We start from the raw sequence: 144,179 nt of genomic DNA, 5'->3' as shown, positions 1-144,179 counted from the left end.
AAAACAGGGAACTGGAAAACATGAAACATGAACGAAACTCAAAACATGAACACAGGAATCAAAAAAACAGAACCATGACAGTACCGGGAGGCCGGGACGACAGGGGCGGGATTTCTGGGGCCGGGACAGGAAGGGCAGAGAGTCCTGGGGGACGGCCAGGAGGCTGGGCAGACAGGGAACAGGCACGGAAGCAGGAGACGGAGTCTGACCCACCTTGAGAACGGGAGCAGGAGCCGGAGTCCGATCCACCTTGGGAACGGGAGCAGGAGCCAGAGTCCAACCCACCTCGGGAATGGGAGCAGGAGCCAGAGAGGAGGTGGCCCTCGGAGCTGGGACAGGAGCACAAGGAACAGGAGCGGAGGCCTTCCTGGGAGCCGGGACAGGAGCACAAGGAACAAGAGCGGAGGCCTTCCAGGGAGCCGGGACAGGAACACGAGGAGCAGGAGCAGAGGCCTTCCTGGGAGCCAGGACAGAAGCACAAGGAGCAGGTCGCTGGAGGTTGGCTGGCTGATGATCAGCAGGTGGGGGAACCACCACTGTGTGGCTGGTGGACCGTTGCGTCAGAGGCTGCCGGCCTGCAGGCCTGCCTCCATGGTGTCCATGAGGGCCTAACCTCCCTGTCAGGGCCCCCATGGCCAAACGAGTGCCCTCAAAAGACAAAAACTCGCCTTTTATCCCCCTCGTCAAAAGGGATATAGTCCGCTGGGTCCATTCTTGATCGCGTCATTCTGTCACAGTTTTTCAAGGAGAGGTAGGACCCAAATGTTGGACAATAGGTGAGGAGGCAGGAGTAGGCAAAAACTGAATTTAATTAAACAAAAATGAAACAAGACCAAACAGAAAGCGCTGCTGGGACAGCAGGGATTACAAAAAAATAAAAAATCTAAACTTTCAAAAAGACAAAAAAATTTAACATCACAAGACTTGAAATCAAGAACACTGGAAACACAGAGAAACGGTAAAAAACAAAACAAAACAAAAAAACAGTATAACGCGACAAAGGGAAAAGCAGGACTATATATACACATAAGGGCAGAGGAGACACAGGTGAAAACAAGGGAACTCACAGGACAGAAAGGTGACGTGAAACAGGTGAAACTAATCAAGACGGGGAAGACAATTACAAAGGCGGGAAGGGACACAAGACAGGAAACCAATAACTTAACAAAATAAAAAAGGAAACTGGAAAACATGAAACATGAACGAAACTCAAAACATGAACACAGGAATCAAAAAACCAGAACCATGACAAAGGGCTAATTTTACTCATCACTTTTATTGCTTACTTCTTTTGCTTATGCCCTTTATATTGAAATTATTATTATTAATAATAATAATATAATAAAATATCCTGGTATTTGTGTCCACTTCATGTTGCAGCCTACGAGCCAGGTTGTAACATATATCGTCATTATGTATATTTTGTAAATCCTTCCATCCTGTGCAGGACAGAATAATTTTGTTATTTAACGTATATGCACATACTCATACCTCTGGCAGTGTGGTCTTCTGCTGGTAAAGGTTAAGGACAGGAGTGACATTAGGAAGACCTGCACTCATCTGGGTTGTCTGACTGGATCGCCAAAGAGACACGGTGACAAAAGTGTAGTAGAGTGCTGTGAAGTACATATACAAGATAATAAGTAGCAATGAGTGAAGTGTCACTGTTTGCAGTTGATATACTATTAAACTAGGGATGCACTGATTCGATAGCCTACTCACTGTCGGTCCAATTCTGGCCAAAAAAAAAAGTGCAGGATTCAATGTTGGAAAAAAGGCATAAACCAATATGATCTAAAGTATAGACTATATCAGTGCTTCACAAAATAGATGTGACGTGTCACAAGTAACAGTAACAGTAGTTAACACTGTTAATCGTGTTATTTTAAGCTCAAGGAAGAAAAAAACAAACCATCTGAGTGCAATTAGCATGTTTTAAAGGCTGACAGAAGTGTTGGAAACTTCAGCAACACAAACCTGATAAAAAAAAAAAATTAAAAATTGTGGAAGCTTCAAGAAAAGCTGTGCAACCAATGAATTAGTAACAGCTTACCTGAGGGAAAAGGAAGGTGTTGGACTGGTGTTGGCCGATTCTCAAACACATGAAAATGAGGTATTAAGCCATCCCTAGTTTATTTACTGCCACGCTGTCGCTACTTCACAAACTTTTGACAAAATGAATAGGCTGCAAATAACTGTGTTTCATTGTAGTTTTCACTCCTTAAATATAAAACAGGTATTTTTAGACTACAGTCTCTGCACAGTGGTAGTGTTAATAGAAATGATTATTATTAGACATATCACTTCTACTTCTATTGCTACTATTTCATTGCCTCACTAATATGGTTGAAAATATGCACGGTTACACAGAAGGACAGATCATGGCATAGGAGTGTGGTGCCTTTTACTAAGGAAGCAAGTGAAAAGAAATGGTCATCCACACAGAAGGTTATAGGGTCACCAGAACAATCTAATTCATAGAATAATGACAACTATGTCTACAGCCACACGTGCAGAAATGACTTTGAACCAAAATAGGAGACATTTTTAACCTGATGCTTGTGATAAAATGCCATGAAAAAACACACAAAGAAATATAATCTGGCAGCCATAAATATCATTCTAGAAAGTCCATATACAGGGATTTTATATTATTTATGCTGACCATATGAAGGTTGTCCTATTGAGGTGACAAAGAAAGCAAATCCACCATTGACACATCGTAGCCAAAGGAGGAGGCCATACCTGGACCAGAGAGGATCAGTTCCACCTCCATATTTCTCTGTGCCGCAGGGTCAGAACACCACCTGGCCGCTGTAACCACCCCAGGGTGCTCCTGATACGATCGTCAGCTCACCCTTTCTGACGAGGGCCATGTCAGAGTCAACAGAGAATCTTGGACAGTTTAAGATGAAGCCATTAGACGGGAAAATTGCACCTCATTTTGTAAGAATAAATGCCCACATTGTTACAGTATTGCTGAAAAGCACATTTTCGTTTTGAAGATTCACAAATGCTGATACTGACCCAGGTAGCTGCAGGGGAATGATGTTTCCGTCAAATTTGTCTTCATGCCCAGTCTCACAAGGATCTTCTTTAATGATGTCTCTGTTGTCAAAGAACTGCATTTGTAAAATTCCTTCAAACAGCATCACATGAGAAATTACAGCAAAAACAACAAAAAAAACAATACATTAATGTTGCAATATATGAACAGAATTGAAATTGAACTGTGCATTAAAACGCTCAAGAAATATCTGAAATAACTGACAACAAATCCCATGAAAAGACTAAAAGCAAGAAGAAAAAAACAATAGTGCAAACAAGTAAAGCTTTGTATCCAAATGCAAATATTGCTTATTATTCTGAGTTTGCATCAGTCTCACTATATTGCCAAAAGTATTCACTCATCTGCCTTTACTCGCATATGAACTTAAGTGACATCAGATTTGTAAATCCATAGGGTTTAATATGACGTTGGCCCTTCTTTGCAGCTATAACAGCTTCAACTCTTCTGGGAAAGCTTTCCACAAGGTTTAGGAGTGTGTTTATGGGAATTTTTGACCATTCTTCCAGAAGCGCGTTTGTAAGGTCAGACACTGATGTTGGACTAGAAGGCCTGGCTCACAGTCTTTCTATCCAATTTACCCCAAAGGTGTTGTGTTGAGGTCAGGACTCTGTGCAGTCCAGTCAAGTTCTTCCACACCAAACTCTCTCATCCATGTCTTTATGAACATTGCTTTGTGCACTGGTGCGTAGTCATGTTGGGACAGGAAGGGGCCATCCCCAAACTGTTCCCACAAAGTTGGGAGCATGGAATTGTCCAAAATCTCTTGGTATGCTGAAGCATTCACTGCAACTGGGCCAAGCCCAGCTCCTGAAAAACAACCCCACACCATAATCCCCCCTCCACCAAACCTGGCACAATGTAGTCAGACAAGTACTGTTCTCCTCTCAACCGCCAAACCCAGATTTGTCCATCAGATTGCCAGATGGAGAAGCGTATTCCGTCAATCCAGAGGACGGGTTTCTACTGCTCTAGAGTCCAGTGGCGTCGTGCTTTACACCACTGCATCTGTGATGTATGGGTTGGATGCAGCTGCTCGGCCATGGAAACCCATTCCATGAAGCTTTTTACGCACTGCTCTTGAACTAAAGTGAAAGCCACATGAAGTTTGGAGGTCTGTAGTGATTGACTTTGCAGAAAGTTGGCGACCTCTGCGCACTGTGCGCCTCAGCATCTGCTGACCCCACTGTCATTTTACGTGTCCTGCAGAGGTGGGAAGGAACGAAGTACAAATACTTTGTTACTGTACTTAAGTAGATTTTTCAGGTATCTGTACTTTACTTGAGTATTTCTTACATTGGAAAAACAGGCTCGTTACTTTTTTAATCTCCACGGATGACATGACATAAAAGACATTTGTGCATAAACCAACAGTCCAGGCACATTGGAATTCTTGTGCAGGGCTCTCACAGAGTCAACAGTTTAGTTAAAAAGAGAAGTATAAATATAGAAATCACTATACAGCTATCTAATAGTAGATAGATAAACTGGTTAGACTGGTTCTAGGAATGTGAGGTGGGGGTGAGCTGGAGAGCAGGAGAGAGAGAGAGAGAGAGAGAGAGAGAGTATTGGGAATATTGAACTGATGGACTATTGCACCTTTATCAGGGAACTACAGAACAGATTGCAAATTGTACAGAGATATTATTAAGTCAGCTATTGCACATGTAATTAAAGTGAGGTAGTGTTTGGTTATTTTTTGCACAAGTTCAGTAGTTTGTTGGTTTGTTTGTTTTGCCAGCAGTCTGACTGTGGCAGGGAAGAAGCTGTTGAAGAAGCGAGTTCTATGTGTGATGATACTGTCCGCTCTGCTGTGTCTCAGGTTGTACGTGCAGTGTTTGTGTCTGAGCAGAGAGTGAGCTGGGTGGAGTGAGTCTCTGATGATTCCCTCTGCTCGTTTCCTGCAGCGCTGCACGTACATAGAGTCCATGGAAGGCAGTTTTGTCCCTAAAATCCTTTCCGCTGTCTTTATGACTCTTTGCAGAGCCTTCCTCTCTGCCTGTGTGGTGTTGCCGTACCAGACAGTGATGCCTGCGGTGAGGATGCTCTCTATCAGCCCTCTGTAGGCCTGGGTGAGGGGGCGATGGTTCAGACCAGCTTTCCTGAGCAGCCTGATGAAATAGAGCCTTTGCTGGGCTTTTTTTTTACTGTGGCTGTGGTGTTGAGAGTCCAGCTCAGGTCAGATGTGACCTGCAGTCCCAGGAATCTGTAGCTGTCTGCCCTCTCCACCTCAGTCCCTCTGATGAAAAGAGGTTGTAGAGGGGGAGGATTCTTCCTGAAGTCCAGAATTATTTCCTTGGTCTTGTCTGTGTTGAGGATGAGGTCATTCTCCTCTCCGTAGACCAGTATGTTGTTGACCAGGGCCCTGTATCCTGACTCGTCTCCCCCCTTGATGAGCCCCAGGATGGTGGTGTCATCAGCATATTTGATTATGATGGTGCTGTCCTGGGTGGAGACGCAGTCGTGTGTGTACAGGGTGAAGAGTTTGGGGCTGAGGCAGCAGCCTTGTGGTGATCCTGTGCTGACCCTGAGCTCAGCAGCCCCCCGTCCTCCCATCTTCACCACCTGTGGTCTTTCAGTCAGGAAATCCAACATCCAGTTGCAGGTGGGAGTGGGGACTCCGAGGTCTGTCAGCTTCTCGATCAGTCTGCCCGGGCGGATGGTGTTGAATGCAGAACTGTAGTCCAGGAAGAGCATCCTGGCATACGTTCTGCTGCTCTCCAGGTGTTGCAGGGTGTGGTGAAGGATTATTGCTACCGCATCGTCCACTGATCGGTTGGGGCGGTATGCAAACTGGAGGGGGTCAACCGTGTCTGGGACCGTGTCATTGATGTGGGTGAGGACCATTTTTTCGAGGCACTTCATGGCGACTGGTGTGAGTGCCACTGGCCTGAAGTCGTTTAGGGTGGGTGTGTCTGGTCTTTTGGGGACTGGTATGATGGTGGAGGTTTTAAAGATATGGGGGACTACAGCCTGGGATAATGACATGTTGAAGATGTCAGCATACACGCCGGCTAGCTGTTCCCCACAGGCCTTCAGTACTCTGGGAGGCACTCCATCGGGTCCCACCGCCTTGTGGGGGTTCACCTTCTTCAGAGCCTTCAGGACCTGTGCGTGTGTAACCTGGAAGGCAGTGTCCGTGGGGTCACAGGGGGCTTTTGAGGGTGAGTTCTGTCAGTTCATGACTGAGTTGCTGTTGTTCACTTCCATTTTGTTATAATACCACAGACAGTTGACTGTGGAATATTAAGTAAATAAAAATTTCACAAGTCCAGACTTCAACAAGTCCAGACGTGAAACTTCTATCACAGTACCATGCTGGAATTCACTGAGCTCCTGAGAGCGACCCATTCTTTCACAAATGTTTGTAGAAGCAGTCTGCATGCCTGGGTGCTTGATTTTATACACCTGTGTTTTGGATTTGTAAGATTTGTGCCTTAATCCAGCCAGTCCATCAATATTGGCTAATGCAGCCAAACGCTCATTTCATTTTTCCTCTCTAATTTAGGATTACGGCTCTCTGAACTACCTCGGCATTGTTGTGGATGTCACTCTGAGTCTGACCAACTCTCCAGAGAATATTGGACTCAAACTAGAGAAACCTGGGACAAAGGTAAAGAGACATTTCTTTTTTTTTTATTCTTTTATTTTTTTTTATTACTCAGACAAGCTTTTGATAAACCGCTGTCCTTTTTACGTTAAGACAATGATTTCTATTTAGGGTAAAATTATTATATAACTTGAACAGATAGTTCCAAAATGTTGCAGTCTATACATCTAAAATATATATATTGGTAATTTTGCATCTGTATATATATATAAAAAAGTGAATACTTTTTGGCAATAAGCGTCTAAACTTCCCACAGACTTGAGAACTCAGGAGACTTGGCCTGGTGCCTACAAAACTTAACTAGGTTTAAGATGGACTGACTTGTAAGATGTACTAATTAACACTACCACACACTCACAGAAAACATGAAGGCTGCAGTAAGAGTCAACACGTCACACAATGTTTACACAAGGAAATGAAGAAGTCACCACTGGATGGCGCCAGAGTATTGTCATCCCTGCTGTAACATGTTGGTACCGCTGCACTCAGTGATACTAAATGATTAGGACTGAAACCATTACAGAAATCACAATTATTATTATTATTCTATTTTAGAAGTAATATTTACGATAGAAATATATATTTTTTATAATAGCTGTAGTATTAGTAGTGGTTGTGGTAATATAGTTGTGTTTTAAATGCTTTACTAGCTTTCAGCTCTGGAATGTAAACACCTAAAGTTTTTTTAAATATCAGGAAATAACTAAATCCCTGACACAGCTCACACTAATAACCACAGCCATGTTACTGATATGAATGAAATTAAATAATAAACTATTTTAGACTGAAAAGCAATAAGTTCAGGGGAAATGGCGGGCAACAACTTATGACGCATACTAAAAATGGGTTGGTCTGAGTTTGCTGCATGGCGTCTACTCTCTGTTCAACTTCCTGTCTCTTCGTAAAGAAACACAATGAACCGATATAATATAATCCCATAAGGCGTTTATTTTAAATCAATCAGCTGAGTCTATATGATGGTTTGCGTTGAGTTTATTTATATGCGAGTAAATTCTGTGGTCAGTGTTTCACATGCACATGGTGGAGACACAGTGAGAAACACACGATGACGAATGGAAAATTGAGCAGCAGTGTGGTTGTGTGGTCAGAGGTGTAAATCCACAGAGGGAGTTTTTCACTGTCTCACTTTTTAGTGTTACTTTCCGGGCAAAGGGGCGGACGCCTTTTAAAACCTCTTCCACTACACTACACTGCCCTTTGTTTTAAAATAGCTGTTAGCAGAAGGGGACACATGCACACACAAATGCCTGACAATATGACTGCTTTAAGCATTTCCACTGCAGTAATCAGTGATGGTCTTCTCTGCGAACGTCCTCTCTGCCAGTGCTGCATAGGCTCTGGTCCCACCTACATATTTGAAAAAAGTGTGAGGTGCTGAAACTGCTGATCTGCCCCTTGTACACCTGCTTTTCTGACCTTTAGATTGACACAACTTGCAAATCTTGAAATAAATCCAACAAAATAAAATATAATGAGAAATATCTTTTTATGAACTAATCATTATAATAATGAATAGCTGCTGTGCATGGAATTAGAATATAATTATGAGAAGAAGTTACATTTGGGAAGTTGAGCTTTTTCCCTTTCTTGCCGAGAATCAGATGAAGAGGTTTCATGTCAGTTGTTATGACTATGACTGAATGTAAAATTCCATGAGGCCCTCTCTAGAGCCATCGTTTGTCCAAGGTTTGCCGACTCTGGGCTACAGCAGAAAATTGGCATGCTCTGGGGAAGACAACATGCTCCCTGCAGATATGAAGAGCTAGTTTTAAGCTAACAAAAAATCAAAAAGGTACAGGACACAATATGCTAATTAAAACACAATTATAAATACTACATTTATATTATACAATATAAAATACTAATTTCTGTAACTTACTGCTCCTTTTAACAGCTGTATATGCATTTTGAGCTTTTGTAGTCATGTATTTTTCCAATACTAATTTGGGCGCCTGTTTGAATCTCTCAGCTTTTTCACTGAACCTGGTCTTCGCATTGTGGTTACTTTCGTATGTGTTCATGTTGAGCTTAAAGGGTCTTTAGTGGAGCTTCTTGTTTGTCAGAATTGAGGTTAGAGGATGTGGTACAGACTGTGCAGACTCTTGAGGCAAAATTGTGATACTGGACTGTACAAATACGACTGACTTAACTTTAAGACTGTGTCTATAATAGTCAAATATTCTTAGGTTTAACCAAATGTGTGGTTGATTGGTTTGAAGATTGGGTTTTAATACCCCACACCCACCTCAGGGGACCCAACCAACATTCACCCTAGCAGGCAGTAGTGTTGGTCTTGTCCCCTCCCTCAAGTAACCTGGTGCAGAAATTTGACGAGCAGTTCACAACTCTGATCACACAAACATTAAATGCAACACATCATATAATTGCGGTGGTGTGGTTAAAATCATAAAATAGTATTTTTGTATATTCATTTGTTTTAAGCAAGTCAAAATTCAGTAAGCCACAGCAGTTTAACAGTCACTGCTAAATTTAGCTCGCGGAGGCTTCTTGTGAACTAGCAACATATCCTGTTGATGCCAAAGTCATGCACATTCTGAGTAAACATGCTCGGTGGTCTGTCAGAAGCGTCAGAAATGGCCAGCCACAGCGAACATCTCGCAGCTCAGTTGACACTTGTGGTTTTGCAATTTGTTTTCACAGGCACGTACAAACACCACAGTGCTTTGAAAGTAAAATACCTTGTTGGTTCAAACAAAAGTACATGTGAACTACTTAATTTTCAGGCTTGTCTAATGCACCAATAAAGCCAGCTGCCACACTGATTTTCGTCAACGTCATTTCATCTCTGTCTTCCAACTGGAAATATAATTGTTATTTAAAAGATCTTTTCTGATTACAGCCTAGTGAACTATGGGTTAATGGAAATAGTTTAGAAAATAGCTTCTGGCACCTTTCACCCCCACACAAACAAGCCCAGACAGCCTCCCTTAGCTGTGGCTGACTTATCGTATAACCAGACTCCACCACTGCTGATAATTCACTTCTCAGTAGTGCTGAGATGAGAAGTTGACATATCTGCTCTGAAGTGGTAATGCCCACCAACGGATTTGCTTACAAGGAGCTTTTACCATCAAAGAACACGGTTGCTACCTGATGTGCTTTTAGGTAGAAATGGCATCACACGGCTATGAATCAATTTCTATTCTTTCAAAAGGAATCCTGTACAGAAACTTTTCTCTTCTCTGGCCAAGACAGTATGTGATGCAGCTTTTGAGCTGAGCCGGCAAGTGATAGTGATGACTTTCACAAAAGTCCCACTGACACCCAAGATCAAACTTTCTCTCATGTTGGCTTGTGTTGAAATAATAAAGATAAAAGGGCCAGAAATTAAAAAAACAAAAAATAAAAAAACGTACCCACTGCGACAGAGACTCCTATTCAGTGTAGGTCCTTATTCCATGAGCAGTAATTACAATAGTTGGTGACTATGCAACATTCTCCTCATTGATGTAGTAGGGTATTATTTTAGCCACCCACATTCTATTCGCTGTAAATCCGACCCAGCCTGACCAGCTTGTCTGACATGTGGATTAATCGGATACAACTGGGGTCCAGACGATCACTGCTTACACTCATTTTCAAGAATCACAGAGCTGCTACTCTGCTAATCTGGAGGAGTCCATATTGCAATCTCCGTTTTGGCAAATTGGCATCATTGCTGTTCTGAGTTACTTCAGTTGGGAAGCAGTATGAGCAGCAATGAATGAACATGTTACTCGTGTGTAGTAACCCCCCCCGAATTCCCTTCCACCCAACCTGAAATGGTTTTCCAACAGTCTTGGAGGAGTTCCCAGAGATGTTGAGCCTTTTGCCTTCACTCTGCAGTCCATCTCATCCCAAACCATCTCAACTGGGTTTAGGTCAGGTGACTGTGGAGGCCATCATCTGGCGCAGCACTCCATCACTCTCCTTCTTGGTCAAATAGCCCTGACACAGCCTGGTGGTGTGTTTGGGGTCATTGTCCTGTTGAAAAATAAATGATGGTCCAACTAAACACAAACCGGATGTCAGAGGATGTCGCTGCACGATGCTGTGGGAGACATGCTGTGTCTTCAATTTTGAATACATCCCCAACAGTGTCACCAGCAAAGCACCCCCACACCATCACACCTTTGGAACCATGAATGTAGACACCATCTGTTCACCTTTCCTACTTCGCACAAAGACATGGTGGTTGGAACCAAAGACCCCAAATTTGGACTCATCAGACCAAAGCACAGATTTCCACTGGTCTAATGTCCACTTCTTGTGTTTCGTGGACCAAACAAATCTCTTCTGCTTGTTGTTTTTCCTTAGTAGTAGTTTTCTAGTAGCTGTTTGACCTTTAAGGCCTGATTGGTGCAGTCTCCTCTGAACAGTTGATGTAGAGATGTGTCTACAACTAGAACTCTGTGTGGCATTGATCTGAGCTCTAATCTGAGGTGCTGTTAACTTGTGATTTCTGAGGGTGGTGACTTGGATGAACTTATCCTCAGCAGCAGAGGTGACTCTTGGTCTTCCATTCCTCGGGAGGTCCTATGTGAGCCAGTTTCGTCGTAGTGTTTGATGGTTTTTACAACTGCACTTGGGGACACTTTCAAAGTTTTTGCAATTTTTACATTTTCAATGTAAATAGTCATGAAAATAAAGAAAAACCATTAAATGAGAGGGTGTGTCCAAACTTTTGACTGGTGGTGTAGCTTAAAGCACATGTCAGTCTGCTACATTGACAGTGCTAACTTATTTAGCAAGTATTGTTCAAGTATCAAGTATTGTGTGGAGTTTGCATGTTCTCCCTGTGTCTGCGTGGGTTCTCTCCGGGTACTCCGGCTTCCTCCCACCATCCAAAGACATGCTCATTAGGTTAACTGGTGATTCTAAATTGGCCGTAGGTGTGAGTGTGAGTGTGAACGGTTGTCTGTCTCTTTGTTAGCCCTGCGATGGACTGGCGACCTGTCCAGGGTGTACCCCTGCCTCTGGCCCGATGACAGCTGGGATAGGCTCCAGCAGACCCCCGCGACCCTTAACAGGAATAACTGGGTATAGAAAATGAATGAAATGAATGAATGTTCAAGATGCGTACTGCTAAAGGTTCATTTTGTGGGACTATAGTCATAGTCCATAGTACTGATTAAATGTCAGTACTATGGATTAATCCTCTGAAGACAAAATTTTAAAGCTATTTGTTGAAAATATTTATTCTGGACCAAAATAGTGGACCAGCTGACCTACAGGTTTACATTGGCTAGGTTTAAATTGGACTCTAATACTCCACTAATTATTATAATAGGCCAATCAGAAGAAGAATGCCTCATGAATCCATTCTTTCTGTGCATGTTTGCACAAGTAAACATGAGCTGATGCCACATGTTTCTAGATGTGCCAGAAACAAGATGGTAGAAAAACAAGTTATTAAAACAAGTATTGTGTAAAAAAAGTGCAAAAAAAAAAAAAAAAAATGAACACAATGATTTTAATTTTTCATTAATTAATTAATTCATCTTCTGTAACCTCTTGTCCTATGAAGGGTCGCAGGGGGGTGCTGGAGCCTATCCCAGCTGTCATCGGACGAGAGTCGGGGTACAAGCTGGACAGGTCTCCAGTTTATTACAGGGCTTGATTTTAATTAAATCAATGAAATATTGTCCAAGTGAACATAGCCATCCCTCTCCATAAAATGATGCAACTAGCATTATAAAAAAATAATGTGATGAGGTCAGAGTCTATTTGGCTACACTTTCACTGATGTGATATGATTATTGTTTATTATTTGTTTATTTGCTTTTCTAATGACTTTCAAAATAACTTTTGACACTTTATTTTTAACTTTTAAATATGATGTAATTCTATGTACTATATTTGGTTTCTCGTGTTTGATTTGTATCGCGTTGCATTGCACATAGCATGTGGTTACAGCAGCCAGTCTCCGCCATGAGAATCAATGTACTTCTCTGTTTTTTTTTTTCTCACCTTTTAGAGAATTGTATATTGTGGCTTCTTCATGACTGTAACTGCTTGCCAATTGTGTCGCATAAGACAAAAAGATGTTAAACCTTGGTCAATGATGACGTGGGCGTTTAATCTCTCTGCACAGTTCAAAAAAAGGTGACGGAAATTTAACTGCCTGCCCTGCTTAAGTTTCCGCAAGCAAAAAGATCATCATCATTATACTATCAGTAGTAAAATCACACCAGACGACTTCTAACTTCTAACAGGGGTGAACAATGTATTAAGATTTTAGATCACATTTAATAATGTACTGCGACGAGAAGGGCCTTATTGTAACGTCTTATATTTAAGCTTCTAAACTCATTGAATGTTTCATACATAAACCCAAATATGACAAATAGTATGAAACTGTATCAGTGTTAGAAATGCAGTCGGGCAAAAAGTACTAGTCACTGAAATCTACTACTTAAATCAGAGGCTTTTTCTGAAGGAACTGAGTACTCTAAATGTCTGAATGTATTTCTATCAGGTACAACAAACTCCATTATCAGTTTGACTGAACCTGTCCTTGCTGTACAATATTTCTTTTGCTGTATTTGTTTTTTTGGACAGCTTTCTATGAACTGCATTGGAGCTACAACATTTTGCTTGACCGTTCAAACTGAACATCATCAAGAATCTAAAACATACATTTTAAAAATCATTTTTAATGCAAAGAAAAACTAAATGTAGCTCAGATTCTCTAAAAATGGGTCACTGGCTTGCGAATGCTCACAGGAAGTTCTATGTTCCAACCAATCACTTTGATTGTCACTTTGTAAACTTCCATCAGCTTGTGACTAGAGCTACCATTTCAGTGGGACGACATCAGTTGTGCAAGAGAAGGGTGATAGACGACAATGATTGGAGGACTGACAACCTTGATTCTTCTCAGTACATTGAGTGAGTTCACTTCTTCTTTGATTAGAACTACTGCAAAACATTTTGTTTTAACCGAATGTGAATTTTTTATTCAGTAAATATTTTTGTGAAGTGTTAGGGCCTGTCATGTTGTAACACTGTTAATGTTTGTCTGTTTTCTTTAGCTCTGATGAAAACCATCGAGGTTTCTAATCAGATCTCTTTGACTGTGGCTGAACTTGGAGATAATTTGACACTGACATGCACAATGGGGAGCGAACCTGGGTTGCTTCTCTGGCATAAGCTGAGTTTTGGATATGTGGCTGAAACCATTGCTTTAGGAAGTTTTGACACAATGACAATGAAGGAACCTTTTAGCAACTCGAGATTCAAAGTCACAAAATTGAGTGATGCGTATTCCCTTACCATAACAAATGTCAGCAGAGAAGATGAAGGAACATACCTCTGTCAAGCAGGATCACCATACACCATTAGATTTATCAATGGCACTCTGTTGACTGTGAACGGTAAAGTATATTCATTTTTTTTCTTTGTTTCTTCAACAAGTGTGTTTATTAATTTTCAGAGAAAATAATCACATTACAACAAATAATACAGGTGCAAAACAGAACTGTCACAGTAAGGCTCTTCTTCAATAAAATAAACATAAACATGACGGCTGTAGCATTCGATATTTGGCACCAGTCCAAAACACAAGTCATCCTTAAGAGTCACCGGTGGTCCAAAAGTTAACTTATCCTGAAGTTATCCCGAAGAGAAAAGCACTTCAAATAAAACTAAGCAAAGACAAACAAACATATACTAAATACCAGAGGTGGAAAAAGTACTAAAATATCGTACTCAAGTAAAAGTACCAATACTTGGATGAAATATTACTCAAGTACAAATTAAATTACCCATCTGAAAAATTACTCAAGTAAAAGTAATTTAAAATGTATTTTAAGTAAAAGTTACTTAGTTACATTAAAAAAAAAACCTGTAGAACGGGGCTGGGGATCTCTCCCATGTAGTGAAAATAGGACAAGGGGTCATACATCCAAAACTGTTTAGTTTTTAATTAAAGAACAATCTATACAAATGTATAAAAATCTATACAAATGTATACACATGTAATGACAACATAACACATGTCACACATGACATGTAAGACCCTTAGAAAGGTATAATGTGCAATTTTAGTTCTGACCATCCCATAAAACTTTTTCAAACAATCAACTGTCAATCAAACTGTCTCTGAACCTTCGTCGCTCTTCTGATCCACCTCCATCTCGTTCTCAATCTCCTACAGAAAGACTTGGCGCTTGGTAGTGGTAGCCTATGCTGACCACACGTCACTCACTACGTGGTTCCGGGCGCGATTTTTTTTTTCGGTTTTCGTTAGTCAACGTTTTTTTTTTACTCAGTAACGGATGGGATTTGTAATGTAGCGAAATACAATACTTCACTCAAAACGTAATCAAGTAAAATTTAAATTACCGATTTTAAAAACTACTTGAAAAATACAAAATACACAAAAAAACTACTCAATACAGTAACGTGAGTAAATGTATTTCGTTACTTTCCACCTCTGCTAAATACATAGCAATACTCATTTGTTAATGGTTGACATACACGGGGAGCATGCGTCCAATGTTTTCCTCCCCTCTAAAAACACCATAAAAGATCTCCACACATTGTCAAAGACGAGATATTTACCCTTTAACGTAAAAGTGAGGTTTTCCAGTACAAGAGTGTCTGACAGTCCTGCAAGCCAGACACCAACACTTGGTTTGATAGTGGATTTCCAAGATTTGGCTATGGTATATTTAGCTTGTAAGATGCAGAAAGTAATCATGCCAAAGATACACAGTTTGGCGTCTGGTTTTGTGGGCAGTCCCATAGGCAGTGATAAAATGTGTCCTTTCTACCACATTTGTAGCACGTGTCGGGATTATTGGGGTTGAAAAAGTATATTCATTTGTGTTTGCTATATGTGTGCCATTATATTTATAAAGGTTATGGATCTTTTGTTTTGGCAAATCATGCAGATCCAAAAAATCAGCAGAAGTCTCTTTACGTGAAACAAAGTCCAGATGTAGAGTCGGTCCAGCCCGGAGACTTGGTGACTCTGCAGTGTTCCCTTGTCGGCAAAAGCAAAGAAAAGATACTTCCCTGTCCTGACGACTGCAGTGTGTACTGGTTCAGAACTGGATCAGAATCACATCCAGGCTTCATTTACACTCACGGTAACAGCAGTCATGACCATGGGCAAAGAAAATGTGTCTACCAACTGTCCAAAACTATCAGCGACTCCTCGGATGCAGGGACGTACTACTGTGCCGTGGTCACCTGTGGAGAGATCCTGCTTGGTGAGGGAACTAAAGTGGAGACAAGTATGTATTTTAAAGTCTTTTTAAATTATGTATACTGATATGTTATTTATTTATCATTATTTAAATTCATAAAATTGATTTAAGTTATTCTTTAGTTTCAGTTTTTAGAAACCAGTTAGGTTTACAGGATACATGATGGCCGACTTGATCTTTCACCGGTGAAGCCTGGCCTCCTCTGCCACCCTTCCTCTCTTTGTTCTGTCACTGTTCTGTTTCTTAAATTGAAGGCCCTATCTCTCTGCTGCTTCGATGTCCTCTGGCACAGTTTATATGATCATTTCTGCTGTAATGCTGTCGCAGCAGCAGAGCAATGATCGCTGACAACACAGTACAGTCCAAACAGAAAGTGCTTCAAGCATTTAAAAAAAATAAAAGTACCACTAAATCTACAAGTTTACACACCTTCAACACACTCTTGTAGAATACAGACTTTTTCACTAGATTTTAACGGCTTTAAAAAATATGTAATGGGCAGAAAGTATTTTAAAAGAATTTGATCAAGTAAGACTCATCTATGATCACGTTTTTGTATTTCTGTATATTTTTTTCATTCGTCTGTGCTTACAATCGAGTTAATTATTTTCAAGATTCAAATTCAAGTTATTGCCATGAATATATTAATGAAACATATAGGTGTGAAATACTGCTTTTCCTAGTCCCACTGAGCTACATATATGCCGACAAGATGCAGATAACAACTAATTCTACTACTACTACCACAAAACTTTTACTCCTCTAACTACTTTAGTGCCAGTATCTAAACTCTGTCTTCTCTGTAGCCAGTATCTGCCGTACTCAGCATGACGATGTGTCACACTAACTTACTGATCAGGGTGCCATTAAAGTCTGTTCTCAAGCTTATGATAATCCATTCATTGTTGAGATACGTGCCACTAATCCAGCCAAATGAAATCCAATGTGTCAATTGGAGTCCATGTGTTGTATCTGTGACCGGATCTCACAGTCAGCTCTGTAGATGTAAATCACTGATGTTAATTAGTTAAAAACTAAAGAAATGTCCACCGTCTCTGTGGGATGTTTTCTCTTTCCAGAACAACGATGCCTGCTGATCATTGTGGGAGGGGCACTGCTGGGCTGCAGTGTGCTTGTGAATATTGCTCTGATTCTCAAAAGGAAGAAAAAGCCAGTTTGCAAAGGTGGGTTTATTACATGTACAACACATATGCACTCATATCAAATATCAGAATTGGGACAAAATCTGAGTGACTTCAACTGCGGAAAAGATTGTCGGTGCCAGATGGACTGGTTTGAACATTTCTGAAACTGCTGATGTCCTCAAATATTTAAGTTTATTGTTTTCTTTTTTCTTTCTTTTTAGCAGGAGACGTAACAGCTTCCAATCATGCTGAACAGGATGAGGGTCAGCCAAGTAACGTGGTAAATATAAGTTAAATATCATCAAATGCGTAACTACATTTAAATTCTAAAAGATTCTTCGGTGAATAAATTAACGTTGATTTTTTGATCGACAAAGTGGGCGGTTTGAATGAGAAAAGGAAAATCCCCTAAATAAAACGATGAGGTTCTAGTGAGATATGGGCAGAGAGAGACTAAATACACTATATTACCAAAAGTATTCGCTCACCTGCCTTTACTCATTCTATGAACTGAAGTGCCATCCCATTCCTAACTCATAGAATTCAATATGATGTCGGTCCACCTTTTGCAGCTATTACAGCTTCAACTCTTCTGGGAAGACTGTCCACAAGGTTGAGGAGAGTGTTTATAGGAATTTTTGACCATTCTTCCAAAAGCGCATTGGTGAGGTCACACACTGATGTTGGTCGAGAAGGCCTGGCTCTCAGTCTCCGCTCTAATTCATCCCAAAGGTGTTCTATCGGGTTCAGGTCAGGACTCTGTGCAGGCCAGTCAAGTTCATCCACACCAGACTCTGTCATCCACGTCTTTATGGACCTTGCTTTGTGCACTGGTGCACAGTCATGTTGGAAGAGGAAGGGGCCCGCTCCAAACTGTTCCCACAAGGTTGGGAGCATGGAATTGTCCAAAATGTTTTGGTATCCTGAAGCATTCAATGTTCCTTTCACTGGAACTAAGGGGCCAAGCCCAGCTCCTGAAAAACAACCCCATACCATAATTCCTCCTCCACCAAATTTCACAGTTGGCACAATGCAATCTGAAATGTACCGTTCTCCTGGCAACCTCCAAACCCAGACTCGTCCATCAGATTGCCAGATGGAAAAGCGTGATTCATCACTCCAGAGAACGCGTCTCCACTGCTCTAGAGGCCAGTGGCGGCGTGCTTTACACCATTGCATCCGACGCCTTGCATTGCACTTGGTGATGTGTGGCTTGGCTGCAGCTGCTCGGCCATGGAAACCCATTCCATGAAGCTCTCTGCGTACTGTACTTGGGCTAATCTGAAGGTCACATGAAGTTTGTAGCTCTGTAGCAATTGACTGTGCAGAAAGTCGGCGACCTCTTTGCACTATGCGCTTCAGCATCCGCTGACCCCTCTCCGTCACTTTACGTGGCCTACCACTTCGTGGCTGAGTTGCTGTTTTTCCCAAACGCTTCCATTTTGTTATAATAGAGCTGACAGTTGACTGTGGAATATTTAGGAGCGAGGAAATTTCACGACTGGATTTGTTGCACAAGTGGCATCCTATGACAGTTCCACGCTGGAATTCACTGAGCTCCTGAGAGCGGCCCATTCTTTCACAAATGTCTTGTTTCACAGTCTGCATGCCTGAGTGCTTGAATTTATACACCTGGGGCCAGGCCAAGTGATTAGAACACCTGATTCTGATCATTTGAATGGGTGAGCGAATACTTTTGGTAATATAGTGTACATGACGTCTGACCTGGAAGGGATGTAAAACTACAACCAATCACACATGACATTCTTCCGTAATATTCTTAAAATCAAACTACAAAAAAGGTTGTTGGTTAATTCCTTCCTGAACAATACAAATTAGTGTTTTCTGTTCTTACACGGCTGAGGCCAGTGACTGGTTTTGTGTAGGCGCAAAAACTTTGTGGTTGGGTAAAAAAAAATTATTGTAGGTCAGGTTAAAATGTTGAGGTTAAGGGTTCTTTGTTATTGCAATTACAGTAAAAGCTGGTAATCTGGGAGCTGCGTTCACTTCAGTCTATACAGGATGTGTTTTCCTGCTGCGACACCATGCTTGATGAAAATGGGCGTCAGCAACCCTATGTTTGTCCGTAAATGATGTCTGCATAAAGTATTGAATTTCTTCATACTGGAAGCCTTCTGGTTTTCATTTGTACTCAGCAGTTTTGACCAAACATATTTAAGTTGCGTGCTGGTACAAGATTGTTGCAGTAGGGAAATGTCTGCAACTCATCCGTTGTTACCAATTTTACTGAACTTGAGGGCAAAAAGGCTGGTCTGAATGTTCACATGTCTGCAGCTAGCACAGACTCAAATGTTTCTCCAGTTACAGAACATGCTCTCTGCCTAGAAGATGATGTAAGATCTCGCCTGCCGAAACTTCCTTTAATAAGAGATACCGTTTTTCTACATTACACTCAAACCATAAATGTGAATGTCGCGTTCACAATCAGTCTTGCCTCGGATATATATATCTGTCGGCTATATCTGTTATCCAGCCCACAATTGCTGGCTGGTTAAAATCAGCCGATATTGTTACAGAGCAACAAAAACCCTTGTGGATGAGGTAAGGGGTGGAAAAATGACATATTCTGACTGGTGTAGAATGGTGGCCAGTGAAAGTCCAACCTTTTCTTGACGCATTCACAAACCCCACCCACCTCCGTACAATGGAGATGACCCTGGCTTGAGACTTGCTTACAAGGAGGGGAGTTTGGAGTTCATGGTTGTTGTGTTCTGTGTGGTTTTTACCACACTTCAATTATTTGGTTACAGTCGAAATCACCATTGGATATTTTATAGCACACTGGATTCCATAGTATACTGTAAAACAGTTTAAAATTGGTTGTAACTAAAATTTCTGATATTGTTATTTTGCAGAATGGCGAAGAAGTTGAATTAAACTACGTCGCGCTGGATTTCACTTCAAGAAAATCTAAAAGATGGAAGGACAAGAGAGAGTTACAGGAGGAATGTTTGTACTCCAGCATGAGAGACAAATCGTAAAAGGGTTGTCCCCATGAAAAATGTGTGACAGAATATCAGATTTTCTTTTTCTTAATAGCTCTGAAATGCAATAGGATAGAGATAGCGCTATAATTGTCAGAAGTTGACTGTCTAAACTAAAGCTGCATACTATTATTGATTACTATTAATGTTGTTTTTGTAACTGTTTTTTGTTGCTTATCAGATTGTTCTTGAATAACCACAGAAACCACAAAACTGAACATGAATAACTCAATGAATGAACTCAACAGAGTTTCCTTCCTTGGACCACTTTTGTAATTTAACGGTCCTGGTCAAGGTCACTCAAATCCTTCCCCTTACACCAAAGATATCCCACCCACTGACAGGTGCCATAATGACAAGATAATCAGTAAAATCATTTCACCAGTCATAATGTTATGGCTGATTTCACTTATTTTGCTATTAACTTCAACACAAACATTTATTCTGACAAACGTCTGAAAGAGCAAAAAAGTTGTTTTCTGTTTCTATCAGAACCAGCATGAACTTTTTCATCAATTTGAGCTACCGTTGCTCATCTGTTGGGTTGGACCACATGTGCCAGCTTTTGCTTGCCTTCCTGTGCATCAGTAAGCCATGGCCGTCCATGACCCTAGCACCAGTTCATCACTCTTCCTTCCTTGGACCACTTTTTATAGCTACTGACCTTCACTTTGAGGCCAATATGTTCACTTGCTGCCAAATACTGTATATACCACCCACTAAATGTGCCATTATAACATATTAATAAGCATCATTCACTTTACCTTTGAGGGATCACAGTGACTGATCAGGGTATGCAAGTTCAAAATAATAATTACTTATTTGATTTCTGAGAATGCTTTTTGGCAGGAAAACCATGAAAATCAATAAAATGCATTGTGAATGTTTAATGTTGAAGTGTGACTGGCCTGGACAAATGATGATGAGACTGTGCTGTGACAATGTCTAGTGAGGGAGAGAGGACCCAGGTGTCAGGTATACAGTCCAGAAAGGCAGGATGAGCAACTCAAAGTAGATTTCATGATGACTTAGTAAATAAGGAACAAAAAGCAGTGTGTAGATCAGCAGGTTAAATCTAAGAAACACAAGACCAACAAAGCGGGAAATCCAATCCAAAGTGAAAGCAAAAACCCTGGTACACAGAATTAAGGAAAAAAAAAGGGAAACTGGAAAACATACTTAACAGACGACTTGATAAGGGACAATGGGAAAGAGAGGGCTTTATAAACCCACAGGCTGAGGGATTAATGAGACACTAGTGAAACCAAAGAGGGGAAGAGCATGCAGACAAATGACACAAGGCAAGACAAGTAAGTGTAATCACAGGGTGGGAAAAGACAAAGACAGTAAGTAAAAACATAAATGCCAAGAAAATTACAAAATAAAACAGGAAACCAAAGTGGATAACAATAGGTACCACAACACCATAACACGGGTGCATCCTCGCACGACTCAGTTCAGTCTAATAGGTGGTTTTTGGTTCTGTGTCAATTTAACGCTGTTGCTACAGCATCAGAACAGACCCCGTGCAGAACCTAGCACCGTAGCCTGACTTGCACCACTCCAGAAATGTAACTATGCGTCATGGCAATGATTGGTCCGCTTGGTTGTTGCGTATTTCCACTTTAGTATTTCCGGCTGCTTCTCCATCTCTGCAATTTTCAAATTGACTGTTTTGGATCAATAAAGATGGAACACATCGAGTAAAGGTCAAGGAGGTTTGGAGATACAAACGTTTGAAGGACTCGTCTTCAACAAGATTTCTGTGAAATTTTTGCGGAAGTTTCACTTCTTGCCATCGTTGAAAGTAAAACAGGAAGTAGCAACAAAAATTAACATGTCATTAACATGTCTGGCAAAACAGACACGGTGCTGACTGGTGTTTTGGTGGCGTTTTTACAGAGCGAGCCAGACTGACGAGCACACAAGTATAAATGGCTTGCACCGGCGTAGGCTACGTGCGTAGGTATTTATTATATCCTGCACTTCTGGTTCTTAACTGCCTGTAGTTTCTGTTTTAAGATGAACAAGGCTTTCTTAACATAAACTCATTTTGCAACTGCATCAAAGCCCATCTATGCTTGGTATTAACACATGAGCTGTACGTGAATATATGATAAATGTTATCTGTCAATTACTTTAGAAATTAAGTTTATGAAATTATTTCTCTACAATGCTCTTTTACTCACATTGTAATGCTATACATATGCATGTCATCTAAATGTAGCATGCATGCACGAACACCTCTTTGGCCCTGTTTCCTCTTTTAGCGAATCTACTTTCAATCTGCGAGAAGAGTTTTAGATGACCTTTCTTAACACGTTGTAACTACTGAGTCAGTCCTTCACCTTCAAGGTCCTCTGTAGATGTTGGACAGTGGACCACAGAACACAACCTCAATGAAATCATATCTGGTTTGCAGATGTAAGCTTACAGCAAGCTTATTGTCTCGAACATACAGTTAAGCTCTTGTGTTTTCCCCTTTCCTTTAATGTGTTCATTAGATTTTTTTGTGCACGTAAAGTGTCTAAAAGTTACAAAGCCCAAAATCTATGTTATACTAAGTTACTCTCTCCCAGAGAAATTACCAGCTGTTTCAGGGTCTTAAAACACAGGAGAGAAGTCTCAAAGACACGGGACCTGAAATGGACTGCTGCAGTGGAAATGAGATGCTGCAGAGCAACATTAATATCTAATCACATTATATATGATTCAAAAATAAAAGTCTGAACCTGTACACAATATAGACTGTCTAATCTATGTGACTGAATTAGTGGTAGCACAGTTCAGAGTAGCTCATTAGTGTGGCAGGAAATGCACTCTGAAGGTGATAATCAACCAGATGCATTTAGTGCTATCGCCACTCCTCCGTCTATCACTGAGATGGTTCACTACTTGACACTAAAACAGTGTCAAGATGCCTCTGCTATGGGTAACGTTGCTTCTCCTTCATCGAGGACGCAGTATTCACGTTAACTCGACGTCTGATGGTTTGTGCTCTTATTTTTGCATCTTTTGTGTTTTTTTCCTGTCCTCTGTCGATTCATGCTTTGTACTTTATACACATGCAGATACACTTGTTCCAGTGATCACAGCTCAACTTGGTGAACCTGTGACCTTCACATGTGTGCGGCCTGAAAAAGATCTAAACCATCAAGCAGTTCATTGGTACAAGCAGAGAGCTGGAGAGACTCTGAAAGTTATTGTAGGACTGAAGAAGAATGAAATCCATCACAAGGGACCAGAATTTTCTGCCTCAAGACTGGACATTAAACAAAACGAGACGATTAGCAGTTTGACAATCTTAAGGACAGTTCAAGAAGATGAGGGAATGTATCACTGTGCCATTTTCAAATGGTTTGAGAGTACCTGGAGTGGGGTGTATTTGTCAATAAAAGGTAATTATATCATCAGTTTAATAGTGTTTTAGAATCACTCATTCACTTTGTTATTTAAATATACAAGAGGATTTAAATATACAAGGTTTTCTAAAATGTTGAATTAAAAGCCCATGCTAGGTATATTATTCTCTTTTGTCAGTGTAAAGGTTTTACCCAGTATTTTACTTTCTTGGACTCTTATTTGTTAATATTTTTGCACAGTATCAAGTCAAGTTTTTTTTGTATGTTTTACCATCTATTGTGTTTTTACACAAAAGTTTTCTACACAAAATTAATCTATATAAGCAAAATTTCTTCCAATTGTTCATTATATAGGTGACACTGAGAGGACATCAACCTATACTGTTGTTCAGACAGTATCAGATCCAGTCCGTCCAGGAGACTCAGGGACTCTCCAGTGTTCAGTCCTCTCTGACTCTGAGAACAAGACGTGTCCAGGAGATCTCAGTGTGTTCTGGTTCAGAGCTGGATCACATAAATCTCATCCAGACATCATCTACACTGATGGAAATATAAGTAATAAATGTGAGAAGAGATCTGAGACTCAGAAGAGATGTGTTTATCGCTTCTCTAAGGACATCAACTCCTCTGATGCTGGGACTTACTACTGTGCTGTGGCCACATGTGGAGAGATATTGTTTGGAAATGGAACTAAACTACAAACCAGTAGTGATTTTGTGTTCACGAATGGAGGTAATACTATGAACATGTTATATTATTATGATTTACAGTTTTGTCAGAACTGATGTTGTTTTTTTTGGTTTTTTTTTTTGTAGATCAAACAGCCGGTTCCGAATTTATTGCATTGGTAATAGCAATGATCTGCTTGGCCATTTCTGTGATCATCAATATTTTTTTCTTCTTTTATGGATCTCCAAGGGGAGTTTGTGGACAATCCGAAGGTAAGTTCTGTTTATTGAATCATATACTTAAATGATCTATCAGCAGACACACCTCCATGTGGCTTTGTGTTCCATATGTGTCTTATTCATCATTAGGCCCAGAAAGTAGCTCTTCACAAGACAACTTGAGACAACCAGTTTGTGAAAATGTAAGTGGTGATACCAAATCACATGATTTGTTATTGTTTCATTAGCATGGTCCCCAGCAGCAGCAGCAATAAGATTACAGTATAAATGAGCTCTTTACTTTCTGCACAGGCTGAAGCTGATCTGAACTATGCTGCGCTGCATTTCTCTGGAGGGAAACCAAGAAGAGGAAGAAAGAAGAAAGCGTTGGAGACAGAAGACTGACTCAGTGGGCTTGTTTATATCACTGACCCCCTAAATAAATGCAGCGGTTTCTCTTTTTAACTTTTTTAAGAGAGGTCTGTTAAACCAAAAACGTGTACATTACATGATCTTTATGGTCATTTTTTTTTTTTAACCAGGATTATGAGATTGTATATGCTTGTTAATATGCTTTTACATGAGAAACAATAAAAAAATATTTTTTAATAATTGTTTTTGTTTAAACTAGCACATTAAAGGTATTAAAGATTATAACGTCCTTGGTTTTGGTTCCATTTCTTTCCAACCGTTACATATCTGTTTTAATTATAGTCAAATATTAATTGCTACGTGTAAGGACCATTATGTACATAAATGTGTTAGACTGTCTACGTTATGTATATGAGTTGTTGTGTTGCTGTTCTGTTTTTATTATGTATAGTAGGTGTGTGCCATGCCCAGGAGGTGATTGGTGGGAACGTCCCGGTCCTGGCTCCTGATTGGCTGCAGCACTGAACCAGGTGTATAAGAGGCCAAGATGGCGGGCAGGGCCTGGCAGCAGGCATTTTCTCATTTGTTGCTTTGAGGTTCTATCAGTTGCTTCTTTTGAGTAGCAGGGGTGGACTGCCAGATTTGTTACCTTCTTTTCTCCTGTTTATTTAGTTAGTGAGGAAAGTGTTTTGTCATTTGTTAGTGTTTGTTAGGTTAGCCGATTTATTTCTAGGGTTGTTTTGTTAGTTATTTTGGCCTGAATCCACCCCGAATTTACCATCCACTCATTGTTAAGTAGTTTCGTTCTTGTAAATAAATTATCTTCCTTCAAATTGGAACCACTGCGTCTTTTTGGCTACTTGGGACTTGGGGAAGATGGGGCCTTAATCACGTTATGTCCTAGACACCCCTAGACGGGGCATAACAAATGACTCAAATGCTGTATGAATATTAAATTTTTTAGTGACTACTTTTGTGTAAAAGGAGTTGGTCCTGTATTAAAAGTGAAAATACAGAATTAGAATCTGTTCACTCTCAAACTGACCTTCATGCAGAGATAAAGTTGGGAACCACAGTGTTACGCTCTGGTATGGCTTCCTCTGAGCTTTACTTCAACTCCGCCTTCTCCAGAGACTGGTGGCTGTCACACCTGTGTTTCATCAGCTCATCACATCACAGTTTTAAGAGCCCAGCTTTCACCTATCACCAGATCATATTGTTTCCTTCCTGGTAGTACATGTCAGGCCAGCCAGTCGCTCTAGCCTTGGAGGGTCTGTCCTCTTTGTCAGGGTCTCGTTTGCGTTCCACTGTACAGCTCATATTCACTCCATATGAGACAGACTACCACTTTTCACATTCTGATGTGTGAGTCCTGAATGAATTGTTCAAAACTTGAGTCACTTAGCTGGATCTCTCGTTCACTAATCCGTCCCTTCTGCTGCTAGCTAACTGTAAAGAAGAGACCAGACAGAATGTCACTATCATGCAACTGCTATTCTCCTGTGCTATGAGCTGTGGTTTCTTGTTTCCACTCACCTTCCCCCTTCTCCCTCCCCCCTGTGCTATGAGCTGTGAATGAACAAATCACTCAGCTGCTCACTGTAGGCTGGTCCCAATTACAAAATGAATGCATCACTACCTGAGTTGAAAGTCTGCTGCTCCGGTAGTCTCTGTAGAAAGAAATTATTCTCTATACACATTGTGTTTGATGTGCAAAGGTAATCAGGAGGCTAAATGGCCTTGCTTTTATATAGCGCTTTTCTACCTATTGGTACTCAAAGCGCTTTACAGTCACAGACACATCTACCCATTCGCTCACACAAGCACACACACATTCACGCACCACTGCCACGCACTGGGAGCAACTGGGGGTTCAGTGTCTTGCTCAAGGACACTTTGGCATGTGGCACATTCCGGGGATCGTACTGCTAACCCTCCGGTTCTTGCACAACCCGCTCTACCTACTGAGCCACAGTCGCACAACTCGCTCTACCTACTGAGCAACAGCCGCCCCTAAATAAAAATGTCTTTTAGCCACTTCCACTGTCTTTTCTGAAGATAAACCACAACTCTAGTGTGTGACTCACCCACAGTTCCACCCATTCAACATCATACTATTAAGGAAATAGATATTTGCCATATGTGAAAACATATGGCAAATATTCTTATGTGAATCATGTTTTTGCCCATACCTTTTGAATCCCAGGTATGTACATGTATGTTTTATGCTAATACCGTTGAAACTTAACTCATTGTAATTTTGAATAGTTGCATTTGTATTTGCGTTTATTTTGCATGATTAGTAAATTTCATTATGTGCGAATTAGAGAGAGAAAAATAAATGTTTCCCCATTGAGAACTGTCAATCTTTCACTTTTTGTTTCACAATGAAATGGATCATTTTTCTGTCTCACATCCGTGGAAGGCCTGTGTGTATGCACTCAGGGGTAAATTAAATTAATTTAAATTATGTTTTTCAGCCAACGGCTACTATTCATATAAACCCTTTTGGAACTGCAACTTTTGCTTCACTATTCTCTTCACATTGTCCCTGTCTAAATATTCATAACTGAAGACAACACCCGTTAAATCCTGCATGCAGTAATTCAGAGACGTCTTACTGGAATCTAGCTAGATAAAAAGTGTTTCTAGGTTAGAAGTGGAAACTGAGAGTAAGCCCTTATCTCAGCTACTCTGTGGCGTGCCTGTGAAGGCTGAGGCACAAACACAAATGACAGTATCAGTCAAATATTTTGTTGAAACCTTTATTACTGAATATATTATTTATTGAAGACAGTCACTTTGAAACATGACGTTCCCACATTCTGTCTTAATATTATACTTGCATGTATTTTACTGAAAGTCTTGATCACTTCTTTATTTTGCCACAAACTATGAAAACAGGAAACTTAAAGTCTTTTCAGTGTGGATTAAAACAGGCACAAAAATAAATGTGATAATTAGATACATTTGTGAAGTATCCAGTTGGAAGTCTCATATAGCTAGGGCTGAAGTCTGTAATGCGATCTGAATAGATCACACCAGTTTTGCTGTTATATAATTGGTTGGTAGCAGGTTTATAATTGTTAAAAAGAAAAAGAAAATCTCCATTAAAGTTGCATTTTTCAGAAAAGAAAACAAAACAGAAGACTGAGGAATCTAAAATTGATATTTCTAGCATAAAAGAACAAGCACACACTCTAAAGAATAAAGCAAGGTGACAGTAAATTCAACTTAAATAAATATGCAATTTCAATACAAACATTTAAGTTTGCAGCATCTATTTGTTTAACTAAGTAACCAACTTTATTCATCTAGTTAAACCAAGTCGAAAATAAAAAAATGATCCATACTCATTTTCATGAGTATTTTGAATGGATAACGGTGCAACAGCTCAACAAGACACAAATATCAAGTTGGCATTATGCAAACTTTTATCCTGAAACTCAAAAGATGCGTGGGCGTGGTCTCTAATGAACCAGACGAGAGGCTCCAGGTGCAGCCAATTTGGGAAGCTGAGACACGCTGTCTGCTCGCAGAGAACGCTGCTGTTTGCTTAGTTTGAACTTTCACGTCTTCAGTCTGAAGAGTTTGGAACTGCTTATTATTGTGTACCCGGATTGCTACGCTGCCAAAGACGTCAGGTCCTGTCGGAGGCTTCTTGCTGGACGTCGTGGGGGCATATTTGACGCGGCACCGGTGGCTGCTGTTGCTGCTTGAAAGGTAAGCTCGGCTGCCATTTTAGCATTTCGTTAGCGTCAAGAGCTAAGTTAACTTACTGCCGTTTGACTGATTGATTCTGACTTGTTGCTCGAATCTGATTATGAAGTAGTTTTTTAGAAGTCTTTCACCGAATCTGGGTAATAGCATACATTTTTGCAATGAATTGGTGCTGTAAAATTTGCAAATATGAAACTCCCAGAAAGACTGAGCTTTTAAAACACTACAGGCTACGGCACATGCATGGTGGGCAATTTTTGCCGTGTCTCCATTGGGAATGCTATTGCTCTTTCAAAACATGGGCCAGCCTTAAATCACACATGACAAGAAGTCATACATCTTATAAAACAACACAAGTTAATGATGTCCTGTCTTTTAAATGTCCATGTTGTACCCTAAGCACCATCACCACAGAGAGGGAGTACTTTGAACATATTGGCCGTCACTTAAAAAAACAAGAAACCGTCACGTGTGTTTGAAAATTGCCATTTCAAAACCAACATATATGGTACATTTGCCTCTCATAGGACACGGAAACACACACCTCACTCACTGGATGACTTCAAGCCTGAGCTCTTACACAGGTATGTGAATCCTGTTAATGCAGGGGATGATCCTGCTGATGAGGAAGATGTTGAGTGTGGAGAGAGTTATGATGAAGAAAGAAAAGAATTGCCTAACATAATTGAAGCTAATCTTGCCCACCTCTTTCTGAAATTGGAAAGCATATCTAATGTGCCCAAGCAGTGTATTGATGAGATGGTGGAAGAACTAAACTTTATTTCAAGTTCAGCATCAGGTCCGATCATGAAAGGAATTTTGCAGTCATGCTTAGAGAAGCATAAATGTGAACTTGATGATTCTGTGATCACTGACATGGTAACAGAACTCTGTGGATCCAACCCCATCAGCCAAGCATTGAGGAGTGATGGCCCTCTGTCGACCGCCTACAAGAGAAATACATATTATAAGGAAAATTTCTCTGTGGTGGAGCCAGTTGAGTATGTGCTTAATTCCCAGGAGCATAAAAGCTTCCAGTATGTACCTATTCTGAAGTCATTATCTGAGATTTTTAAGAAGAAGGAAATGCAGGATTTCCTCATGAACAGTGATAAAAAAGCACTGAACACAGAAAATACAGAAACTCAGTACACAACATTTTATGATGGTACTCACTTTAAAGCGAACAAATTATTCTCTGAAAATAATCCGGCAATAGCTCTCAATTTATATGTGGATGAATTTGAAGTGTGCAATCCACTTGGAACTTCGAGAAAAAAGCACAAAATCACTGCTGTCTATTGGGTTCTTGCGAATGTCCCACCATTGCTCCGGTCTTCACTGACCTCAATATTTTTAGCCATTCTTTGCAAAGCTGAGGACATAAAACAATATGGATATGATGCTGTGTTAGAGCCACTTCTCAAAGATCTTGGTAGTCTTGAGGAGGACGGACTTTACATTCCCTCTCTTGGTAGACGAGTTAAAGGTACTGTCTCTTCTGTCATTGCAGACAACCTGGGTGCTCATTCCATCGGTGGATTTGTTGAGAGTTTTTCAAGTTCATACATATGTCGATGGTGTCTTGGAGAACGCGCCAAATTTCAAGAATGTGAGGTTCGAACAGGAACATTTCCTCCCAGGACCAAAGAAGGCCACACAGTTCACGTTCAAACTGCACAGGTGAGTGGGTGCCATAGCTATGGAGTAAAGCGGCTGTGTCCACTAACAGAAAAACTAAAACATTTTGACGTTATTTCAGGCTACCCCCCGGATTTGTTGCATGATCTTTTTGAAGGCATTGTACCAAAAGAATTAGCATTGTGTATAGATACCTTCATTAAGAACAAATATTTCACTCTTATAGAACTGAATAAATTTATTGCAGAGTTTCCATACAGGTGGACAGATAAGAAGGATGCACCACAACCAGTACCCCTTAGTTTTGCTGTTAAAAAAACTGTTGGTGGGAATGCTCATGAAAATTGGGCTTTGCTGCGACTCCTTCCTTTCATTATTGGCACAAGGATACCACTGGGTCACCCAACATGGCAGGTTCTTCTCAACCTCAAGGACATAGTTGAACTTGTTGTAGCCCCTGTCCATACAGATGAGACAATTTGTTTCTTGGACAGTAAGATATCAGAGCATCGGCACAGATTCTGTGAAGCTTTCCCTGGTCAAACACTAATTCCAAAGCACCATTTCATAGAACATTATCCTCAGTTGATAAAGGCTTTTGGACCACTTGTGTCACTGTGGACGATGCGGTTTGAGGCTAAACATAGCTTCTTTAAACGTGTTGTCAGACATGTACACTCTTTCCGCAACATTCTTCTGTCTCTCTCAGTGAAGCATCAGATGATGATTGCGTATCATCTTCATGACAGTAAGGTTCTCCAACCTTCATTGCAGGTGACCAAACTGTCAGAGGTAGATTTGACTGTGCTGAGAGAGGACATCAAGGGAGCAGTGGAAGCCAAGTACCCTGGTAAGTCATGTATTCACTTGGCTAACACAGTGTGTTACAGTGGCACTAAATATGCCACTGGAATGATCTTGGCTAATGGTTCAACTGGTGGCCTTCCAGATTTTGGAGAGCTAATTCAGGTTGTAGTTGTTGATGGTAAACCTGGATTTATTGTGAAATGTTTCCATGCTTGGTTTATTGAGCACCTTGGCAGCTATGAGCTGGAGAATACAAGTACTATTAAAGTTCTTGATCCAGCTCAGTTGTCTGATATATTCCCTTTAACAGCATACACCATTGCAGGGAAGCGTATGGTCACTCTGAAGCGATACATCTACTTGCCATAGATGGCTTGGTGATAGCTTGTGTGTCACATTTGCTGGATTTGTAGTCAAGGCTTTGGCACGATGATAAAATTATTATTATTTTTTTTTTATCACATTCTGTTTGTTGCTTCTGCCATTTTCTGTTCTTGATATTTCCATAGAATGACCCAAATGTGTTTCCTTCTGTTGCTGCTTTTAGATTTCAAAATGGGTCTCAAAACTACATAACTATCTCAAATTGTGCAAAGTACATCTGGGGCACATTTAAAGGGAAACTTCGGTTTATTTCAACCTGTCTTCGATTGTCATAAATGTGCTTTGTGTGACTAGTGACGTGAAAATATTTAGCTGTTATCTAGATACAGTCGGGACGCTGCTACTAGCTTCACACCTGTTACAATGTAAGTGAACAGGCATACTTTTACGGGCAAAGTTAGTCCACTAAACAAGCTTTTTTTCCACCAAGACCGCCTCACATTGTTAGTATAAATGTAAATGTATTATGATGTTTTGACATCACTGCCGCAACGTACTACTGTTAGGTCTGTTACAGATGAATGATGTCAAAAGTTTAAAGGATGTTCACAAAATAAAGTATTTGAATTGTAAATTGTGGTTCTTGTTTATTATTTACCCCAACTTGAGTAAAATGAGTTGCATATACTATAATAAGTATGTTTACTTTTTGCATGGACATTTCTGAGTAGAAAACATTCACTAAATAAAGTTAGAACAACTTAAATTTGAATGATGAGATGACAACCTATTTAAGTAAGCACTACTTGATTTAGCTCTTGGATATATATAAAAATCATGGTCATTGTACTTGATTTTATCTTGTAGTAATAACGTATATCAAGTACAATCAACGTGAAAATTCAAGTAGTATATACAAAAAATCAATTAGATTCAACTTAATACAGCTTTAGATTTGTGTGGCTATTTAAGTTCGCCTTACGATGCTGGACTAGTACTGATTACTAAATTAACACTGAAGTTAGGACAACTCAAAAAGATCTATGCAAAAAGTAAACATACCTTTTTGAGTAAACTCAGTACATTCTTTTTTAGAGTGCAGGCACCTATCATATTATGAAAGAACTAATGTACTGTAAAATACTGTACATAGAGAATTTGGGGGAGGACCAGCACACAGTTTTTGACTCACATTCACATTCAGCATTTCACATGAGAATACACACTTTCTTCTGCATGCAACTCTTTCTTCTTTCTTCCTCTTGTAGGTTTCCCTCCAGAGAAACGTAGTGCAGCATAGTTCAGCTCACCTTCAGTCTATGCAGCAAATAAAAAAAGACATTCTGTTACACTGAGCTGTTGTGGATCATTTTAGTGAAATAACAAATAATGTGAGTTGCTGTAATTACTGTATCCTGAACTGGTTGGCTCGTATCGTCTTGTCTTGCTGGTGAAGAGTTGCTTTCTGTCGCTAAGAATGAATAAAAACAAGAACATTAATTTGGCTTTTAAATTAGTATCAACAACTCAGGATGGACTGCAATAGGATTAATTAATCAAAACTAAACAAATGTGTGATTTTACAGTACGTCTTAATATTCATTCCCTCAACAAACATTTTGACACAAACCACAGGAGGGTAACACACTTAGTAAACTACACTTACCTTCATATTGTCCACATACTCCTCTCTGAGTTCGATAACAGATGAAAATAATATTTATAATCACGGAAATGACCAAGCAGATGATAGCTACCACCAGCGCAATAAATTCAGGACTGTTGTTTGCTGTTTGATCTAAAAACAAGGAGGAATTTTTTTTATTTTTTTTTTCTGAAAGAGAGTAGATTTAATGACACTTAAAATCACTCTCAGCACTGAACTCAGTATCATACCAGCTTCCAGTTTAGTTCCATTTCCAAATAATATCTCTCCACATGTGGCCACAGCACAGTAGTAAGTCCCAGCATCAGAGGAGCTGATGTCCTTAAAGAAGCTGTAGACACATCTCTTCTGAGTCTCAGATCTCTTCTCACATTTATTACTTGTATCTCCATCAGTGTAGATGATGTTTGAAGGAGATTTATGTGATCCAGCTCTGAACCAGAACACACTGAGATCTCCTGGACACGTCTTGTTCTCAGAGTCAGAGAGGACTGAACACTGGAGAGTCCCTGAGTCTCCTTGACGGACTGGATCTGATACTGTCTGAACAACAGTATAGGTTGATGTCCTCCCAGTGTTTCCTGCTCAAAACAAAGCAGCATTAAAAACTGAGTACTTCCAAACACATTTGTAACATTTTTGAAATCATGTTTAGAAGAACTGAAAAACATAGTCGATGACATTTTTACCTTCTACTAACAAATATGTAACACTCCATTTAGTCTTAGTCCACTGTCTAATTCCACAGTGGTACATGCCCTCATCCTCTTCAACTGTCTTCAAAATGGTCAGGTTGCTAAAACTGTCATCAGTACTTAAGTCAAATCTTGATTTTAAAACGTCTGGTGCATACTCTGTTGTAGATTTAAACAATGTTACAATTATATTCAGAGAGTCTCCGACATTCTGCTTGTACCAGTAGATTACTCTATTGCTGAGTTCTTCCTTTGGTATGACACATGTAAATGTGGCTGGTTCACCGAGTTGAACTGTTTTCACTGGAACCAGCGTATCTGAATTTAAAGGAAAACATAGAAAATAATTAAAGAAAAATGTGTATGGTGTGCAAAAGGTCTGCTGAAAAATGATCGCTTTAGTTTGAAAACTCTCCACTGAGAAAACCGTTGTACAGAACAAAAGAGCACTTACATACTGGATGAAGACAAAGCAATGTAATCCAATACAGGACCATCTTGACATTGTGACTTGTTCAGAGACTTTTTGGTATTTCAGAGAGTGAAGGGTGTAAGAAGGTGGGGAGGTCACATCGTAAAATGCATCTGATTGGTTTACTGAGAATAGATTCAAAAGTACACTTCCTGTCACAGTGATCTCATACAGGGCTTTGTGAATCTGATCACCTCTCTTTCATGTTTTGTAGCAGTCTTCCAGACTGGTTACTTTTGACTGTTTTTTAACTGTTTATCCCAGGTGATTGTTTTTCTTCATCCTTTGTCGGCAAGCAGCAGTTGACGTGGTTACTAGTGCTGTCTGTGGTATGTCCTGCAAGAAGTGATTAAAATGCATCACATTCTGCATCTCAGAGGAAACATTCATACGCTGGCTCATTATTGACAACGGTTGTGACGCTGTGTCCGTCAGAGGAGCCTGAAGGCCAAGTGTGTTGGTTTAGCCTCACAATAAACATACTCGAAAATATCAGTCATAATCACTGCTCTACCCTACGGTGGTGCTAGAGGAAAAGCTAAGAAGACTTCAGACTAAAATATTTAAACTGTGACCTACCTGTCTCAGACAAAAACACTGGATCAGGTCAAAGCTCACACGATGCTTATCACAGAGTTTGGGAGTTGTAACAAATCTGCTGTAATCTTCTACTTTGAACTGCTCTGGGTCAAAATCTGAGAGTCAATGTGGGAGACATCCAAAAAGAGCGAGAGAGGTGTTGGACCCAGACCAGTAGTAAAAAATAAAAATCATGGCTTTGATTTGGAAAAATCTTATAATCAGTCCATCTAGTCTGAAATCAGGTCTGTAGTGTGAGCAGCAATACATCAACAAGACACAAATACAAGAGAGATTCTTTTTATAGTTTGAGCAAATCAGGGATGTAAGGATTTCCAAAGTTTTGTTCCTGATTGACACAACCACAGTAATCAGGATTCATCATCTGGGAACTGACTATTATTTATTATTGGCTGAATATTTGACCAATAAAGGATATAATCTCATTTTAGCGGGTTGTTGGGGCAGTGGTGGTGTGCTGTAGTTGTCATTGGACTAAAAGCCAATATGAGTGGCCCTATGGTCGTCCTTTTTCGGGTGTTGTGTCTGGAATTGACATTATTTATTATATTCTGCACTTCTATACCTGGTATTAACATGTGATCTGTATGTGAACATTTAAACAGTTTTTAAATACAAAAAGAGAGGAATAAAGTCTTATTAAGCCATTTATATTTTCACATCAATAACATTGTCTAACCCTTACAAATAGCTGATCAACAAGCACCATACATCAGCAGTGATTATTAATTATTACTAAGTTGAGTGTAAGTGAGTGTTTGATGTCAGTTAAATAAAATGTATACAATCTGGGCTAAGCATTCTTACACTGCTTTTGTGTGAAAGGAGTTAGTATGGGGCCATTATTGTAGCAAAACTACCTACAAATGTGTATTTCAATCCGTGTGTGTGTAACTACATTTGCAAATGTGTAAAAAAAATCTGTGTGTGTGTAACTGGATTTGCAAATGTGTGAAAAAAATCCGTGTGTGTAACCAGATTTGCAAATGTGTAAAAAAAAAATCCGTGTGTGTAACTGGATTTGCAAATGTGCAAAAAACATCTGTGTCTATAACTAGATTTGCAAAAGTGTAAAAAAAAATCTGCGAATGCGTACATCGATCTGTATGCGTAGATAAACCTGTAAATGTGTGGTCTGTAAATATCTGGCCTCTCCATTGGATGTGTTCTTACACGTGACTTTTGCTACACTTCTGCCGCGGCAGATCCGCAAATGCGTGCAGCGATTTGCAAATGCGTGTGGAGATTTGTCTGTGTGCCTCCGTAGCGATACAGCTACATACCACCAGTGGGCGCTAGGCTAGCACCCAATGATATTAGCTACCGGCTACCTGGGCTGGCTGGTACCACAGACTGCTGGGACGAACAGTGGTCCCGATCCCGATACAATGGAGGCTGGATGGCGTGCTGTAACTACATAACAGGGCTCTCACGCATTAAAATAAGTTCATCCTCCTGGGCTTCCACTTCCAGCTCTTCTTTGACGTGTGCACGCACTTACTATTTCACCTGGCGACTAGAAATACTATTTTGTCCCATCGATTTGCTGATAGGTCGCTGATTCAAGCAGAGGAGTCTGCTTTCGCCTCATCCATTAGTAATTACTCATTTTAAACAGTCTATGTTAATAATGTGCGGCGAATTTTATCACTTCTCAGCGTGAGAAGTGTGGCGTGTGAACTTATTGAATGTGTGTGTCTCATTTGAGAGCCTTGTTATGTAGCACGACATCCAGCCTCCATTGCATCGGGATCGGGACCACTGTTCGTCCCAGCCATACAGTCTGTGGTACCAGCCAGCCCAGGTAGCCAGTAGCTAATATCATTGGGTGCTAGCCTAGCGCCCACTGGTGGTATGTAGCTGTATCGCTACGGAGGCACACAGACAAATCTCCACACGCATTTGCAAATCGCTGCACGCATTTGCGGATCTGCCGCGGCAGAAGTGTAGCAAAAGTCACGTGTAAGAACACATCCAATGGAGAGGCCAGATATTTACAGACCACACTTTTACAGGTTTGTCAAACGCATACAGATCGATGTACGCATTCGCAGATTTTTTTTTACACTTTTGCAAATCTAGTTATAGACACAGATGTTTTTTACACATTTGCAAATCCAGTTACACACACGGATTTTTTTTTACACATTTGCAAATCTGGTTACACACACGGATTTTTTTTACACATTTGCAAATGCACACACGGATTGAAATACACATTTGTAGATAGTTTTGCTACAATAATGGCCCCATAAGTTGGTCCTGTATTAAAAGTGAAAATACAGAATTGGAATCTGTTCACTCTCAAACTGACCTTCATGCAGAGATAAAGTTGGGAACCATGGTGTTACGCTCTGGTATGGCTTCCTCTGAGCTTTACTTCTCCTGCTGTGTGATTTCCTGAGTGAGTGTGAAGTCAATTTAGGTCAGGCCAGAGACTGGTGGCTGTCACACCTGTGTTTCATCAGCTCTTCACTTCACAGTTTAAGAGCCAAAAACTTTTCTTTTACCTGTCACCATATAATATTGTTTTCTTCCTGGTAGTACATGTCAGACCAGCCAGTCGTTCCAGCCTTGGAGAGTCTGTCCACTTTCTCAGGGTCTCATCTGTTTGTCCCTGCTACTGCTATGTAACTAACTGCAAAGAAGAGACCAGATAAAATGTCACTATTGTGCAACTGCTATTCTATATATAAATACATCAAGTTCATCACTGTATTAGCGCTGTGGGTAAAAGCAACAGCTCTGGTTTCTTGTTTCAACTCAACTTCCCCCTTCCCCCAGTGCTATGAGCTGTGAATGAACAAATCACTCAGTTGCTCACTGTAGGCTGGCCCCAACTGCAAAATGAACGCATCACTACCGGAGTTGAAAGTCTGCTGCTCCGGTAGTCTCTGAGTGACGGCGTAGGAAGAAATTATTCACTAGACACGTAGTGTTTGACGTGCAAAGGTAATCAGGAGGCTAAATAAAAATGTCTTCTAGCCACTTCCACTGTCTTTTCTGAAGATAAACCACAACTCTAGTGTGTGACTCACCCACAGTTCCACCCATTCAACATCATATTATTAATTGAAATAAGGAAATAGATATTTGCCACATGTGAAAACATATGGCAAATATTCTTATGTGAATCATGTCTTTGCCCATACCTTTTGAATCCCAGGAATGTATATGTATGTTTTATGCTAATACCGTTGAAACTTAACTTGTTGCATAGTTGCATTTATGTTTGCATTTATTTTGCATGATTCGTTAATTTCATTAAGTGTTAGAGAGAGAAAAATAAACGTTTCCCCTTTGAGAACTGTCAGTCTTTCACTTTTTTTTTTCACAATGAAATGGATCATTTTCCCGTTTCAAATCCATGGTTTCCAGTCCCCCAGTGGGGTCTGGGAGGCCTGTGTGTATGCAGTCAGGGGTAAATTAAATTAATTTAAATCATTTTTTTCAGCCAACGGCCACTATTCATATAAACCCTTTTGGAACTGCAACTTTTGTGATTACCTCCTCATGTTGACACACAGCGTTCTTTGCTTCATTATTCTCTTCACATTGTCCCTGTCTAAATATTCATAACTGAAGATAACACCCATTAAATCCTGCATGCAGTAATTCAGAGACGTTTTACTGGAATCTAGCTAGATAAAAAGCGTTTCTCGGTTAGAAGTAGAAACTGAGACTAAGCCCTTTTCTCAGCTACTCTGTGATAAGGGTTGAGGCTGTGACTGTAAAGGCTGAGGCACAAACACAAATGACAGTATCAATCAAATATTTTGTTGAAACCTTTATTAATGAATATATTATTTATTGAAGACAGTCACTTTGAAACATGACGTTCACACATTCTGTCTTAATATTATACTTGCATGCATTTTACTAAAAGTCTTCATCACTCCTTTATTTTGCCACAAACTATGAAAACAGGAAACTTAAAGTCTTTTCAGTGTGGATTAAAACAGGCACAAAAATGAATGTTCATAATTAGATACATTTCTGAAGTATCCAGTTGGAAGTCTCATATAGCTAGGGCTGAAGTCTGTAATGCGATCTGAATAGATCACACCAGTTTTGCTGTCATATAATTGGTTGGTAACAGGTTAATAATTGTTTAAAAGAAAAAGAAAATCTCCATTCAAGTTGCACTTTTAAGAAAACAAAACAAAACAGAAGACTGAGGAATCTAAAATTGATATTTCTAGCATAAAAGAACAGGCACAGGCAAAAATCACATTATGAAAGAACTAATGTACCGTAAAATACTGTACATAGAGAATTTGGGGGAGGACCAGCACACAGTTTTTGACTCACATTCACATTCAGCATTTCACATGAGAATACACACTTTCTTCTGCGTGCAACTCTTTCTTCTTTCTTCCTCTTGTAGGTTTCCCTCCAGAGAAACGCAGTGCAGCATAGTTCAGCTCACCTTCAGTCTATGCAGCAAATAAAAAAAGACATTCTGTTACACTGAGCTGTTGTGGATCATCTTAGTGAAATAACAAATAATGTGAGTTGCTGTAATTACTGTATCCTGAACTGGTTGGCTCGTATCGTCTTGTCTTGCTGGTGAAGAGTTGCTTTCTGTCGCTAAGAATAAATAAAAACAAGAACATTCATTTGGCTTTTAAATTAGTATCAACAACTCAGGATGGACTGCAATAGGATTAATTAATCAAAACTAAACAAATGTGTGATTTTACAGTACGTCTTAATATTCATTCCCTGAACAAACATTTTGAGACAAACCACAGGACGATAACACACTTGGTAAACTACACTTACCTTCATATTGTCCACATACTCCTCTCTGAGTTCGATAACAGATGAAAATAATATTTATAATCACGGAAATGACCAAGCAGATGATTGCTGCCACCAGCGCAATAAATTCAGAACTTGCTGTTTGATCTAAAAACAAGGAGGAAAAATTTATTTATTTTTTTCTGAAAGAGAGGAGATTTAATGAGACTTAAAATCACTCTCAGTACTGAACACAGTATCATACCAGCTTCCAGTTTAGTTCCATTTCCAAATAATATCTCTCCACATGTGGCCACAGCACAGTAGTAAGTCCCAGCATCAGAGGAGCTGATGTTCTTAGAGAAGCTGTAGACACATCTCTTCTGAGTCTCAGATCTCTTCTCACATTTATTACTTGTATTTCCATCAGTGTAGATGATGTTTGAAGGAGATTTATGTGATCCAGCTCTGAACCAGAACACACTGAGATCTCCTGGACACGTCTTGTTCTCAGAGTCAGAGAGGACTGAACACTGGAGAGTCCCTGAGTCTCCTGGACGGACTGGATCTGATACTGTCTGAACAACAGTATAGGTTGATGTCCTCTCAGTGTTTCCTGCTCAAAACAAAGCAGCATTAAAAACTGAGGACTTCCAAACACATTTGTAACATTTTTGAAATCATGTTTAGAAGAACTGAAAAACATAGTTGATCACATTTTTACCTTCTACTAACAAATATGTAACACTCCATTTAGTCTTAATCCACTCTGTGATTCCACAGTGGTACATTCCCTCATCCTCTTCAACTGTCCTCAAAATGGTCAGGTTGGTGATACTGTCATCAGTACTTAAGTCAAATCTTGATTTTAAAACATCTGGTGCATACTCTGTTGTAGATTTTATCAATGTTACAATTATATTCAGAGAGTCTCCGACACTCTGCTTGTACCAGTAGATTACTCTATTGCTGAGTTCTTCATTTGGTATGACACATGTAAATGTGGCTGGTTCACCGAGTTGAACTGTTTTCACTGGAACCAGCGTATCTGAATTTAAAGGACAACACAGAAAATAATTAATGAAAAATGTGTATGGTGTGCAGTAGTTCTGCTGAAAAATGATCACTTTAGTTTGAAAACTCTCCACTGAGAAAACTGTTGTACAGAACAAAAGAGCACTTACATACTGGATGAAGACAAAGCAATGTAATCCATAACAGGACCATCTTGACATTGTGACTTGTTCAGAGACTTTTTGGTATTTCAGAGAGTGAAGGGTGTAAGAAGGTGGGGAGGTCACATCGTAAAATGCATCTGATTGGTTTACTGAGAATAGATTCAAAAGTACACTTCCTGTCACAGTGGTCTCATACAGGGCTTTGTGAATCTGATCACCTCTCTTTCATGTTTTGTAGCAGTCTTCCAGACTGGTTACTTTTGACTGTTTTTAACTGTTTATCCTAGGTGATTGTAACAGCCATACACTGGCTCATTATTGACAACGGTTGTGACGCTGTGTCCGTCAGAGGAGCCTGAAGGCCAAGTGTGTTGGTTTAGCCTCACAATAAACATACTCGAAAACATCAGTCATAATCACTGCTCTACCCTATGGTGGTGCTAGAGGAAAAGCTAAGAAGACTTCAGACTAAAATATTTAAACTGTGACCTACCTGTCTCAGACTAAAACACTAGATCAGGTCAAAGCTCACACAATGCTTATCACAGAGATTGGGAGTTGTAACAAATCTGCTGTAATCTTCTACTTTGAACTGCTCTGGGTCAAAATCTGAGAGTCAATGTGGGAGACATCCAAAAAGAGCGAGAGAGGTGTTGGACCAAGACCAGTAGAGGAAAATAAAAATCATGGCTTTGATTTGGAAAAATCTTCATAAATAATTAAGAAATAATTAATAATTTGTCCATCTAGTCTGAAATCAGGTCTGCAGTGTGAGCAACAATACATCAACAAGACACATATACAAGAGAGATTCGTTTTTAGTTTGAGCAAATCAGGGATGTAAGGATTTCTGAAGTCTCGTTCCTGATTGACACAACCACAGTAATCAGGATTCATCATCTGGGAACCGTGATGCACACTTTCTGTCAAGCCAATCTATCCAGCCAGTGTTCACAGAATATGTGAAAACATTGAGGTGATGGTAACGCTAGGGGTGATGCCAGCAAATTCACAAAGCCTAAAGTCTATGTCAAACTGAGTTAATCTTTCCAACAGAAAGGAATGACCCAGTGGCTAGTGGTCATAACCAACCATGAAAGGGCTGAGCAAAAACAACAGAGAGGGCCATCTGTCCAATCAGAGCAGAGTTTTTTCAAGAGGGGCTCCTTAAAGAGACAGAGGCAAAGTGGAGAGACAGAGGCAGAAATGGAGAATATAAGAAAAATACTGAAATACATAAACATTACAGCTCGTAAAAATATTCTTGTAGATCTCCAAATATAAAGTGATGAACTTATAAAACAACATATTGTGTCCGCTTTAATAAATGCACCAGAATTAGTGATCGCACACTTCAAAGCAGCACAAGAAGTGTGTAGCAGGAAATGCTCTGTGAATGTATATTCAGTGATAACCAGTCAGTTACATTTGGTGGTCTGAATTGCCACACCTCCCAGTCTGACACTTAAATAAAATGCCAACAAGTTTTCTAAGACAGTGTCAAGATGGTTCTGTTCTGGGTTACTTTGCTCCTCCTTCATCAAGGATGTAAGTGCTATCTTACAACGTAAAACGTACTAACTATTTGTAATGATTCATGCTTTTTGTGTTCTCGTTTTATTACATTGTGGACTCACTATCTTTTAACTGACTTGTGATATACAGTATTTCTTAATCTAATGCAGATGCACTGGTTCCAGTTACCACGGTTCAACTTGGTAAACCTGTGATTCTCACATGTGCGTGGCCTAAAGGAGAGCTCGGCAGTCGAGCACTTCACTGGTACAAGCAGAGTACTGGGGATACTCTGAAATTAATTGCAGTGCTGAAGAGAAATATAAAGCCTGTGAATGGATCAGAAATGACTGCTTCAAGAATGGAAGTAAAACTAAATGACAAACTTAGCAATCTGACCATTTTAAGGACAATTCAAGAAGATGAGGGAATGTATCACTGTGGAGTCATGGACTGGACTGAGAGTACCTGGAGTGGGACATACTTGTCATTAAAAGGTAATTATGTCATGTTTTAGAATTTCTGTAGACACTCAACCACTTATTGCACTGCAAAAAATACTTTAAAGAAGATTTTGAGTGTACAAGATACTTTTAAATATCCTTTTTAAAGGTCATGAGTTTGCATGTTACAAAAAAACGAATGAATGAATGAATGGAGGTCATGACAGGCAAATTAATCTCTTTTGTCAGTGTCAAAGTTCTGATTTTACTTCATGGAGCACTCATTTCTTGTTACTTCCGCACAATATAAAGAAAACTCCTCATATGTCTCTACTTCTTAAAAACAGGAAATACTGAGAGATTTTCAATCTTTTTAACTCTCTCTCTGTGTTTATGTGCTTAGGAAACACTGAGAGGACATCAAACTATACTGTTGTTCAGACAGTATCAGATCCAGTCCGTCCAGGAGACTCAGGGACTCTCCAGTGTTCAGTCCTCTCTGACCCTGAGAACAAGACGTGTTCAGGAGATCTCAGTGTGTTCTGGTTCAGAGCTGGATCAGATAAATCTCATCCAGACATCATCTACACTGATGGAAATACAAGTAATAAATGTGAGAAGAGATCTGAGACTCAAAAGAGATGTGTCTACAACTTCTCTAAGGACATCAGCTCCTCTGATGATGGGACTTACTACTGTGCTGTGGCCACATGTGGAGAGATATTATTTGGAAATGGAACTAAACTGGAAGCTGGTAGGATTTTGTGTTTAATAAATTAACTATTACTTAAAATGTGATAATGACATTAATTTAAAATAAGCTCTGGTATCTTTTTCTTTGTTTTCGAGCTCACGGAACAGGTTCTGAATTTGCTGCGCTGGTGATATCAACAATCTGCTTGGCCATATCTGTGGTTGTACATTTTGTTTTCATCTGTTGCCAAACTCCAAGAGCAGTATGTGGACAATATGAAGGTCAGTTTTGTTTATGGAATTATATATTTTAATATTCTGGTAAATTAAGTTTACTTATACAAGACAGTTTACAAACTTTAAGTCGGGAAATCATCTACTAAATCCTTCTGAATAGTCAGTATTTCTGTTCTGTTCATCATTAGGAATAGGAAGCACCTCGTCACAAGTTCTGTATCTCTGGAGGCAAAGCTACGCGACAAATGAAGAAGGAAAAGATCAAGAGTGACGGAAATGTTTCTGTCCCTGGATTTGTGAATATGATATTAAGTTTGTGACCTGTCCAGGGTGTACCCCTACCTCTCACCCGATGACAGCTGGGATAGGCTCCAGCAGACCCATGTGACCCTTAACAGGAATAACCGGGTATGGAAAATGAATGAATGAATGAATATTGAGTTTGTGTTTCTGTGGGGTGGTTTGTAGCGCTGGCCCCTTTGTGTGAAGAATAAAAAAATGTTGTGGGTTGTTATTATTACTTTATTTTACTTTATTTTTTAGCAAGAAAGGGATGGTTAGCATAAAAGTCAGACACAGTTCCATACATTCAGGATAACATTATGAGTTTGTATATACGCTTAGTTTTATTTTAAGCTTGTTTTTATGTTTCATTTAAAGAAAATCCTTGTGTTGTATTTCTTCCGTACATATTTGCCCTATAGAAGTTTGAAATAGTAATTCTCAATTTGATGTCTAATCGTCTGAAAAAAATATGAAAATAAATAAAAAGCTCAGACAGTCCAAAAACATGCTCATTAGGTTAACTAGTGATTCTAAACTGGCTGTAGGTGTGAATGTGAGTGTGAATGGTTGTCTGTCTCTCTGTGTTAGCCCTGAGATAGACTGGAGACCTGTCAAGGGTGTACCCCGCCTCTTGCCCCCGCCAGATGAATGAATGAATGAATGAATGAGTAAAAAGCTTTGTAAATGTGTTGCTGCTTCACACATTACTGAGTTCAGTCTATGAAAAAAAAAACATCGGTCCTCTTAGTCACGACTGGAGACTTCGGTGCTGGTGCTCACCTAAAAAACTACCAACCTGTGATGGTAGCCACCTGTTTCATAGTGATAGTAGTAGTTTTATAGTAAGAGCCAAAGTCACTGCTCTGTACTTTCAATATTTTACAAGGATATCATTATGAGTTTATATATACTGTACGCTTGTTGTTTTATGCTTGCTGTTATTATTCAAATAAAGCAAATCTAAATAATTAAACACTTCTTTTTGTATTTCTTTTGTACATTTTTTTAATATATGTGTGTTCAAAATAAGAATGTCTAGGGATGCTACTTGTCTGACATGAGGTGGCTGAGCTTAGTCTATGAAACAAAACACGAACAGATCCTGAGCAACACAACTGGTCTTCTGTTCTGATTACCTTCAAAACAAAAAGTCATCTTCAGCCTAGGCTAAAACACTATCGGTTTCTCAAAATACATGGACAGCTCCATGTTTAACCCAAAACATGAGCCGAACGACGTGGCCTCTAGCACCCGAATAACTCTGAGCACAGGACTACTTCAAGCAGTGATGCTGTATGAGTATGTGATAAGAGTCAGAAGGCTTCAAACTACACTTCTGTTTTTTTTTTTTTTTTTTTTATTTTGGACTGTCATAACATGCAAACACTTCAGAAACAAAACAGGCAGGTTCAATTCGAGTTCACACAATGCTGATAAAGGTAAACACTACAGCTCACCCCCCTACCCCACTTGGTCGCTCTGATCATGACCTGGTCCACCTCATGCCTGTCCAACCTGTAGTGAAACAACAACCCCCAGCTACAAGGACCGTGAGGAGATGGACAGAGGAGGCCAGCGCGAAGCCTGAGGGACTGCTTTGAATCCACTGTCTGGGAGGTGCTGTGTGGAGCACATGATGTGCAGTCTGACCACCTGCATCACCAACCACATTAACTTCTGTGTGGAGAACACTGTGTGGGTCACAAACAGACCACAGTATGTGAGGCTTCACGGCTGTGTTTCTGATGAGGTGTTTTGCAGCACAGGAGCTCCACAAGGGACAGTACTCTTTCCATTCCTCTTCTCCATCTACACTTCAGACTTCCGGTACAACACAGACAGATTCATTCTTCACTTGGAAATAGTCAATAGCCTTCCCCTTTGCTTGACAGTGTATTGCATTATGGAATATGGGATACTGGGCAGAGGGGTATTTATTATATCACTAGAATGACAGCTCTTAGAGGACCATGTCTTTGTGAAATCTAATTAATTATGGACTGTAATTCCAGATACTATGGGTATTGGAATAGCCCGTTAAGAAATGGGCCCCACTAGCTGCACCTGTGTCAGATGAAGGAACTCCTTGCCTGGTGGGAGCAAAATTCAGGTAACATAGATGTTATATATACTGCTCATTTGGGCATAAGAGGGGCCTGTGTGCACACACTCACAGATAAACCCAACAGAGACGGGTCTTTAATAGGTACGCGTGTATTAGCACAGGACCTGGGGTTACATTATACCTCAGTTGGCCTCAAGAACTTTTCCCACTGCAAGAGTGGACTAACCCTTCTGCCTTCTGGTGGATATTTACAGAGAAACTAGTAAAAGTATTCTGGCAAATTATATTTAGCCAATTTCAATATTTCATCTACAAACGTTTTCTCATGTAACATTTGTTAGGTAAAACATATACAGTATAAATAACAGGATGTTGTTTCCCCCACATTCGGCCCTTTTTTAGTTTCACCTACGCTTATTGGCCAGTTCTATCTGTGTCAAAACACACAGCCCTTCACCCACTGTCTTCACTATACACAGTCATGAGTAGGGCCCTGTCTGCCTGTCCTTGAGATAAGCTGGCACCTGTATAGTCTGATGCGGAGACCTCAGGCCTGTTTCTTTTACGATGGAGCAGGGATTCTCCAGACCTCCTCCCCTCTCTGCTTTTCTATGTTTCTGGCTCTCTGGTCTTTTGTTCTGATTTTAAGCATTTTCATACTACACTACATAAATCTACGCTACACTTTTATCGTACCCTTTAGCAGATGCAGGATTTCAGTACAGGGTGTATATTTTCAATATAGCTCGTTTCGTGTTTACTTGTGCAAATAACTTACAAAAGTCAGATTCACTTTTCACAACACATTTCAGAATGGCAAAGACCCCCTCATGTTGAGACCAAGGGTTTATAGTTTCACTATCCTCCTCACCTATATGCAACTGTGTAAAAGTTCATAGCTGAGAACAGAGCTTAATAGACCTCTGTTTTCAAGTTAGCTATCTAACAGCTTTTCATCTCCAGTCAGGCTTGCAGTGGTTAAAACTGAGAGAAATCCTTGTCTCGAGACAGACAGATGTTTCAATCCACTCACAATCTGTTTTAATATTTGAAAACGCAAACATTTGGAGAATAAGAGACAATAAAATTATGCTGTTTAAACCTTTATTAATAAATGTATTATAGTCTGAAGACAGACACTTTCACTTGGCAACACAACACATCTGTCCTAAAACTATGCTTGCAGGCACCTGTTTACTAAAAGTCTTGATCACTATTTGTTTATCCTGTCCTTATTAACCACAAACAGAGGAAACTTTCAGTGTTTTCAGTGTAGTTCCACAAAAGATATTTTCATAAGATCAACAAGGAATCAGTTTGTTCAACTCAGGCTGAAGAGGCCTCAAAAAGCTTTGTCTGAACTTTGAAATGCGCTTTGAACGATTCCAGTGATCAATAATGAGGCTCAGGTTTAGGCTCAGTCTGCTTGAACAGTGGAAACTTCTTAAAGAGTTTGACTTTTTCTCTCGCAGATCAGATCAAAGTAAACTTTCTTCTGTCTTGACCTATGTCTTCTTTCTTCCTCTTGTAGGTTTCCCTCCAGAGAAATGCAGCGTAGTATAGTTCAGCTCACCTTCAGTCTATGCAGTAAATACATCGTTAATTAAAAAAAAGTCATTCTGTTACATTGAGCTGTTGGGAATCATGGGAATAGAATGACAGTGATTTGATATCACTACTTACGTTATCATTAACTGCTTGGCTCAAATAGTCTTGTCTTGCTGGCAAAGAGCTGCTTTCTGTGATTAATGAGGAATAAAAACAAGAACATTAATTTGACTTTTTCTATTCAGATCAACAGCAAGAATGGTTACACAACACTGAAGTAACACAAGTGTGATTTTATAATTATTATCGATATTTATCCCTCACAGTCATTTCTCCCACATTGTACTTCATTCACTGAACAAAGTTGAGTTTCACTTTGAGTAAAACCACAGGAGAATTTGAAATATAGAAACAATAAACTACACTTACCTTCATATTGTCCACATGGTCCTCTCTGAGTTCGATAACAGATGAAAACAATATTTATAATCACGGAAATGACCAAGCAGATGATTGCTACCACCAGAGCAATAAATTCAGGACTTGCTGTTTGATCTAAAATCAGAAAGAAAAAAATATGAAAATATTATTGTTTCTCGAAAAGATGAGATTTAATGAGACATTAAAATTTAGTATATCACTTTCAGGATCATACCAGTTTCCAGTTTAGTTCCATTTCCAAATAATATCTCTCCACATGTGGCCACAGCACAGTAGTAAGTCCCAGCATCAGAGGAGCTGATGTCCTTAGATAAGTTGTAGACACATCTCTTCTGAGTCTCAGATCTCTTCTCACATTTATTACTTGTATCTCCATCAGTGTAGATGACGTTTGAAGGAGATTTATGTGATCCAGTTCTGAACCAGAACACACTGAGATCTCCTGGACACGTCTTGTTCTCAGAGTCAGAGAGGACTGAACACTGGAGAGTCCCTGAGTCTCCTGGACGGACTGGATCTGATACTGTCTGAACAACAGTATAGTTTGATGTCCTCTCAGTGTTTCCTGCTCAAAACAAAACAGTATTAAAAACTGAGTACTTCCAAACACGTTTGTAACATTTTTCAAATCATGTTTAGAAATTTAGTAGATGACATTTTTACCTTCTACTAACAAATATGTCCCACTCCATTTACTCTTAATCCACTCTGTGATTCCACAGTGAAACATTCCTTCATCCTCTTTAACTGTCCTCAAAATAGTCAGGTTGCTAAAACTTTCATCAGTACGTATGTCAAATCTTGATTTTACAACTTCTGGTGCATACTCTGCTGCTGTAGATTTCCATGATGTCGCAATTACATTCAGAGTATCTCCAACACTCTGCTTGTACCAGTGGATTTGTGTATTGCTGAAGGCATCAGGTATAACGCATGTAAAAGTTGCTGGTTGACCAAACTGAACTGTTTTCACTGGAATCAGCGTATCTGAATGTAAACACACAGAGAAAATGAATATAGTTTATGATGTTGACAAGTAACAATTCAAAATGACCTATCTGGTGTGTAAATTCTCTGCTAAGAAACATTTAGACAGAGTAAAAGAGCACTTACATACAGGATGAAGACAAAGCAATGTAATCCATAACACGACCATCTCGTTTGAGCTTGTGGTTGTGAGGAGACTTCTTGCTTTTTTGAGTGAGTGAAGGATGTGAAATGGTGGTAAGCTCACATGTATCAAAATGCGTCTGATTGGTTCACACAGAACAGATTCAAAAGTACACTTCCTGCCACACTGGTCTCCTACTCAGCATGGTGAAGCAGTATCCACTCACTTTCATTTTTTTTGCATATAACCAAATCATTCATATTTGTCTGTTTTAACTCTTTTTCCTGTCTCTGGCTAAACTGGTTTTTGTACTTGCATACAAGTAAGCAGGCAGGAGTTGGTATTATCGCTTCTTCTGCTTGTTGCATGTGGTGGAAGAAATGTTTAAAATGCATCGCATTCTGAAACTCAGAGAAAAGATTCACAGAATGGATCTTCATTGAGATGGTTTAGCCTGACAAGACAGAGCAAAACAGAGCTAATGTGCATTTTCTTTAGGAGATTTCTTGGCAAACCATTCAGCCTTCATCACTCAAAATGACACATGTCAGACCGATGGCAGGGGAACCATCTAAAAGACTTCAGACTTCAATATTTATCTTGTCACAGACAACAAATACGAAAATCATGGACAAATCTCAGAGATTGCTCATATCAGGGGCCTGGTAATTTAGATCAGGTAGAGCTATGTTCTCATAGCTAAATAAAATAATAAATAAATAAATAATAATCCCCCTATGCAGTCACCCAAATGATTCCTTTAGGGCAGTTCTGAAGCTCAGTGTAGATTTCTCTGGCCGTCGCCATCCTGGTGATACCTTATAATACTAGATCATCAAGAAATCTGCATAGAGGTGCAGTGTAATATAGCTGATGCTCACCGAGAGAGACAGCTAACAACCTGTGATGGTACACACCCGTCACTCAAAGTGTCCAAGAAACACTGAAATTTGGTAACTTCACTGACATTGATTTTCTACAAGAAACTGAAAAAACTCGAAAAATGTTACAAAACTAAAAGTCTTTTATGCCCTACTGTAACACTCTAGGGTTGAAATGTATAATTTCCAAGTATTTCAATGAGTGCCCTATCAAGAGTTATGATGTAATACATTTAAATGGATGAGTTACATAAAAATCTATATCTGTATCTATAAATACTGAGACCTTTTTTTGTACCAGACTATCCATTTTAACTTTAACGTTTGGCATTCAGACATGGGCATTTACATGGTTTTGAGATAAAAACACCTAGACAGGAGCTAAAATGAGCATTTAAGAAATACACTTCAGAGCAGTACGAGACCAGTGTGGCAGGAAATGTACACTTTGATCGTACATTGTGTAACAACCAGTCAGATGCATTTTGTGGGCTGGAGGCCACACCTTCTAACACTGAAATAACTAAAAAGTTTCCTAATTAACACAGTCTAAAGATGGCCTCGTTATGGGTTACACTGCTCCTCTGTCACCAAGGATGTAAGTGCTCTCTAGTTAATACATATGTAATACGTAATACATGCTATCTAGATTTTTATGTCTATATTTGTATTACCATGTGCTCTTTATTGATTCATGTGTTTCTGTATTTTCTGCAGATGCTCTGGTTCCAGTGACCACAGTCCAACTTGGTGAACTAGCAACATTCACATGTGCGTGGCCTAAAGAAGAGATTACCAGTGGTGCTCTTCACTGGTACAAGCAGAGTGCCGGGGATATGCTGAAATTAATTGCAAGACTACAGAAATACACGCAGCCTGTGTATGGACCAGCATTTTCTGTCTCAAGAATGGAAGTACAAGATTATGAGAAAATAAGTAATTTGATAATTTCACAAACATTTCAAGAAGATGAGGGAATGTATCACTGTGCAGTCACTGATCTAATTGAGAGTACCTGGAGTGGGACCTATTTGTCATTAAAAGGTAATTATATCATCTGTTTATGCCAATGTTTTAGAATTACTGTAGACCCAGAACCACTTACTGCACTGCTCTAATATCTTTAATGACTTTAAGTCATTTCTGGAATATTACCCTCTTTTTTTTTTTTTTCTCCTATGCATAGTTTTTACCCAGAACCCAGTCCAGTGGTCCCCAACCTTTTTTGGGTTGTGACCCCATTTCGACATCACGATTTAATTTTTTCTAGAATTAGGTTTTGATCATGTTTGTTAAACTGTGTTGCAAATACAGAGTAGACAGATTACTGAACAAAGTGATATTTTATTTTCCCTGATCACATGTACAGTTAGGCGAGCTTGTCTTTACAAGGCTGAAAATTTATATTGAACAAACAATCTCTCAAACAATTAATTACGAGAAAAGAGCTACTGCAGCTTAAACTGGCCACAGTGAAGATTTGAACGATGGAAAGTATTACAGTGCTTCCGTTTCTGCTTCAGTTTGTCATGTCTTCTGTGTATTATTATTGTCTCTCTCAACTCACCACATTTAATAAAATAATCTTGATGGGATGGCTGAGCCTGCACACCTCGCTGTGCAGCAGCCTTTAAAAGTTAGGCGCTGTATTAGACAGAGCGCATCTCATCTCTGGCGTAACATCCAGTCGGGAACGGGACTTTGACTTTAAACACACAAGGACACTATATCCAGCTTCACACAGATATGTGCTTCCAAAAGGAACCAGCCGTATCAGAGCACATAGTGAGATCTCTCAGTACTCATTTCTTGCTCCAAACCAGAATTCCTCCACTGGCACTCTCGAAGGTAATCGCTGATGCGCTTTGCGTTGCTTGAGCAGTCACGTGATCGCAGCCGTCAATCAAGAGCCAGCTCAGATCTTTTTATATGCTGCATTTTATTTGAACTCCATCTATATTCATGAAAAGTGAAAGAATAAAGTTGTTTAAAATTTCGTATGGTGTTTTTAATCATAATTTCAAAAAGAATAATAATTAGTTGAAAACAATATTTTTATCAGTAATTTTTTATTTATTTTTATCAATGACTAGACATTTCAGGTGACCCCATTTGAATTTCAGGTGACCCCACGTGTGGTCACGACCCCAAGGTTGAAAAACACTGACCTAGTCTGACCTGGAACCTTTTTTATATTTCCACACTATCATGAATTTTTGTGTCATGACACATATCTCTAGAACATTGTTCAAATGTGCCAGGGGATTGTAATTTTTTGGTATCACTTAGGAAACACACAGGGTTCTTCAAACTATACTGTTGTTCAGTGGCCGACAGTATCAGACCCAGTCCATCCAGAGACTCTGTGACTCTCCAGTGTTCAGTCTTCTCTGACTCTCTCTGTGTTTATGTGCTTAGGAAACACTGAGAGTTCATCAAACTATACTGTTGTTCAGACAGCATCAGATCCAGTCCGTCCAGGAGACTCAGCGACTCTCCAGTGTTCAGTCCTCTCTGTCCCTGAGAACAAGACGTGTTCAGGAGATCTCAGTGTGTTCTGGTTCAGAGCTGGATCACATAAATCTCATCCAGACATCATCTACACTGATGGAGATACAAGTAATAAATGTGAGAAGAGATCTGAGACTCAGAAGAGATGTATCTACAGCTTCTCTAAGAACATCAGCTCCTCTGATGCTGGGACTTACTACTGTGCTGTGGCCACATGTGGAGAGATATTATTTGGATATGGAACTAAACTGGAAACTGGTATGATTTTGTGTTCAGTACTGAGAGTGATATAAGAAATATGTTCTCACAGAGTCCACTTCTCTTCCAGAGACATTCATTCTTAATATTTTTTATTTTATTTTTTCTAGATCAAACAGCCAGTTTTGAATTCATTGCGCTGATGATAACAATGATCTGCTTGGCTATTTCTGTGATCGTAAACATTGTCTTAATCTGTTATCGGACTCCTAGAAAAGTATGTGGACCGTGTGGAGGTAAGTCCTATTTACTGAATCAAATTTCAGCTTCAACTTCATGGACAAGTGTCTTAACAATCATTTGAAGAACAATTTGAGTATTGATACGTCTCCTAAAATGTTACTCTTTAAACACTATAGTGTCAAAATGGAGGAAAGAAAGTTCCTTGTTTTTATTTTTAGGTGCAGAAAGCAGATCATCAGATGCAAGAAAAGATGATTGGAGCCAACCCGTTAATGATAATGTAAGTAGTGATACCAAATCACATTATTTATTGTGATCTCAATAACATGATTAACAGCAGTGATCATTCAATGAGCTCCTTATGTGCTGCACAGATCCAAGGTGGACATGATCTGAACTATGCTGCGCTGCATGTCTTTGAACAGAAACCTACAAGAGGAGGAACGACAAAAGGTTTGAAGACAGAAGAATGCGTATATTCTCAAGTTACCTGCTGAATGTGTATCTTTCTGTGGGCGTATAGCACTGACCCTTTACAGTGTGAGTTGATCAATGTTCCATCAATGTTCCATGACAAAAAAATAAATAAATAAAAAAGATTGCTTTTATGCTTTTTATGTATTTTTTGTAGCCAGTATCATGAGTTTGTATGTGCTTGTTGATAAGATTTTATATCAGAAATAATAACCTTTGATGTCTGATTTACAAAATAAAACACCATTGTTTGATTGTTAAACCTAATAAAGCGCTAACTTGTTACCATCATGTCTGTTTTTATTAGATTAGTTAAAATATGACTTGCCAGAAAAAACAAACAAACATGACAATAAAGTGTTCAAATGTTATGTGACTGTTTTATGTGTCTGTGAAGATTATCTGGTTTGTCAAAGACGGGTTTGTCAAAGCTGAAGAGGGCAGCAAACATAGTAAAAAGACAGAGTAGGCTACAGCAACTCTGCAGGTAAGATGGAGCCAAATGGTGCATTCACACTAAGAGCCACAACTCGGTCAGCGATGCCAGCGTCATTGTTTACAGAGTCACCGTTGGATTGTCACTCAGGCACTCATTGACATCACTGATGGGGTTGTTGACGGGCACCAGCTGTATATATGACACATGAACTAGTGCAGCAAATGCATGTGCTTGTTGACCCATCAACAAGCACGTTTTTATTTGTCGCTGGTCTCGCTCGTCACGTAGCGAAGTGTAGAACATCAGCTTGTTGCAATGTATCATCACCTTCCATTGAAAATGCATTGTAGTTTGTTGTTCTCTCAATGCTAGTGTGAACGCAGTGTAAGGAGGCAAAATGAGAGTTACAGAAGTAACTAAGGTTCTATGAATTCACTGTCTCTAGCAGTCAACCACAATGAATCTAGGAAATGTCAGAGAAAGAATTCTTATACTCCAAAGTATTGATGCTGAGGACAAACACATATTACCACTGGAGTGTATGTCATATGCACCCATCAATAGTGTTTGTCTTCTGACTGCCAGAAGGGGGAAACAAAAGTTCTGCACAGTAGATTTCATCATGTGAACTCATTTGGCATTAAACTAAAAGTAACCAATCTTTATTTTTTTTTGTGTCAGAATATTGAATCCTCATACAGTTTGGGCTGAACTCTGAATATTGTGATCAACTCAGTAGTGGCTAAGCAGATCAAATGAGCTGCTTAGAACTTGTTTGTGTGCATATTTAGTATCACAGACTGAGGTCAGTCATGTGTTTGAGGAGACCTCCCTCATGCCTACTCATGTATCCAGGCCTGTTACTCTTAAACATTTAATATTCATGAACCGTTAATTGTCATAAATTACAAATTGTACTCTCACATAATAAAGCTAAATAATGATAGATACAAAGATATGCACAAAACCCATAATTCTGGGGAAGAAATATGACACAAAAGTGGAAGGTTACCGACTTTATTGACTTTATTAGGTTTAAGACTTAAGCAAAACTCATTTATTTTGTAATAAACTGATCAAGCAATAATATTTCTAATATAAATCAACAATCAACAAGCATTTCCATTAACAAGCATGATTCTGGTAAAAATGTAACACAGAGAGTATGAAAGCCAAACTAAAAAAATTGTTTCACAGCATTTCCTTATTCACATTAGGAAGGCTCAGTGCTACAAACAAGCCCACAGAGACACTCATTCACACATTCACATTCGGCATGTAACCTGAGAATACACACAGTCTTCTGTCTTCAACTCTTTCTTCTTTCTTCCTCTCGTAGCTTTTGCCCCAGAGAAACGTAGCGCAGCATAGTTCAGCTCATCTTCAGTCTGTACAGAAAATAAAAACACTGTATAACATCTAGCTGCTGGGAATCAAGTTCATGAAGTTACAACAAATAATGGGACTTGGTATCACAACTTACATTATCATTAACTGGTTGGCTCAAGTTGTCTCGCCTTGCTTGTGATGAGCTGTTGTCAGTTACTAATCATAGATAAAAACTGGATTATTAATCTGACTATAAATACATATTCCAAATCTTGGCTGATACATTCAATAAAGTATAAAATATTTGATTCAGTAAACACCACTTACCTTCAGATGGTCCACATACTGCTCTTGGAGTTCGACGGCAGATGAGAACAATATTTATAATCACAGATAGGGCCAAACAGATTACTGCTACCACCAGCACAATAAATGCAGAACCTGTTGCTGACTCTAGAAAACATAAAAACAAACACTATGAATGTTTTTGAAAGAGGAGATATCATTAGACTTAGTAAGAACATATTTTGTAAATCATACCAATTTTCAGTTTGGTTCCATTTCCAAATAATATCTCTCCACATGTGGCCACAGCACAGTAGTAAGTCCCATCATCAGAGGAGCTGATGTCCTTAGAGAAGCTGTAGACACATCTCTTCTGAGTCTCAGATCTCTTCTCACATTTATTACTTATATCTCCATCAGTGTAGATGATGTCTGGATGAGATTTATCTGATCCAGCTCTGAACCAGAACACACTGAGATCTCCTGGACACGTCTTGTTCTTAGAGTCAGAGAGGACTGAACACTGGAGAGTCACTGAGTCTCCTGGACGGACTGGATCTGATACTGTCTGAACAACAGTATAGTTTGATGAACTCTTAGTGTTTCCTAAGCACATAAACAGAGAGAGAGCGTTAAAAAGATTGTAAATCTCTCAGTATTTCCTATTTTTAAGTAGAGGCATATGAGGAGTTTTCTTCATATTGTACGGAAGTAACAAGAAATGAGTGCTCTATGAAATAAATTAGATCTACACTGACAAAGGAGGGTAATTTGCCAGTCATGACTGTTCCAGAGGCCAGATTACCCAGAGAAAACCCACACTGGGAGAACATTCAAACTCATGACCTTTAAAAAGGATATTTAAAAGTATCTTGTATACTCAAATCTTCTTTAAAATATTTTTTACAGTGCAGTAAGTGGTTGAGTGTCTACAGAAATTCTAAAACATGACATAATTACCTTTTAATGACAAGTATGTCCCACTCCAGGTACTCTCAGTCCAGTCCATGACTCCACAGTGATACATTCCCTCATCTTCTTGAATTGTCCTTAAAATGGTCAGATTGCTAAATTTGTCATTTAGTTTTACTTCCATTCTTGAAGCAGTCATTTCTGATCCATTCACAGGCTTTGTATTTCTCTTCAGCACTGCAATTAATTTCAGAGTATCCCCAGTACTCTGCTTGTACCAGTGAAGTGCTCGACTGCCGAGCTCTCCTTTAGGCCACGCACATGTGAGAATCGCAGGTTCACCAAGTTGAACCGTGGTAACTGGAACCAGTGCATCTGCATTAAAATAAGAAATAAAGTACATTTAGTCCACGAAGAAGTAAAATAAGAAGTCCAGAAGCACAAACCATTACGCATCTAGTAAACATGCACATTACGTTATAGTCAGAGAGCACTTACATCCTTGATGGAAAAGAAGCAGTGTAACCCAGAACAGGGTCATCTTAAGACTGTGTTAATTAGGAAACCTTTCAGTTATTTCAGACGTACAAGGGGGAGTGGCGATCCAAACCACAAAATACATCTGACTGGTTGTCACAGAATGTCCAATCAGAGTGCATTTCCTGCAACACCAGTCTTGTGCTGCAGTGACGTGTATTAAACTATGATATGTTGCATTTTAATAGGCTTCTTTACAGATTCATTACTTTATTATACTACTACTACATGTGTCGTGCTTTTCATGTTCAGAACCCTTTTTTTCACTTGAACTCGAAGTTATTGCTTCACCCCTTTTCACCCTCTGTCTGAAATGCTCCATTTTGGCACTTGTCTGCTCCAGTTTGGTCAGTTTGTTCACTCTGGGATCTACCATTTTGAACATGTGTCTTGCAACAATGTAGGGAATATTACAATAGAATCCTGGACAGCAAACAAGACACTGAAGAACAATTTCAAAACCAAAGCAATGTGTATATTGTATATTATTGTATATTATTCTGCTGCTTGATGATCCAACTCCTGTCTGGCTCTTAATCGATCTTACTTTGTCTCTCAGGACTTTTCTTAGAACTGCTGTCAGCTAGAATACCACCGCCTTCTTCATCTTCTGTAACCGCTTGTCCTGTGAGGGGCCGCGAGGGGGCTTGAGCCTATCCCAGCTGTCATCGGGTGAGAGGTGGGGTACACCCTGGACAGGTCGCCAGTCTATCGCAGGGCAACATGCACACCTACGGCCAATCACCAATGAACCTAACCAGCATGTCTTTGGACGGTTCCAGAACCCACGCAGACACAGGGAGAACATGCAAACTCCACACAGAAATGCCCAGTCGGCCCATGGATTTGAACCCGGAACCTTCTTGTTGTGAGGCATCAGTGCTAACCACCATGCCACTGTGCCGCCCACCACAGATTTGTCATCATATTTGCAGTGGTGGCTCCTGTAAATCTCTCAAGGAGGGGTCCCTGACCTGTTCGATAGGTAAACTGACATCAGCTCACTTCACACTGTCATATCGTTTTAAATTATTGGTTATTGGTGTTCAACTCAAAGCCTTGGCCTCAAAGCCTTGGGGTAGCAAGATTAAATTCTTATCAGAATGTGAGTCTGGTAACACTCCATTGTTTCAACCACAGACTGTATAGAAATATGTATCTCCACTTCCTGGCATTGGCCAAAGTGGCAGAACTTTCTGGGGATCGCCATCTTGCGAGTTTCCACCAGATTCACTTGAGTTTTTCATTTGATTAATACTGCACTCTACTCTACCTCCACCTGTTACAAAGAAATGTTGGATTATACACTGTACTCACTATGGGTCCATGCAACGAAGTTTACATTTTGGCTCATATCTCGAGAACCGTGTGCCCTAGAAACAAAATTCTTCCTCCCTCTGATTCCTTACATAGCACTGGTTCTAATGGACTAGGCCACACCCATTTCTGCATGCCATTTTTCCTGCCATTTTGAAAAATTGCATCTCAAAGCAAAATGAACTCCTCCTGGCCCGTTCATCCAATTCTCACCAAACTTGGCGTGTATCATTTATGGACAAAGATAATGTTCTCGAAAGAACTTTAGCAGGGTTATTTATTACAAAGTTAATAGCTAATTATTTTTTACGACGTGGCACAGTATAATTCCAAAGATAATATTTTGTGAAGTATATACCCAAACTAATCAAACTTCATATCATTGATAATAATATGATTCTGTACAAGCACCCCAACTTTTGTGACCCTTAGTCTCTAAGGGGCGCTACAAAAGCAACATTTCAATATCTCAAAAACTGCAATAGCTAACTTCATGAAATTTGGCATACACAGTCTGTAACATATTGTGTAGACGCCCATCAAGTTGCATGACATTACGTCAACAGGGGGCGCTACAGGTGACATAGAAACATTTCATATGACTTGAAGGCCTATAACTTTTGAAGTATTCACCCAATCCTTATGAAACTTAGTAACCATCATTATAACATGCTTGTGTACAATCTGGCCGAGTTTCGTGATATTCGGCCTGTAGGGGGCGCTACAACAACTACATGTTTATATCTCACAAACCACAGTAAACTGCTTGAAATTTGACAACAATAATTTGTGGATGACTCCTTACAAGCCCACCGAGTTTCGTGCAGTACAATTTATAGGGGGCACTACTGGTGTCTCATGCCTCTGCGTCCCGCTCAGGGACAACTTCGCCACAGCACGGACCCCTTTCTGATTGCTTGCGATCATCTAGTTATTATTATTATTTCCCACTGGACTGCTTCATGAAGCAGTTGGCATGGCAACTGATAGTCATCAGGCTGTCATAGCGTCAAATAACTAACTAAAATGAAAATGGAAACTTATACATGCATAAGTATTATATTATTATTATATTAGTTACTTAAAGTGACATAAACTATCCTTGAAAAACTTTAGTGTTTTAGTTTGGTCCAAATCCCATGCACTAACATGGAAGAGTTGGTTTGGCTTGACTACAGTTTATTGTTTCAACCAATACTGAAAACAAAACAAAACAAACCTGTGCATGCAAATGGACAAGCCTACAATGAAGAGCAAACGAAGTATGTGATATTAAAGCGATTAAGAAATTCTCGACAAATGCATTTATCATTGTTAGCCGTTGGTCATTTAAAGTTATTTAGCTGCAAGTATCTTTTACAACAAACGTGACAGAAGATTCTAAATAGCTCACTCATATGACGGGACATGAATGACTATGTGATATGTGGACAGATCATCACATAAAGCCCAAACAATTGACTAGCCCGGAAGATCTTTAGTGGAGCCCAATCCTTTCCTATTGGAATGGTTCCAGACCAGTTTGTGGAAGGGGAAGCTGGTCTGGCTTCAAGGCAAAACTAGTATTAATGAAAAATAAATAAACTCCTCACAGTTATCTCATTTAGTGCATTTTGTTTTAGGTGCAGCAAATCTAGTGTAAAGAGCAGTGGGATTGATAACGTGCAATGGTTTCAAATATATACAAGTCTGTGAGAAAGATCTGGATGATCAAAGAGGTGGACTAGTAGTACTCCACTCCACTCACATCAGCGATATCACAACAGTGATAGTCACTACCAGCTAGCACTCCAACAGCTCTGAGTGATACTGTGGTTGATTGTGGCAGAATAAAACCCTGGTAGATTAGCACCTTGGTAGGTGCTAATCGATTGCCCCATGGATAATTTCAAGCCTGCCAAAAAATATTGGCGATATCTCACAAAGTGTGCGAGAACCTAGTGAAACCCACAGGGGCAACACCAAAACTGCAGTTCATCAAAAGGCCTGGTACAAAAACACAGTTTTTGGTCTCTGTAGCTACTCACCTGTTTAACTAGTATAATAGTTTAAAGTTATGCATAACTGAAGATGACCGCTTTGAGTGACAGGTGGGTACCATCACTTGCTGTTTGCTGTTTTTCTAGCCTTCACTCTCCCACCTCAGCTTCACAGACACTTCAACGCTTGACCATTTTTTTAATTAAGTGGGAGTTAGAATGATTTGGAAGTACAAAGCCATCCACATAAAGCTCCTATGGAATCACAGACGGTTTGTTTATCTATAGAGAGTCAACCATGTGGACACAGCTCTGATCTAACAGACATCTGTGATGAGCATGATCTGTGCTTTGGCCATAATCTGGTGGTTTTGTCTGAGACAGGAAAATCGCAGCTTAAATCTTGTAGTCTGAGATATTGTATACTTTCTCTCTGGCACCACCATGGGGCTGACACACGTGTCATGTGTGACAATAAATGCTTTATGGTTTGCCATAAAATAAATAAAATGCACTTTAGCTCTATTTTTTGTGAGTAGTGACCATGACAATTACTGCTTTAAAAAAAAATAAAACTCAGACTGGAGAATGTTTTTACAGTGAAAAGAGAAAGACATTAAAAAGAGATGATAAAGTGATAAAAAAAGCCCAGTATATGAGACCAGCGTGACAGGAAGGGCACTTCTGAATATTCTCTGTGTTAACCAATCAGACGCATTTTACAATGTGACCTCACTACCTTCTCACTTCCTTCACTCATTGAAATACCAGCAAGTCTGCTCACAAGTCACAATGTCAAGATGGTCTTGTTATGGATTACATTGCTTTGTCTTCATCCAGTATGTAAGTGCCATTTTATTCTGCCCAAAAGTTTTCTCAGTGGAGAACTTACACACCAAATAGACTTTTGCACATTATATGCAATATTTCTTGAATTATTTTCAAAAGTTTTAATCAGAAAATATACACACCATGATAAAACATTTGGATTGTAACTTTTCCACATCATAATGATTTATAACTAATGCTTTTTCTGTGTTTTCCTTTCATTTAGATACCCTGGTTACAGTGAAAACAGTTCAGCTTGGAGAACCTGCAAACTTTACATGTTCTTTATCCAATCAAGGACTCGACATTGGAGAAATCCACTGGTACAAGCAGAGTGTCGGAGATACTCTTAAATTAATTGTGACAGTGTATAAATCTAAATCTACACCTGAGTATGGACCTGAATTTTCTCAGTCAAGATTTGACTTAAGTACTGATGAGAGTTTTAGCAACCTGACCATTATGAGGACAGTTGAAGAGGATGAGGGCATGTACCACTGTGGAATCACAGAGTGGATTAAGACTAAATGGAGTGGGACATATTTGTTAGTGGAAGGTAAAACTTTGATTTACTTTAAGTTTTTCAGTCCCTCTTATCATAATGTGAAAAATGCCAAAAATGTGTTTGTCCTCAGTTTTAAATTCTGTTTTGTTTTGAGCAGGAAACACTGAGAGGACATCAGCCTATACTGTTGTTCAGACAGTATCAGATCCAGTCCGTCCAGGAGACTCAGTGACTCTCCAGTGTTCAGTCCTCTCTGACTCTGAGAACAAGACGTGTCCAGGAGATCTCAGTGTGTTCTGGTTCAGAGCTGGATCACATAAATCTAGTTCAAACATCATCTATACTGATGGAAATACAAGTAACAAATGTGGAAAGACATCTGAGACTCAGAAGAGATGTGTTTATCACTTCTCTAAGAACATCAGCTCCTCTGATGCTGGGACTTACTACTGTGCTGTGGCCACATGTGGAGAGATATTATTTGGAAATGGAACTAAACTGGAAGCTGGTAGGATTTTGTGTTCAGTAGTTGAAGTGATATACAAAATAATCTGTGCTCACCCAAAGTCTAATGAAATCTCCTCTCTTCCAGAAGCCTTTATACTTTATATTTTTTGTTTCATTTTCTAGATCAAACAGCAATTTCTGAATTTATTGCGCTGGTGGTAGCAATAATCTGCTTGACCATTTCTGTGATTATAAATATTATTTTCATCTGTTATCGAACTCCAAGAGGAGTATGTGGACAATATGGAGGTAAGTGTAGTATATTTTATCCACGTTTTTTTAACCTGCTGTGCAATGATAAAATGTAACATCATAAAAAAACAGGACAAACCTCCAGGCTAAATGCATATATGCTTTTTAAAAATTATTAATAATTCATGTTAAATCATACAGTTGTTGTGTAATTTTAATTCTCCATGATTCTTGTATTCTATCACATACCTTTTTATACCAAACCTTTAGCACATCTATGTCCAGAACTGAATGGGATGGAACATAATGAATTTTAGTTTAGACATTTTTAAATTAACTTTGTGGAGGCAACTGTGGATAATAATAAAAAATATACATAATATCCTCACGGGTTTTATTCATCATTAGGGACAGAAAGCAGCTCTTCACAAGTAAAGCAAGATGGTTTGAGCCAACCAGTACATGATAATGTAAGTAATGACACCAAATAACATGAATTGCTGTTATTTTATTGACATGATTCCCAACAAATTAAAGTCACAGTGTGACTGTTTAATGAGGCTTTCATTTACTGCATAGACTGAAGGTGACCTGAACTATGCTGCGCTGCGTTTCTCTGGAGGGAAACCTACAAGAGGAAGAAAGACGAAAGAGTTGAAGACAGAAGACTGTGTCTATTCTCAAGTTACATGCAGAATTTGAAATTCTGAAAAAGTGTGTTGGTTTGTAGCTTTTATCGCTTTGAAAATAAATGAATGTAGTGATTCCTTTCTAATTTAACCACAAGCGTGCTGTTCTACGATAAAAGGCAAAATCATCACAAAGTTTTTTTATGTTCTGCGTTTCATCTCTGTTTTGCGCATGCATAGATTCTGTGCTTGTTGTGATTCTTTCATGTATATTCTTTTAAGATTGTGTGTTGTAGAGACAAATTAAATTAAATTACTTCAATATTTCATTAATGTTAAACATTCATGCGTGACTGGACGTGAGCTATCTCAGCAACGCGTGTTAGATTAGACAATATGTGATCTGTGATAGCAAACTAAGACGCTCTCACTGTTCAAGCTCAGAGATCCTGCACCACAGCTGGTTTTCTCTGGTAGTACTGGTCATTATAATTGTTACCTTTTGTAAAAAAGTGTATTTTAAAGTACAGTTTAAGGAAAAGGAAGTACCAGACTGAGAAGTCGTCTGTATTTACTGGCTAACATGGAACAGGAAGCACAATCGCGGTGAGACTCTGAGTGAAAAGGGGGGCTGCAAGTATTGTTTGAAGGCAGATGTCTGTGTAACTAATGCTTTAGAGTGAAAATATCTGTCTTGAGTAAATAATGTACTCTTTGATAAAGGTGTGAGCCACAAGTCAACAACATAAAGTGATAAAATACATTCAAATAAAATACCAAACAGACTGTGATTGGTTTGAAAGTGTTTTCTGTGAGCTGCATAGAGACTAATACTTTCATCTGTCTGTCTGCCACAATGTTCACAGGCACATGGCACAGTAGTACTAGTCATGTTTTTATAAACAACACATATATGTGCACTAATTAATAATACATAAGATATAATTTCACAAATAAAGCTAAGAAGACACCTTGCCTCTGTGACTCTTGTTCTATAACCAGTTGTGGTTACTTGTTGTCTTTGTGTATTCTTGCTAAAGGTTACCTGGAGTTTTGTGGCTTTCTGTTTCTGGTCACTACTGGTTACTGTTCACTCTTGTCTACCAGTGGTTTCTTTTAGTTTATTTATGTGACATCCTGAGGCATTTATTTTATTTTATTTATTTTATTCAGTTTACGGACAGTATGCGTACCTTAATCCTTTAAAAAGAAAAAAAGAATAGGTGGGCGCATTAGATTTAGCAGAAGCTAATTTCCATCTGTAGTCCTAGTTTGTGCATCTACCCAGAAACTTCATCATCAGTCGCCATTTGTCTCATCCACTCAGGGCAGGGGTGCTGGCTGTCAGTACTGACCCCACCCTCTGCAACTCCTCTACTAACACAAAGCACTTGAAGAGCAACTGTTTGTCTGCACCACTGCAGGAGTGGACTAACCCTTCTGCATCTTAGTGGAAGCTGCTGGCTAGCTAACAACTTATAAAATCACGTTTGCAGTGGATAAGTGAGTAAAGTCTCCTCCCAGTTAATATTTAAGAAAGTAAAAATGCCAAAAGACTTAAAACTAACTTGATGTTCAAACATTTATTGCCTAATTTATTATTTACTGATGGCAGTCAGTTTCAGTTTCATCACGTTAGCCACAAAGAACAGGAAGAACAGTATTTTCAGTGTGCTATTTCCTGTTCTTTTGGCTGAACTCTAACATACACATTTGATAATGTGCCCAGAACAATTAGAGGCTGTGCTGCAGGATCTCTAACAGTGAGAATTTCTATGAAGAGTTTTACCATGGGTAGATCAGATTGTCTCTATTAAGTAAATCACGTGTCACTGAGATACATCACATCCAGTCATTTATAAATGTTCAACACGAATAAAGCGTTTAAGTCATTTTAATAAATTTGTCTTGACATCTCACAATCTTTATGCTCTTCAGAGTTTATGTGAACACAATTAATATTTTGACTGTATATTATAAGATTTTATTGCTTGAAAAACAGTAAAATCCTCATTTAAGCAGAATTTTTCAGAAAAAAACTTGTACCAATATTTAGATTAGATTAATATTTTATTCGTTCATTCATCTTCTGTAACCGCTTGTTCCTGTGAAGGGTCACGGGGTCTGCTGGATCCTATCCCAGCTTACACCCTGGACAGGTCGCCAGTCTATCACAGGGCTAACAGAGAGACAGACAACCATTCACACTCACATTCACACCTACGGCCAATTTAGAATCATCAGTTCACCTAACCAGCATGTCTTTGGATGGTGGGAGGAAGCCGGAGTACTTGGAGAGAAAACATGCAAGAGAGAACATGCAAACTCAACTCAGTCGGCCCATGGATTCGAACCCAGGACCTTCTTGCTGTGAGGCATCAGTGCTAACCACCTCACCAATGTATCATATTTTTTTTTATTTATAATAAAATCATAAAATATACAAACACATATTATGTAAAAGTATAGTATTACTCGTACTCGTCGTCTTCCGCTTATCTGGGTCCGGGTCGCGGGGGCAACAGCTTCAGCAGGGAAGCCCAGACAGCCCTCTCCCCAGCCACTTCAGCCAGCTCCTCCTCCGGAACCCCCAGGCGTTCCCAGGCCAGACGAGAGATATAACCCCTCCATCGTGTCCTGGGTCGGCCTCGAGGTCTCCTACCGGTGGGACATGCCCGAAACACCTCTCCCGGGAGGCGTCCGGGAGGCATCCTTGCCAGATGTCCTAGCCACCTCAACTGACTCCTCTCGACATGGAGGAGCAGCAGCTCTACTCTGAGCTCCTCCCGTATGTCCGAGCTCCTAACCCTATCTCTAAGGCTGAGCCTGAGTATAGTAAAATATCTAAAATAAAGAGCATGTACGGCACAACTTTGTCATAAAACAACTTGCTTTAAAAATAAAAGGGGAAACGAATCTGTTACAATCCTTTACTTTCAAGGAAATCTTAAACCAACATTTTTTTTTTATTGACTCACATTCACATTCAACATTTCACATGAGAATACACACTTTCTTCTGCATTCAACTCGTTCTTCTTTCTTCCTCTTGTAGGTTTCGTTCCAGAGAAACGCAGTGCAGCATAGTTCAGATCATTTTCAGTCTATGCAGCAGATAAAACGGATCAAATAGTCATACTGTTACTTCAGGTTGTTGGGAAACGTGTTCATACAATTACACCAAATCACATTACATGGAATCATTACTTACATTAACAGCAAGTGGTTGGCTCAAGTTGTCTGGTTTTGCTTGTGAAGGGCTGCCCTCTGACCCTAATGATGAATACAAAGAGAAATATTATTCACTTATTCTGACTTTTGGATTAATATCCACAGCTGACTCAACAAGCTAAATTTAAAAATATCAATGAGCTAAAATGTAATACTTTGGTAGAGGTCAGGTTTAAAGTGTGGGTGAACACTTTCTGAGTAAAACCACAACAGTATTAAATATATATAGATACAGTAAACAGCTCTTACCTCCGTATTGTCCACATACTGCTCTTGGAGTTCGACGGCAGATGAGAACGATATTTATAATCACAGATATGGCCAAACAGATTACTGCTACCACCAGCGCAATAAATTCAGAACATGTTGCTGACTCTAGAAAACAAAAATTGTATGAATGTTTTCAAAGGAGATATCATTAGACTTAGTAAGAATGTATTTTGTAAATCAATCCTACCAGCTTCCAGTTTAGTTCCGTTTCCAAATAATATCTCTCCACATGTGGCCACAGCACAGTAGTAAGTCCCAGCATCAGAGGAGCTGATGTTCTTAGAGATGCGATAAACACATCTCTTCTGAGTGTTGGATTTCCTCTCACATTCATTACTTGTATCTCCATCAGTGTAGATGATGTCTGGATGAGATTTATGTGATCCAGCTCTGAACCAGAACACACTGAGATCTCCTGGACACGTCTTGTTCTCAGAGTCAGAGAGGACTGAACACTGGAGAGTCGCTGAGTTTCCTGGATGGACTGGATCTGATACTGTCTGATCAACAGTATAGGTTGATGTCCTCTCAGTGTTTCCTGCTTATAAAGACAAGTTTTAGATCAGTGGCTAAAATATTGACTAACCTTAATGAAATTAGATGATATATTACCTTTTACTAACAAATATGTCCCACTCCATTCAGTATTGCTGAGCCACTGTGCAATTCCACAGTGATAGAGTCCCTCGTCCTCCTGGGTTATCCTTGAAATGGTCAAGTTGCTGAAATTGTTATCATTATTAACTTCCCATCTTGAGTTATTAAACTCTGGTGTATAGTAAGCAGTCGAAGATTTCCGCCATCTCACAATAGTTTTCAGAGTATCTGGGACAGTCTGTTTGTACCAGTGGATTTCTTTACGGGTGATCTCAGTATCAGACAGAGCACATGTTAAGGTAACAGTTTCACCAAGTTCAACTGGTTTGACTGGAGTTAATGTGTCTGAAATGAAAGAAACCATGCAATACACAAAATAGTAAGTGACGATGATGTAAAAAAATCAACCATGCAAAGATAAAATGTATGAACCTAAATAGATCTATTAAGAAAATACTTGCAAAGTCTTAGAAAGCACTCACATCCTTGATGAAGAACAAGCAGTGTGACCCATAACACGATCATCTTGACATTGGCTCTTGTTAGAGACCTTGTTGGTATTTCACTGACTGTTGGCTGTGATGTAATGTGGGATGTCACGCAGTGAAATGCATCTGATTGGTTATCACAGAATACAAATTTAGAAGTGCACTTCCTGCCACATTGTTCTCGTCCAGGTCTTTGAGGATCATAACACTTCTTAGTTATCCAGTCAGTCACTCATTTTTTTCAACAACAAACCTTTTTTACAGACAGTGTTCACTCTTTTTTGTGTGAAGTGTGAAGTCTTCACTGTGAACAGGGCAACGAATTCAGTGATGATATCACAAATCTGGAGAAGATTTCTTTTCTTACGTTTCAGCTTAACAAAGGGAAAGGGAAGCAACTTAAAATCTTCTGTTATTTATTGTTTAGTGGATTATCAAAAAGAAAAGGAGAGACAAAACTTTCACAGATGTCAGCTATGCTCACTAGACAAGCTAAGACAATGGCAACCAGCACCCAAAGTCTGACTGGCACTAACTAATGGAAGCTGATGTTTGTGTTTGTGTGTAAATTTGACCAAGTAGAGCCAGAGATGCCACAGTGCATCAGTCAAACAAAGCTCGATGCTACAAATATTCACAAGTGAGTTTGTACAGAGCACAAGAGCAACCACTAACCAGAAAACCACAAAGCTACCAGTAGCTGCTTGCAAGTGATTATAAAAAGAAGTAACCAAAAGGTTTTCAAATTAGAGAACTGCTGAAATGAAATTACAGTCACCCTGACAACTGAATGAGGGTCACTTTTAAACCAAGAGAAGAGATTACTGTAACATGACTTTAGCATGGGACTGAGGAGCAGAGCAAGCTGTGAGAGGAACCAGTCATGGTCAGGAGCTGGAATGAATGAAACTGAGCCCTGAAGGTTTTATTGGGAAGGAGGGAGATGCAGGGCCTTCATGGATTGGATGAAACTTCTAATGGGGAACAGATCCGTACTGAAGATGAATATTATACATTAATTCAGTACTTTTATTACTATTTTTCATACTCCTCCAGCAGATACAACTTAAAATATCAAAACTAGGGTACCAAAGTTTTGTCTCCTTCATCTGGTAGAGAGTGTAATTACACCAACAAGTCAGCATGTGTATGACGTATGCAGGTTAATCATGGGCTGTACGGTACTGAATATAAAAATGGACAAACCCTCTGTGACGTCAGCCATAAGTTTCCTGGAGCGTGGGTTTTGAAGCTCAGTGTGAATACCATCACTGTCTCTGTTCCCTCATCTGACTCAGCCTAACTCAAGATTAACAGACAGAGAGGTGGAGCGTGAGTGAAGTTGAGATGGGCGGCTATCAACCTGTAACAGCAACCAACTGTCATGTGAAGTGCTCGTCCCTCATTATGTATAACTTAAAGCCTTAAAATAACTAAAATCAATGAGTTGTATAAATACACACACACCATTCATTTTACTATAAATTTTTGTGGGGATTAACTCACTTTTAAAACCAGCCTCAAGTGGCCATTTGATGAACTACAGTTTTTGCAGATTACGCTTTAGCTTAAATTTTTTTAAGCTAAAGCCCAATTTTTAGCCCAGATGATTGCTGCTTGAGGTGAATTTACCTCTGATGGATAGCAGAATATGTTGTGATACCAGGACGATCCACTGCTCAGGTCATGTGATAAAAACACAAATAACTCAGCTGGGTGGACATGCTGAGCTGACAACTGTGGTGTGATCTCCTATTGATATTGCTGATGTTCGGGTCAGTAGAGCCAGATTTTAAAAATATTCCTGGATATGTTGAACTTGGTTTGTAGCACAGAGCTTAGGTTGCTTCTTTGTTGTAGTCGGACTACCTCTGCTAGTTATGTTCTTGGTTTGTTCTTCTAAACGTCTATACACCACACAACCAGCACTGCAATACATAATAATAGTAACTAGTAGTGACTAACAGAACTAGCTATGCTGCACGGGATCTGTTTGCATCATGCGCTTAAGTTTCCCACTGAATGTCACCTCCTATGTCTGGAATCAGTCACACATAAATCCTTATCATTCAGAATTTTATTTTCATAATGTGCATTTACAAATAGCATTGAGATATGACAAGAAAAAAAAAAAGAAAATACATATTTCAGTGTCAGAAGTATGATGAAAAATGTGTACGTTTTAATACTGTAGCTTAAATGCTTTAGCTTTTTTTATTACTTTAAATCTCTTTGTGTTTTTTCTTACAGGAAAAAAAAATAACAACAAGCATATGCAGTCATAATATGATATTGGCAAAACATTAAACACAAAGAAGTCTGCATCACAATTTGGCTTTTATCATGTAATAACAAGCGAGTGAGTAACCCACAACAGTTATTTATTCATTCCCACTGTAAAGGGCTGGTCCACAGAAACACACATTAATCAACATTTAACTTGACAAACAGTACTTTCTCTGGACTTCAGCTCTTCCTTCCTTCTTTGTCTCAGTGCTTTTCTTCCAGAGGTATACAACCTGTGACCAGGCGTTTTCTGATAATGAATAATAAAATAAAAATATTACTTTTTTAATCAGGCTTTTCACACTCAGATGATTCAGCAAGTTTAAATCCACTAGGGGCAAGAGTTGACAATAAGCAGTAGCTATAAACCGTCTGGAGAGCGGCTTTATGCTCTGCTCTGTATTATACAACATTCTTCCAAATCAAACAAATCAATTCAAAATTTAAATGTGAACAAACTAAAAATAACAACATTTGCCACCTCAGTTGTTGACATTGTGTGCTGAAGACCAGTATGCAGAAATGTCTGCTGATATTTTAGTCCAGAAGATGAGATCGTGGTCAGTCTTATCTTGTACAGTTACATTTAATTCCGATTCATTCAGTCCAAATATTTAAACAGAACTTACCGTCATTTTGTTCACATGCTCTTGGAGTTTGGTAACAGATGAAAAGAAAATGCACAATCACAGATATGGCCAAGCAGATTATTGCTACCACCGGTGCAATAAATTCAGAACTTGCTGTTTGATCTAAAAACAAGGAGGAAAAAAATATTATTTTTTTCTGAAAGAGATCAGATTTAATGAGACTTAAAATCACTCTCAGTACTGAGCACAGTATCATACCAGTTTCCAGTTTAGTTCCATTTCCAAATAATATCTGTCCACACGTGGCCACAGCACAGTAGTAAGTCCCAGCATCAGAGGAGCTGATGTCCTTAGAGAAGCTGTAGACACATCTCCTCTGAGTCTCAGATCTCTTCTCACATTCATTACTTGTATCTCCATCAGTGTAGATGATGTTTGAAGGAGATTTATGTGATCCAGCTCTGAACCAGAACACACTGAGATCTCCTGGACACATCTTGTTCTCAGAGTCAGAGAGGACTGAACACTGGAGAGTCACTGAGTCTCCTGGACGGACTGGATCTGATACTGTCTGAACAACAGTATAGGTTGATGTCCTCTCAGTGTTTCCTGCTCAAAACAAAACAGTATTAAAAACTGAGTACTTCCAAACACATTTGTAACATTTTTGAAATCATGTTTAGAAGAACTGAAAAACTTAGTAGATGTAGATGACATTTTTACCTTCTACTAACAAATATGTAACACTCCATTTAGTCTTAATCCACTCTGTGATTCCACAGTGGTACATGCCCTCATCCTCTTCAACTGTCCTCAAAATGGTCAGGTTGGTGATACTGTCATCAGTACTTAAGTCAAATCTTGATTTTAAAACATCTGGTGCATACTCTGTTGTAGATTTTATCAATGTTACAATTATATTCAGAGAATCTCCAACACTCTGCTTGTACCAGTAGATTACTCTATTGCTGAGTTCTTCCTTTGGTATGACACATGTAAATGTGGCTGGTTCACCGAGTTGAACTGTTTTCACTGGAACCAGCGCATCTGAATTTAAAGGAAAACACAGAAAATAATTAAAGAAAAATGTGTATGGTGTGCAGTAGTTCTGCTGAAAAATGATCGCTTTAGTTTGAAAACTCTCCACTGAGAAAACTGTTGTACAGAACAAAAGAGCACTTACATACTGGATGAAGACAAAGCAATGTAATCCATAACAGGACCATCTTGACATTGTGACTTGTTCAGAGACTTTTTGGTATTTCAGAGAGTGAAGGGTGTAAGGAGGTGGGGAGGTCACATCGTAAAATGCATCTGATTGGTTTACTGAGAATAGATTCAAAAGTACACTTCCTGTCACAGTGGTCTCATACAGGGCTTTGTGAATCTGATCACCTCTCTTTCATGTTTTGTAGCAGTCTTCCAGACTGGTTACTTTTGACTGTTTTTAACTGTTTATCCTAGGTGATTGTAACATTCATACACTGACTCATTATTGACAATGGTTGTGACGCTGTGTCCGTCAGAGGAGCCTGAAGGCCAAGTGTGTTGGTTTAGCCTCACAATAAACATACTCGAAAACATCAGTCATAATCACTGCTCTACCCTATGGTGTGGCTAGAGGAAAACCCAAGAAGACTTCAGACTAAAATATTTAAACTGTGACCTACCTGTCTCAGACAAAAACACTGGATCAGGTCAAAGCTCACACGAGTTTGGGAGTTGTAACAAATATGCTGTTGTTGAACTACTTTGAACTGCTCTGGGTCAAAATCTGAGAGTCAATGTGGGAGACATCCAAAAAGAGTGGAAAATAGAAATCATGGCTTTGATTTAAAAAAATCTTATAATCAGTCCATCTAGTCTGAAATCAGGTCTGTAGTGTGAGCAGCAATACATCAACAAGACACAAATACAAGAGAGATTCTTTTTTAGTTTGAGCAAATCAGGGATGTAAGGATTTCTGAAGTCTTGTTCCTGTTTGACACAACCACAGTAATCACGATTCATCATCTGGGAACCGTGATGCACACTTTCTGCCAAGCCAATCTATCCAGCCAGTGTTCACAGAATATGTGAAAACATTGAGGTGATGGTAACGCTAGGGTGATGCCATCAAATAAATTACCTTGTGTGAATGTAAAATTCACAAAGCCTAAAGTCTGTGTCAAACTGAGTTACTCTCTCCCACAAAAAGGAGTGACCCAGTGGCGAGTGGTCATAACCTACTGTTATGCCCCATCTAGGGGTTTCTGAGACACATGATTAAGGCCCCATCTTCCCCAAGTCACATGTGCGTGGCCTAAAGGAGAGCTCGGCAGTCGAGCACTTCACTGGTACAAGTACTGGGGATACTCTGAAATGGATTGCATTTCAGAGTATCCCCATTACTCTGCTTGTACCAGTGAAGTGCTCGGCTGCCGAGCTCTCCTTTAGACATGTGAGAATCGCAGGTTCAACAAGTTAAACCCTGAACCGAAAACAATAAAGTACATTTAGTCCACAAAGAAGTAAAATAAGAAGTCCAAAAGCACAAACATCTAGTAAGCATGCATATTACGTTATAGTCAGAGAGCACTTGCATCCTCGATGGAAAAGAAGCAGTGTAACCCATAACAGGGCCATCTTAAAACTGTGTTAATTAGGAAACCTTTCAATTATTTCAGTCATACAAGGGGGAGTGGCGATCCAAACCACAAAATACATCTGACTGGTTGTCACAGAATGTCCAATCAGAGTGCATTTCCTGCAACACCAGTCTTGTGCTGCAGTGACGTGTATTAAACTATGTTGCATTTTAATAGTCTACTATATGTGTCATGCTTCTCATGTTCAGAACCCTTTTTTTCACTTAAACTCAAAGTTGTTGCTTCACCTCTTTTCACCCTCTGTCTGAAATGCTCCATTTTGTCACCTGTCTGCTCGAGTTTGGTCAGTTGGTTCACTCATAGTGTTTTGATCAACCACTTTGAACATGTGTCTTGCAAAAATGTAGGTGGTGGGACATTATAAGGGAATCCTGGACAGCAAACAAGACACTGAAGAAAAATCTTGAAAGCAAATCAAAGCAATGTGTATATTATTCTGCTACTTGATGATCCAACTCCTGTCTGGTTCTCAGTCGATCTTACTTTGTCTCTCAGGACTTTTCTTTGAACTTTTCTTAGAACCACCACAGATTTGTCATCATAACTGCAGTGGCGGCTCCTGTTAATCTCTCAGGGAGGGGTCCCTGACCTGTTCGATAGGTAAACTGACATCAGCTCACTGGATATTGTCATGTTGTTTTAAATGATTGGTTATTGGTGTTCAACTCAAAGCCTTGGCCTCAAAGCCTTGAGGTAGCCAGATTAAATTCTTATCAGAATGTTAGTCTGATAACACTCCATTGGGATTTCATTATGGTTCATGTTTCAACCATACAATGTATATAAATATGGACATTGCGTCTCCACTTTCTTGCGTTGGCCAAGGTGAGGATGTCTCCACCCGTCGCCATCTTGGCGATACCTTATAATACTGGGTAATTAAGAAATCTGCAAAGAGGTGAAGTGTGATAGAGCTGATGCTTACTTAGAGAGACAGCTAACAACCTGTGATAGTACACACCTGTCACTCAAAGTGTCCACGCACAATTACTCCTAACTTTAACTCTTCATAGGGTGAGGAACCATATTTGGTAATTTCATTGACATTGATTTTCTACATTAAAATAAAAAAAAATTAAAAAACTGTTACAAAACTAAAAGGCCTTTATGCCCTACAGTAACACTTTAGGGTTGAAATGAGTAATTTCCAAGTATTTCAATGAGTGCCCTATCAAGGGTTATGATGCAATACATTTACATGGATGAGTTACATAAAAATGATCTATACATACTGAGACCTTCTTTGTACCAGACTATCCATTTTTACTTTAACGTTTGGCATTCAGACATGGGCATTTACATGGTTTTGAAATAAAAATCAGACCTAGACAGGAGCTAAAATGAGCATTTGAGAAATACACTTCAGAGCAGTACAAGACCAGTGTGGCAGGAAATGCACACTTTGATCGTACATTGTGTGACAACCAGTCAGATCCATTTTGTGGGCTGGAGGCCACGCCTTCTAACACTGAAATAACTAAAAAGTTTCCTAATTAACACAGTCTAAAGATGGCCTCGTTATGGGTTACACTGCTCCTCTGTCATCAAGGATGTAAGTGCTCTCTGGTAATACATATGTAATACGTAATACATGCTATCTAGATTTTTATGTCTATAATTGTTGCGCTGCATTTCTCTGAACAGAAAGCTACAAGAGGAAGAATGATGAAAGGGTTGAAGACGGAAGAATGTGTATATTCTCAAGTTACCTGCTGAATGTGTGTCTTTCTGTGGGCGTATAGCGCTGACCCTTTACAGTGTGAGTTGATCAATGTTCCATCAATGTTCCATGACAAAAAAATAAAAAATAAAAAAGATTGCTTTTATGCTTTTTATGTATTCTTTTTTAGCCAGTATCATGAGTTTCTATATGCTTGTTGAAAATGAAACACCATTGTTTGATTGTTAAACCTATAATAAAGTGCTAACTTGTTACCATCATGTCTGTTTTTATTAGATTAGTTAAAATATGATTTCTGAATTTGCCAGGAAAAAAAAATAAAAAAAATAACAACAAAAACATGACAATAAAGGGTTAAAATGTTATGTGACTGTTTTATGTGTCTGTGAAGATTATATGGTTTGTCAAAAACGGGTTTGTCAACACTGAAGAGGGCAGCAAACAGCAAAAAGACAGAGTTGGCTACAGCAACTAGAAGTAAGGTGGAGCCAAATGGTGCACACAGTGGTGGCTCCTGTTAATCTTTCAGGGAGGGGTAAACTGACATCAGCTTACTGGACATTGTCATATTGTTTTAAATGATTGGTTATTGGTGTTCAACTCAAATCCTGGGCCTCAAAGCCTATGGCAGAAACCATCCTTTAGTGTGTTAGTTTAGCCCCATCCACTAACATAGAACAGGTGGAGCTTCTCTTCTGAGGAACTGTTCCATCATCCATCTTTATATGGTCTATGGTTTCATCCAGTATAGAAAACATGTGACATTAAATGATTAAAGAATTCTTGAGAATAATAATTCTCTTAACCGCTGTTAACTGTTGATCCGTTGAAGTTATTTTGCTGTCAGGATCTTTAGCAACACACGTGATAGAAGATTCTAAACACTTCACTTCTATGACAGCACATGTATGACTATGTCATATGTGAACAGACGAGTCCATCATCACATAAAGCCCACCCAAATGATTTGAAAGGTCCTGCCCAATGACAGATGGGATAGGCTCCCCCAAGATCTTCTATGCAGGAGGATGAGATAATTAGCATTAACAGATAATGAATGAATAAATGTAATCATACAGTATAACTCACTATTTAAATTACATTACTTACTTTTACAATTGCAAAATGATCCTGACAATTCCCACTTCATGGAAAGCAGTACATTCTGACGGTCCTGACCCATTATGTCTCACAGGAACATCTTGATCACTAGCTAAGTACCGGAAGTCATTCAGACGGCATTACAGCATTTGCAGAATAAAATACAAGTCTGTGAGAAAGATCTGGATGATCAAAGAGGTGGACTCGTAGTACTCCATTCCACTTACATCTTGATGCTGACTGGACTATATTCAAAGGCACACCGGCAGTCTACAACAGTAATAGTCACTAACAGCTAGCACTCCAACAGCTCTGAGTGACACTGTGGTTGATTGTGACAGAATAAAACCCTTTCATTTTCCCTTTGGATCAATTGCCCCATGGATAATTTCAAGCCTGCCAAAAGTTATTGGAGCTATCTCACAAAGTGGGCAAGGACCTAGTGACACCCTCAGGGGCTGACAAATGAAACCAACGCCAAAACTGCAGTTTCTCAAAAGGACCCAAAAGAGAGTCAGGCCTGGTACAAAAACACAGTTTTTGGTCTCAAGTGCTATTGCTATCTTCTCTATTTTACCAAGTGTGGGGTTGAATTGTTGTCTAACTCACCTGATAAATGGTATAATGGTTTAAAACTATGCATAATTGAGGGAGGCCACTTTGAGTGACAGGTGGGTACCATCACTTGCTGTTTGCTGTCTGTTGGCCATTAGCCGGGAGTTAGAAGGAGTCCAGTACTGACAAGGTTTGGATGTGCAAAGTCATCCACATCCTGGGGAATCACAGACAGTTTGTTTATCTATAGAGTCAACCATGTGAACACAGCTCTGATCTACCAGACATCTGCGATGAGCATGATCTGTGCTTTGGCCATAATCTGGTGGTTTTGTCTCAGACAGGAAAATCGCAGCTTAAATCTTGTAGTCTGAGATATTGTATACTTTCTCTCTGGCACCACCATGGGGCTAACACATGTGTAATGTGTGACAATAAATGCTTCATGGTTTGCCATAAAAAATAAATAAAATGCACATTAGCTCTATTCTTTGTGAGGCTAAGCCGTCCCACATAGCCCTCAGTCTTCTCTGACAGACACACTGTCACGACTATTATAGATAGAAACAGAATGTAGACTTTTCTTGTGGGACATACCACAAGCAGCACTAGTGACCATGACAATTACTGCTTTAAAAAATAAAACTGAGACTGGAGAATGGTTTTAACAGTGAAAAGGACAAGACATGAAAGAGAGATGATAAAGTGATAAAAAGCCCAGTATATGAGACCAGCGTGACAGGAAGGGCACTTCTGAATATTCTCTGTGTTAACCAATCAGACGCATTTTACAATGTGACCTCACTACCTTCTTACTTCCTTCACTCATTGAAATACCAGCAAGTCTGCTCACAAGTCACAATGTCAAGATGGTCCTGTTATGGATTACTTTGCTTTGTCTTCATCCAGTATGTAAGTGTCTTTTATTCGGTCCAAAAGTTTTCTCAGTGGAGAATTTACACATTAAATAGACTTTTGCACATTATACGCAATATTTCTTGAATTATTTTCAAATTTTTACTCGGAGAATTTACACACCACAAGAAAATATCATAATGATTTATAATTAATGCTTCTTCTGTGTTTTCCTTTCATTTAGATACACTGGTTACAGTGAAAACAGTTCAGCTTGGAGAACCTGCAAACTTTACATGTTCTTTATCCAATCAAGGACTCAGCAAAGAAGAAATCCACTGGTACAAGCAGAGTGTCGGAGATACTCTTAATTTAATTGTGACATTGTATAAATCTACACCACCTAAGCATGGTCCTGAATTTTCTCAATCAAGATTTGACTTAAGTACTGATGAGAGTTTTAGCAACCTGACCATTATGAGGACAGTTGAAGAGGATGAGGGCATGTACCACTGTGGAATCACAGAGTGGATTAAGACTAAATGGAGTGGGACATATTTGTTAGTGGAAGGTAAAACTTTGATTTACTTTAGGTTTTTCAGTCCCTCTTATCCTGATGTGGAAGTACTCAGTTTTTAACACTGTTTTGTTTTGAGCAGGAAACACTGAGAGGACATCAAACTATACTGTTGTTCAGACAGTATCAGATCCAGTCCATCCAGGAGACTCAGGGACTCTCCAGTGTTCAGTCCTCTCTGACTCTGAGAAGAAGACGTGTCCAGGAGATCTCAGTGTGTTCTGGTTCAGAGCTGGATCACATAAATCTAGTTCAAACATCATCTACACTGATGGAAATACAAGTAACAAATGTGGAAAGACATCTGAGACTCAGAAGAGATGTGTTTATCGCTTCTCTAAGGACATCAGCTCCTCTGATGATGGGACTTACTACTGCGCTGTGGCCACATGTGGAGAGATATTATTTGGAAATGGAACCAAACTGGAAGCTGGTAGGATTTTGTGTTCAGTACTGGAAGTGATATACAAAATAATCTGTGTTCACCCAAAGTCTCATGAAATCTCCTCTCTTCCAGAAGCCTTTATATTTCATATTTTTTGTTTCATTTTCTAGATCAAACAGCAAGTTCTGAATTTATCGTGTTGGTGGTAGCAGTAATCTGCTTGACCATTTCTGTGATTATAAATATTATTTTCATCTGTTATCGAACTCCAAGAGGAGTATGTGGACAATATGGAGGTAAGTGTAATATACTGTATCCACGTTTTAAGTTGCTGTGCATGATGAAATGTAACATCATAAAAAACAGGACAAACCTCCAGGCTAAATGCATATATGCTTTTTAAAAATTATTAATAATTCATGTTAAATCATACAGTTGTTGTGTAATTTTAATTCTCCATAATTCTTGTATTCTATCACATACCTTTTTATACCAAACCTTTAGCACATCTATGTCCAGAACTGAATGTGAGAGAACATAATGAATTTTAGTTCTGACATTTTTAAATTAACTTTGTGGTGGATAATAATAAAAAAACGCACATAATATCCTCACGGGTTTTTATTCATCATTAGGGACAGAAAGCAGCTCTTCACAAGTAAAGCAAGATGGTTTGAGCCAACCAGTACATGATAATGTAAGTAATGACACCAAATAACATGAATTGCTGTTATTTTATTGACATGATTCCCAACAAATTAAAGTCACAGTGTAACTGTTTAATGAGGGTTTAATTTACTGCATAGACTGAAGGTGATCTGAACTATGCTGCGCTGCGTTTCTCTGGAGGGAAACCTACAAGAGGAAGAAAGACGAAAGAGCTGAAGACAGAAGACTGTGTCTATTCACAAGTTACATGCAGAATTTGAGATTTAGAAAAAGTGTGTTGGTTTGTAGCTTTTATCACTTTGAAAATAAACGAATGTAGTGATTCCTTTCTAATTTAACCACAAGCGTGCTGTTCTACAATAAAAGGCAAAATCATCACAAAGTTTTTTTATGTTCTGCGTTTCATCTTGTTTTGCGCATGCATAGGTTCTGTGCTTGTTGTGATTCTTTTATGTATATTCTTTTAAGATTGTTGGTTGTAGAGACAAATTCAATTAAATTACTTCAATGTTTCATTAATGTTAAACATTCATACGTGACTGGACGTGAGCTATCTCAGCAACGCGTCTTAGGTTAGACAAAATGTGATCTGTGATAGCAAACGAAGATGCATTAAAACTCACTGTTCAAGCTCAGAGATCCTGATCTCTGGCAATACTGATCATTATTACCTTTTTTTGTGTAAAAGTGCATTTTAAACTATAGCAAACATACAGTTTGAGGAACAGGAAGTACCAGACTGAGAAGTCGTCTGTAGTTACTGGCTAATATGGACAGGAAGCACAATCGCGGTGAGACTCTGAGTAAAAAGGGCGACTGCAAGTATTGTATGAAGGCAGATGTCTGTGTAACTAATGCTTCAAAGTGAAAATATCTGTCTTGAGTAAATAGTGTACTCCTTGATAAAGGTGTGAGCCACAAGTCAACAACATAAAGTGATAAAATACATTAAAATAAAATACCAAACAGACTGTGAGTGGTTTGAAAGTGTTTTCTGTGAGCTGCATAGAGACTAATACTTTCATCTGTCTGTCTGCCACAATGTTCACAGGCACATGACACAGTAGTACTAGTCATGTTTTTATAAACAACACATATATGTGCACTAATTAATAATACATAAGATACAATTTCACAAATAAAGGTAAGAAGACACCTTGCCTCTGTGACTCTTGTTCTATAACCAGTTGTGGTTACATGTTGTCTTTGTATATTCTTGCTAAAGGTTACCTGGAGTTTTGTGGCTTTCTATTTCTGTTCACTACTGGTTACTGTTCACTCTTGTCTGCCAGTGGTTTCTGTTAGCTTATTTATGTGACATCCTGAGGCATTTATTTTATTTTATTTTATTTATTCAGTTTACGGACAGTATGCGTACATGCACAGAAAAAAAGAATAGATGGGTGCATTAGATTTAGCAGAAGCTAATTTCCATCTGTAGTCCTAGTTTGTGCATCTACCTGGAAACTTCATCATCAGTTGCCATTTGTCTGATCCACTCAGGGCAGGGATGCTGGCTGTCACCATTGTTCCTTTGGTTGAATTCACTAAAAAATAAATAATTGTGACAGAAGTGTTTACATTGCTTTCATTTACCTAAACTGAGCTCATAAATCAAAGTTTGTTGAAAACGTCAAAGATGAAGGTATCTGCTCTTTTCTATAGTCAGGGAGAGAATCCTGCTGACCATGTGCATACTAATTATTGTTTCTGAGTGTGTTACATCTGCCTCATCAGTACTGACCCCAGCCTCTGCTACTCCTCCACTGACACAAAGCACTTGAAGAGCAACTGTTTGTCTGCACCACTGCAGGAGTGGACTAATCCTTCTGCATCTTAGTGGAAGCTGGCTAGCTAACAACTTATAAAATCACGTTTGCAGTGGATGAAAGTGAGTAAAGCCTCATCCCAGTTAATATTTAAGAAAGTAAAAATGCCAAAATACTTAAAACTAACTTGCTGTTCAAACATTTATTGCCTAATTTATTATTTACTGATGGCAGTCGGTTTCAGTTTCATCACGTTAGCCACAAAGTACAGGAAGAACAGTCTTTTCAGTGTGCTATTTCCTGTTCTTTTGGCTGAACTCTAACATGCACATTTGATAATGTGACCAGAACAATTAGAGGCTGTGCTGCAGGATCTCTAACAGCGAGAATTTCTATGAAGAGTTTTACCATGGGCAGATAAGATTTTCTCTATTAAGTAAATACGTGTCACTGAGATATGTCATCCAGTCATTTATGAATGTTCAACACGAACAAAGCGTTTAAGTCATTTTAATGAATTTGTCTTGACATCTCACAATCATAAAATCATGGAATATACAAACACATATTATGTAAAAGTATGGTAAAATATCTAAAGTAAAGAGCATGTACGACACTATTTTGTCATAAAGCAACAGGTTTTTTTTATTGACTCACATTCACATTCAGCATTTCACATGAGAATACACACTTTCTTCTGCATTCAGCTCTTTCTTCTTTCTCCCTCTTGTAGGTTTCCCTCCAGAGAAACGCAGTGCAGCATAGTTTAGATCATCTTCAGTCTATGCAGCAGATAAAACGGATCAAATAGTCATACTGTTACTTCAGTTTGTTGGGAAACGTGTTCATACAATTACACCAAATCACATTACATGGAATCATTACTTACATTAACAGCAAGTGGTTGGCTCAAGTTGTCTGGTTTTGCTTGTGAAGGGCTGCCCTCTGACCCTAATGATGAATACAAAGAGAAATATTATTCACTTATTCTGACTTTTGGATTAATATCCACAGCTGACTCAACAAGCTAAATTTAAAAATATCAATGAGCTAAAATGTAATACTTTGGTGGAGGTCAGGTTTAAAGTGTGGGTGAACACTTTCTGAGTAAAACCACAACAGTATTAAATATATATAGATACAGTAAACAGCTCTTACCTCCGTATTGTCCACATACTGCTCTTGGAGTTCGACGGCAGATGAGAACGATATTTATAATCACAGATATGGCCAAACAGATTACTGCTACCACCAGCGCAATAAATTCAGAACATTTCGCTAGAAAACAAAAATTGTATGAATGTTTTCAAAGGAGATATCATTAGACTTAGTAAGAGCGCATTTTGTAAATCAGTCATACCAGTTTCCAGTTTGGTTCCATTTCCAAATAATATCTCTCCACATGTGGCCACAGCACAGTAGTAAGTCCCAGCATCAGAGGAGCTGATGTCCTTAGAGAAGCTGTAGACACATCTCTTCTGAGTGTTGGATTTCCTCTCACATTCATTACTTGTATCTCCATCAGTGTAGATGATGTTTGGATGAGATTTATCTGATCCAGCTCTGAACCAGAACACACTGAGATCTCCTGAACACGTCTTGTTCTCAGAGTCAGAGAGGACTGAACACTGGAGAGTCGCTGAGTCTGATACTGTCTGAACAACAGTATAGGTTGATGTCCTCTCAGTGTTTCCTGCTTATAAAGACAAGTCTTAGATCAGTGGCTAAAATATTGACTAACCTTAATGAAATTAGATGACATATTACCTTTAACTAACAAATAAATAGTCCCACTCCATTCAGTATTCCTGAGCCACTGTGCAAATCCACAGTGATAGAGTCCCTCGTCCTCCTGGGTTATCCTTGAAATGGTCAAGTTGCTGAAATTGTTATCATTATTAACTTCCCATCTTGAGTTGGAAAACTCTGGTGCATACTCAGGCGTCGAAGATATCCACAATCTCACGATAGTTTTCAGAGTATCTGGGACAGTCTGTTTGTACCACTGGATTTCTTTACTGGAGATATCAATATTAGACAGAGCACATGTTAAGGTAACAGTTTCACCAAGTTCAACTGGTATGACTGGAGTTGATGTATCTGAAATGAAAGAAACCATGCAATACATAAAATAGTTAAGTGACAATGATCTAAAAATCTACCATGCAAAGATAAAATGTATGAACCTAAATAGATGTATTAAGAAAATACTTGCAAAGTCTTACAAAGCACTCACATCCTTGATGAAGAACAAGCAGTGTGACCCATAACACGATCATCTTGACATTGGCTCTTGTTAGAGACCTTGTTGGTATTTCACTGACTGTTGGCTGTGATGTAATGTGGGATGTCACGCAGTGAAATGCATCTGATTGGTTATCACAGAATACAAATTTAGAAGTGCATTTCCTGCCACATTGTTCTCGTCCAGGTCTTTGAGGATCATAACACTTCTTAGTTATCCAGTCAGTCACTCATTTTTTTCAACAACAAACCTTTTTTACAGACAATGTTCACTCTTTTTTTGTGTGAAGTGTGAAATCTTCACTGTTACGGCCCTAGTGCCGCTGTTGGTTGCCCGTTCTCCTCCTCCAGGTGATCCTCTTACCAGCGGTAGGTTCCACTCAGTTACTCAGCTGATCATGGTTAAAGAGTGGGGGAGGGGAGAGAAATGGTGGACCACAGTGGTGGAAACGTGAGGCTGACTTTGTTTGTGGTGACTGTATTAACTCTGAAGTACTGGCTACTCTTCTGTCGAAAAGACGTTATTAATGTTTATTGATTTTCCTGTGCCCCCCCCCCCCCCCCCCCCCCTCCCCGTTGTGTTTTTGGCTGTCTGTTCTGGTATGTCGTGTTTAGTTTGTGACCAGCAAATTTTTTATGTTTTTAAATAAAGAAACACTGTTTTACACACAGTTATCAGTCTCTGTTTCCTTTTCCTTTTCCCAGGAACTATTTTCTTTTGTATTCCTCCCCTCATCCCTGGTTACACACTTGGGAGGTAACATTCGCTGTGAATAGGACAACGGATTCAGTGATGTTTTCACACATCAGGAAAAGATTTTCTTCTTTCTTCCCAGCTTAACTAAGGGAAAGGGAAGCAACTTCTTCTTCTGTTATTTATTTAGCTCAGTTATTTTTTGTTAAGTGGATTATCAAAAAAGAAAAAGAGAGACAAAACTTTCACAGATATCAACTATGCTCACTCGACAAGCTTAGACAATGGCAACCAGCACCCAAAGTCTGACTGGCACTAACTAATGGAAGCTGTAAATTTGACCAAGTAGACCCTCAGATGCCTCAGTACATCAGTCAAACAAAGCTCAATGCTACAAATATTCACAAGTTTCTACAGAGCACAAGAGCAACCAGTAACCAGAAAACCACAAAACTACCAGTAGCTGCTTACAAGTGATTAACCAAAAGTGTTTTCAAATTAAAGAACTGCTCAAATGAAATTACAGCCGCCCTGACAACTGAATGAGGGTGACTTTTAAACCAAGAGAAGAGATTACTGTAACACGACCTGAGCATGGGACTGAGGAGCAGGGCAAGCTGTGAGAGGAACCAGTCATGGTCAGGAGCTGGAAGGAATGAAACTGAGCCCTAAAGGTTTTATTGGGAAGGAGGGAGACGCAGGGCCTTCATGGATTGGATGAAACGAGTAATAAGGAACAGATCCGTACTGAAGATGAATATTATACATTAATTAAATACTTTTATTACTATATTTCATACTCCTCCAGCCGCTACAACTTAAAATAGAAAATCTAGGATGCCAAAGTTTTGTCTCCTTCTTCTGTTAGAGAGTGTGATACACCAACAAGTCAGCATGTGTTTTATGTATGCAGGTTAACCATGGTGTGATGCAGGGACGATCCACTGCTTAGGTCATGTGATCAAAACACAGACAACCCATGTGCGTGGACATGTTGAGCTGACAACCACTGTGGTGTGATCTCCTATTGATATTGCTGATGTTAGACTTAGTGGAGCCAGATATTGAAAATATTTCCAGGATATGTTGAACTTAGTTTGTAGCACAGAGCTTAGGTTGCTTCTTTGTTGTAGTCGGACTACCTCTGCTTGGTATGTTCTTGGTTTGTTCTTCTAAACGTGTATACACCACACAACCAGCACTGCAATACATAATAATAGTAACTAGTAGTGACTAACAGAACTAGCAGTGCTGCACAGGATCTGTTTATGGGCTGAGGAACCATATATGGCAACTTCAGCACACATTTAAATTCCGTCCCTGTGCCTCTCAGTGAGGTTTAGAAGCCTGTGGTTTTCACCCAGATAATCAGAGAAGATCAAGTCAACATTCTCAGGTCAAATCATGTGGTCTGCAAGGTCCACCTCTACATGAATGCTGAGCGTAACTGCTTTATTAGGTACCATGAAGAAGTGGCCTAATGTGACAATGTTTATGTTGACAAGTGCCTGAATCAGCACTTATGTTCTAATGATCTAAATACATGTTTACATTTGTTTACCACTTCAGGGCAAGGAACCATCTTGTTGCTTGATCTTAAAAACATAAAAAGACAGTATAAATGTTTTCAGAGGAAATTTCATGAGACTTTGTGAGAACATATTTTATAAATCAATCCTACCAGCTTCCAGTTTAGTTCCATTTCCAAATAATATCTCTCCACATGTGGCCACAGCACAGTAGTAAGTCCCAGCATCAGAGGAGCTGATGTTCTTAGAGAAGCTGTAGACACATCTCTTCTGAGTCTCAGATCTCTTCTCACATTTATAACTTGTATCTCCATCAGTGTAGATGATGTCTGGATGAGATTTATGTGATCCAGCAAACAGTATAGTTTGAAGAACCCTGTGTGTTTCTTAAGTGATACAAAAAATGAGATCCACTGGCACATTTGAATAATATTCTAGAGATATGTGTCATGACACAAAAACTCTTGATAGTGTGGAAATATAAACAAGGTTCCAGGTCAGACTATGTTCTGGCTAAAAACTGCTTAGGAACAAAAGAGGGTAATATACCAGAAATGACTTAAAGTCATTAAAGATATTAGAGCAGTGCAGTAAGTGGTTCTGGGTCTACAGTAATTCTAAAACATTGGCATGAACAGATGATATAATTACCTTTTAATGACAAATAGGTCCCACTCCAGGTACTCTCAATTACTTCAATGACTGCACAGTGATACATTCCCTCATCTTCTTGAATTGTTTGTAAAATCATCAAATTACTTATATTCTCATTATCTTTTACTTCCATTCTTGAGGCAGAAAATGCTGGTCCATACACAGGCTGCGTGTATTTCTGTAGTCTTGCAATTAATTTCAGCATATCCCCGGGACTCTGCTTGTACCAGTGAAGAGCACCACTGGTAATCTCTTCTTTAGGCCACGCACATGTGAATGTTGCTAGTTCACCAAGTTGAACTGTGGTCACTGGAACCAGAGCATCTGCAGAAAATAAAGAAACACATGAATCAATAAAGAGCATTTAGTCACATGGTAATACAATTATAGACATAAAAATCTAGATAGCATGTATTACGTATTACATATGTATTACCAGAGAGCACTTACATCCTTGATGACAGAGGAGCAGTGTAACCCATAACGAGGCCATCTTTAGACTGTGTTAATTAGGAAACTTTTTAGTTATTTCAGTGTTAGAAGGCGTGGCCTCCAGCCCACAAAATGCATCTGACTGGTTGTCACACAATGTACGATCAAAGTGTACATTTCCTGCCACACTGGTCTTGTACTGCTCTGAAGTGTATTTCTTAAATGCTCATTTTAGCTCCTGTCTAGGTCTGATTTTTATCTCAAAACCATGTAAATGCCCATGTCTGAATGCCAAACGTTAAAGTGAAAATGCACAGTCTGGTACAAAGAAGGTCTCAGTATGTATAGATCATTTTTATGTAACTCATCCATTTAAATGTATTGCATCATAACTCTTGATAGGGCACTCATTGAAATACTTGGAAATTATACATTTCAACCCTAGAGTGTTACTGTAGGGCATAAAAGACTTTTACAGATTTTTTAATTAACCAGTATTATAAGATATTACCAAGATGGCGATGGCCCGAGACATCCTCACTGAGCTTCAGAACTGCCCTAAAGGAAACGGTTGGGACTACACAGGGGTATTTATTTATTTATTTATTTTTTTTTTATTTAGCTGTGAGAACATAGCTCTGTCTGATCTAAATTACCAGGCCCCTGATATGAGCAATCTCTGAGATTTGGCCATGGTTTAGTATTTGTTGTCTGTGACAAGATAAATATTGATGTCTGAAGTATTTTAGATGGTTCCCCTGCCATCGGTCTGACATGTGTCATTTTGAGTGATGATTGGTTTGCCAAGAAATTTCCTAAAGAAAATGCACATTAGCTCTGGTTTCTGTGAGGCGAAACCATCTCAGTGAAGATAGATCCTGATCTTCCTGCGCAAGTAACACACTCTCTCTGGACTTCAGCTCTTCCTTCCTTCTTTTTCTCAGTGTTTTTCTTCCAGAGGTATACAACTTGTGCCCAGGCGTTTTTTGTTAATAAATAATAATAAAAAAAAAAAAAATTACTTTTTTAATCAGGCTTTTCACACTCAGATGATTCAGCTAGTTTACATCCACTAGGGACAAGAGCTGACAATAAGTAGCTATAAACCATCTGGAGAGCGGCTTTAAAACAGAATGCGCAGGTTTTCTCCGGGCACTCTGGTTTCCTCCCATCATCAAAACATGGGTGCTGATTTATGTGACATCCTGAGGCATTTGTGCATCTACCTAGAAACTTCATCATCAGTTGCCATTTGTCTGATCCACTCAGGGCAGGGGTGCTGGCTGTCACCATTGTTCCTTTGGTTGAATTCACTAAACAATAAATAACTGTGACAGAAGTGTTTACGTTGCTTTCATTTACCTTAACTGAGATCATAAATCACGTCAAAGATGAAGGTATCTGCTCTGTTCTACAGTCAGGGAGAGAATCCTGCTGACCATGTGCAGACTAATAGTTGTTTCTGAGTGTGTTACATCTGCCTCATCAGTACTGACCCCAGCCTCTGCTACTCCTCCACTGACACAAAGCACTTGAAGAACAACTGTTTGTCTGCACCACTGCAGGAGTGGACTAATCTTTCTGCATCTTAGTGGAAGCTGGCTAGCTAACAACTTATAAAATCACGTTTGCAGTGGATGAAAGTGAGTAAAGCGTCATCCCAGTTAATATTTAAGAAAGTAAAAATGCCAAAAGACTTAAAACTAACTTGCTGTTCAAACATTTATTACCTAATTTATTATTTACTGATGGCAGTCAGTTTCAGTTTCATCACGTTAGCCACAAAGTACAGGAAGAACAGTCTTTTCAGTGTGCTATTTCCTGTTCTTTTGGCTGAACTCTAACATGCACATTTGATAATGTGACCAGAACAATTAGAGGCTGTGCCCCAGGATCTCTAACAGGGACAATTTCTATGAAGAGTTTTACCATGGGCAGATAAGATTTTTTTAAGTAAACACTGAGATATGTTCCCGAGGTAGCTCACTCTCCGTGCCAGCTCCTGCTTTGGCTCATGTTCCTGTTCTTGCGGCGGCTTCTGATCTTGTTCCTATTTCCGTGCCGGCTCCTGTTCCTGTGCCTTTACCCGAGGCCCTTCCTGTCCCCGATCCTGCTCCTGAGTGGCCTGTCCAGTCTGCACTCCCTCCCAGCCTCCTCCCAGAACTCTCTGTCATGTCTGCCCGGCCTCCAGGCTGTCCCCCGAACTCTCTGTCTGTACTGTCATGTTTTGGTGATTAGTTTTTCTGGGGGTGCTGTTTCCTGTTTTTGGTGTCCTGTCTCGTGTTACTCCCTGTGTTTTCCCGTTTGATTAGTTCATTGGTTTCTCCTTGTGTGCTCCACCTTGATTTGTTTCACCTGTGTCTCATCACCCTTCTGTCCCCTGTGTGTGTATAGCCCTGCCTTTGCTCTCTGTCATGTTTGTTGGTTACTTGTCTGTATTCTTGTCACCCTGCCATGTTCATGTCTCCTAGTGGTTTGGTTTTGTCACGTTTGGATTACCTGCCATTTCTGCAGCGCCTTTAGTTTTGTCTTGTTTTTTATTTATTTATTTTTTTTGTTTGTTTGTTTTTTATTAATTAAATAATTTTTTGTGCCAACTCCTGTCTCAGCCCACTCTGTCCTGCATTTGGGTCCAACCCCATTACCCACTGACCTTCCTGACAATTTAAAGATTTAATTGCATTAAAACAACAATAAAATCCTCAGTTAAGATGCATTTTTCAGAAAAAAATAAAATTTTGTTTTACTTTTTTTGATTAGATTAATATTTCTAGATTATATAAAATATACGAACGCATATTATAGAAAAAATCTTTATGTAAAATAAAGCGCATGTACACCGGGATTTTGTCATAAAACAACTTTAAATACAATGAGAAACAAATCTGTTACAATCCTTTACTTTCAAGTAGATCATAAACCAACATTTTTTTTATTGACTCACATTCACATTCAACATTTCACATGGGAATACACACTTTCTTCTGCATTCAATTCTTTCTTCTTTCTCCCTCTTGTAGGTTTCCCTCCAGAGAAACGCAGTGCAGCATAGTTCAGATCATCTTCAGTCTATGCAGCAGATAGAACAGATCAAATAGTCATACTGTTACTTCAGTTTGTTGGGAAACGTGTTCATACAATTACACCAAATCACATTATATGGAATCATTCCTTACATTAACAGCAAGTGGTTGGCTCAAGTTGTCTGGTTTTGCTTGTGAAGGGCTGCCTTCAGACCCTAATGATGAATAAAAAGAGAAATATTATGGACTTAATCTGACTTTTGGATTAGGATCCACAGCTGACTCAACAAGCTAAATTTAAAAATATCAATGAGCTAAAATGTATTACTTTGGTAGAGGTCAGGTTTAAAGTGGCGTGGGTGAAACATGAAATATGGAGACTTGAAATTACACAAAATTGTGTAATTCTACATTAATTATTAATTATTAATATTTATCTATAAATTTATTTTATTTAGGCTAAAGGTTTGTCCTGTTATGTATGATGTTACACTATATCCATTGAACAAAACTTTCTGAGTAAAACCACAACAGTATTAAATATATATAGATACAGTAAACAGCTCATACCTTCAGATGGTCCACATACTGCTCTTGGAGTTCGACGGCCGATGAGAACAATATTTATGATCACAGATATGGCCAAACAGATTACTGCTACCACCAGCGCAATAAATTCAGAACATTTCGCTAGAAAACAAAAATTGTATGAATGTTTTCGAAGGAGATATCATTAGACTTAGTAAGAGCGCATTTTGTAAATCAGTCATACCAGTTTCCAGTTTGGTTCCATTTCCAAATAATATCTCTCCACATGTGGCCACAGCACAGTAGTAAGTCCCATCATCAGAGGAGCTGATGTTCTTAGAGAAGCTGTAGACACATCTCTTCTGAGTGTTGGATTTCCTCTCACATTCATTACTTGTATCTCCATCAGTGTAGATGATGTCTGGATGAGATTTATCTGATCCAGCTCTGAACCAGAACACACTGAGATCTCCTGAACACGTCTTGTTCTCAGAGTCAGAGAGGACTGAACACTGGAGAGTCGCTGAGTCTCCTGGACGGACTGGATCTGATACTGTCTGAACAACAGTATAGGTTGATGTCCTCTCAGTGTTTCCTGCTTATAAAGACAAGTTTTAGATCAGTGGCTAAAATATTGACTAACCTTAATGAAATTAGATGACATATTACCTTTAACTAACAAATACGTCCCACTCCATTCAGTATTCCTGATCCACTCTGCAACTGAACAGTGATAGAGTCCCTCGTCCTCCTGGGTTATCCTTGAAATGGTCAAGTTGCTGAAATTGTTATCATTATTAACTTCCCATCTTGAGTTAGAAAACTCTGGTGCATACTCAGGCATCACAGATTTCTGCCATTTCACAACAGTTTTCAGAGTATCTGGGACAGTCTGTTTGTACCAGTGGATTTCTTTACGGGTGATCTCAGTATCAGACAGAGCACATGTTAAGGTAACAGTTTCACCAAGTTCAACTGGTATGACTGGAGTTAATGTATCTGAAATAAAAGAAACCATGCAATAGATAAAATAGTTAAGTGACGATGATGTAAAAAAATCAGGCATGCAAAGATAATACGCATGAAACTACATAGATGTATTAAGAAAATACTTGTAAAGTCTTAGAAAGCACTCACATCCTTGATGAAGAACAAGCAGTGTGACCCATAACACGATCATCTTGACATTTGCTCTTGTTAGAGACCTTGTTGGTATTTCACTGACTGTTGGCTGTGATGTAATGTGGGATGTCACGCAGTGAAATGCATCTGATTGGTTATCACAGAATGCAAATTTAGAAGTGCATTTCCTGCCACATTGTTCTCGTCCAGGTCTTTGAGGATCATAGCACTTCTTAGTTATCCAGTCAGTCACTCATTTTTTTCAACAACAAACCTTTTTTACAGTGTACAGTGTGAATAGGACAACAAATTCAGTGACGTTATCACAAATCGGGAAAAGATTTCTTTTCTTATGTCCCTATCTAAGGAAAGGGAAGCAACTTAAAATCTTCTGTTATTTATTGTTTAGTGGATTATCAAAAAGAAAAAGAGAGACAAAACTTTCACAGATATCAGCTATGCTCACTGGACAAGCTAAGACAATGGCAACCAGCACCCGAAGTCTGACTGGCACTAACTAATGGAAGATGACGTTTGTGTGTAAATTTGACCAAGTAGATCCACAGATCCCTCAGCACATATGCACATAGCTTAATGCTACAAACATTCACAAGTGAGTTTCTAAAGAGCACAAGAGCAACCAGTAACCAGAAAACCACAAAGCTACCAGTAGCTGCTTGCAAGTGATTATAAAAAGAAAGCAAGTAACAAATAGTATTTTCAAATTAGAGAACTGCTGAAATGAAATTACAGTCACCCTGACAACTGAATGAGGGTCACTTTTAAACCAAGAGAAGAGATTACTGTACCCCGACTTTAGCATGGGACTGAGGAGCAGAGCAAGCTGTGAGAGGAACCAGTCATGGTCAGGAGCTGGAATGAATGAAACTGAGCCCTAAAGGTTTTATTGGGAAGGAGGGAGATGCAGGGCCTTCATGGATTGGAAGAAACTTGTAATGGGGAACAGATCCGTACTGATCCGTACATTAATTAAGTACTTTTATTACTATTTTTCATACTCTTCCAGCCGCTACAACTTAAAATATCAAATCTAAGGTGCTGAAGTTTTGTCTCCTTCTTCTGTTGGAGAGTGTAATTACACCAAGTCAGCATGTGTATGACGTATGCAGGTACAGCATGGGCTGTACGGTACTGAATATAAAGATGGACAAACCCTCTGTGACGTCAGCCATAAGTTTCCTGGAGCGCTGGTTTTGAAGCTCAGTGTGAATACCATCACCGTCTCTGTCCCCTCATCTGACTCAGCCTAACTCAAGATTAACAGACAGAGAGGTGGAGCATAAGTGAAGTTGAGGAGGGCAGCTATCAACCTGTAACAGCAACCAACTGTCATGTGAAGTGCTCGTCCCTCATTATGTATAACTTAAAGCCTTAAAATAACTAAAATCAATGAGTTGTGTAAATACACTCACACCATTTTACTATAAATTTTTATGGGGATTAACTCACTTTTAAGACCAGCCTCAAGTGGCCATTCGATGAACTACAGTTTTTGCAGATTAAGTTTTAGCCTAAACTTTTAATATTTAGCCGAGACGATTGCTGCTTGAAGTGAATTTACCTCTGATGGATAGCAGAATATGGTGTGATACAGGAACGATCCACTGCTTAGGTCATGTGATAAAAACACAAATAACTCAGCTGGGTGGACATGCTGAGCTGACAACTCCGCCCATTTCTCTCTCAGGCCAGCACGGAGGTACTGATGCATGCTTTTATCTCTTGTCGTTTAGATTATTGTAATGCCCTGCTCTCTGGTCTTCCCAAAAAAAGTATCTCTAATCTTCAGCTACTTCAGAATTCAGCCGCACGAGTGCTGACGAGGACCAGAGGGCGGGAGCACATTACACCGGTTTTAAAATCGCTGCATTGGCTTCCCGTGCGCTTCAGGATCGATTTCAAGGTTCTTTTACTTGTTTTTAAGTGTCTTAACAGTCTTGGGCCTTCTTATTTATCTGACTTACTTTTACCATATCAACCCTCGCGGACCCTGAGGTCTTCCGGCACTGGCCTTTTAATCATACCTAAAGTTAAATCAAAAACACACGGGGAGGCGGCTTTTAGTTATTATGGTCCCCGATTATGGAACAGCCTGCCGGAGAACCTCAGGGCCGCAGAGACTGTTGATGTTTTTAAAAAGAGGCTCAAGACCCACCTTTTCAACCAAGCTTTTAATTGATTCTCTTAATATATTTTTATGGTACGTCAGAAAGCATTTTATCTATATTGTTCCTTTCTTTCCCATTTTACAGTTTTAGTCCCTCAGTTTTTAGCAATTTTTAGTTTTTAGTAGTTTTTATCAGACTTTTTATTATTTCCTTTCCTATTTTTATTTTAATTATACGTTATAACGACATGTTTTAATTTTATGAGCTGAAAAGCATTTTATCCATATTGGTCGTTTTAGTCCTCGGTTTTTAGCCCCAGTGTTTCCTCATGGGGGCCGACCACACTGGGAGTTGCGGCTGGTCTACTGACGGGGGTGCTGTCCTGTGGGCGGCTCTGGCCCTGGTGGCTGGAGGGCTCTGCACCTTGGTGTGGGGCCTCCTGTCTGCCCGGGTCGGGGCTGTCTCTATGGCGGTGCTCCCTACAGTCGTGGGCTGGAGGCCCTCTCGGTGTGGTCGGCTCCCAAAGGTGGCTTTCTCCTTGCGCCGGGTCTTGGTGCCCGGCCATGTCTCTTGTGGGTGTGTGGGTGGGGTGTGTGGGACATGTCTGTGTGTGTTTGTGTGTGTGTGTGTGTGTGTGCGTGTGTGTTGGGGGGGGGGGGTGTTTGTGTCTCGTGTCTCTGTGTTTTTATGGGGGTGGGAGGGTTCGATTTTTTGTTCTGTTTTTGCTGTTTTTAGCCTCTGTGAGGCACTTTGTGTTGCTTTTAAAAGGCATGAAAAGTGCAATATAAATAAATTTTGATTTGATTTGATTTGAACTGTGGTGTGATCTCCTATTGATATTGCTGATGTTAGACTTTGTGGAGCCAGATTTTAAAAATAATTCCTGGATATGTTGAACTTGGTTTGTAGCACAGAGCTTAGGTTGCTTCTTTGTTGTAGTCGGACTACCTCTGCTTGGTATGTTCTTGGTTTGTTCTTCTAAACGTCTATACACCACACAACCAGCACTGCGATATATAATAATAGTAGCTAGTAGTGACTAACAGAACTAGATATGCTGCACAGGATCTGTTTGCATCATGCGCTTAAGTTTCCCACTGAATGTCACCTCCTATGTCTGGAATCAATCACACATAAATCTTTATCATTCAGAATTTTATTTTCATAATGTGCATTTACAAATAGCATTGAGATATGGCAAGAAAAAAAAGAAAATACATATTTCAGTGTCAGAAGTATGACAAAAAATATTTACGTTTTAATACCATAGCTTAAATGCTTTAGCTTTTTTTATTACTTGAAATCTCTTTGTGTTTTTTCTTACAGGAAAAAAATAAATAACAACAAGCATATGCAGTCATAATATGATACTGGCAAAACACTGAACACAAAGAAGTCTGCATCACAATTTGGCTTTTATCTTGTAATAGCAAGCGAGTGAGTAACCCACAACAGTTATTTATTCATTCCCACTGTAAAGGGCTGGTCCACAGAAACACACATTAATCAGCATTTAACTTGACAAACAGTACTTTCTCTGGACTTCAGCTCTTCCTTCCTTCTTTGTCTCAGTGCTTTTCTTCCAAAGGTATACAACCTGTGACCAGGCGTTTTCTGATAATGAATAATAAAATAAAAATATTACTTTTTTAATCAGGCTTTTCACACTCAGATGATTCAGCAAGTTTAAATCCATTAGGTGCAAGAGTTGACAATAAGCAGTAGCTATAAACCGTCTGGAGAGCGGCTTTATGCTCTGCTCTGGATTATACAACATTCTTACAAATCAAACAAATCAATTCAAAATTTAAATGTCAACAAACTAAAAATCACAACATTTGGCACCTCAGTTGTTGACATTGTGTGCTGAAGATCAATATGCAGAAACGTCTGCTGATATTTTAGTCCAGAAGATGAGATCGTGGTCAGTCTCATCTCGTATAGTTACATTTAATTATAAAAAGAGTTCAAATATTTAAACAGAACTTACCGTCATGTTGTTGACATACTGCTCTTGGAGTTTGGTAACAAATGAAAATAAAATGCACAATCACAGATATGACCAAGCAGATTATTGCTATCACCAGCGCAATAAATTCAGAACTTGCTGTTTGATCTAAAAACAAGGAGGAAAAAAATATTATTTTTTTTCTGAAAGAGAGGAGATTTAATGAGACTTAAAATTACTCTCAGTACTGAACTCAGTATCATACCAGTTTCCAGTTTGGTTCCATTTCCAAATAATATCTCTCCACATGTGGCCACAGCACAGTAGTAAGTCCCAGCATCAGAGGAGCTGATGTCCTTAGAGAAGCTGTAGACACATCTCTTCTGAGTCTCAGATCTCTTCTCACATTTTTTACTTCTATTTCCATCAGTGTAGATGATGTTTGAAGGAGATTTATGTGATCCAGCTCGGAACCAGAACACACTGAGATCTCCTGAACACGTCTTGTTCTCAGAGTCAGAGAGGACTGAACACTGGAGAGTCTCTGAGTCTCCTTGACGGACTGGATCTGATACTGTCTGAACAACAGTATAGTTTGATGTCCTCTCAGTGTTTCCTGCTCAATACAAAACAGTGTTAAAACGGAGGACTTCCAAACACATTCGTAACATTTTTGAAATCATGTTTAGAAGAACCGAAAAACTTAGGAGATGACGTTTTTACCTTTTACTAACAAATATGTTACACTCCATTTAGTCTTAATCCACACTGTGATTCCACAGTGGTACATGCCCTCATCCTCTTCAACTGTCCTCAAAATGGTCAGGTTGCTAAAACTGTCATCAGTACTTAAGTAAAATCTTGATTTTAAAACGTCCGGTGCATACTCTGTTCTAGATTTAAACAATGTTACAATTATATTCAGAGAATCTCCGACACTCTGCTTGTACCAGTAGATTACTCTATTGCTGAGTTCTTCATTTGGTATAACACATGTAAATGTGGCTGGTTCACCGAGTTGAACTGTTTTCACTGGAACCAGCGTATCTGAATTTAAAGGAAAACATAGAAAATAATTAAAGAAAAATGTGTTTGGTGTGAAAAAGTTCTGCTGAAAAATGATCACTTTAGTTTGAAAACTCTCCACTGAGAAAACTGTTGTACAGAACAAAAGAGCACTTACATACTGGATGAAGACAAAGCAATGTAATCCATAACAGGACCATCTTGACATTGTGACATGTTCAGAGACTTTTTGGTATTTCAGAGAGTGAAGGGTGTAAGAAGGTGGTGAGGTCACATCGTAAAATGCATCTGATTGGTTTACTGAGAATAGATTCAAAAGTACACTTCCTGTCACAGTGGTCTCATACAGGGCTTTGTGAATCTGATCACCTCTCTATCATGTTTTGTAGCAGTCTTCCAGACTGGTTACTTTTGACTGTTTTTTAACTGTTTATCCTCGGTGATTGTATTTCTTCATCCTTTGTCGGCAAGCAGCAGTTGACGTGGTCACTAGTGCTGTCTGTGGTATGTCCTGCAAGAAGTGTTTAAAATGCATCACATTCTGCATCTCAGAGGACACATTCATACGCTGGCTCATTATTGACAACGGTTGTGACACTGTGTCCGTCAGAGGAGCCTGAAGGCCAAGTGTGTTGGTTTAGCCTCACAATAAACATACTCGAAAATATCAGTCATAATCACTGCTCTACCCTATGGTGGTGCTAGAGGAAAAGACAAGAAGACTTCAGACTAAAATATTTAAACTGTGACCTACCTGTCTCAGACAAAAACACTGGATCAGGTCAAAGCTCACACGATGCTTATCACAGAGATTATGAGTTGTAACAAATCTGCTGTAATCTTCTACTTTGAACTGCTCTGGGTCAAAATCTGAGAGTCAATGTGGGAGACATTCAAAAAGAGCGAGAGAGGTGTTGGACCCAGACCAGTAGAGGAAAATAAAAAGCATGGCTTTGATTTGGAAAAATCTTATAATTAGTCCATCTTGTCTGAAATCAGGTCTGTAGTGTGAGCAGCAATACATCAACAAGACACAAATACAAGAGAGATTCTTTTTTAGTTTGAGCAAATCAGGGATGTAAAGATTCCAGAAGTCTTGTTCCTGCTTGACACAACCACAGTAATCACGATTCATCATCTGGGAACCGTGATGCACACTTTCTGCCAAGCCAATCTATCCAGCCAGTGTTCACAAAATATGTGAAAACATTGAGGTGATGGCAACGCTAGGGTGATGCCATCAAATAAATAAGGAGAGTACTGGGGATACTTGTGTGAATGTAAAATGTCTGCAAATTCACAAAGCCCAGACTGTGTCAAACTGAGTAACTCTCTCCCACAGAAAGGAGTGACCCAGTGGCTCGTGGTCATAACCTACTGTTATGCCCCATCTAGGGGTTTCTGGGACACATGATTAAGGCCCCATCTTCCCCAAGTCCCAAGTAGCCACCGAGACACAAATGGATCCAGTATAAAGAAAGACAATTTATTCACAAAAATGAAACTACTTAACAGTGAGTGGGTGGTATCTTTGGGGTGGACTAAGGCCAAAATAACAGACGAAACAACCCTACCTAGAAATAAATCAGATAACCTGACAAATGCAAACAAATGACAAAACACTTACCCCTAACTAAATAAAAAGGAGAAAAGAAGGTAACCAAGCTGGCAGTCCACCCCTACTACTCAAAGGAAACTAACAACTAACAGAACTAATAATAACAACATACAAGCAAGAAGCTGTGGCTGGTTGGGAGATGAGGGAGACAGCCGCCATCTTGCCCTCTTATATACTGTATGCCGGGCTCAGTGCTGCAGCCAGCAGGTGCCAGGACTGGGTCCTTCCCACCAAACACCCCCAGGGCACTGCACACACCTACATAATGAAAAACAGAATAGCAACACAACAACTGATAAACATAACAACAACAGTCATAACCTACTTTAAATCACTGAGCAAAAACAACAGAGAGGGCCATCTGTCCAATCAGAGCAGAGTTTTTTCAGCGTAGCACAGTGTGTGCTGCAGAAATGTAGAGTATAGCATCCCCGGCTGAATGATGGTCACAGGCCTTGACTGATGGTTCGTAGTGTTTTATTTTATTGAACCTTTTCCACTCATGAACTCACCGTAAGAGCTACAAATTGAGAACAAACAAAAATCATTACTATCGATTTTAGACCAATGAGCTTAATAAATCATAGCCTTTTGATATTCCATACAAACTAAAATCACGATTTTTTTAGTTATTGCAATCACAAAAAAATCTGCCTTTTATAACCCATTTTAAATCGCTGACAAACTAATAGAGTTGTATGCAATTGTTTTTAACTTAAATTAAATTTTTTCACATGTCATCTTTATGTCAAATAAGCAGCTTTAACACATTTATCAAAAACAACATAAGGCACATAAGTACGTTTTATTTTCTAGATTTATAAACTCGAACTTGAATGAACTGAATAAACACCTGAATTAACCACGGGACCGACGAGGTAGCTCAGCTAATGTTGATTAGCATTTACGCTAGCAAAATACGTCGCAGTAATAATGAAAAAATAAAAACATGAACACAACATGAACTTAGTGTTGAACCTTACATTAAATTAAATTATCACGAACCTTGTACCATATCAACCAGGAGCTCATTAATCATTAACAGTCGCTTTCTTCTCACTCAATGGATGCGCTTCTCTGCACACAGGCACACTTTCTATATAAATAATTAAATAGTAACCTGGCTTCAAAGAATATCAGTAAACTAAATTAAAGCATCATACTTATAAACTATTATCACTTTAAAGGTAATTTACAAAACATGCTAAATAGATCTGTAATACTTTGTGCTTTTTGTGTTCTCATTTTATTACATTGTGGACTCACTGTCTTTTAACTGACTTGTGATATACAGTATTAATCTAATGCAGTTGCACTGGTTCCGGTTACCACGGTTCAACTTGGTGAGCCTGCGTTTCTCACATGTGCGTGGCCTAAAGGAGAGCTCGGCAGTCGAGCACTTCACTGGTACAAGCAGAGTACTGGGGATACTCTGAAATGCAATCCATTTCAGAGTATCCCCAGTACTTGTACCAGTGAAATGCAATCCATTTCAGAGTATCCCCAGTACTTGTACCAGTGAAATGCAATCCATTTCAGAGTATCCCCAGTACTTGTACCAGTGAAGTGCTCGACTGCTGAGCTCTCCTTCAGACGTGAGAATCGCAGGTTCAGGTTCCATAACTGGGTCATCTTAAGACTGTGTTAATTAGGAAACTTTTCAGTTATTTCAGTGTCATGCTTCTCATGTTCAGAACCCTTTTTTTCACTTAAACTTGAAGTTGTTGCTTCACCTCTTTTCACCCTCTGTCTGAAATGCTCCATTTTGTCACCTGTCTGCTCTAGTTTGGTCAGTTGGTTCACTAGTGTTTTTAATCAACCCTTTTGAACATGTGTCTTGCAAAAATGTACGTGGAGGGACATTATAAGAGAATCCTGGACAGCAAACAAGACACTGAAGAAAAATCTTGAAAGCAAATCAAATCAATGTGTGTATTATTCTGCTACTTGATGATCCAACTCCTGTCTGGTTCTCAATCGATCTTACTTTGTCTCTCAGGACTTTTCTTAGAACTGTTTCAGCTGGAACACCACCACAGATTTGTCATCATAATTGCAGTGGTGGCTCCTGTTAATCTCTCAGGGAGGGGTCCCTGACCTGTTCGATAGGTAAACTGACATCAGCTCACTGGTCACTGTCATATTGTTTCAAATGATTGGTTATTGGTGTTCAACTCAAAGCCTTGGCCTCAAAGCCTTTAGGTAGCCAGATTAAAGGGGAACTCCGGCGCAAAATGAACCTGGGGTACACATGTGTACCGAGTTCGACCGTTCTCTGGTATTTGTTTTCATGCATTTGTTTTGTTAGTCAAATGTGACCAGTTTTCTTGCAAACCGCTATTTAGCGTATAACGCTAGCCTTCGGGGCACACCGACACATAAAAAGAAATCGCTATTTCTATACCACTAACAAGGCTCACAATATCACCACACTTACACGGTAGCATAACTAGGGTCTCTACATGTAAACCGAAGCATTGAGAACTTTGCAAGTATACAGGCAGTTTATTAAAAAAGGAATACAGTACCGTTCGCGTCGGGCTCGCATATACAGGCGGGCGCCATCTTGGGGAAACTGAACTGTCTGTTGCCGGAAGAAAGCACTGAGAGCATAGGAAAGAGAGGTGAAGTGTGATAGAGCTGATGCTCACCTAGAGAGACAGCTAACAACCTGTGATGGTACACACCTGTCACTCAAAGTGTCCACGCACAATTACTCCGAACTTTAACCCTTCATAGGGTGAGGAAGCATATTTGGTGATTTCATTGACATTGATTTTCCACATTAAGATAAAAAAAAAATAAAAAAAACTGTTACAAAACTAAAACTCTTTTGTGCCCTACAGTAACACTCTATGGTTGAAATGAGTAATTTCCAAGTATTTCAATGAGTGCCCTGTCAAGGGTTATGATGCAATACATTTACATGGATGAGTTACATAAAAATGATCTATACATACTGAGATCTTCTTTGTACCAGACTATCCATTTAAACTTTAACGTTTGGCATTCACACATGGGCATTTACATGGTTTTGAAATAAAAATCAGACCTAGACAGGAGCTAAAATGAGCATTTGAGAAATACACTTCAGAGCAGTACGAGACTAGTGTGGCAGGAAATGCACACTTTGATCGTACATTGTGTGACAACCAGTCAGATGCATTTTGTGGTCTGGAGGCCACGCCTTCTAACACTGAAATAACTAAAAAGTTTCCTAATTAACACAGTCTAAAGATGGCCTCGTTATGGGTTACACTGCTCCTCTGTCACCAAGGATGTAAGTGCTCTCTAGTTAATACATATGTAATACGTAATACATGCTATCTAGATTTTTATGTCCTAATTGTATTACTATGTGACTAAATGCTCTTTATTGATTCATGTGTTTCTGTATTTTCTGCAGATGCTCTGGTTCCAGTGACCACAGTTCAACTTGGTGAACTAGCAACATTCACATGTGCGTGGCCTAAAGAAGAGATTACCAGTCGAGCACTTCACTGGTACAAGCAGAGTCCCGGGGATATGCTGAAATTAATTGCAAGACTAAAGAAATACACGCAGCCTGTGTATGGACCAGCATTTTCTGCCTCCAGAATGGAAGTAAAAGATAATGAGAATATAAGTAATTTGATGATTTTACAAACAATTCAGGAAGATGAGGGAATGTATCACTGTGCAGTCATTGAAGTAATTGAGAGTACCTGGAGTGGGAACTATTTGTCATTAAAAGGTAATTATATCATCTGTTTATGCCAGTGTTTTAGAATTACTGTAGACCCAGAACCACTTACTGCACTGCTCTAATATCTTTAATGACTTTAAGTCATTTCTGGTATATTACCCTCTTTTTTTCCTATGCAAATTTACCCAGAACCTGGTCTGACCTGGAACCTTGTTTATATTTCCACACTATCAAGAGTTTTTGTGTCATGACACATATCTCTAGAATATTGTTCAAATGTGCCAGGGGATGTAATTTTTTGTATCACTTAGGAAACACACAGGGTTCTTCAAACTATACTGTTGTTCAGTGGCCGACAGTATCAGACCCAGTCCATCCAGGAGACTCTGTGACTCTCCAGTGTTCAGTCTTCTCTGACTCTCTCTTTGTTTATGTGCTTAGGAAACACTGAGAGGACATCAAACTATACTGTTGTTCAGACAGTATCAGATCCAGTCCGTCCAGGAGACTCAGCGACTCTCCAGTGTTCAGTCCTCTCTGTCCCTGAGAACAAGACGTGTCCAGGAGATCTCAGTGTGTTCTGGTTCAGAGCTGGATCACATAAATCTCATCCAGACATCATCTACACTGATGGAGATACAAGTAACAAATGTGAGAAGAGATCTGAGACTCAGAAGAGATGTGTTTCCCGCTTCTCTAAGAACATCAGCTCCTCTGATGATGGGACTTACTACTGTGCTGTGGCCACATGTGGAGAGATATTATTTGGAAATGGAACCAAACTGGAAACTGGTAGGGTTTTGTGTTCAGTACTGAGAGTGATATAGGAAATATGTTCTCACAGAGTCCACTTCTCTTCTGGAGACATTTATTCTTAATATTTTTTATTTTATTTTTTCTAGATCAAACAGCCAGTTTTGAATTCATTGCGCTGATGATAGCAATGATCTGCTTGGCTATTTCTGTGATCGTAAACATCGTTTTAATCTGTTATCGGACTCCTAGGAAAGTATGTGGACCATGTGGAGGTAAGTCCTATTTACTGAATCAAATTTCAGCTTCAACTTCATTGACAAGTGTCTTAACAATCATTTGAAGCACAATTTGAGTATGGAGTATGCTTTTTGTTCCATACACGTCTCCTAAAATGTTACTCTTTAAACACTATGGTGTCAAAATGGAGGAAAGAAAGTTCCTTGTTTTCATCTTTAGGCGCAGAACTCAGATCATCGCCTGCAAGAAAAGATGACTGGAGCCAACCAGTTAATGATAATGTAAGTAGTGATACCAAATCACATTATTTATTGTGATCTCAATAACATGATTAACAGCAGTGATCATTCAATGAGCTCCTTATGTGCTGCACAGATCCAAGGTGGACATGATCTGAACTATGCTGCGCTGCTTTTCTCTGAACAGAAAGCTACAAGAGGAAGAATGATGAAAGGGTTAAAGACGGAAGAATGTGTATATTCTCAAGTTACCTGCTGAATGTGTATCTTTCTGTGGGTGTATAACACTGACCCTTTACAGTGTGAGTTGATCAATGTTCCATCAATGTTCCATGACAAAAAAATAAAATGATTGCTTTTATGCTTTGTATGTATTTTTTTTTAGCCAGTTTCTATATGCTTGTTGAAAATGAAACACCATTGTTTGATCGTTAAACCTATAATAAAGTGCTAACTTGTTACCATCATGTCTGTTTTAACTAGATTAGTTAAAATATGATTTCTTAATTTGCCAGAAAAAAAAACAGGGTTAAAATGTTATGTGACTGTTTTATGTGTCTGTGAAGATTGTCTGGTTTGTCAAAGACGGGTTTGTCTTTTTGCTATGTTTGCTGCCCTCTTCAGTGTTGACAGAGTTGGCTACAGCAACTAGAAGTAAGGTGGAGCCAAATGGTGCACACAGTGGTGGCTCCTGTTAATGTTTCGGGGGGGGGGGGGGGGGGGGGGTAAACTGACATCAGCTTACTGGACATTGTCATATTGTTTTAAATGATTGGTTATTGGTGTTCAACTCAAACCCTGGGCCTCAAAGCCTATGGCAGAAACCATCCTTTAGTGTGTTAGTTTGGCCCCATCAACTAACATAGAACAGGTGGAGCTTATGACCTACTTGCTTTGGCTTCTCTTCTGAGGAGCTGTTCCATCATCCATCTTTATATGGTCTATGGTTTCATCCAAAATAGAAAACATGTGACATTAAATGATTAAAGAATTCTTGACAAATATCTTATTCGCTGTTAAAGGTGCAGTAGGCAAGTTTTATAAAACTAACTTTCTGTCATATTTGCTGAAACTGACCCTATGTTCAAGTATAATTGCATGAAGCAGGTCATTTAAAAAAAAATTTGGCTAGAGCCTGTAGCGCGATTTGCAAGACATCCACCGCTCCACATTCAGATGCACCAATCACGTCCAGGGGTGTATCTAACAGAGTGTCAATCACTGCTCATGGACACGCATTTCATAGCGCCCTCCCCTCCCTCCACCACCTCGCACCACTTGTCCGTGGGCGTGTAGAAGGAGCCGGGACGTAATCCTCGTCTGAGGCCTGTGCCTCAGCTTCACTCTCAAACGTCTAACCACATCAACAGGTAGCGGTCATATATCTACCACATAGCAAATTGATAAATCTAAATTGTGGAATAAAACGCCACAATGAATGCTTCTAACTGTTATTGATAGCAAACATCACCGATGTAGGCTACTTTCAGAAACATCCTCACCTTGGTTTTGTCCTAAAGTTGACTATTGCTAAATATTTTGACCTAAAATTATTTAGCAATAACGAAGGGTATTATAAAAACTATTTTGTTGTTGTTACGTCGGTGTGTTCCATGCTAGTTTGTTTACTCGCTCTCTCTCGGTTCTCTGCTCGTACACAGTATTCCAGGGCCAATATGCACGCGCTCTATCGTGCACAGCTCTCCCTTGTGGGGGGAGGGGCTTGCGAGACCTTTTTGGGCTTTAGCGGAAAGTGGGGAGGGACTGAGAAGTTGTCGATGTTCAAATTTTTTGGCTAAGTCCTGGATCTTCGCAATCCTGCCTACTGCACCTTTAACTGTTGATCCGTTGAAGTTATTTTGCTGTCAGGATCTTTTCCAACACACGTGATAGAAGATTCTAAACACTTCACTTCTATGACAGCACGTGTATGACTATGTCATATGTGAACAGACGAGTCCATCATCACATAAAGCCTGCCCAAACGATTTGAAAGGTCCTGCCCAATGACAGATGAGATAAGCTCCAACCTCCCCCAAGATCTTCTATGCAGGAGGATGAGATAATTAGCATTAACAGATAATGAATGAATAAATGTAATCATACAGTATAACTCACTATTTAAATGACATTACTTACTTTTACAGTTGCAAAATGATTCTGACAATTCCCACTTCATGGAAAGCAGTACATTCAGGCATTCCTGACCCATTATGTCTCACCGGAACATCTTGATCACTATTTTTTTCCCGAAGTCATTCAGACTGCATCGCAGCATTTACAGAATAAAATACAAGTCTGTGAGAAAGATCTGGATGATCAAAGAGGTGGACTAGTAGTACTCCACTCCACTCACATCTTGATGCTGACTGGACTATATTCAAAGGCACACGGACAGTCTACAACAGTGATAGTCACTAACAGCTAGCACTCCAACAGCTCTGAGTGACACTGTGGTTGATTGTGACAGAATGAAACCCTTTCATTTTCCCTTTGGATCGATTGCCCCATGGATAATTTCAAGCCACCCTCAGGGGCTGACAAATTAATTCAGTGCCAAAACTGCAGTTTCTCAAAAAGGACCCAAAGGACAGTCAGGCCTGGTACACAAACACAGTTTTTGGTCTCAAGTGCTATTGCTAGCTTCCCTATTTATACCAAGTGTGGGGTTGAATTGTTATCTAACTCACCTGATAAATAGTATAATGGTTTAAAGTTATGCATAACTGAGGGTGGCCGCTTTGAGTGACAGGTGGGTACCATCACTTGCTGTTTGCTGTCTGTTGGCCATTAGCCGGGAGTTAGGAAAATTGCAACTTAAATCTTGTAGTCTCTCTGGCACCACCATGGGGCTGACACATGTGTCATGTGTGACCATAAATGCTTCATGGTTTGCCATAAAATAAATAAAATGCACATTAGCTCTATTTTTTGAGAGGCTAAGCTGTCTCACATAGCCCTCAGTCTTCTCTAAGAGACACACTGTCATGACTATTATAGATCGAAACAGAATGTAGACTTTTCTTGTGGGACATACCACAAGCAGCACTAGTGATCATGACAATTACTGCTTTAAAAAGTAAAACAGACTGTAGAATGGCTTTAACTGTGAAAAGAACAAGACATGAAAGAGAGATGATAAAGTGATAAAAAGCCCAGTATATGAGACCAGCATGACAGGAAGGGCACTTCTGAATATTCTCTGTGTTAACCAATCAGACACATTTTACGATGTGACCTCACTACCTTCTCACTTCCTTCACTCATTGAAATACCAGCAAGTCTGCTCACAAGTCACAATGTCAAGATGGTCCTGTTATGGATTACATTGCTTTGTCTTCATCCAGTATGTAAGTGTCTTTTATTCTGCCCAAAAGTTTTCTCAGTGGAGAACTTACACACTAAATAGACTTTTGCACATTATACGCAATATTTCTTGAATTATTTTCAAATTTTTACTCGGAGAATTTACACACCACAAGAAAATATCATAATGATTTATAATTAATGCTTCTTCTGTGTTTTCCTTTCATTTAGATACACTGGTTACAGTAAAAACAGTTCAGCTTGGAGAACCGGCAAACTTTACATGTTCTTTATCCAATCAAGGACTCAGCAAAGAAGAAATCCATTGGTACAAGCAGAGTGTCGGAGATACTCTTAAATTAATTGTGACATTGTATAAATCTACACCACCTAAGCATGGACCTGAATTTTCTCAGTCAAGATTTGACTTAAGTACTGATGAGAGTTTTAGCAACCTGACCATTATGAGGACAGTTGAAGAGGATGAGGGCATGTACCACTGTGGAATCACAGAGTGGATTAAGACTAAATGGAGTGGGACATATTTGTTAGTGGAAGGTAAAACTTTGATTTACTTTAAGTTTTTCGGTCCTTCTTATCCTGATGTGAAGTCCTCAGTTTTTAATACTGTTTTGTTTTGAGCAGGAAACACTGAGAGAACATCAACCTATACTGTTGTTCAGACAGTATCAGATCCAGTCCGTCCAGGAGACTCAGTGACTCTCCAGTGTTCAGTCCTCTCTGACTCTGAGAACAAGACGTGTCCAGGAGATCTCAGTGTGTTCTGGTTCAGAGCTGAATCACATCAATCTCCTTCAAACATCCTCTACACTGATGGAAATACAAGTAATAAATGTGAGAAGAGATCTGAGACTCAGAAGAGATGTGTTTATCGCTTCTCTAAGAACATCAGCTCCTCTGATGCTGGGACTTACTACTGTGCTGTGGCCACATGTGGAGAGATATTATTTGGAAATGGAACCAAACTGGAAACTGGTAGGATTTTGTGTTCAGTACTGGAAGTGATTTACAAAATAATCTGTATTCACCCAAAGTCTAATGAAATCTCCTCTCTTCCAGAAGCCTTTATACTTTATATTTTTTGTTTCATTTTCTAGATCAAACAGCAAGTTCTGAATTTATCGTGTTGGTGGTAGCAATAATCTGCTTGACCATTTCTGTGATTATAAATATTATTTTCATCTGTTATCGAACTCCAAGAGGAGTATGTGGACAATATGGAGGTAAGTGTAATATACTGTATCCACGTTTTAAGTTGCTGTGCAATGATGAAATGTAACATCATAAAAAACAGGACAAACCTCCAGGCTAAATGCATATATGCTTTTTAAAAATTATGAATAATTCATGTAAAATCATACAGTTGTTGTGTAATTTTAATTCTCCATAATTCTTGTATTCCATCACATACCTTTTTATACCAGACCTTTAGCACATCTATGTCCAGAACTGAATGTGAGAGAACATAATGAATTTTAGTTTGACATTTTTAAATTAACTTTGTGGTGGATAATAATAAAAAAACGCACATAATATCCTCACGGGTTTTCATTCATCATTAGGGACAGAAAGCAGCTCTTCACAAGTAAAGCAAGATGGTGTGAGCCAACCAGTTCATGATAATGTAAGTAATGACACCAAATAACATGAATTGCTGTTATTTTATTGACATGATTCCCAACAAATTAAAGTCACAGTGTGATTGTTTAATGAGGCTTTCATTTACTGCATAGACTGAAGGTGACCTGAACTATGCTGCGCTGCGTTTCTCTGGTGGGAAACCTACAAGAGGAAGAAAGACGAAAGAGTTGAAGACAGAAGACTGTGTCTATTCACAAGTTACATGCCGAATGTGAGATTCTGAAAAAGTGTGTTGGTTTGTAGCTTTTATCGCTTTGAAAATAAATGAATGTAGTGATTCCTTTCTAATTTAACCACAACTGTGCTGTTCTAAGACAAAAGCCAAAATCATCACAAAGTTTTTTTATGTTCTTCGTTTCATCTTTGTTTTGCGCATGCATAGGTTCTGTGCTTGTTGTGATTCTTTTATGTATATTCTTTTAAGATTGTGGGTTGTAGAGACAAATTCAATTAAATTACTTTAATGTTAAACATTCATACGTGACTGGACGTGAGCTATCTCAGCAACGCATGTTAGGTTAAACAAAATGTGATCTGTGATAGCAAACTAAGATGCATTAAAACTCACTGTTCAAGCTCAGAGATCCTGATCTCTGGCAATACTGATCATTATTACCTTTTGTGTAAAAGTGCATTTTAAACTACAGCAAACATACAGTTTGAGGAACAGGAAGTACCAGACTGAGAAGTCGTCTGTAGTTACTGGCTAATATGGACAGGAAGCACAATGAGATTCTGAGTAAAAAGGGCTACTGCAAGTATTGTATGAAGGCATATGTCTGTGTAACTAATGCTTCAAAGTGAAAATATCTGTCTTGAGTAAATAGTGTACTCCTTGATAAAGGTGTGAACCACAAGTCAACAACATAAAGTGATAAAATACATTAAAATAAAATACCAAACAGACTGTGAGTGGTTTGAAAGTGTTTTCTGTGAGCTGCATAGAGACTAATACTTTCATCTGTCTGTCTGCCACAATGTTCACAGGCACATGACACAGTAGTACTAGTCATGTTTTTATAAACAACACATATATGTGCACTAATTAATAATACATAAGATATAATTTCACAAATAAAGGTAAGAAGACACCTTGCCTCTGTGACTCTTGTCACAACCAGTTGTGGTTACTTGTTATCTTTGTGTATTCTTTCTAAAGGTTACCTGGAGTTTTGTGGCTTTCTATTTCTGTTCACTACTGGTAACTGTTCACTCTTGTCTACCAGTGGTTTCTTTAGCTGATTTATGTGACACCCTGAGGCATTTATTTTATTTTATTTGGTTTGGACAGTATGCAGTTACATTAATCATTTAAAAGAAAGAAAAAAAAAAGAATAGATGGGCGCATCAGAAGCTAATTTCCATCCGTAGTCCTTGTTTGTGCATCTACCTGGAAACTTCATCATCAGTTGCCATTTGTCTGATCCACTCAGGGCAGGGGTGCTGGCTGTCACCGTTGTTCCTTTAGTTGAATTCACTGAACAATAAATAACTGTGACAGAAGTGTTTACATTGCTTTTATTACCTTAACCGAGCTCATAAATCACGTCAAAGATGAAGGCATCTGCTCTGTTCTACAGTCAGGGAGAGAATCCTGCTGACCATGTGCAGACTAATTGTTGTTTCTGATTTGAAACTGAGTGTGTTACATCTGCCTCATCAGTACCGACCCCAGCCTCTGCTACTCCTCTACTAACACAAAGCACTTGAAGAGCAACTGTTTGTCTGCACCACTGCAGGAGTGGACTAATCCTTCTGCATCTTAGTGGAAGCTGGCTAGCTAACAACTTATAAATCACATTTGCAGTGGATAAAAGTGAGTAAAGCCTCATTCCAGTTAATATTTAAAAAAGTAAAAATGCCAAAAGACTTAAAACTAACTTGATGTTCAAACATTTATTGCCTAATTTATTATTTACTGATGGCAGTCAGTTTCAGTTTCATCACGTTAGCCACAAAGTACAGGAAGAACAGTCTTTTCAGTGTGCTATTTCCTGTTCTTTTGGCTGAACTCTAACAGAACAATTAGAGGCTGTGCTGCAGGATCTCTAACAGCGAGAATTTCTATGAAGAGTTTTACCATGTGCAGATAAGATTTTCTCTATTAAGTAAATACGTGTCACTGAGATATGTCACATCCAGTCATTTATGAATGTTCAACACGAATAAAGCCTTTAAGTCATTTTAATGAATTTGTTTTGACATCTCACAATCTTTACGCTTTTCAGAGTTTATGTGAACACAATGAATATTTTGACTGTACATTATAAGATTTCCCTGCGATGGACTGGCGACCTGTCCAGGGTGTACCCCTGCCTCTCGCCCGATGACGTATGGTAAAATATCTAAAATAAAGAGCATGTACGACACAATTTTGTCATAACACAACTTGCTTTAAATACAATGAGAAACAGACCTGTTACAATCCTTTACTTTCAAGTAGATCATAAACCAACATTTTTTTATTGACTCACATTCAACATTTCACATGAGAATACACACAGTCCTCTGCATTCAGCTCTTTCTTCTTTCTTCCTCTTGTAGGTTTCCCTCCAGAGAAACGCAGTGCAGCATAGTTCAGATCATGTTCAGTCTATGCAGCAGATAAAACAGATCAAATAGTCACACTGTTACTTCAGTTTGTTGGGAAACGTGTTCATACAATAACACCAAATCACATGATATGGAATCATTACTTACATTAACAGCAAGTGGTTGGCTCAAGTTGTCTAGTTTTGCTTGTGAAGGGCTGCCTTCAGACCCTAATGATGAATAAAAAGAGAAATATTATGGACATAATCTGACTTTTGGATTAGGATCCACAGCTGACTCAACAAGCTAAATTTAAAAATATCAATGAGCTAAAATGTATTACTTTGGTAGAGGTCAGGTTTAAAGTGGCGTGGGTGAAACATGAAATATGGAGACTTGCAATCACATAAAATTGTGTAATTCTACGTTAATTATTAATATTTATCTATAAACTTATTTCATTTAGCCTAAAGGTTTGTCCTGTTATGTATGATGTGACACTATTTCCATTGAACAAAACTTTCTGAGTAAAATCACAACAGTATTAAATATATATATATAGATACAGTAAACAGCTCTTACCTTCAGATGGTCCACATACTGCTCTTGGAGTTTGACGGCAGATGAGAACAATATTTATGATCACAGATATGGCCAAACAGATTACTGCTACCACCAGCACAATAAATGCAGAACATGTTGCTGACTCTAGAAAACAAAGGTTGTATGAATGTTTTCAAAGGAGATATCATTAGACTTAGTAAGAACACGTTGTATAAATCAATCCTACCAGCTTCCAGTTTGGTTCCATTTCCAAATAATATCTCTCCACATGTGGCCACAGCACAGTAGTAAGTCCCAGCATCAGAGGAGCTGATGTTCTTAGAGAAGCTGTAAACACATCTCTTCTGAGTGTTGGATTTCTTCTCACATTTATTACTTGTATCTCCATCAGTATAGATGATGTCTGGATGAGATTTATGTGATCCAGCTCTGAACCAGAACACACTGAGATCTCCTGGACACGTCTTGTTCTCAGAGTCAGAGAGGACTGAACACTGGAGAGTCGCTGAGTCTCCTGGACGGACTGGATCTGATGCTGTCTGAACAACAGTATAGGTTGATGTCCTCTCAGTGTTTCCTGCTTATAAAGACAAGTTTTAGATCAGTGGCTAAAATATTGACTAACCTTAATGAAATTAGATGACGTATTACCTTTTACTAACAAATATGTCCCACTCCATTCAGTATTGCTGAGCCACTGTGCAATTCCACAGTGATAGAGTCCCTCGTCCTCCTGGGTTATCCTTGAAATGGTCAAGTTGCTGAAATTGTTATCATTATTTACTTCCCATCTTGAGTTAGAAAACTCTGGTGCATACTCAGGTGTCGAAGATTTCCACAATCTCACAATAGTTTTCAGAGTATCTGGGACAGTCTGTTTGTACCAGTGGATTTCTTTACTGGAGATATCAATATTAGACAGAGCACATGTTAAGGTAACTCTTTCACCAAGTTCAACTGGTATGACTGGAGTTAATGTATCTGAAATGAAAGAAACCATGCAATACATAAATTATTAAGTGACGATGATGTAAAAAAAATCCAGCATGCAAAGATAATACGCATGAAACTACATACACGAAAATACTTGCAAAGTCTTAGAAAGCACTCACATCCTTGATGAAGAACAAGCAGTGTGACCCATAACACGATCATCTTGACATTTGCTCTTGTTAGAGACCTTGTTGGTATTTCACTGACTGTTGGCTGTGATGTAATGTGGGATGTCACACAGTGAAATGCATCTGATTGGTTATCACAGAATACAAATTTAGAAGTGCATTTCCTGCCACATTGTTCTCGTCCAGGTCTTTGAGGATCATAACACTTCTCAGTTATCCAGTCAGTCACTCATTTTTTTTCAACAACAAACCTTTTTTACAGACAATGTTTTCACTCTTTTTTTTGTGTGAAGTGAGAAATCTTCACTGTTACGGCCCTAGTGCAACTGTCGGTTGTTGCGGTGTGTTGGTGTGTCTCTTTGCTCACTCTTCTCCTCCAGGTGATCGCCCCTCCTCTGACCAGCAGCAGGTTCCACTCAGGTTCTCAGCTGATCATGGTTAAAGGGTAGGGGAGGGGGAAGGTGCAGTGAGAGAGAAATGGTGGTGAAATGGAAAAAGATGTTATTAATGTTTCTCGGTTTTCCTGTTGGATTATCAAAAAGTAAAAGAGAGACAAAACTTTCACAGATATCAGCTATGCTCACTAGACAAGCTAAGACAATGGCAACCAGCACCTAAAGTCTGACTGACACTAACTAATGGAAGATGACGTTTGTATTTATGTGTAAATTTGAACAAGTAGATCCACAGATGCCACAGTGCATCAGTCAAACAAAGCTCAATGCTACAGATATTCACAAGTGAGTTTCTACAGAGCACAAGAGCAACCAGTAACCAGAAAACCACAAAGCTACCAGTAGCTGCTTACAAGTGATTATAAAAAGAAAGCAAGTAACCAAAAGTGTTTTCAAATTAGAGAACTGCTCAAATGAAATTACAGCTGCCTTGACAACTGAATGAGGGTCACTTTTAAACCAAGAGAAGAGATTACTGTAACGCGACTTAAAGCATGGGACTGAGGAGCAAAGCAAGCTGTGAGAGGAACCAGTCATGATCAGGAGCTGGAATGAATGAAACTGAGCCCTAAAGGTTTTATTGGGAAGGAGGGAGATGTAGGGCCTTCATGGATTGGATGAAACTTATAACAGGGAACAGATACGTACTGAAGATGAATATTACAGATTAATTCAGTACTTTTATTACTATTTTCATACGCCTCCAACAGCTACAACTTAAAATATCAAATCTAGGGTACCAAAGTTTTGTCTCCTTCATCTGGTAGAGAGTGTAATTACACCAACAAGTCAGCATGTGTATGACGTATGCAGGTTAACCATGGGCTGTACGGTACTGAATAAAAAGATGGACAAACCCTCTGTGAGCTCAGTGTGAATAACATCACCGTCTCTGTCCCCTCATCTGACTCAGCCTAACTCAAGATTAACAGACAGAGAGGTGGAGCGTGAGTGACGTTGAGGAGGGCAGCTATCAACCTGTGACAGCAACCAACTGTCACTTAAAGTGCTTGTCCCTCATTATGTGTAACTTAAAGCCGTAAAATAACTAAAGTCGATGAGTTGTATAAATACACACGTGCCATACAGTTGCAATGAATGTTTGTTTCTGCTGTTAAATTGGACATTTTATTGAAAATGTTTGTGGGGATTAACTCACTTTTGAGACCAGCCTCAAGTGGCCATTCAATGAACTACAGTTTTTTCAGCTTGAGTTTTAGCTTAAACTTTTCATTTTCAGCCCAAGATGATTGCTGCTTGAGGTAAACTTACTTCTGATGGTTAACAGAATATGGCGTGATACAGGAACAATCCACTGCTTAGGTCATGTGATAAAAACACAGACAACCCATGTGCGTGGACATGCTGAGCTGACAACCACTAGTGTGATCTATTGATATTGCTGATGTTAGATTTAGTGGAGCCAGATATTGAAAATATTTCCTGGATATGTTGAACTTAGTTTGTAGCACAGAGCTTAGGTTGCTTCTTTGTTGTAGTTGGACTACCTCTGCTTGGTATGTTCTTAGTTTGTTCTTCTAAATGGCTATACACCACACAACCAGCACTGCGATACATAATAATAGTAGCTAGTAGTGACTAACAGAACTAGCTGTGCTGCACAGGATCTGTTTGCGTCATGTGCTTAATCCTTTATGGGCTGAGGAACCATATTTGGTAACTTCAGCACACATTTAAATTGTGTCCCTGTGCCTCTCAGTGAGGTTTAGAAGCATGTGGTTTTCACCCAGATAATCAGAGAAGATCAAGTCAACATTCTCAGGTCAAATCATGTGGTCTGCAAGGTCCACCTCTGCATGAACGCTGAGCGTAACTGCTTTATTAGGTACCATGAAGAAGTGGCCTAATGTGACAATGTTTATGTTGACAAGTGCCTGAATCAACACTTATGTTCTAATGATCTAAATACATGTTTACATGTGTTTACCACTTCAGGGCAAGGAACCATATATGGTAATTTCATTGATCTTAATTTTCTACATGAAAATGAAAAATTTAGAAAAATGTACAAAAGTAAAAAATGCACTAGTGTTACTGTAACCCTAGCACTACAATAACACTGAATGTCACCTCCTATGTCTGGGATCAATCACACATCAACTTTTATCATTCAGAAATTTATTTTCATAATGTTCATTTACAAATAGCACTGAGATATGGCAAGAAAAAACATAAAAGATACATATTTCAATGTCAGAAGTATAACAACAACAACAACAAAAAAAAAAGCCATGCTTCAATACCATAGCTTAAATGCTTTAGGTTTTTTTTGTTTTCATTATTTTTTTATTTTTATTATCTCTTTGTGTTTTTCTTACAGGAAAAAAATAACAAGAATATGCAAAGTCATAATATGATATGGGCAAAACACTGAACACAAAGAAGTCTGCATCGTGATTTTGGCTTTTATCATGAAATAGCAAGCGAGCGAGTAACCCACAACAGTTATTTATTCATTCCCACTGTAAAGGGCTGGTCCACAGAAACACACATTAATCAGCATTTAACTTGACAAACAGTACTTCCTCTGGACTTCAGCTCTTCCTTCTTTCTTTGTCTCAGTGCTTTTCTTCCAGAGGTATACAACCTGTGACCAGATGTTTTCTGATAATGAATAATAACATAAAAATATTACTTTTTTAATCAGGTTTTTCACACTCAGATGATTCAGCAAGTTTAAATCCACTAGGGGCAAGAGTTGACAATAAGCAGGAGCTATAAACCGTCTGGAGAGCGGCTTTATGCTCTGCTCTGTATTATACAACATTCTTCCAAATAAAACAAATCAATTCAAAATTTAAATGTCAACAAACTAAAAATCACAACATTTGGCACCTCAGTTGTTGACATTGTGTGCTGAAGACCAATATGCAGAAATGTCTGCTGATATTTTAGTCCAGAAGATGAGATCGTGGTCAGTCTTATCTCGTATAGTTACATTTAATTAAAGAAAGAGTTCAAATATTTAAACAGAACTTACCATCATATTGTTCACATGCTGCTCTTGGGGTTTGGTAACAGACGAAAACAAAATGCACCATCACAGAAATGGCCAAGCAGATTATTGCTATCACCAGCGCAATAAATTCAGAACATGTTGCTTGATCTAAAAGACATAAAAAGACAGTATAAATGCTTTCCGAGGAGATTTCATGAGACTTTGTGAGAACATGTTTTATAAATCAATCTTACCAGTTTCCAGTTTGGTTCCATATCCAAATAATATCTCTCCACATGTGGCCACAGCACAGTAGTAAGTCCCATCATCAGAGGAGCTGATGTTCTTAGAGAAGCTGTAGACACATCTCTTCTGAGTCTCAGATCTCTTCTCACCTTTATTACTTGTATCTCCATCAGTGTAGATGATGTCTGGATGAGATTTATGTGATCCAGCTCTGAACCAGAACACACTGAGATCTCCTGGACACGTCTTGTTCTTAGAGTCAGAGAGGACTGAACACTGGAGAGTCACTGAGTCTCCTGGACGGACTGGATCTGATGCTGTCTGAACAACAGTATAGTTTGATGTCCTCTCAGTGTTTCCTAAGCACATAAACACAGAGAGAGTCAGGAAGACTGAACACTGGAGAGTCACAGAGTCTCCTGGATGGACTGGGTCTGATACTGTCGGCCACCGAACAACCGTATAGTTTGAAGAACCTTGTGTGTTTCCTAAGTGATACAAAAAAATTACATCCACTGGCACATTTGAACAATATTCTAGAGATATGTGTCATGACACAAAAACTCTTGATAGTGCGGAAATATAAACAAGGTTCCAGGTCAGACCAGGTTCTGGGTAAAAACTTTGCATAGGAAAAAAAGAGGGTAATATACCAGAAATGACTTGAAGTCATTAAAGATAATAGAGCAGTGCAGTAAGTGGTTCTGGGTCTACAGTAATTCTAAAACATTGGCATGAACAGATGATATAATTACCTTTTAATGACAAATAGGTCCCACTCCAGGTACTCTCAATTAGATCAATGACTGCACAGTGATACATTCTCTCATCTTCTTGAATTGTCAGTAAAATCATCAAATTACTTATATTCTCATTATCTTTTACTTCCATTCTTGAGGCAGAAAATGCTGCTCCATACACAGGCTGCGTGTATTTCTGTAGTCTTGCAATTAATCTCAGCATATCCCCGGGACTCTGCTTGTACCAGTGAAGAGCACCACTGGTAATCTCTTCTTTAGGCCACGCACATGTGAATGTTGCTAGTTCACCAAGTTGAACTGTGGTCACTGGAACCAGAGCATCTGCAGAAAATACAGAAACACATGAATCAATAAAGAGCATTTAGTCACATAGTAATAAAATTAGGACATAAAAAATCTAGATAGCATGTATTACGTATTACATATGTATTAACTAGAGAGCACTTACATCCTTGGTGACAGAGAAGCAGTGTAACCCATAACGAGGCCATCTTTAGACTGTGTTAATTAGGAAACTTTTTAGTTATTTCAGTGTTAGAAGGTGTGGCCTCCAGACCACAAAACGCATCTGACTGGTTGTTACACAATGTACGATCAAAGTGTGCATTTCCTGCCACACCAGTCTCATACTGCTCTGAAGTGTATTTCTTAAATGCTCATTTTAGCTCCTGTCTAGGTCTGATTTTTATCTCAAAACCATGTAAATGCCCATGTCTGAATGCCAAACGTTAAAGTTAAAATGGATAGTCTGGTACAAAGAAGGTCTCAGTATGTATAGATCATTTTTATGTAACTCATCCATTTAAATGTATTGCATCATAACTCTTGATAGGGCACTCATTGAAATACTTGGAAATGACTCATTTCAACCCTAGAGTGTTACTGTAGGGCATAAAAGACTTTTACAGATTTCTTAATTAACCAGTATTATAAGATATCACCAAGATGGCGATGGCCCAAGACATCCTCACTGAGCTTCAGAACTGCCCTAAAGGAAATGTTTGGGACTACATAGGGGTATTTTATTTATTTTTTTATTATCATTATTTTTTTATTTAGCTATGAGAACATAGCTCTACCTGAACTTAATTACCAGGCCCCTGATGAAAGCAATCTCTGAGACACATGATTTTCGTATTTGTTGTCTGTGACAAGATAAATATTGAAGTCTGAAGTCTTTTAGATGGTTCCCCTGCCATCGGTCTGACATGTGTAATTTTGAGTGATGAAGGCTGAATGGTTTGCCAAGAAATCTCCTAAAGAAAATGCACATTAGCTCTGGTTTCTGTGAGGCTAAACCATCTCAGTGAAGATAGATCCTGATCTTCCTGCGCAAGTAACACACTCTCTCTGGACTTCAGCTCTTCCTTCCTTCTTTGTCTCAGTGCCTTTCTTCCAGAGGTATACAACTTGTGACCAGATGTTTTCTGATAATGAATAATAAAATAAAAATATTACTTTTTTAATCAGGCTTTTCACACTCAGATGATTCAGCAAGTTTAAATACACTAGGTGCAAGAGTTGACAATAAGCAGGAGCTATAAACCATCTGGACAGCGGCTTTAAAACAAAATGCGCGCATTTTCTCCGGGCACTCTGGTTTCCTCCCATTATCAAAACATGGGTGCTAGACGCCAGGTCAGGTTGTCCCACAGTTGGTCAGGACTAACCCTCCATCCGACCATGCAATTTCGTTGTATGATGTATAGTGTATACGCTGTATAATGACAAATAAAGCACTTTAATTTATAAAAAGACAGTATAAATGTTTTCGGAGGAGATTGCATGAGACTTTGTAAGAACATATTTTATAAATCAATACCACCAGCTTCCACTGAGTCTCCTGGATGGACTGGGTCTGATACTGGTTTCTTTTAGCTGATTTATGTGACATCCTGAGGCATTTGTGCATCTGCCTAGAAACTTCATCATCAGTTGCCATTTGTCTGATCCACTTAGAGCAGGGGTGCTGGCTGTCACCGTTGTTCCTTTGGTTGAATTCACTAAACAAGAAATAACTGTGACAGAAGTGTTTGCGTTGCTTTCATTTACCTTAACTGAGATCATAAATCAAAGTTAGTTTTTGTTGAAAACATCAAAGATGAAGGCATCTGCTCTTTTCTACAGTCAGAGAGAGAATCCTGCTGACCATGTGCAGACTAATTGTTGTTTCTGATTTGAAACTGAGTGTGTTACATCTGCCTCATCAGTACTGACCCCAGCCTCTGCTACTCCTCTACCAACACAAAGCACTTGAAGAGCAACTGTTTGTCTGCACCACTGCAGGAGTGAACTAATCTTTCTGCATCTTAGTGGAAGCTGGCTAGCTAACAACTTATAAAATCACGTTTGCAGTGGATGAAAGTGAGTAAAGCCTCATCCCAGTCAATATTTAAGAAAGTAAAAATGCCAAAAGACTTAAAACTAACTTGCTGTTCAAACATTTATTGCCTAATTTATTATTTACTGATGGCAGTCAGTTTCAGTTTCATCACGTTAGCCACAAAGAACAGGAAGAACTGTTACACTCAGTGTGCTATTTCCTGTTCTTTTGGCTGAACTCTAACATGCACATTTGATAATGTGACCAGAACAATTAGAGGCTGTGCTGCAGGATCTCTAACAGCGAGGATTTCTATGAAGAGTTTTACCATGGGCAGATAAGATTAAGTACATACTGAGATATGTTCCCGAGGTAGCTCGGACTGTCTCCGTGCCAGCTCCTGCTTTGGCTCATGTTCCTGTTCTTGCGGTGACTTCTGATCTTGTTCCTGTTTCCATGCCAGCTCCTGTTTCCAATTTTGTTCCTGTTCCCGTGCCAGCTCCTGTTCCTGTGCCTTTACCCGGGGCCCTTCCTGTCCTCAATCCTGCTCCTGAGTGGCCTGTCCAGTCTGCACTCCCTCCCGGCCTCCTTCCAGAACTCTGTCATGTCTGCCTGGCCTCCAGGCTGTCCCCCGAACTCTCTGCCCTGTCTGTACTGTCATGGTTTGGTGATTAGTTTTTCTGGGGGTGCTGTTTCCTGTTTTATTTAGTTAAGTTCTTGGTTTCCTGTTTTGTGTTACTCCCTGTGTTTTTCCATTTGATTAGTTCATTGGAACAGGAATAAGCGGGTACAGAAGATGAATGAATGAATGAATGATTAGTTCATTGGTTTCTCCTTGTGTACTCCACCTTAATTTGTTTCACCTGTGTCTTGTCAACCCTCTGTCCCCTGTGTGTGTATTTATAGCCCTGCCTTCCCCTTTGTTCTCTGTCATGTTTGTCGATTACTGGTCCGTATTCTTGTCACCCTGCCATGTTCATGACTCCTAGTGGTTTTGTTTTGTCACGTTTGGATTACCCGCCATCTGTGCAGCGCCTTTAGTTTTGTCTTGTTTGTTTTTAATTAAATACTTTTTTGTGCCAACTCCTGTCTCAGCCCACTCTGTCCTGCATTTGGGTCCTACCCCCATTACCCTCTGACCTTCCAGACAATTTAAAGATTTAATTGCTTTAAAATCCTCAGTTAAGATGCATTTTTCAGAAAAAAATTAAATTGCTTCACTTTTTTTTGGATTAGATTAATATTTCTATAATAAAATCATAAAATATACAAACACATATTATACAAAAATTCTTTATGTAAAATTAAGAGCATGTACACCAGGATTTTGTCATAAAACAACTTGCTTTAAATAAAATGAGAAACAATCTGTTACAATCCTTTACTTTCAAGTAGATCATAAACCAACATTTTTTTATTGACTCACATTCAACATTTCACATGAGAATACACACTTTCTTCTGCATTCAATTCTTTCTTCTTTCTTCCTCTTGTAGGTTTCCCTCCAGAGAAACGCAGTGCAGCATAGTTCAGATCATCTTCAGTCTTTGCAGCAGATAAAACGGATCAAATAGTCATACTGTTACTTCAGTTTGTTGGGAAACGTGTTCATACAATAACACCAAATCATATTACGTGGAATCATTACTTACATTAACAGCAAGTGGTTGGTTCAAGTTGTCTGGTTTTGCTTGTGAAGGGCTGCCTTCAGACCCTAATGATGAATAAAAAGAGAAATATTATGGACTTAATCTGACTTTTGGATTAGGATCCACAGCTGACTCAACAAGCTAAATTTAAAAATATCAATGAGCTAAAATGTATTACTTTGGTAGAGGTCAGGTTTAAAGTGGCGTGGGTGAAACATGAAATACGGAGACTTGAAATTACACAAAATTGTGTAATTCTACATTAATTATTAATATTTATCTATAAACTTATTTAATTTAGCCTAAAGGTTTGTCCTGTTATGTATGATGTGACACTATTTCCATTGAACAAAACTTTCTGAGTAAAACCACAACAGTATTAAATATATACAGATACAGTAAACAGCTCTTACCGCCGTATTGTCCACATACTGCTCTTGGAGTTCGACGGCAGATGAGAACGATATTTATAATCACAGATATGGCCAAACAGATTACTGCTACCACCAGCGCAATAAATTCAGAACATGTTGCTGACTCTAGAAAACATAAAAACAAATGTATGAATGTTTTTGAAAGAGGAGATATCATTAGACTTAGTAAGAGCGCATTGTGTAAATCAATCATACCGATTTGCAGTTTGGTTCCATTTCCAAATAATATCTCTCCACATGTGGCCACAGCACAGTAGTAAGTCCCAGCATCAGAGGAGCTGATGTCCTTAGAGAAGCGGTAGACACATCTCTTCTGAGTGTTGGATTTCCTCTTACATTCATTACTTGTATTTCCATCAGTGTAGATGATGTCTGGATGAGATTTATGTGATCCAGCTCTGAACCAGAACACACTGAGATCTCCTGGACACGTCTTGTTCTCAGAGTCAGAGAGGACTGAACACTGGAGAGTCCCTGAGTCTCCTGGACGAACTGGATCTGATACTGTCTGAACAACAGTATAGTTCGATGTCCTCTCAGTGTTTCCTGCTTATAAAGACAAGTTTTAGATCAGTGGCTAAAATATTGACTAACCTTAATGAAATTAGATGACGTATTACCTTTTACTAACAAATATGTCCCACTCCATTCAATATTGCTGAGCCACTCTGCAACTGAACAGTGATAAAGTCCTTCGTCCTCCTGGGTTATCTTTGAAATGGTCAAGTTGCTGAAATCGTTATCATTATTAACTTCCCATCTTGAGTTAGAAAACTCTGGTGCATACTCAGGCATCACAGATTTCCGCAATCTCACAATAGTTTTCAGAGTATCTGGGACAGTCTGTTTGTACCAGTGGATTTCTTTACTGGTGATCTCAGTATCAGACAGAGCACATGTTAAGGTAACAGTTTCACCAAGTTCAACTGGTATGACTGGAGTTAATGTATCTGAAATGAAAGAAATCATGCAATACACAAAATAATAAGTGACAATGATCTAAAAAAATCCAGCATGCAAAGATAGTACGCATGAAACTCCATACACGAAAATACTTGCAAAGTCTTAGAGAGCACTCACATCCTTGATGAACAACAAGCAGTGTGACCCATAACACGATCATCTTGACATTTGCTCTTGTTAGAGACCTTGTTGGTATTTCACTGACTGTTGGCTGTGATGTAATGTGGGATGTCACACAGTGAAATGCATCTGATTGGTTATCACAGAATACAAATTTAGAAGTGCATTTCCTGCCACATTGTTCTCGTCCAGGTCTTTGAGGATCATAGCACTTCTTAGTTATCCAGTCAGTCATTTGTTTTTTTCAACAACAAACCTTTTTTACAGATAATGTTCACTCTTTTTCGTGTGAACTGTGAAATCTTCACTGTGAATGGGACTACGAATTCAGTGATGTTATCACAAATCAGGAAAAGGTTTCTTTTCTTGCGTCCCAGCTTAACTAAGGGAAAGGGAAGCAAATTAAAAACTTCTGTTATTCATTTAGCTCAGTTATTTATTGTTTAGTGGATTATCAAAAAGAAAAAGAGAGACAAAACTTTCACAGATATCAGCTATGCTCACTGTACAAGCTAAGACAATGGCAACCAGCACCCAAAGTCTGACTGGCACTAACTAATGGAAGCTGATGTTTGTGTTTGTGTGTAAATTTGACCAAGTAGATCCACAGATGCCACAGTGCATCAGTCAAACAAAGCTCAATGCTACAAATATTCACAAGTGAGTTTCTACAGAGCACATGAGCAACCAGTAACCAGAAAACCACAAAGCTACCAGTAGCTGCTTGCAAGTGATTATAAAAAGAAAGCAAGTAACCAAAAGTGTTTTCAAATTAGAGACAACTGAATGAGGGTCACTTTTAAACCAAGAGAAGAGATTACCGTAATTCGACTTTAGCATGGGACTGAGGAGCAGAGTAAGCTGTGAGAGGAACCAGTCATGGTCAGGAGCTGGAATGAATGAAACTGAGCCCTAAAGGTTTTATTGGGAAGGAGGGAGATTCAGGGCCTTCATGGATTGGATGAAACTTGTAATAAGGAACAGATCCGTACTGAAGATGAATATTATAGATTAATTCAGTACTTTTATTACTATTTTTCATACTCCTCCAGCAGATACAACTTAAAATATCAAATCTAGGGTACCAACGTTTTGTCTCCTTCATCTGGTAGAGAGTGTAATTACACCAACAAGTCAGCATGTGTATGACGTATGCAGGTTAATCATGGGCTGTACGGTACTGAATATAAAGATGGACAAACCCTCTGTGACGTCAGCCATAAGTTTCCTGGAGCGTGGGTTTCTAAGCTCAGTGTGAATACCATCGCCGTCTCAGTCCCCTCATCTGACTCAGCCTAATTCAAGATTAACAGACAGAGAGGTGGAGCGTGAGTGACGTTGAGGAGGGCAGCTATCAACCTGTAACAGCAACCAACTGTCACTTAAAGTGCTCGTCCCTCATTATGTGTAACTTAAAGCCTTAAAATAACTAAAATCAATGAGTTGTATAAATAAACATGTGCCATACAGTTGCAATGAATGTTTGTTTCTGCTGTTAAATTGGACATTTATCATAAATGTTTGTGGGGATTAACTGACTTTTGAGACCAGCCTCAAGTGGCCATTCGATGAACTACAGTTTTTGCAGATTAAGCTTTAGCTTAAATGTTTCATTTTTAGCCCAGATGATTGCTGCTTGAGGTAAACTTACATCTGATGGTTAACAGAATATGGTGTGATACAGGAACGATCCACTGCTTAGGTCATGTGATAAAAACACAGATAACTCAGCTGGGTGGACATGCTGAGTTGACAACCACTGTGGTGTGATCTCCTATTGATATCGCTGTTGTTCGACTTAGTGGAGTGGAAAATTATTTCCTGGATATGTTGAACTTGGTTTGTAGCACAGAGCTTAGGTTACTTCTTTGTTGTAGTCGGACTACCTCTGCTTGGTATGTTCTTGGTTTGTTCTTCTAAATGGCTATACACCACACAACCAGCACTGCAATACATAATAGTAACTAGTAGTGACTAACATATATAACTGTGCTGCACAGGATCTGTTTGTATCATGCACTTACGTTTCCCACTGAATGTCACCTCCTCTGTCTGGAATCAATCACACATAAACTTTGATCATTCAAAAATTTATTTTCAGAATGTGCATTTACACATGGCACTGAGACATGGCAAGAAAAAAATATATATAAAAGATACATATTTCAGTGTCAAAAGTATAACAAAAAATGTTCACGTTTCAATACCATAGCTTAAATGCTTTAGCTTTTTTTATTACTTTAAATCTCTGCGTTTCTTACAGGAAAAATATAACAATAAGCATTATGCAAAGTCATAATATGATACTGGCAGAAGTCTGCATCACAATTTTGGCTTTTATCATGAAGTAGCAAGCGAGCGAGTAACCCACAACAGTTATTTATTCATTCCCACTGTAAAGGGCTGGTCCACAGAAACACACATTAATCAGCATTTAACTTGACAAACAGTACTTCCTCTGGACTTCAGCTCTTCCTTTCTTCTTTGTCTCAGTGCTTTTCTTCCAGAGGTATACAACTTGTGACCAGACGTTTTCTGAAAATGAATAATAAAATAAAAATATTTCTTTTTTAATCAGGTTTTTCACACTCAGATGATTCAGCATGTTTAAATCCACTAGGGGCAAGAGTTGACAATAAGCAGTAGCTATAAACCGTCTGGAGAGCGGCTTTATGCTCTGATCTGTATTATACAACATTCTTCCAAATAAAACAAATCAATTCAAAATTTAAATGTCAACAAACTAAAAATCACAACATTTGGCACCTCAGTTGTTGACACTGTGTGCTGAAGACCAATATGCAGAAACGTCTGCTGATATTTTAGTCCAGAAGATGAGATCATATCTTGCATAGCTACATTTAATTCAATAAAGAGTTCAAATATTTAAACAGAACTTACCATCATATTGTTCACATACTGCTCTTGGAGTTTGGTAACAGACGAAAACAAAATGCACCATCACAGATATGACCAAGCAGATTACTGCTATCACCAGCACAGCAAATTCAGAACTTGTTGCTTGATCTTAAAAACATAAAAAGACAGTATAAATGTTTGCAGAGGAGATTTCATGAGACTTTGTGAGAACATATTTTATAAATCAATCCTACCAACTTCCAGTTTGGTTCCATATCCAAATAATATCTCTCCACATGTGGCCACAGCACAGTAGTAAGTCCCAGCATCAGAGGAGCTGATGTTCTTAGATAAGCTGTAGACACATCTCTTCTGAATATCAGATCGCTTCTCAGTCTCACATTCATTACTTGTATCTCCATCAGTGTAGATGATGTTTGAAGGAGATTTATGTGATCCAGCTCTGAACCAGAACACACTGAGATCTCCTGGACACGTCTTGTTCTCAGAGTCAGAGAGGACTGAACACTGGAGAGTCCCTGAGTCTCCTGGATGGACTGGATCTGATACTGTCTGAACAACAGTATAGTTTGATGAACTCTCAGTGTTTCCTGCTCAAAACAAAACAGTATTAAAAACTGAGTACGTCCAAACACATTTGTAACATTTTTCAAATCATGTTTAGAATTTTAGTCGATGACATTTTTACCTGCTACTAACAAATATGTCCCACTCCATTTACTCTTAATCCACTCTGTGATTGCACAGTGAAACATTCCTTCATCCTCTTTAACTGTCCTCAAAATAGTCAGGTTGCTAAAACTTTCATCAGTACGTATGTCAAATCTTGATTTTACAACGTCTGGTGCATACTCTGCTGCTGTAGATTTCCATGATGTCGCAATTACATTCAGAGTATCTCCAACACTCTGCTTGTACCAGTGGATTTGTGTATTGCTGAAGCCATCAGGTATAACGCATGTAAAAGTTGCTGGTTGACCAAACTGAACTGTTTTCACTGGAATCAGCGTATCTGAATGTAAACACACAGAGAAAATTAATATAGTGTATGATGTGGACAAGTAACAATTCAAAATGACCTATCTGGTGTGCAAATTCTCTGCTAAGAAACATTTAGACAGAGTAAAAGAGCACTTACATACAGGATGAAGACAAAGCAATGTAATCCATAACACGACCATCTCGTTTGAGCTTGTGGTTGTGAGGAGACTTCTTGCTTTTTGAGTGAGTGAAGGATGTGAAATGGTGGTAAGCTCACATGTATCGAAATGCGTCTGATTGGTTCACACAGAACAGATTCAAAAGAACACTTCCTGCCACACTGGTCTCCTACTCAGCATGGTGAAGCAGTATCCACTGAAAAAATGATGAGAACAAAATGTACCATCACAGATATGGCCAAGCATATTGTTGCTATTGTTCACAAGAAGAGTGATGTGGCAACATTTTCAGTTCTGCAAATTCAAACCTCAGACATCCAAAACATCCAAACAAGGCAAAACGAGTCCAAGCATTGTGTGCTTTCGCTGAACCTGCTTCAGATGAGTTTACTGATGCATATTAGAAATTTTTAAGTGACATGAATCACCTTCTATTAAGCAAGACCACTGCATTTTAGAGTATGGCAACAGACTGTTTAAAAGGAACGAGAGGGTAACCAGCCAACACCATCAGTGCATTCAGAACTTGCTGCTTGATCTTAAAAAGATAAAATGACAGTATGAATTTTTTTTGGAGGAGATTGCATGAGACTTGTGGGAACATCACTCATAAATCAATCCTATCAGTTTCCAGTTTGGTTCCATTTGGTTCCTTTAAAAATCGGAAGTCGTTCAGACACTACCACAAAAGCTAGCAGAGAAATGATCCAAATTCTCTCGACAGCAGTCATTTAACAACTTTGCCAAATGCCCTGTGCATTCAACACCATTTAGCCCCTGCTGTTGCGAGACCAGCTAATAGAGATGGGAGTGGACTCACACCTCACTTCCTGGATAGTGGACTATCTCACTGGGGGACCTCGGTATGTCAGGTTGGGGAACGGCCGGTACTATTGCAACAGACTGGAGCATCACAGGGGACTGTGCTCTCCCCTGTCCTGTTCATCCTGTACACTTCAGACTTCGAGTACAACACAGAGTTACGTCACCTGTGACACTGCAATTGTGGAGTGTATCAGGCATGGACAAGAGCAGGAGTACAAGAACAACTTCATCGCACAGTGCAGCGTGAACCACCACTTCTGATCAATACAGCTAAAAACAAGGAAATGGTAGTGGATTTCTAGACGTTGAGGCCCCACCTGCAGCCTGTAACCACCAATGGGGAGTGTGTTGAGGCGGCTCAGTCCTGTACATACCTGACTCTACATCTGAATCACAAACCGGACTGGTCGGCTAACATAGACTCAGTATACAAAAAAAGGTCAGAGCCGTCTCTATTTCCTCAGGAGGCTAAGGTCGTTTAATATCTGCCAGAAGCTGCTGGACATGTTCTAACAGACTATCATCGCCAGTGCCCTCTTCTACGCTGTGGTGTGCTGGGAGGCAGCACTATGAAGAAGGGCACGTCGTGGCTGGATAAACTGATAACTGATCCCTAATTTCGTTGTACTTGTACAATGACAATAAAAGACATTCTATTCTATTCTAATACATAAGGAGGCTCTGTGATAGGGGCAGAGCTGTAGTACTGGACATCGGTGGCAGATGCAAGGACCTTGAACAAAACCTGGACCATTATAAACAACGTCCACCACCCTCTACATGACACCATAGTCTGGCAGTGAAGCTCGTTCAGTGACAGGCTGCTGTCTCTGTCCTGCTCCACATACAGGTTGAGGAGTTTGTTTGCCCCTCAGGCCATAAGACTTTACTATACCAACCTGTGAGGAACCAACTGGACCGTGGTCTTTGCTGATACTACTGTGTATTTTTTACACAGCATTATATAACTTAAATATCTTTGACTGTTTCCATGTGACTAGACACTGAATTTCCCTCAGGATAAATAAAGTATCTATTTAAAGGAAATAACTTTACATATCAGCAGGTGGCAGTAGTCTGTATTCGTCATTTAAATACAGACTGCTAGTTCCGCCCAGTGTTCGAATTATACCATGAGCTTCGGGGGGTACCGCTATTTTGACTGGTGACGTCACTCTCCATTTTATACAGGCTTACACACACGATTTCACACTTGTGGTTCACAGTCAATTTTCCTTCGAAATATAGGTCATATGACAGTGGCTGGCTGGCCGACAAGGTAAAAAAAACTAATCATACTAGCAAGCACAATGCACCCTACACGTTATAGGAAGGGTTGAATTCGGGCACGGATAAACACTGTTTCACGGTGCGCCCCGTGCGTAAAATTGCGCGCCACATAACAGTCAAAAAATATTTTTCGGTATAGCAGTGCAATGCAAACATGGAAATGCATACAGATCAATAGCACAGATTACCGAAATGTCAAACACCTTCTCCAAGATACTGACAATATTTTCTTGGTGCAGAGAGCTTCAGGAGCTGCGTGAACTTTTAGCTATTTATCTAGCTAGAGATATGACTACATTATGGATGAGACAAATACTGAACAACCAAATTAAGACAGTTCTGAAAACCTGTTTAGATGACGAGCTGCTCATAACATTTACCACAAAATACAACGCATGATGATATACATGGTAGTCAAAACCATAGGCAGAATTTAAAGTTGATTCAGCCACTTACTCTTAATTTCGCACACACCAGCGCCTGCGCCCGCACCCAGTAGGCTACGTACGTTTGACAGCTAGTGAAGAACCATAGCAAACAACTGAACGTACTGAGAAATGGTACATCCCAATGGGGGTGAGGGTTTGAAAATCGTATTTCATTAGATTATTTCCTGAATTGATGTGATGGTAATACTGCATTTAAATACATACAATTTTGGAAAGGCTAACATCATATTTTATTAAAAAATTTTCAGTACCCCCCAAACTATTATTTTCATCTACTTTGGGAGGGGGGGGTCTAAGTCTCATCTAGGGGAGTCAGACCCCCCCAATACCCCCCGTAATTCGAACCATATGGTTCGGAGGCTAGAAAGCGCTGACCTCTCCTGAATCATGCTGATCACTTGGTGTACAGTTTATTCATTATAGTTGATTATTATCTACCACTGTATAGTCTGATATCATAATTGGTTCACCTGTGGGCTTGGCCTCGGTAGGCTAGTCCAAGTTTGCAACAGATCATTGAGTATTTTTTATTAAGACACTCATGGCTAGATTAGAGCAAAATAGGTTGACTTACTGAGTTAATATTGCTTTGTGACCACTGCAGCTGTTCAGTCGAACCACATCATAAAAAGATACAATATATTCCTGGGTAAGTTGAACTTGGTTCAAAGCACGGGCCTCCTCTATACATGTTGCTGTTTATTGTGACTGGACTACTTCAGCTAATTTCTCATTCTATTTCACTATGAATACTAACGTTTGTCTGTGTTTTGTCAGCACTGCAGTATAAACATCTGTAGCTTTACATGAGCTGATCTGAATCTGCATGAGTCATGTGCTTAACAGTCGCCTCCCGTGGGATGCAGGCCAATCACACATAAACACTGGACATTAACAAAGCATTTGAGACATTTATTTTCATAATTTGTTTTGACAAAAAGCTTTCCCAGGTGTCAAATAAAAAAGGTACAATGACAACGAGTATTCCAAGCTGACACAAACAATCAGAGGCTTTGATATCTTACAAGTTTAAGCTTTTTTAGATTTTAGATTTTTTATGTAAAAGAACAAAAATGTATGTACGGTGTCCTTGAGTGCCAAGAAAGGCGCCTTTAAATAAAATGCATTATTATTATTATTATTATTAAAAACAAGCATATATAAAATCATCAGCCGAATACTAACCACGAGGAGCAAGTCTGGTTTTTATCATGAAATGGCAAGTCAGAAGAGACAACACATTTATTCATTCTTTTAAGAAAGCACAGTGCTACCACTCAGCCCATAGATTCACACATTGTTATTCAGCATTTAACTTGAGGAAAGATACTTTCTTCTGTTTTCAGCTCTTTCATCCTCCTTTATCTCGTAGCTTTTCTTCCAGAGATAGATAACTTGTGAAGAGGTGCTTTCTATGCGTAGTGATGAAGAAAGCAGAGGTATCATGTTTTTAATCACACTTGTTAGTAAAAAATCTCAGACTATTAAACAAGTTCAAGTTAAAAATGTAAATAAACTAAAAATCTTTATTTTTTCTCTTAGTTGTTTGCATGCCGTGCATTGAAGATAATATTTTGTAAGGTACACATGGAAAAATAGCAAAATAACAATATAAAATTTGAAACTGTGCTACAAGTGTTGGCTGATTATCATGAAGAAATGACTATAGTCCTGACTAAACTCCTGTTTGGATGCTCTCCTTTCTGGAGAATATTAAAATACTCATCAGTAAACAGAACTTACCGTCATATTTTTCACATACTGCTCTTGGAGTTTGGTAACAGATGAAAACAAAATGTACAATCACAGATATGGCCAAGCATATTACTGCTACCACCAGTGCAGCATCTGATGCTTGATCTAGAAAACAGAGAAAGAAAATATACTGGATCAGTGCTTTGATAGAGGCTGTCACGATGACACCAAAAACATTTTGCGAAATCATCAAAATCCTACCAGCTTCCAGTTTAGTTCCATTTCCAAATAATATCTCTCCACATGTGGCCACAGCACAGTAGTAAGTCCCAGCATCAGAGGAGCTGATGTCCTTAGAGAAGCGATAAACACATCTCTTCTGAGTGTTGGATTTCCTCTCACATTCATTACTTGTATCTCCATCAGTGTAGATGATGTCTGGATGAGATTTATCTGATCCAGCTCTGAACCAGAACACACTGAGATCTCCTGGACACGTCTTGTTCTCAGAGTCAGAGAGGACTGAACACTGGAGAGTCACTGAGTCTCCTGGACGGACTGGATCTGATACTGTCTGAACAACAGTATAGGTTGATGTCCTCTCAGTGTTGCCTGCTTATAAAGACAGGTTTTAGATCAGTGGCTAAAATATTGACTAACCTTAATGAAATTAGATGACATATTACCTTTTACTAACAAATATGTCCCACTCCACTCAATATTCATGAGCCACTCTGCAACTGAACAGTGATAGAGTCCCTCATCCTCCTGGGTTATCCTTGAAATGGTCAAGTTGCTGAAATCGTTATCATTATTAACTTCCCATCTTGAGTTAGAAAACTCAGGTGCATACTCAGGCATCACAGATTTCCGCAATCTCACAATCATTTTCAGAGTATCTGGGACAGTCTGTTTGTACCAGTGGATTTCTTTACTGGAGATCTCAGTATCAGACAGAGCACATGTTAAGGTAACAGTTTCACCAAGTTCAACTGGTATGACTGGAGTTAATGTATCTGAAATGAAAGAAACCATGCAATACATAAAATAATAAGTGACGATGTAAAAATTCAACATGCAAAGATAAAATGTATAAACCTAAATAGATCTATTAAGAAAATACTTGCAAAGTCTTAGAAAGCACTCACATCCTTGATGAAGAACAAGCAGTGTGACCCATAACACGATCATCTTGACATTTGCTCTTGTTAGAGACCTTGTTGGTATTTCACTGACTGTTGGCTGTGATGTAATGTGGGATGTCACACAGTGAAATGCATCTGATTGGTTATCACAGAATACAGATTTAGAAGTGCACTTCCTGCCACATTGTTCTCGTCCAGGTCTTTGATGAGAATAGCACCTCTTAGTTATCCAGTCAGTCACTCTCTTTGGTCATGATTGTGTTTTATTTTAGTATGAATGTTTGGAGGTTATCTGGATGGTTATGGTTAAGATGAGATACTAAATAGCATTTATTAGACAAATCAGACAATAAAATAGACTTTATTTGTATAGCACTTTTCATACCAACAAAATAGAGCACAAAGTGCTTTATACAGTCATCCTACCTGCACCCTCCTGCTGTACTTTGTTAAGTTCTTGGTTTCCTGTTTTGTGTTGAGTAGTTCATTGATTTCTCCTTGTGTGCTCTGTCTTGATTTGTTTCACCTGTGTCTCGTCACCCCTCTGTCCCCTTTGTGTATATATAGTCCTGCCTTCCCCTTTGTTCTCTGTCTTGTTGTCCCTTTTTTTTTTGTCTTGTCAAGTTTTGCTCAATTGTCATGATTCTTGTTGTTTGTCATAGTTTTTTGATGTCTCATAGTTTTGTCTTGTCAAGTTTATAGGTTATGTTTCAAAGAAGTTTTTATTTCGTCAAGTTAAGATTTCCTGCCTCGTCTGCAGCACCTTGGGTTTTGTCGATTTGTGTTCATTAAATACCTTTTGCCTACTCCTGCCTTGCCCCCATCCTGCATTTGGGTCCTACCTCCCATTTTCTTGCACCCCCCTTGACAGTGAGAAACAAACAAACTAGAAATAATAAAAATGCGAAAAGGCAAACAAACGAGAAAGTGATAAAATTACGTTAACAGAATAAAAATGCCAACTACTAAAATAATAGAGATCAAAGTTTTAAATAGTCAATAAATAGTTAGGATTCAATTAAAGGCCAGACTGAAAAAGTAGGCCTTGAGTTTGCTTTTAAAAATATCAAATCATCTTGGACAGTTGGAAGTAAACTGGTTACAGCATTACAAAACCAAATCCATGGTACAGTCCGACTAGACTAGGGTGAGGCTAGACTAGTGATCAGAGAAGAAGATTTGGGTCAATATTGTAGATGGTTTGAATCCCCTCTATGTCCACACCATGAGAAAGCACCTAAAAACCCGCTTAAGTGCCCGCCGGACGCCTCGTGCATGGCTGCCCACTGTTTAGCAGTGGTTCATCAAGTGTGTGGAAATACTTCACTACAGATGAAGCCCATACTACCGTGACATGTTACTCCTGAAATACAACAAAAGTACTACTACATACTCATCTGAAAGGCAGCCACTAACTAGGGGTTGTACCAAAAAGTTGACTAGTTGACTTTACTGCTGTACCATGACGCTTTAAGCAGGAAGTCAACTAGTCACTGATCACATGACAATAACAACATGGACGCCTCAGAGAAGACAGGTGAGGAGCCCAGTGGGTCATTGCAGCAAACTTGCAGTGGTGCATCAAGTGTGGAAATTCTTGACTAAAGATGAAGCCCATTCTACCGTGACATGCAGAGTATGTAAGTCAGTCCTGTAATACAACAAATGTACTACTGCAACACACACTCATCTGAAAAGGCATCTGCTAACACTAGCAGAGGAACGGTCCAAATCCTCTCAAAGTCAGTCAGTTAACAACTTCACCTGTGTTAACTGAGAAAAGGAGGCTGCAAATCATCTGCAATTCACCAACAGTGGTGAATTTCATTGTCTAAAGTTATTAGATCTCATATACCGCATTTTTTTTATTCCCGACTTCATTGTCCTATTTTACAACACGCATTGAAGTACTAAATGCTATTGACGGTGGCAATTTATATAACCTATACATATCTGCAGTGCACAATATTGATTTTTGTTTTTTGCTGCCAAGCGAGAGCCGCATATTAGAATTGTCAGGCTGAGAGTGTTTATGGTGTTGGAGTGTGCTTCAATCACCTATCACAAAAGCCTCCACAGCTTCTTTTGACACTACATTATGTATTCAGGTCAAGAATATAGATTTCAGTGTTGCAAAGCGTTGCTATCGACTGTGTTTTTATGTGCGATGTCAACGACTAGTCAGCGTGGACTCGACTTTCATCACGTTAGTCAACTTTAAAAATCGGAAGTCGTTCAAACCATACCCATAAAGCTAGCAGAGAAATGGTCCAAACCCATCTCGACAGCAGTCGTTTAACAACTTTTCCAAATGCCCTGTGAATTCAACACCATCTAGCCCCTGCTGTGGAGAGACAAGTTAATAGAGATGGGAGTGGACTCACACCTCACTTCCTGGATAGTGGACTATCTTACTGGGGGACCTCAGTATGTCAGGTTGAATAACCGCACGTCCGGAACTATTGCAGCAGCACTGCAGCACCATAGGGGACTGTGCTCTCCCCTGTTCTGTTCATCCTGTACACCCCAGACTTCAAGTACAACACAGAGTTACGTCACCTGTGACACTGCAATTGTGAGGTGTATCAGGGATGGACAAGAACAGGGGGGTATTCCAGAAAGCAGGTTTAACAAACACTGAGATAAAACTTAACCTCTGGGTTGTCTGAACCTGAGGCGACTAAACCCGAGCTGTCGGTTCCAAAACACCGGTTAGCAATCAGTTCAATCAACCCCGGATTGTTTAACCCAGAGTTGTGCACGATCACGGCGAAGTTATAAAGGCATCATCTATTGAGAGTCGAAACCATGAGTAAAAATGGCAAAGCGCAGAGCAGCCTATTTTTCTGAAGCGGAGCAGCAAGTTCTGCTCGAGGCGTACGAGGAGGAAAGAGCGATAATCACGAAAAAAGCAATAGGCTACTTGCGCGTCTGCCAAGGAACGAGATCTTGCTTGGCAGAGAATTGCCGACCGCGTAAATGCGTAAGTTTAGTAGGCTATAGCACACTAATGTGTCAGAAGCACAATAATTCAGTAGATATTAGGCTACATATTAACTGCTTTGTATGAGACTTTCTTATACTATAGACTACCTTGTCATATATTGTATTATTTTTAATTAGATGTAACCCGACCGCCCTTAAGAGAACGTGGCCGCAGGTCAAAACAAAATATAAAAACATTGTCCAAGTTGGTAAGATATATCTGGGTGCATCATCTTAGACATCACTTATCCAGTATTATATTCTTGAATTGCCATATTGCAACAAGTTACATTAATTTCAAAGCCAATAGGAAGAAAGCAGAGGAGAGGAAGACTGGTTCTGGGCCAGCGGTGCCCCCCCCCCCCACCCGTGGAGGAGTTGGCGATCAGTATCAATGGAGGGCGTCCGATGATGGAGGGGATTCCTGGGGGCACGTCATCGGAGCCCTCAACCTCCCAGGAGGAGCAAAATGAACAAGTGCAATGTATTTACCCTAATAGGCCTACGCCTAAATCACTTATGTCTAATTTGTGTAGCCTTGCATGTTCGAAAATGACCAATTTATAGCCAATATTACCGTTCATATAAATAATAGGAGGATGAATAGACATTATCAGCAGTCACGGAGGAGTAAAGAAATGCTGTGCAGAGACTAGAGCATAGTTTCTTCATGTTTTCTGTCAGTGCATGAGAACACTGGATCAGAACATTTGCTCTATAATGAAGTGTTTTCTCTTTTCAGGCCATGAAACACGCAATGGGCAAATAAATGTGTGAAACAGTCTTACGTGCATTTATTTATTTATTTATTTTTTGGTTGAAGTAATTGTGACAGATTTCATCACGCATTCTTTGACCATCTCTGATGTCAAGTTGCTGAATGTGTTCCTATCTGCTCCTCAATAGCAGGAACTAATTCATTGCGCAACGTTGCAATGTTGTGCAATAGGTTATCGCACGCGCAACAATTACGATGAGCGAATCCACGATGCGTAACGTTCGAAATGTGGGGATGGAGAATGTTGTTTAAATAAATTAAAGATTCCGCAGAAAAACAGTAGCGCTCTGGCAAAAACTCATTAGGAAAAGAAAGGATATTAAGTCGTGGTCTTATCACCCTCTCACGGTGAATAGCCCGAATGATTTGTGCTTCAATGTCAATTGGATCTTCCTCAAAAGGAAACGTCATTGTGTGACAAGTGTGGAAACAGCGGTCTGGCTGAACGTGCACTTAAATACCCGAACATAACCTGAACAAAACCTACCCCTACCAGGTTAAGTTCAGAGCCTATGTTACTATAGTAACTTACATAGCCTGATCATTTTTGAGCGTTCTGGAACCGAAATCCCAGGTTTACCGCTAACTCTGGGTTTACATACCCAGTTAAGTTCAGAGCCTATGTTACCATAGTTACTTACATAGCCTGATCATATTTGAGCGTTCTGGAACCGAAATCCCAGGTTTACCGCTAACTCTGGGTTTACATACCCAGAGTTAGCGGTAAACCTGCTTTCTGGAATACCCCCCAGGAGTACAAGAATGTGGTGAACAGCTTCGTTTCACAGTGCAGTGTGAACCACCTTCTGATCAATACAGCTAAAACCAAGGAGATGGTAGTGGATTCCTGGAGGTCCAGGTCCCACCTGCAGCCTGTAACCATCAACGGGGAGTGTGTTGAGGCAGTTCAGTCCTGTACATACCTGGCTCTACATCTGGATCACAAATGGGACTGGTTGCCAGTGCCCTCTTCTACGCTGTGGTGTGCTGAGGAGGCAGCACTAAGAAGAAGGGCACCTTGCGGCTGGAGAAACTGATACAGAAGGCAGGCTCTGTGATAGGAGCAGAGCTGACATCAGGGGCAGAGGCAAGGACCTTGAACAAAATCCAGACCATTATGAAGAATGTCCACCACCCTCTACATGGCACAACAGTCAGGTATATATATATATAACTTAAATATATTTAGTTTCTTTGACTGTTTATCTATCTATCTATCTATCTATCTATCTATCTATCTATCAGAGAGAAGGAGGCTGTAAATTAACTGTTTCCTGGTAAATCTAATTGTTGGTTTTTACACCTTCTGCTGCACCTGGCTACACTATGCCATCTATCAACATGCTTTGGAGTACTATTAAATGCTACTGACGGTTACAAACTACTATTAGTTCGGAGGCTAGAAAGCGCTGGCCTCTCCTGAATCATGCCGATCAGTTGATGTACAGTTTAGAATCAGAATCAGAATCAGAATCAGCTTTATTGGCCAAGTATGACACATACAAGGAATTTGACTCCGGCACCTTCCTCTCTAGTACTCAAGCATCATAAATAAGATAAAAATAAAAAAATAAAAATAAAAAAATAAGATAAAAATAAAATAAATCTTCAAATTGTACACATAAAAACAGGATAATATATACACCAAACTGGGGTTATTGTACAGTGAGTATATACAAAAATAGTTTATTGATCATGTGTATGGACTCACACTCTGTGACTACTCAGAGTTCAACAGAGCGACAGCCCAGGGGAAGAAACTGTCCTTGTGTCGGGTGGTTTTGGCGTACACCGCTCTGTAACGCCGACCTGAGGGGAGGAGTCTGAACAGATTGTGGCCAGGGTGTGAGGGGTCTGTGGTGATTTTTCTGGCCCGCTTCCTGACCCTGGACCGGTACAGGTCCTGAATGGAGGGAAGATCGGTACCAATGATCCTCTCTGCAGACCTGACTGTTCTCTGCAGTCTGTCCCTGTCTTGCCTGGTGGCGGATCCAAACCAGACAGTGATGGATGTGGTCAGGACAGACTGGACTATAGCTGTGTAGAAGATGGTCAGCAGCTCCTGAGGCAGGTTGAACTTCCTGAGCTGACGCAGAAAGAACAACCTCTGCTGGGCCTTCTTCCTAATGGAGTCAATGTGGGAGGTCCACTTCAGGTCTCGTGAAATTGTGGACCCGAGGAACCTGTATGAGTCTGCAGTTGGAACTGTCCTGTTTAGAATGGTGAGAGGAGATGTTGATGTGGGTCTCTTCCAAAAGTCCACTGTCATCTCCACAGTCTTGAGCGGGTTTAGCTCCAGGTGGTTCTGACTGAACCAGAGGACCAGCTGTTCCACTTCCCTTCTGTATGCAGACTCGTCGCCGTCCCGGATGAGTCCAATGACGGTGGTGTCGTCTGCAAACTTCAGGAGTTTCACAGAGGGGTCCCTTGAGGTGCAGTCAGTAGTGTAAAGGGAGAAGAGCAGTGGGGAGAGAACACATCCCTGGGGGGCGCCAGTGCTGAGGGAACGGGTGCTGGAAGTGAAGTTACCCAGTTTCACCTGCTGCCTCCTGTCAGTCAGGAAACTGGTAATCCACTGACAGGTGGAGGGGGGCACGGTGAGCTGGGACAGTTTTTGGTGGAGGATCTCCGGGACGATGGTGTTGAACGCAGAGCTGAAATCCACAAACAGGACCCGTACGTAGGTCCCTGCAGAGTCTAGGTGGTGCAGGATGTAGTGAAGAGCCATGTTGACTGCATCATCTACTGACCTGTTTGCTCTATAGGCAAACTGCAGGGGGTCTAGCAGGGGATCCGTGATGTCCTTCAGATGGGTCAGCACCAGTCGTTCAAAGGATTTCATGACCACAGATGTCAGGGCGACTGGTCTGTAGTCGTTTAATCCTGTGACAGGGGACTTCTTGGGAACCGGGATGATGGTGGAGCGTTTGAGGCAGGAGGGAACCTCGCACAGCTCCAGGGAGTTGTTGAAGATCTGAGTGAAGATGGGAGCCAGCTGGTCAGCACAGACTTTCAGGCAGGACGGAGACACACCATCGGGTCCCGGGGCCTTCCTAATCCTCTGTCTCTGAAAGAGTTGACGCACATCCTGTTCGCAGATCCTCAGCGCAGGCAGGGGGTCGGGTACGGGGGTGGTTTGGGGTACGGCTAGTCCTTTTGTAATGGAGATGGTGGGGGGAGTGAAAGGTGTGAAAGTCCTTTCAAACCTGGAGTAAAAGTCACTGAGGTCCTCAGCCAGGCGGGGGCTCCCCACAGGGTGGGGGGATGGTCTCCTGTAGTTGGTAATGGTCTGCAGGCCTTTCCAAACTGCAGAAGAGTCGTTGGCAGAAAAACGGTCCTTCAGCTTTTCAGTGTAGTTCCTCTTTGCTGCCTTGATCTCCTTTGTCAGCTTGTTCCTGGCCTGCTTGTACAGGTCCCGATCTCCACTCCTGTAGGCCTCCTCCTTGTCCTGGCGTAGCCGTCTCAGTTCTGCAGGGGGTTCTGCAGGGTTCACACCATGGTTTGTTGTTGTTGAACGTGCAGAAGGTTTTGGTCTGCACGCACATGTCCTCACAAAAACCGATGTAAGATGTCACAGTGTCAGTCAGTTCATCCAGATCTGAGGCTGCTGCTTCAAAGACGCTCCAATCAGTGCAGTCAAAGCAGGCCTGTAACTGCATCTTTGACTCGTCGGTCCATCTCTTCACAGTTCTTACTACAGGCTTAGCAGATTTCATCTTTTGCCTGTAAGCTGGGATGAGGTGGACCAGGCAGTGGTCAGAAAGTCCCAAAGCAGCGCGGGGAACAGAGCGATATGCGTCCTTTATTGTAGTGTAGCAGTGGTCTAAAGTGTTCATGTCCCTGGTGGGACACGTCACGTGCTGTCTATATTTAGGCATTTCAAGTTTGAGATTTGCTCTGTTAAAATCCCCGAGAATGATTAGCAGAGAGTCCGGATGTGTTTTCTCCACGTCTGTAATCTGCTCGGCGAGGTGATGTAACGCCTCCGTTACGCACGCCTGCGGTGGAATGTACACACCGACCAGCACAAACGAGGCGAACTCCCGCGGTGAATAAAATGGTCTACAGTTTATGAAAAAAGACTCCAAGTGAGGGCTGCATGTCTTCTTTAACACTGTGACATCTGTACACCAACCTTCGTTAATGTAAAAGCACGTTCCTCCTCCCTTTGACTTCCCAGACAGTTCCGCGCAGCGGTCCGCACGGAACAGCTGGAAGCCCGGCAGCCGTAGTGCGCTGTCCGGGATGTGTTCACTGAGCCAGGTTTCAGTGAAGCACAGGGCGGCTGAACGGCGAAAGTCTGAGTTTATTCATTATAGTTGATTATTATCTACCACTGTATAGTCTGATATCATAATTTGTTCATCTGTGGGCTTGGCCTCGGTAGGCTAGTCCAAGTTTGCAACAGATCATTGAGTATTTTTTATGAATACACTCATGGCTAGATTAGAGCAAAATAGGTTGACTTACTGAGTTAATATTGCTTTGTGACCACTGCAGCTGTTCAGTCGAGCCACATGATAAAAAGATACAATACTTTCCTGGGTACGTTGAACTTGCTTCAAAGCATGGGCCTCCTCTATTCATGTTGCTGTTTATTGTGACTGGACTACTTCAGCTAACTTCTCATTCAATTTCATTATAAATGCTAACTTTTGTCTGTGTTTTGTCAGCACTGCAGTATAAACATCTGTAGCTTTACATGAGCTGATATGATATGAATCTGCATGAGTCATGTGCTTAACAGTCGCCTCCCGTGGGATGCAGGCCAATCACACATAAACACTGGACATTAACAAAGCATTTGAGACATTTATTTTCATAATTTGTCTTGACAAAAGCATTCCCAGGTGTCAAATAAAAAAGGTACAATGACAAAGAGTATTCCAAGCTGACACAAAAACTCAGAGGCTTTGATATCTTACAAGCTTTTTTTTATCAAATCAAATCAAATTTATTTATATGGCACTTTTCATGCCTTTTAAAAGCAATACAAAGTGCCTCATAGAGGCTAAAAACAGCAAAAACAAAACAAAAAATCCAACCCTCCCACCCCCATAAAAACACAGAGACACGACACACACACACACGCCCCACACCCCCCCAAACACACCCACAAGAGACATGGCCGGGCACCGAGACCTGGAGCAAGGAGAAAGCCACCTTTGGGGGCCGACCACACCGAGAGGGCCTCCAGCCCACGACTGCAGGGAGCCCCGCCATAGAGACAGCCCCGACCCGGGCAGACAGGAGGCCCCACACCAAGGTGCAGAGCCCTCCAGCCACCAGGGCCAGAGCCGCCCACAGGACAGCACCCCCGTCAGTAGACCAGCAGCAACTCCCAGTGTGGTCGGCCCCCATGAGGAAACACTGGGGCTAAAAACCGAGGACTAAAACTGTAAAATAGGACAAAAATGACCAATATAGATAAATGCTTTTCAGCTCATAAAATTAAAACATGTAGTTATAACATATAATTAAAATAAAAATAGAAAAGGAAATGATAAAAAGTCTGATAAAAACTACTAAAAACTAAAAATTGCTAAAAACTGAGGGACTAAAAATGGGATAGAAATGAACAATATAGATAAAATGCTTTCTAACGTACCATAAAAACATGTAGTTAAAGCATATAGTTAAAATGATAAAAAAAAAAAGTCTGATTAAAAGGAGGAAGATAATTAAGAGAATCAATTAAAAGCCTGGTTGAAAAGGTGGGTCTTGAGCCTCTTTTTAAAAACATCAACAGTCTCTGCGGCCCTGAGGTTCTCCGGCAGGCTGTTCCACAATCGGGGACCATAATAACTAAAAGCCGCCTCCCCTTGTGTTTTTGATTTAACTTTAGGTATGATTAAAAGGCCAGTGCCGGAAGACCTCAGGGTCCGCGAGGGTTGATATGGTAAAAGTAAGTCAGATAAATAAGAAGGCCCAAGACTGTTAAGACACTTAACAAGTAAAAGAACCTTGAAATCGATCCTGAAACGCACGGGAAGCCAATGCAGCGATCTTAAAACCGGTGTAATGTGCTCCCGCCCTCTGGTCCTCGTCAGCACTCGTGCGGCTGAATTCTGAAGTAGCTGAAGATTAGAGATACTTTTTTTGGGAAGACCAGAGAGCAGGGCATTACAATAATCTAAACGACAAGAGATAAAAGCATGCATCAGTACCTCCGTGCTGGCCTGAGAGAGAAATGGGCGGACTCTGGCTATATTCTTAAGATGGTAAAAACCAATCTTTGTTATGTTTTTGATATGTGGAATAAAACTAAGCTCAGAGTCAAAAATCACGCCCAGGTTTTTTACAATTTGAGATGGTTTAAAATCTTGTAATTTTGTTAAAAGTTTCTCTCTCTGGCCTTCAGGACCAATGACTAAAACCTCTGTTTTGTCCTGGTTGAGCTGCAGGAAATATCTATATGTTTTTATGTGACAAAAACAAGCATATATCAAATCATCAGCCAAATACTAGACACGAGGAGCAAGTCTGGCTTTTATCATGAAATTGCAAGTCAGAAGAGACAACACATTTATTCATTCTTTTAAGAAAGCACAGTGCTACCACTCAGCCCATAGATTCACACATTGTTATTCAGCATTTAACTTGAGGAAAGATACTTTCTTCTGTTTTCAGCTCTTTCGTCCTCCTTTATCTCGTAGCTTTTCTTCCAGAGATAGAAAACTTGTGAAGAGGTGCTTTCTATGCATAGTGATGAATAAAGCACAGGTATCATTATTTTAATCACACGTTTTAATAAATAATCTCAGACCATTAAGTTAAAAATGTAAATAAACTAAAAATCTTTATTTTTTCTCTTAGTTGTTTGCATGCCGTGCTTTGAAGATAATATTTTATAAGGCACACATGGAACAATAGCAAAATAACAATATATAAAAATTTGAATTATGCTACAAGTGTTGGCTGATTATCATGAAGAAATGACTATAGTCCTGACTAAAATCCTGTTTGTATGTATGCTCTCCTTTCTGGAGGATATTAAAATACTCATCAGTAAACAGAACTTACCGTCTCTTGGAGTTTGGTAACAGATGAAAACAAAATGTACAATTACAGATATGGCCAAGCATATTACTGCTACCACCAGTGCAGCATCTGATGCTTGATCTAGAAAACAGAGAAAGAAAATATACCGGATCAGTGCTTTGATAGAGGCTGTCACGATGACACCAAAAAGATTTTGCGAAATCATCAAAATCCTACCAGCTTCCAGTTTAGTTCCATTTCCAAATAATATCTCTCCACATGTGGCCACAGCACAGTAGTAAGTCCCATCATCAGAGGAGCTGATGTCCTTAGAGAAGCGATAAACACATCTCTTCTGAGTGTTGGATTTCCTCTCACATTCATTACTTGTATCTCCATCAGTGTAGATGATGTCTGGATGAGATTTATCTGATCCAGCTCTGAACCAGAACACACTGAGATCTCCTGGACACATCTTGTTCTCAGAGTCAGAGAGGACTGAACACTGGAGAGTCACTGAGTCTCCTGGACGGACTGGATCTGATACTGTCTGAACAACAGTATAGGTTGATGTCCTCTCAGTGTTTCCTGCTTATAAAGACAAGTTTTAGATCAGTGGCTAAAATATTGACTGACCTTAATGAAATTAGATGACATGTTACCTTTTACTAACAAATATGTCCCACTCCATTCAGTATTGCTGAGCCACTGTGCAAATCCACAGTGATAGAGTCCCTCGTCCTCCTGGGTTATCCTTGAAATGGTCAAGTTGCTGAAATTGTTATCATTATTAACTTCCCATCTTGAGTTAGAAAACTCTGGTGCATACTGAGGTGTCGAAGATTTCCACAATCTCACAATAGTTTTCAGAGTATCTGGGACAGTCTGTTTGTACCAGTGGATTTCTTTACTGGAGATATCAATATTAGACAGAGCACATGTTAAGGTAACAGTTTCACCAAGTTCAACTGGTTTGACTGGAGTTAATGTATCTGAAATGAAAGAAACCATGCAATACATAAATTAGTAAGTGACAATAATGTAAAAATCCACCATGCAAAGATAAAATGTATGAACCTAAATAGATCTATTAAGAAAATACTTGCAAAGTCTTAGAAAGCACTCACATCCTTGATGAAGAACAAGCAGTGTGACCCATAACACGATCATCTTGACATTGGCTCTTGTTAGAGACCTTGTTGGTATTTCACTGACTGTTGGCTGTGATGTAATGTGGGATGTCACACAGTGAAATGCATCTGATTGGTTATCACAGAATACAGATTTAGAAGTGCACTTCCTGCCACATTGTTCTCGTCCAGGTCTTTGATGAGAATAGCACCTCTTAGTTATCCAGTCAGTCACTCTCTTTGGTCATGATTGTGTTTTACTTTAGTATGAATGTTTGGAGGTTATCTGGATGGTTATGGTTAAGATTAGATACCAAATAGCAAATCAGTCAATCAATTAGACTTAATTTGTATAGCACACATAGAAAATGTGTGAAACACAGACACACACCAACACAGACACACACCCACGCGTATAATTTCATAATCCGCAAAGCACTACAACCAAGAGCAGCACTCATTAAAACAAGAGCAAGAACTGTGGAAATGCTATCGTAGGTGAGGAAACACCAGGGCTGGATAAAACCAACAACACTACGGTAAAATCAGTCAATAAATATAAACTCCAAAGTAGTAGAAATAAAAAAAAACATAAGAGCATAAAGTGAAGTGTCATGATTTTGTGATTGGTTTTCCTGGTTTCCTGTTTTGTATTACTCCCTGTGTTTCCCATTTGATTAATTCCTTGATTTCTCCTTGTGTGCTGATTTGTTTCACCTGTGTCTTGTGACCCCTCTGTCCCCTGTGTGTATATATAGTCCTGCCTTCCCCTTTGTTTTCTCTCTTGTTGTATTCGTCATTTTGGTCTTGTCAAGTTTTGCTCGATTGTCATGATTCTTGTTATTTGTCATAGTTTTTTGTTCTTGTCTCATAGTTTTGTCTTGTCAAGTTCATAGATTATGTTTCAAAGAAGTATTTGTTTTGTCAAGTTAAGATTTCCTGCCTCATCTGATGTGCCTTCGGTTTTGAATGAATGAATCAATGAAACCTTTATTGATCCCGCAATGGGGAAATTACAATTTTGTCTATTTATGTTCATAAAATATTTTACTGCCAGCCACATGGTAGCATCTCCCCGGCCTGCTAGCCGCCGGCTAGCCGCCGGCCTGCTAGCCGCAAACCATTTAACCCCTATCGAGCTGTACCTGTGCTGGCTCCTGGTCCAGCTCCTGGTCCATCTCCTGTTCCTGTTCCAGCCTCCGATCCTGGTCTCGATGGCTTCTGTTCCTGCTCCCGTACCGGCCCCGAGGGTCGGCTAATGCCCTGCTCCAGCACCGGCCCAGAGGGTCGGATCTTGCCCTGTTCCTGTACTGGCCCCAAGGGTCGGCTCACGTCTTTCTCCTGTTCCGGCCCCGAGGGTCACCTAATGTTCGGCTCCTGTTCTGGCTCCGAGGGTCGTCTCCGGTCCTGTTCCCGAGGTGGCTTGGACTCTGGCTCATGTTTCCAAGGTAGCTTGCGGTCCGGCTCCTGCTCCTGTTCCCAAGGTGCTCCTGTACCATGACAAAACAGCATTCATCACCCGCTATGGCCTCTATGAATACACTAGTATGCCATTTGGTCTCTGCAA

General features: G+C 39.5%; 10 protein-coding genes and 1 pseudogene across 12 annotated transcripts; 3 read left to right on the top strand and 8 right to left on the bottom strand.

The window, feature by feature from the left end:
• The first annotated feature begins 27,877 nt into the window (after positions 1–27,877).
• Positions 27,878–31,692, top strand: LOC311491720 (uncharacterized protein). Of its 2 annotated transcripts, none has more exons than XR_014699189.1 (3): positions 27,878–28,407; positions 28,932–28,988; positions 29,918–31,692. XR_014699189.1 is itself a non-coding variant. In XM_084549732.1 (3 exons), exons 2-3 carry the CDS (start codon positions 29,164–29,166, stop codon positions 31,219–31,221), a joined length of 1,326 nt encoding a protein of 441 aa, XP_084405858.1. In that variant the 5' UTR covers positions 27,878–28,407; positions 28,932–29,163; the 3' UTR covers positions 31,222–31,692. The 2 variants fall into 2 exon arrangements, 1 of the variants encoding a protein (XP_084405858.1); XM_084549732.1 differs by having other exon boundaries at positions 28,932–30,087; positions 30,820–31,692.
• Positions 31,693–47,945: 16,253 nt separating this feature from the next.
• LOC311491333 (signal-regulatory protein beta-2-like) lies at positions 47,946–48,775 on the bottom strand (the record flags this gene model as incomplete). The annotated part of the gene is made up of 2 exons (XM_084549238.1): positions 47,946–48,322; positions 48,421–48,775. Coding segments are annotated over 2 exons (732 nt in total), but the record flags the coding sequence as incomplete, so codon positions are not given.
• Positions 48,776–60,773: 11,998 nt separating this feature from the next.
• LOC311492306 (signal-regulatory protein beta-2-like) lies at positions 60,774–62,895 on the top strand (the record flags this gene model as incomplete). The annotated part of the gene is made up of 6 exons (XM_084550545.1): positions 60,774–60,816; positions 61,028–61,357; positions 61,464–61,814; positions 61,937–62,062; positions 62,414–62,475; positions 62,585–62,895. 6 exons carry the CDS (start codon positions 60,774–60,776, stop codon positions 62,705–62,707), a joined length of 1,035 nt encoding a protein of 344 aa, XP_084406671.1. The 3' UTR covers positions 62,708–62,895.
• A 3,141-nt stretch (positions 62,896–66,036) lies between these two features.
• LOC311491332 (signal-regulatory protein beta-2-like) lies at positions 66,037–67,631 on the bottom strand (the record flags this gene model as incomplete). The annotated part of the gene is made up of 3 exons (XM_084549237.1): positions 66,747–67,631; positions 66,322–66,672; positions 66,037–66,239 (listed from the first exon to the last, which is right to left on the bottom strand). The coding sequence occupies exons 1-3, from the start codon at positions 67,093–67,095 to the stop codon at positions 66,037–66,039; spliced, it is 903 nt and encodes a 300-aa protein (XP_084405363.1). The 5' UTR covers positions 67,096–67,631.
• Positions 67,632–69,225: 1,594 nt separating this feature from the next.
• On the bottom strand, positions 69,226–82,463 carry LOC311491331 (signal-regulatory protein beta-2-like; the record flags this gene model as incomplete). The annotated part of the gene is made up of 4 exons (XM_084549236.1): positions 69,226–69,257; positions 70,135–70,257; positions 70,354–70,704; positions 82,103–82,463. 4 exons carry the CDS (start codon positions 82,461–82,463, stop codon positions 69,226–69,228), a joined length of 867 nt encoding a protein of 288 aa, XP_084405362.1.
• On the top strand, positions 76,329–79,115 carry LOC311492307 (uncharacterized protein). Its single transcript, XM_084550546.1, has 6 exons — positions 76,329–76,992; positions 77,180–77,506; positions 77,595–77,945; positions 78,068–78,193; positions 78,533–78,594; positions 78,704–79,115. The coding sequence occupies exons 1-6, from the start codon at positions 76,950–76,952 to the stop codon at positions 78,824–78,826; spliced, it is 1,032 nt and encodes a 343-aa protein (XP_084406672.1). The 5' UTR covers positions 76,329–76,949; the 3' UTR covers positions 78,827–79,115.
• A 6,377-nt stretch (positions 82,464–88,840) lies between the features above and the next one.
• On the bottom strand, positions 88,841–90,491 carry LOC311491330 (signal-regulatory protein beta-2-like; annotated as a pseudogene). The gene is made up of 5 exons: positions 90,109–90,491; positions 89,684–90,034; positions 89,482–89,601; positions 89,065–89,126; positions 88,841–88,957 (listed from the first exon to the last, which is right to left on the bottom strand). The product of its transcript is annotated as a signal-regulatory protein beta-2-like (transcript).
• Positions 90,492–93,801: 3,310 nt separating this feature from the next.
• On the bottom strand, positions 93,802–96,683 carry LOC311491329 (uncharacterized protein; the record flags this gene model as incomplete). The annotated part of the gene is made up of 5 exons (XM_084549235.1): positions 95,822–96,683; positions 95,362–95,685; positions 94,904–95,254; positions 94,745–94,806; positions 93,802–93,807 (listed from the first exon to the last, which is right to left on the bottom strand). The coding sequence occupies exons 1-5, from the start codon at positions 95,862–95,864 to the stop codon at positions 93,802–93,804; spliced, it is 786 nt and encodes a 261-aa protein (XP_084405361.1). The 5' UTR covers positions 95,865–96,683.
• A 23,117-nt stretch (positions 96,684–119,800) lies between these two features.
• On the bottom strand, positions 119,801–122,559 carry LOC311491328 (uncharacterized protein; the record flags this gene model as incomplete). Its single annotated transcript, XM_084549234.1, has 5 exons — positions 119,801–119,842; positions 120,153–120,316; positions 120,407–120,757; positions 120,832–121,210; positions 122,497–122,559. 5 exons carry the CDS (start codon positions 122,557–122,559, stop codon positions 119,801–119,803), a joined length of 999 nt encoding a protein of 332 aa, XP_084405360.1.
• A 955-nt stretch (positions 122,560–123,514) lies between these two features.
• LOC311491326 (signal-regulatory protein beta-2-like) lies at positions 123,515–126,913 on the bottom strand (the record flags this gene model as incomplete). Its single annotated transcript, XM_084549232.1, has 5 exons — positions 123,515–123,829; positions 124,196–124,321; positions 124,408–124,764; positions 124,863–125,253; positions 126,830–126,913. The coding sequence occupies 5 exons, from the start codon at positions 126,911–126,913 to the stop codon at positions 123,729–123,731; spliced, it is 1,059 nt and encodes a 352-aa protein (XP_084405358.1). The 3' UTR covers positions 123,515–123,728.
• Positions 126,914–129,573: 2,660 nt separating this feature from the next.
• LOC311491325 (signal-regulatory protein beta-2-like) lies at positions 129,574–130,670 on the bottom strand (the record flags this gene model as incomplete). The annotated part of the gene is made up of 3 exons (XM_084549231.1): positions 129,574–129,758; positions 129,855–130,205; positions 130,280–130,670. 3 exons carry the CDS (start codon positions 130,668–130,670, stop codon positions 129,574–129,576), a joined length of 927 nt encoding a protein of 308 aa, XP_084405357.1.
• Between the last annotated feature and the right edge of the window lie 13,509 nt (positions 130,671–144,179).

Source organism: Chelon labrosus (assembly GCF_963514085.1).
Source record: "Chelon labrosus genome assembly, chromosome: 8".
Taxonomy (NCBI): Eukaryota; Metazoa; Chordata; class Actinopteri; order Mugiliformes; family Mugilidae; genus Chelon; species Chelon labrosus.
Note: the sequence above shows the minus strand (reverse complement) of the source record. Positions and strands in the feature narration are given on the sequence as shown.

What these genes read in the sequence shown, in the direction of transcription:
- LOC311492307 (XM_084550546.1), top strand. Translation starts at nt 76,950, where the DNA reads ATGGTCCTGTTATGGATTACTTTGCTTTGTCTTCATCCAGTAT. An exon ending in GCTTTGTCTTCATCCAGTAT is followed by an intron (nt 76,993 to 77,179) that starts GTAAGTGTCTTT and finishes CCTTTCATTTAG; the next exon opens with ATACACTGGTTACAGTGAAA. An exon ending in TGGAACCAAACTGGAAGCTG is followed by an intron (nt 77,946 to 78,067) that starts GTAGGATTTTGT and finishes TTCATTTTCTAG; the next exon opens with ATCAAACAGCAAGTTCTGAA.
- LOC311491720 (XM_084549732.1), top strand. Translation starts at nt 29,164, where the DNA reads ATGGTGGAAGAACTAAACTTTATTTCAAGTTCAGCATCAGGTCCGATC. An exon ending in TTCACGTTCAAACTGCACAG is followed by an intron (nt 30,088 to 30,819) that starts GTGAGTGGGTGC and finishes CCTTCATTGCAG; the next exon opens with GTGACCAAACTGTCAGAGGT.